The sequence below is a fragment of the Pan troglodytes genome, chromosome 5 (assembly GCF_028858775.2).
Source record: "Pan troglodytes isolate AG18354 chromosome 5, NHGRI_mPanTro3-v2.0_pri, whole genome shotgun sequence".
NCBI lineage: Eukaryota > Metazoa > Chordata > Mammalia > Primates > Hominidae > Pan > Pan troglodytes.
The window spans coordinates 181,230,590-181,374,768 of record NC_072403.2 but is presented as its reverse complement, the minus strand read 5'-3'; the positions used below and the strand labels follow the sequence as shown (position 1 = coordinate 181,374,768).

General features: G+C 47.0%; 1 protein-coding gene and 3 long non-coding RNA genes across 4 annotated transcripts; 3 read left to right on the top strand and 1 right to left on the bottom strand.

Moving 5' to 3' along the window:
* Positions 1–33,620: 33,620 nt before the first annotated feature.
* Positions 33,621–72,623, top strand: THBS2 (thrombospondin 2). The gene is made up of 23 exons (XM_024357525.2): positions 33,621–33,699; positions 33,793–33,965; positions 36,840–36,913; positions 38,998–39,554; positions 41,694–41,778; positions 45,851–46,047; positions 47,195–47,335; positions 48,091–48,187; positions 49,990–50,160; positions 50,439–50,615; positions 52,980–53,153; positions 55,339–55,466; positions 55,540–55,692; positions 56,145–56,363; positions 58,682–58,789; positions 60,106–60,265; positions 62,086–62,204; positions 62,980–63,214; positions 64,882–65,109; positions 65,901–66,172; positions 66,842–66,939; positions 68,032–68,171; positions 70,577–72,623. Exons 3-23 carry the CDS (start codon positions 36,862–36,864, stop codon positions 70,582–70,584), a joined length of 3,519 nt encoding a protein of 1,172 aa, XP_024213293.1. The 5' UTR covers positions 33,621–33,699; positions 33,793–33,965; positions 36,840–36,861; the 3' UTR covers positions 70,585–72,623.
* Positions 52,684–75,448, bottom strand: LOC101057357 (uncharacterized). The gene is made up of 4 exons (XR_002944351.3): positions 75,185–75,448; positions 74,278–74,588; positions 52,927–53,228; positions 52,684–52,847 (listed from the first exon to the last, which is right to left on the bottom strand). It is a non-coding gene; the product is annotated as an uncharacterized LOC101057357 (long non-coding RNA).
* A 32,186-nt stretch (positions 75,449–107,634) lies between these two features.
* Positions 107,635–115,160, top strand: LOC129144352 (uncharacterized). Its single transcript, XR_008548741.1, has 3 exons — positions 107,635–107,812; positions 111,100–111,179; positions 114,834–115,160. It is a non-coding gene; the product is annotated as an uncharacterized LOC129144352 (long non-coding RNA).
* Positions 115,161–127,976: 12,816 nt separating this feature from the next.
* Positions 127,977–132,550, top strand: LOC104007084 (uncharacterized). The gene is made up of 3 exons (XR_001718970.2): positions 127,977–128,238; positions 129,376–129,522; positions 132,154–132,550. It is a non-coding gene; the product is annotated as an uncharacterized LOC104007084 (long non-coding RNA).
* Positions 132,551–144,179: the final 11,629 nt, after the last annotated feature.

The following is a 144,179-nucleotide window of genomic DNA, read 5'->3' as shown; positions in this document are numbered from 1 at the left end:
GGAGGGAGCATTTGTCCCTAGAGGGCCTCCGAAGCCCCTACGGAGCCTCAGGAGGGACCACTTGCCCGCATGGAGACTCTGGAGGTAGCCCTTGCTTCCATGGAGTCTCTGGAGGGAGCGTTTGTCCCCAGGGAGCCTCTGAAGGAATCACTTACCCCCACAGAGACTCTGGAGGGAGCACCTGTCCCCATGGAGCCTCTGGAGGGAGCACTTCCCCCATGGAGCCTCTGGAGGGAGCACTTGCCCCCCATGGAGACTCTGGAGGGAGCATTTACCCCCATGGAGCCTCTGGAGGGAGCACTTGCCCTCATGGAGACTCTGGAGGGAGCACTTGCCCCCACGGAGACTCTGGAGGGAGCACTTGCCCCCACGGAGACTCTGGAGGGAGCACTTGCCCCCACGGAGACTCTGGAGGGAGCACTTGCCCCCACGGAGACTCTGGAGGGAGCACTTGCCCCCACGGAGACTCTGGAGGGAGCACTTGCCCCCACGGAGACTCTGGAGGGAGCACTTGCCCCCACGGAGACTCTGGAGGGAGCACTTACCCCCACGGAGACTCTGGAGGGAACACTTGCCCCCACGGAGACTCTGGAGGGAACACTTGCCCCCAGGAGACTCTGGAGGGAGCATTTGCCCCTATGGAGACTCTACAGGGAGCACTTGCTTCTGGAGTTGGGAAACAGATCTTAGACTTTTGACTTCCAGAACTATAAGATATAAGTGTGTTAAGGCCAACACATTTGGGTCATTTGTCACAGCAGCCATGGAAAATTAACACCATGGACAAATGTCTACCAGGAATGCAGTTTACAGTTCTCAGCCTCCTTTGCAGGGACTTAGGGCTTTGTATATGTTGTGTCTTTTTCCCAAAATGCTTGGGACCAGAAATGTCTCAGGTTTGGGATTTGTTTGGATTTTGGAATATTTACATTATACTACCAGTTGAGCATCCCAAATCAGAAAGTCCAAAATCTGAAATACTCCAATGAGCATTGCCTTTGAGAGTCATGTTGGTGCTCAGGTTTTAGATTTTGGAGCATTTTGAATGTGAAATTTTCTGATTAGGGATACTCACCCTGTACTAGATCTGATCAAAGAGATATACGTGGAAATACAATATCAACTTCTAGAATGCATTCTTAAAGAAAGCGGTCTGCCCTCTCCCCTCCGCTCTCCCTCCTGCAGGGTGGAATGCCGGCATGTTCTTGGAGCACGAGGCAGACTTGGGAACTGAGTCAACACATGGCATATCACTGAGACAGAGCAGCCCCAGAACACACACTGGGGAGTACAGGAGCCTAGGCCACGTACCCAACATTGTAGGCAGAGAAAAAAGAAAGTGTATTCCATGTAAGCAAATGTTATTTGGGCCTTTCTCTCTGTCTGACCTAATCATGGTTCACAGAAAGTAATCATACCCCTGATAATACATCAACTTATCTGATTTATCCACACAATCACGTAGATTAATGTATGCTTCTATTTCCTGGTCGCTTTAGCATAATATTGATCATAAATTGATAAATAGGAATAAAACAATATAATTAGATTAATTTACAATAAGGTATAGTTGACTAATAACATTTTCACTATTTACATACTAAGAATAAATACATTTTTAATCAAATGTCTCCCCTAGGTGGTGCATTCCAGGCCTTAGAATAAAATTAAAAGGGAAATCAAAGAAGACACATCCACTGTTCACACTCTCATCTTCAATGTTTGACCAGTGGCTGAACTGTTTGGAGTTGCAGATCGATATTTCTCTTTTATAGTTTTAGGTGCTTGTAATTGCTCTTTAATGCTCATGTTTACTCTTATTCTGTGTGTCTTTAACTCATAAAGACAGTTTTCCATGAGAAATGTGTCTGGGCCTCCTCATCTTCTCTGTGCCTCATTTTATGGGAACATCCTGAAGGGACTGCCCTCACCTGTCAGATGGAACCTTCCAATGTGATCTTCAGAGCTGCTTTTTCTCTTAATGGAACTCCAGGTGAACATCTTAAAATATAATAGCAGTGAGGTTCATAAAGTGTAAGCATCATTGACTCCTGTGTTCCCTCTGTTTATGAAACAATAGCTTTCAATAGCTTTTGTAAGTTGGTTTCCAAATACATTTTCTCTGAGGCTGATAGAGGCAACCTTATTTATTTATTTTTGGTTTTGTTGCATTTGCTTTTGAGATCTTAGTCATAAATCCTTTGGCAGACCAATGTTTAAAAGAGTTTTTTTCTAAGTTTCCTTATACAATTTTTATGGCTTCAGATCTTAGATTTAAGTCTTTAATTCATCTGGAGTTAATTTTTGTATATGGTCTGAGATAGGGATCCAGTTTTAGTTTTTGAAATGGGGCTACCCAGTTTTCCAAGCACCATTTATTGAATAGGGTGTCCTTTTTCCAATTTATGTTTTTCTATTCTTTATCAAAGATCAGTTGGTTGTATTTGGCTTTATTTCTGGGCTGTTTATTCTGTTCCATGGGCTATGTATTTACTTTTATAACAATACCATGCTGCTTTAGTTATTATAGCCTTGTAGTATAATTTGAAGTTGGGTAATGTGTTGCTTCTAGATTTCTTCCAATTATCTAGTGGATACTTTGTACACTATTTGGGTGATGGGTACACTACAAGCCCAGACTTCACCACCCGCGATTCATCCATGGAACCAGAAACCACTTGTACTCCTAAAGCTATTGAAATTTAAAAAAAAATTCTCATACTCTTTGGTCCAGTATCCTATGACAAAACTGTTATAAGTGTGAAGTGACACAAAAATAGGGATAATCACCACAGTATGGTGTATGCCACCAAAAGCCTGGAAACATCCAAAGGCCCATCAGTGGGGTCACTGGTTGAACAAAGAAGTTTGCAATCACTGCAAATAATGCACGAAGCTTTCTGTACAGATATGGGGGGGGGGGGTCTCCAGGATACACAGCTGTGACAGACCCTGCCCTTGTCCTGCTCAGACCCTGAGCTCCTCAGACTCCTCCCCCATGTCTGGTGCACTGCTGGTCAGCTCACTCTGCTTCTGCCCTCACAGCCAGCACCTGCTGCTCTGGAAGAGGCTCCTGTTGGGACTCTGGAGCTGGCAGTGCAGGAGAGCACTGGCAGGGGCCCTGAGCTGGCACTGATCAATCAGTGTGAGCTGTGAAAACCCTGCCCCTTGCCTCAAGTGACGGACACACACAGAGGTGCCACTCGTGTCCAGGATTCCTCTGCAGAATCAGAGCCAGGCATGGCCAGCTCAGGGGCTGCAGCGTGTGTGGTCACAGTCAGCACCACAAAACCCCTTTTCAGTTTCAGGCCCTGCCTTCACTGCCTCAATGATTCTTCAGCAGGGGAAATTTCCCTTTTTGCATCGAGCTTTGCAAATTATATAGCCCATCTTGCCTCTGTGGGACTTCACCTGGAATTACAGCCTTGCATGGCGTTCCTGCTTTCCTGTCCTGTCTCTCCCATTCCTCTCTGTATTTTGGAGGGAGCACAATTTTTCTTTTTTTTTTGAGACAGAGTCTTGCTGTGTCACCCAGGCTGGAGGGCTCCAGCTCACTGCAGGCTTGACCTCCCAGGTTCAAGCGATTCTTCCACCTCAGCCTCCCAAGTAGCTAGGAACACAGGCGCACACCACCATGCCCTGCTAATTGTGTGTGTGTGTGTGTGTGTGTGTGTAGACAGGGTCTTGCTATGTTCCCAGGCTGGTCTTGAACTCCTGGGCTCATGCAGTCCTCCTTCCTCGGCCTCACCAAGTGCTGGGATTACAGGTGCGACCCACCAGGCCTGGTCCAAGTGCCATCATAATACATCAATTACGCATTAGCACTTACTGAGTTTAGGTCAGGGAAACCTGACCTGACATGATTGTAAAGTGAAAAGGTCCATTGCAAAAAATTGTCTACAGTGTGCTATTTATGGGAATGTGTGTGTGCATGCATTTGTGTGCTTAGGTGTGTATGTGTATATGTATTTGTGTGTCCATGTGTTTGTTTGCATGTGTGTTTGTGTTAAGTGTGTTTGTGCATTTATGTGTGTGTCTATGTGCATGTTTATATGTGCATCCACGTGTATGTTTGTGTGTTTTTATTTGGCTATGTGTGTGCTTGTGTAGGTGTGTGTGATTGTATGTATGTGTGTGTCTGTGTTTGTGTATGTGTGTGCATGTGTGTTTTTGTGTGGTTATGTATGTTTGTGTATGTGTGTATATATGAGTATGTTTGTGTATGTGCATTTATGTATGTGTGTGTGTTGTATATGTGTGTGCATTTGTGTGTTCATGTGTTGTATGTGTGTTTGTGTATGTGCTTGTGTATGTGTGCATGTGTGTGCTTGTGTTTGTGTATGTTTGTGTTTGTATATGTATGTGTGTGTTTGTGTGTTTGTATGTGTGTATGTTTGTGTATGTGTGTGTGTGTGTGTGTGGTTTTTTTGTGTATGTGTTTGTGTGTGTGTATGTGCATCACCTCTGAGAGGATGCATACCAGACACTGGCAGTAGCGGTTGCTTCCTGGAGAAAGAAAGTGTGACAATGAGAAACTTAACATTCAGGAGTGCTTATTGGGAGAGAGCCTTCCCTTCTTACCTTCTTACATTTCACAGACATAGCTTTTGGATTTGCTTTTAATTTCTTACCATGTGTACGTATTACACATCTGAAAAAACCCAAAGATACTAAAACAGAGAAGCAAACCCCAGAACCCATGGGTGACATGGTTAAGGCTCAGCTCCTCTGTGTACAACGTCCTTCGATGCCTGTCTTGCTGCCACAGCCTCATCTCCTCATGCCCTCCCATTCACCTGTGTCCTGGGGACACCTGCGCATCCTGTTGCCTGGATGTGCCATGCACACCTGTCTGTCTGCCCCTGGCTCATGCGTTTTTCTCCTCCCATCGTGTCGCCTGTGGAGGACATCACCACCTTTAAGGGTTATTTCCACTTGTGAAGTCTTTGAAGCCAGGCTGGCCTCCTGCCACAAAGACTTTGTTTCTCCACTTTTTCTAATTCTTAGTAATATTCCTACACTCCTGTAGTACAAGATGTTTTTAGTATTATATTTAAAATATAAATTAAAATATTCATATTTTTAACTTCTAACAGCATATTATGCGCATAGTAGACAGTAATTAGTTAATGAATCTAACAGGTTTTTATCTTCAGGGAGTTGCACATGTAAACAAGGGATAGAGAACCTCTAGACTTAAGTGGTAGATATGGAAATTGTCTTCCATGAAGCTGGCGGTCAGGATGTTCTGTCCCTGGTGTGTCGGATGCTGCAGGCAGGGGCACTGTCTCCTGCCCATTCCCGATGTAGGCGGCTGCCACAGGACTTACCTTAACAGAGGAAGCTGGGAACATCACACAAAGATGTCAATGACTAAGATAGCATAGTTGTACTAAATTACACTGAACTATTTTCTGTATTTTCTTAGCAATTGTATTATTTTTAGTAAAAAAACCACATTCTCTTTCCAAGGAACTATGTCAGTAAGTTAACTTTTATTTGGGGAAAATTAGTTCATAATAAACTTAATGTAAACAGTTTTTGGTCAATGTTGACTATTAAAATTATTTTTGAAATATGGTGAGAATTACGTATAGCAATATGCACAGCAGAGCAAACGGAAGGAATATTTGAAAATGCGAACAGAGGTGATCTCTGGATGGAGGGGCCGCCAATTATTTATTAATATTTTAATTCTTTCTTCTATTTTCCAAGTTTTCTATCACAACCAGAATGTAAATAATCGAGACACTGTTCAAGGGTTCGCGTGCAGTAGCCCTAATCTTCTTCAGAAGAATGGCTGGGTAGCTCAGGAGGTTTTGAACATCAAGGTGTCTTTCGCCATTTAGTCAGTTATGCTAGGAACGCTGCTGAAGCCTTAATGATCAACACCTCTGCTCGTCTCCATCATTTGATACAGGATTCAGATCAACATGCTTCCTATTTTTACCCAGCATCTGTATAGAGAAGCTACGTGTGGCGTGGAGACAGAGTGGGAGCCCTCCCAGTTCGTGCGTCAGGTGGTCAAGTGCCCTGTTCTTCCCACCACACCGATTGCCGCGCGGCTTTGGACACGTCCGTGAAGATGGAGGGATGTGCTTCCCTGCACCGGGGATGCTGGGCTTGGCCTGGAGACTTGCTTGGCCTCAGAGTGTGAGCAGAAATGACAGTGGTTGGTTTGGGGTGAGATCTCGGGGGTATGGCTGGTTCTCGCTCATTCCCTTGTGCCTTGGTGACAAGCCTGGTAGGTGCAGGTCTAAGGGGAATGAGGAAGTAAGAGACAGACCTGAACACACCCTGCTTCCTGGAGCCCATCCTGACAGTCCCCGCTGAGCTGGCCTGCAGACCCCAAGAGAGGGTGGGTGTCCATGGTCATAGGCCATACGATTTTGAAGTTGAGCGGTAATCCAATCCTAAGTACGCCACTCTGCCAAAAACAGTGACTATTTAACCAATCTTGTTCTTTTCAAAAGACCATTTTGGTACCAAGCTTGTCATTTGAAGAGTTCCCCTGGGTTTTATGGCAAACTCCAAGAAGTTTATCAAAGAAATCCTTTCGAACATCCAGTATTCTACTTTCTATGTTACTGTGCATTTCTGGGAATATTTTGACACTTCCCATGAATGAAATCTCCAGGCAAGTGTCTGGCCAGCTCCCCTGCACTCATCTCTGGAGAATGGATGGTTTGTAGATACTGCTCAGGTCATACATTCACGCACAGGAGTCATCCTGCAGAGAGAACATCACGCAATGACAAGAACAGCTACAAATGCATCTGCCATGTCTCATGGAACATCTTGGAAAGAAATCACTAGCACCACTTTTCCCAAAGAATGTCTATTAATATCTCAAAAACATAGTTTCGTGACACCTACATCCCATTTATCACAGGACTATGGGTAACAATCCTACCCTGTTGTAATACTTTTTTAGTAAAGTTGAATAGGAATTTTAGGAGACAATGCAATTTATTTGACAGGATTTATAAAATTCATGTTTTCCAAGGAAATCATAAATCATAGCTGTGTTAGCGTCCCATTTCTTTAGACAGCAAGCTGGTGCATGAAGTAGGAGGAGCCAGGCAGACAGTGCCAACTGAGTGGCAATGTTGGTGTAAACCTCACAAGTCATCACTAACATAATTACATTGAGTACTCTTTTAATGAAGAAATAAAGATTACAGTCTATATTAGTTCCACAAATTTTTCTGATGTTATTTACTTCTTACATTTTTGTTTAAGTGGTATATAGTCAATATCATCTAGATTATCTATTGGTCAACACAAAAATGCAGTGCATACATGCTACTACTCGGAGAAAAGCCACTGAACATGGATCAACAGCTGCTTCTAACCTTCCGAAGACACCAAGGAAGAAGCTATTGATGGTGCTGCGTAGGGTGGAAGGAAGTACTGGGGTTCGTTCTTTTCACTCCTCCCTGGTAGATGTTATTGTAAGATGCTGAATAAAGACATGGACTTCAGCATGAAAGCTGTGACATGTAATAGTGCAACTCTATACCTCAGAGAAGTCTAGCACGAGCAGCAAAATGGATCATCTGCCATTGGTTTTGTCTTAACGCTGAGAAAACGGTGGCACCCGAGTTTGAGGTTTATGTAATTAGGCAGTGATGTGCCTGGGACTCCTAATCTAATGGACTTCTCTCCATCTCTGGACCTGCATCTACAGGCCTAAATGTTTGACATTTGGTGGCATTGTGGCCTAAGCCAAGTGGATCCTTAGTAAGTATATCTCCAAGGGAATGAGATATGTTCTATGTCTGGAGGAGTGGGCTAGGGGTGCTTTGCTAAGATTACAAGGAAATATTAAACTACTATTAGAAAGCTTCGTTCAGCCAATAAATAAAATTCATGCAACCAATATAAAACTAATGTTTTCCCCAGAGAATTGAAACTAAGTTCTCATCTGCGTGATGAATCATGATTAGCGAGTGAGGATACAAACGTATACAAATCCAGTCCTTGCTATTCATTCAATTACCCACACAACACTGGGTTCCTTTTTCCTTGCAAGATTTGAAGAACAACATTGGGTAAAGCCTTTAAAAATTAGAGAAGGCTTTAAAAGGAATGTGTATGTCTGGCCCTGTGCATCAAGTAATGATGGTGGTAATGGTCACGAATGTTTATCGGGGATTACTGAATGCAACATTTAGAATTTACACTGTCTGCTGGGCGCGGTGGCTCACGCCTGGAATCCCAGCTCTCTGTGAGGCCGAGGCGGGTGGATCATGAGGTCAGGAGATCGAGACCATCCTGGCTAACACGGTGAAACCCCGTCTCTACTAAAAATACAAAAAATGAGCCGGGCGTGGTGGCGGGTGCCTGTAGTCCCAGCTACTCGGGAGGCTGAGGCAGGAGAATGACATGAACCCGGGAGGCGGAGCTTGCAGTGAGTCGAGATTGCGCCACTGCACTCCAGCCTGGGCGACAGAGCGAGACTCCGTCTCAAAAAAAAAAAAAAAAAAAAAAAAAAAGAACCTACACTGTGTCCTTGATCTTCAGAAAGATCTAACAAGATAAATGCTATAATTATCTCTATTTTGCAGAAGGGGAAGGAAAAACATTGAGAGGTTAAAATTTTACCCAAGATCGTCAACGTGAGCCTGAATCCAGGTCTCCCACCTTTGTGCCATCACCAGGCAAAATTTTAACAGCTGGCCATGGAGAAAAGACAGTGCATATTCAAGACGGTAAATGTCCTCAAAACCCCGCAATTTTATTTTCTCCTCCGTTTATTGAATGCTTAACTTTATGCATTCTTAACTTTATGCGGATTGGGTTGCTATAATTTGAGGGATACTTGTGCTCTGTTGAAAGCTAAGAAAATATGTGTGGACATCTAAAATTCTCTTACAACTGAGACTGACAGCTTCACTCTTCCTCAATAGACCAATTTTGTTTTCCTGTTGGAAGCTAAGTGTCTTGGACAGGTTTGCCATTGATCACAAGTCTTCTGACAATTATGTTGAACTAAATCTTTTAGTGTACTATATAATAATTTTAAGCCAGAAATATTAATGATTTTCAAATGAGAATTGAGAATAATAAAAGGAAACCAGTATAAGCCACAATATTAAAAAACATATCTACAGAAAATGAACGGAAACTCTAGGGAAATTGTGCATCCTATAAAATCCTCATGTTACAGATTTATATCTACTTTATCCTGCAGTTACATAGAAAAGGACTTGTTTAAGAGCATAGAAAGTGTGCTTGCTTTTACAAATGCTGCTTGGTACATTCAATAATCATTCTGCCATCAACTCTAGGAAACAGAGAACGAATCACTTTTCTTTCACTTATTAACACCAATGTTAAAAAAAAAGAAATTTAAACATCAAAAATTAAAAATACTCTTCCACACTCATCTCAAATTTTGTACATAGTAATTTATTTACTGGTTTCCTACTTATTTATTTTGCTCATACGAAACAATAACAGGTGTGGTGGCTCATGCCTGTAATTCCAGCACTTTGGGAGGCCGAGGTGGGCGGATCACCTGAGGTCAGGAGTTCAAGACCAGCCTGGTCAACATGGTGAAACCCTGTCTATACTAAAAATACAAAAACTTAGCTGGGTGTGGTGGTGCACACCTGTAATCCCAGCTACTCAGGAGGCTGAGGCAGGAGACTCGCTTGAACCCAGGAGGCAGAGGTTGTTTTGAGCTGAGATTGTGCCACTGCACTCCAGCCTGGGTGACAGAGTGAGACTCAGTCTCAAAAACAAAACAAAGCAAAACAATAACAGAACCTGTACTGTATTAACAGGAAAACTTAAGACAAACTAAGTCTAACAGTTTAATTGAGCAAAGGACAATTCATGAATCCGGCAGCCCTTAGAACCAGAATCAGCTGAGAGTGACTCTGGGGCTGCCACATGATTGGCCACGTGTGGACAGAAAAAGGAAAGTAATGTACACAAAACAGAAGTGTGGTGCAGAAACACTGGGTTCAATACAGCTTGGTTTTGCCTTATTTGAACATGGTTTGAACAGTTCGTCTCTGGTGATTGGTACAAGAGTAGGTTAAAGTCTGTTTACACATCCAGTTAGGATGCAGTTCACTATGCACAGAGAAACCTTTAGGCTGAAATTAAAACATGTAAAGAGGCAGCTTTAGGCTAAACTTAATAATTTCTCCACTTTTAGTCCACCTCTCAATTTTGAGAGGTAGATCAAAACTTTAGTCATTGACATCACCCTGTCACCACGGTAAATAGACGTAGTGGTCTGGAATCCCTCTGGGAAATAGCAGAACAGTGGGTTTTGTAAGGAGGGAACAAGGAAACAATAAAGGAGGAAAAAACTAGTTACCTCAGGTGGCTTCTCTGTAAAGGTTAGAGCAGAGGGACCTCCTTGGTGTGCTGGAATCTCCTGTTTTCTGGAGAAAAATTAAACTGGTCTGTTTTGGGATCTGTCTACTTCTTTAAAGTTTCAGCTTAATTATGTTGCATTTCACAGGCATGACTTCATTTTGGTTTGGTCTGATCTACTGGGACCTAGTGCATGAGCTCAGTCCAAAACAATGGCCTCCCATAATTTTGCTTAAAAATCCTCCCCTTTTGGTCAGGTTTTCACTGAAATGAGAGTGTGACCAAAACTTAGGGCCTTAGCACCACTCTCAGTTACGATCATTTTGGGTTTCCATCCAGCACTGTCATTCATAGGTTATGGTGCCCTCAAGGTCACACATTTCCATGACCTATGATGCAGGTTAACAGGAGTGGATAGATGCTCTTCTTCTGACATTATGGAGCAACAAAGCTACCAATAAAATTCCTTACCCACATTGGCCCTTCATATTTCATCAGTCAAGGCATAAAGTTTCCAATGTATGTGGTTGGCTGCGAAATCCTCCACAAATAAAAGTATAAGCATGAGTGTACTCAAGACCCATTTTTCAATTTTATTATTCAGAGAGACATAAGCAAAGAAGAAATTAAAAGAGGTAGCATCTCATCATGGCAGAGGAATCTTGATAAAAGATCCTGGGAAGGCTGTCCATATCTAGGATGCTGTTTACTTCTGGGGAGAAACTTCCCTGGTTAGTTTTAGTTTAAGGAATCCAATAAGTATATAGTTCCAAGAGTCTGGAGTGGCCCTTCTCAGCTGTGAGATAATGAACCCAAAATTTGAGGTTCCCAAGGTTTTGTGGCAGTGTAAGTGGCAAGGGCAGTCTTTCTTTGATGTCATTTCCAGAAGATCCAGTCTGCAGGTTCTAGATTTTGAATTGTTTGTCCTCAGTCAGGGAACCATGAACGACTTCCTATACCTGGTGGAAATACACTTTAGCATAATGCATCAAAGCCTCATATCCTTTAGCCATATGAGAGTTTTTAAGCAGAAGATACATGAGGTTCCATTAGTGGGGCAGAATCCTTTCACTGACTGTTTCATAAGGGGTCAATGTATGTCTTCCACTGGAAGAGATTTGATTGTCATCAACCTGCACTCCCTTTGATCAAGGCAATCCAGCCTATTCATTTAGCTTTGCCTAATCTAGTTTATCAGTGATATCTTAATTGTTTTACAACTTGTCCAGTGAAATTAGTACCTTCATCACTGGAGATTTCTCCTGGAATGCCCCACAAAGGAAACACATTTCCTAATAACCTTTTAGCTACTGTGATAGCAGCAGCCTTCTGACATGGGGAAGCTTCTAAACAACCAGAAAACATATATTTAAAAGGAATTTTGAATAAAATCCCTCTATAAATGTTTAAATGGCCTAACAGGTTGCAGAAATGTCCCTGAGGTTTTCACTGGATTTCCAGGATTATGGGTTTGACAAACCAGACATTGGTCACAACTACTTCAGCAACTAAGAACAGTCACCACCCACCAATATATCTATAGCTACATCGATGTAGATATATGTAATTTGGATTAGTTCATCTTTTCCACGATGAGTCATGGAGTGCAGAGCTTTTAATAATGGAAAGTTTAAAAACTCCACAAGGACTGGGTAGCGGCCCAGGCTCTCCATTAGTCTATGCTTAATGTTGAATTTATGTCCTCTTAAAGACAAATTTTGTTTCTCCAATTTAGGTGCTGTATTAGGCCTTGTTGCATTGCTATAAAGAAATGCCTGGGACTGGGTAATTTTTTTATAAAAGAGGTTCAATGGCTCACAGTTCTGCAGGCAGTACAGGAAGCATAGTGCCAGCATCTTATTCTGGGGAGGCCTCAGGAAGCTTACAGTCATGGCTGAAGGCAAGTGGGGAACAGGTGGTGGGAGAAGACCAAGAGGAGGGGGGTGTGCTACACACCTTTAAATGACCAGATCTCATGAGAACTCACTTGTCATGATGTGAACAGCACCATGACATGAGGGTCCACTCCCATGACCCAAACGCGTCCCACAGGGTCCCACCTCCAACATTGGGGATTACATTTCAACATATGACTTTGGTGGGGACAAATATTCAAACTATATTATTCTGCCTCTGGGGCCCCTAAATCTTATGTCCTTCTCACATTGCAAAATAAAATCATGCATTGCTAATAGTCCATTAAAGTCTTAACGTATTACAGCATTAATTCAAAAGTCTTAAGTCCCAAGTTCTAGTCCAAAGTCTCATCCAGAGATGAATCCCTTCCACCTATGAATGTGTAAAGTTAAACAAGTTATTTACTCTCAAGGTACACAGGGGGTATAGACATTAATAAACATTCCCATTCCAAAATGGATAAATCAGCCAAAAAAGAGGGGCTACAGGCCCCATGCACGTTCTGAAACCTAGCAGGGCAGTCATTAAATCTTAAAGCTCCAAATTAATCTCCTTTGACTCCACGTCTCACATCCAGGGCATATTGGTGCAAGGAATGGGCTCCCAAGGCCGTGGAAAGCTCTGTCCCTTTGGCTTTATACGGTTCGGCCCCTGCAGCTTCTCTCACAGCTTGTTGAGTGTCTGTGGCTTTTCCATGCACAGGGTGCAAGTTGCTGGTGGGTCTACCTTTCTGGGGTCTAGAGGGCAGTGGCCCCTCTTCCACAGCTCCACTAGTCAGTGCCCCAGTAAGGATTCTGTGTGGGGGCTCCAACCCCACATATCCCCTCTGCACTCCCCTAGCGGGGGTTCTCTGTGAAGCTCTGCCCCTGCAGCAGTCTTCTTCCTGGACACCCATGCTTTTATATACATCCTTTGAAATCTAGGCTGAGAATGCCAAGCCTGATTTACTCTTGCACTCTGTGCACTCACATGCTGAACACCACGTGGAAGCTTCCAAGGCTTACAGCTTGTTCCATCTGAAGATGAGAACTGAGCTGTATCTGGGCCCCTTTAAGCTGAGGCTGGAGCTGGAGTGGCTGGGATATGAGGAGCAGCTTCCTGTGCTGATGCATGGCAGTGGTTTCCTGGGCCTGGACCCTGAAACCAATCAGTCATCCTAGGCCTCAGGGCCTGTGATAGGAGGGGCTGCCTGAGAGATCTCTAAAATGTCATAGAGGCCTTTACTTCATTGTCTTGGCTCCTTTTTAGTTATGCAAATATATCTAGCAAGTGGTTGCCCCAGAGCTTGCTTGAATTCCTCTCTTAATGAAGCTTTTTTTTTTTTTCTCTGACACATGATCAGGCTACAAATTTTCCAAATATTTATACTCTGCTTCCATTTTATTTATATTTATTTATTATTATTTTTTTGAGACAGAGTCTTGCTCTGTTGCCCAGGCTGGAGTGCAGTGGCATGATCTCGGCTCACTGCAAGCTCCTCCTCTCAGGTTCATGCCATTCTCCTGCCTCAGCTTCCTGAGCAGCTGGGACTACAGGTGCCTGCCACCTAGCCCAGCTAATTTTTTTGTATTTTTAGTAGAGACAAGGTTTCACCATGCTAGCCAGGATAGTCTTGATCTCCTGACCTCATGATCCACCTGCCTCAGCCTCCCAAAGTGCTGGGATTACAGGCATGAGCCACCGCACCTGGCTGCTCTGCTTCCATTTTAAATATAAGTTTCAGCTTCAGGTCATTTCTTTGTTCCTGCATAGGCGTAGGCTGTAGAAGGCATAGCCTGTTCTGAGCGTAGGCTATTAGAAGCAGCCAGGCCATATCTTGAATGCTTTGCTGCTTAGAAATTTCCTCCACCAGATACCCTAGGTCATCACTCTCAAGTTCAAACTTCCACAGATCCTTGAGCATGAACAGAATGTAGCCAGGTTCTTTGCTAGAGAATAACAAGGGTGATCCCTGCTCTAGTTCACAATACGTTCCTCATTTCCATCTGAGGCCTTGTCAGACTGGCCTTCATTGTCCATATCACTATCAGCATTTTGATCACAACAATTTAGCCAGTCTCTAAGAAATTTCTGTCTCTCATCTTCCTGTCTCCTTCTGAGCACTCCAAACGCTTCCAATTTCTTCCAGTTCCAAAACTCCTTCCATGTTTTCAGGTATCTTTATAAGCAACACCCCACTCCTCAGCACCAATTTTCTGTGTTAGGCACTTCTTGCATTGCTAAAGAAATATGTGAGACTGGGTGATTTATAAGAAAAGAAGTTTAATTGGCTCATGGTTCTTCAGGCTGTATAGGAAGTATAACACCAGCATCTGCTTCTGGGGTGGCCTCAGAAAGTTTACCATCATGGTAGAAGGCTTTGGGGGAGCAGGGGTTTCACATGGTGGGAGCAGGAGCAAGGGGTGGGGGAGGTGCTACACACTTAAATGACCAGATCTCGTGAGACTCACTATGGTGAGGACAGCACCGAGCCATGAAGGATCTGCCCCCATGACCCAAACACCTCCCACAAGGCCCCACCTCCAACACTGGCGATTAGATTTCAACATGAGATTTGGGCAGGGACAAATAGCCAAACTGTATCAGGTGCATAGCACTGTTTATTAAATGAGTTGTCTTAGGTAATTCGACTTGGACCATGGAACTCATTCAAATTGCATATCTTAACAATTTCAGCACTGGCTGATTTAGCATAAAAATCTAGCAAACTATTTCCTTGGTATTTAATTACTTTTTGTCCTGCTTGGGTTAACAGTTTTATAAACCAGTGACTCTCTTCACTAGAGTTCTGGGAATTAGAAATTCTTACCCAGTCTAAGCAATATGATTCTAAAGTAAGTGATCAGAAACTTGTATTCAAGAGTGCTTCTTAACGTCCTTTCCATCCTTTCCATGAATCCCTTTGAATCTTACTTGCTTCTAAAGAGCTTTCAGAAAATGCCTTGGAATTAAGCAATCAACTGTGAACAAGACTTAATATGGTCATGGTCGAAAATGCAGTTGACAGGAAAATCTGGTTATTTCTGTGGCCTGTAATAATTTAACATAATAACCATAATTGTGACTAATAATATCTATACAACATATCAGAATTTTAGGAATCTCCTATAATTTTGGAACACATATTAAAAACATATCCATAAAAAATATAATTTTTTGTGTGTATTGATCTGGTGTCCTAAAACCTTGCTAAACTCATTATTTTCAGTAGGCTTTTTTGGATAGGTTATTAGATTTTCTACATGGATGATCATGTTGTCTTCAAATAAAGGGACAGTTTTACTTCTACCTTTCCAGCCTGGATATTCTTTATTTCTTGCCTGTTTCACTGGCTAAAACTTCCAGCATGATATTGAATAGAACTGATAGGAGCAGACATTTATGTATTGTTCTGCACTTAGAATTCAGACTTTTATTACTAAGTATTATATTAGATATAAGATTTTTATAGGTTCCCCTTTTCATGTTGAGAAAGCTCCCTATATTTTTGGTTTCTCTCTTGCATTCGTTTCTTTCTACCTGATAGACTTTCTTTGAGTGCAAGTCTGCTGGTGTTGAATCCTTTCCACTTTTGCATGTCTGAAAAAGTCTATGATTTACTTTTGTTTTTGAAAAATATTTTTGCTGGGTGTAGAATTCTAGGCTGAAATGTTTAAAAAAAAACTCAGTATTTTAAAGATGGGACTCTATTGTCTTCTTATTTACTTTGATTGTTTCTTAGAGAAAAGTCTTCTCTTAGCTTTGTTCTTTTGTACAGAATGCATTTTTTCCTCTGATTCCTTTTAAGATTTTCTCTTTACCATTCGTTTTAGACAATTCAATTATTACGTACGTTGATGTAGTTTTCTTAATTTTACTTATGATTAGGGTTGATTTGGCTTCATCAATATGTTGCATCATAATGCTCAAATTGTGGACATTTTTTGCATTATTGTTTTCTTGTCCCCTTTCCTTTGAAACTTCAATTATATGTATATGTCTGCTTGAAATTATCCTGTAGCTTGTTAATGCTCTGTTTATTTTTCTTAAATGCTTTGTTCTCCCTGTGTTTTCTTATGGATAGTGGCTGTTGCTAGGTTTCTAAGTTCACTAAACTTTCTGCAATGTCTAATCTACACACATGTATTTTTCATCTCACACATTAGAAGTTCTATTTGGGTATATGTTATATCTTCAATGTATGTACTTAACCTTTTAAACACATGAAATACAGTTATAAAAACTGTTTTAATGTCATTTTATGCTAATTCTAAAATCTGTGTTAATTCTGGGGCAGTTTCACTGGACTGAATTTTCTTCTCATTTTACATTCTACATTCCAACATCATTGCACACTTGGTAATCTATGATTAGAAAACAAGATATTGTGAGTTTTGTGTTGTGGAATGCTGGATTTTTTAACCTCTCTATACATATTCTTGTATTTTATTTTAGGGTTCATCTAAACTACTTAAAAACAGTTTAATCCTTTCAGGTCTTGCTTTTAAGATTCATGAGGTGGAATGAGTGCAGCATGTAGTTTAGGGCCAATTATTCCTCATGATAGGCAAGAGCTTTCCAAGTACTTTCCTCAATCCTTTGAAACATAAAGCTTTTCACTCAAGCCAGTGGGGCAGGCCCAACTGCAGGTGCTGTATGAGCATGGGGCACCCTCTCCCGCAGGATGTGGTTTCCGCACAGGAATGCCCCGATGCTTCAGATCTCTGCGATTCTCTCTGCTCAGCTCTGTCTTCTAAAGACCTCTCTCCTGTGAGTCCTCACTTCTCCGTCTCCCCAGGCTCTCACTTTTGTCGGCTCAGTGCAGGGAGCCTGCTGGGATTTCCCTGCCGCCTTCCTGCTCTGGGGCCTGGAGACAATCTCCAGCAGTCAGTTGGGTGATCACAGAGCCCAGCTCACTTATTCCTCATGTTATGGCTTCACTCCCATTAATTGTTGATATCTAGTATCTGGAAATTTGTTTCTTTACATATTTTGTTTAATATATTTTATAGTCTTTTTTTGGGGTGGGGGGGCTTCAGGTGGAAGGGCAAATCTCATTGCTGCTACTTAACCTTCTCTGGATGTAAAAGAGACCCTCCTATTTGTTGGTTTTTCTATTAGTGATTGGCCTTTGTGGAAGAATGATAATTTTTCAGGCACTATCTTGTGGGTAAGGAAGAAATAGTTCTAAAAAGCAAGAATAAAAGGACAAAATGTTTTTGGTACATGTTTTTCTAGTCCACTCTGGACTCAAAGGAGTTGGAATATATACCCAAGTGGCTTCACTATATGTTCTACCTCTTAGGAATTGCCCAGCGGTGACTATTTTTATCCCAGCCTGGAAATATGGGATGGAATTTTGCACGATTTAAGAGGAACAAATCTATTAAGAAAATTATTTTTTCTGCCTTATACAGTGTTATAAAGTTGAATGAGCTAATGATCATAAAGCGCTTTGAAAGTCGTTGAGTTGAACTCTGTAAAATATTTGGAGATTTATCCTGGGCCAAATATGAGTGAGCACGGCCTGTGACACAGCCCTCAGGAGGTCCTGAGAACATGTGCCCAAGGTGGTCGGTGTGCATCTTAGAGAGGCATGAGACGTCAATCAGATACATTTAAGAAATACATTGGATAGGTCCAGAAAGGCAGGACAACTCAAAGCCAGGGCTTCCAGACTACAGGTGAATTTAAACATTTTCTGGTTGACAATTGGTTGAGTTTGTCTAAAGACCTGGTATAGAAAGGGAATGTTCAGGTTAAGAGAAAGATTGTGGAGACCAAAATTCTTTTGAAGTCTTATAGTGACTGCCCTTAGAGACAATAGGTGACAAATGTTTCCTATTCAGATCTTAGTTAATCTCTTTAGAATTGGGAGGGTCTGGAAGAAAAATATGCAGCTATGTTAATAGAGATTCTTTACAGATGCAAATTTTCCCCCACAAAGAACAGCTTTGCAGGGCCATTTCAGAATATGACAAAGAAACACGATTTGGGGTAAAATGTTTTGATTTTCTTCTTTGTCTCATAATGTTATGCCAGAGTCAGGTTGGAAAGTAAAACTCATCAGAGGGCATGACTCCCCAGTCCCCTTAGGAATTCGGGCAAGATAAAACATCAGAGTTTAGTTCTCAGTGTCTTGTACAGACAAGTCTAATGAAAGTGAGATGTGGGCTGGTAAAGGCAGATAACATTTTATTATTTGATTTACACATTAACCTGCGTTGTTCTATAATTTCCTATAAGACCTTGGCACATCATTCTGAGGAAGAGACTCTGGACTGCTTCTGGGACAGCACAGATAAAACAGGGTTTAGACATACTAAATCTCTTGTCTCAGGGCCCATGGCCTGCAATGTTTGAATGAGGAACTGACTCATAGATTTTGCTTCCAATTTCATCTCTCTTACAACCACAGCAGTTTCCAAATTTTAACTTCTTTTCTAAGTTCAGCTACTTATTCTGGTATTCCTCTGTTGCTGTCAACTCCCACATCACGAGCAGAAGGCTGTTTCCAACTTCTGCTCCAGCTGACGTTCTCTCGTCCAGCTTACTTCCCACTTATTATAGTAAACAGGGTCCAGAGCCCCACCTGCCTCCGTCATTGCAAAACAACTGAGCTGGAACATGCATGAGCAGATCTTGGAATTCACTTATTTTGTTAAATTTTACCTCTACTTTTATAGCAGGCAATGAAATGAACTTTACTCTTGGCCATGACAGCAACAAGGGCGCATGGCTCCATACAGGGTCTCGGCAATGACAGCAACAAGGGTGCATGGCTCCATGCAGGGTCTCGGCAATGACAGCAACAAGGGTGTGTGGCTCCATGCAGGGTCTCGGTGAGGACAGCAACAAGGGTGCATGGCTCCATGCGGGGTCAGTATCCCACAGCCCATCTCTTCCACCCTTGGTTCCTGCACCAGCAGTTCTTAGCCCCTGGTTTGAGGAGTGGAGCCCAGACTTGCAGTGAGAAAGGCAGCAAGATTCTGGCCTTCCAGGCTCATTTTGCAGAGGGTATTCAAAATCCCTGGGCTTCTGTGATTTATCTGCTGTTAATGATCTACTGTACAGGGCAGATGCAAAGACCAGAATAAGAGTGTCATGGGAAAACTCATTGCTGGTACTTAATGCCAGGCACTGTTCTAGGCCCTGGAAGAAAAGAGACTAAAAATTTATGTTCTCATGGAGCTTTTGTTCTAGCGCAGCAGTTCTTTATAAACTCCAAAGTTCCAGGTAACTATAGGCAGTAACATTTAATCCAGTTAGAGCCATGGGCCTCTCTGTAGTATAACTGAAATCCATAGACCTTCTCCCCAGAAAAACATCCACATATCCACACCTATATTTTCATTTAATCTGAGCAGTTTTAGTTGTTCAAACATTGATTCTACCCTAAAAGCCTCTCCGCATCTAACTGCTCTTCTAAATGAGTGAAATAAAATACTTGACGATCAGAGAAATTTCCATCTTTTCCATTTTTCATATCTTCAAAAATTAGAAGCACACCAAAATGCATGTGATAGGAAGCACTTTCAGGATCAAAGATTTAAACTAAATGGGTTCCTTTTAAACCCCTCCTGCTATGGCTTATTTTTTATCCCCCCTCCCTTCCCTGAAGCTTTAAGGCAGTTGCTGGAGGAGTGAGTGTGTTCTTAATAAGTGTCATTGCATGGCTCATGGCTGACCTGTGCTCACTGGGAAACTCCACTCAACAGAGGCCATCCATTTGCTTTCTCTTCTTTTGGGGCTTTTAATTTTTGCTCATGAAAGATGTGAAGGTTAATTTTATGTGTCAACTTGACTGGGCCATGGGGTGCCCAGATATTTGGTTGAATGCTACTTCTGGGGTATCTGTGAGGATGCTCTGAATGAGATGAACCTTCGAATTGGAACACTGAGTAGAGCAGATGGTCGTCCCCAGTGTGGGTGGGCCTTGTCCCATCAGCTGAAGGCCTGAACAGAACAAAAAGGCTGACCCTCCTCCAAATAAGAGAACTCCTGCCTGATTGCCTTTGAGCTGAGACATCAGGCTTTTTCCTTCTTTGGGGCTGGAATCAAAGTATTGGTTCCTCCTGGGTATTGAGCCTGTCAGCCTCCAGACAAGAACGACACCACCAGCTAACCTGGGTCAACAGTTTGCTGACTGCAGATCTTAGGGTCTTGTCAGCCTCCCTAATTATGTGACCTGATTCTTCATACTAGATCTCTTTCTCTCTCTCTCTCTACACACACACACACACACACACACACACACACACACACACTCTATTGGTTCTGTTTCTCTGGAGAGCCCTGGGTAATACACAAGGTTTGCCAAGCACTTTTCAAAACCGTCCAAAACTGAGTAGAAAATGAAGGACCTGAGGCCTCTTTATGAGGTCATACACTTTAGGGAATCTTGCAAAATTTGGCCTTATCACTAACTTACAATGACACTGAAAAGAAAGATACTCTAAACTCTTTCCATGATGGCCTTTTGCAAAAGGTTAAGCTTGCTCAATATTGGGAGTCATATTTACATCTCTCATGCTAGCTAGGGTATTTTATAATCACTGAAATTCTTCTGCCCTTTTTGACTAAATAATAAATTCCACAATAATAAGGCGCGCACATGCACACAGCAAGTGAGTGGTGAGCACACAGGCGATGGCTGAGCATCCTCAACTTGGTCTCCATGCTCAAATTCCTGCCTAATTACAAAAATATTGTGCAAATGTCAGTCACATGAATCTGTTTGTGAAAACGCCACAGCCATGTGTGCATCCTCCCAGGACACCACACAGAGAGTGACTCAGGACCAACATGTTTCCCTGCAGAAGACGAATATAGAGAAAACACCCCTGAAGTTAAGCAAATGAGGACAGAATCCTGCTGAAACGTGACATGAATGTTCATGCTTCTTAATCACGTATGATGACAGGAAATAGGTCCGACTGTGTCTAAAACAGCCATCCCCATTCCTAGATCTGGTTGGTGTGGCAGAACCTGGTTTTTTCTATATTATGACTAATAGGATGACAGCCTTTAGGATTTGTAAACAATAAAAGCACCAGGAATCTCTACCAAGTTAGACAACATGAATGCATGCAAGTGGATCCTTGTTGAAGACGTGATGAAAACCCTTTCTTCTCACTGAACGAGGCTGCTGCTCTGCAGGTTCAATAGCCGATGAGACCTTATGAGTGTTAGCAGAGACCGCCCAGCCCGGGTTCTGCATGGAAAAGAGATGGCTGCAGCCACCCCCAGAGGATCTCTCAACTGACCCCTGTGTATGGGAGTGACAGCACACCCCCTGCCCCACCCCTGGGGGCCCTGGGACACACAAGCTCCCACACCGGAGAGAAGCGTATTGGCTTGTTCATAAGAGGAAGAGGTTGCTCCCTTACTAACAATAGGCACCGGATCCAGTCACGGGAAATGCCCTTAATCTCTCTTCACTCTGGCTTATTCTTCCATCCCTGTGTTCCCTGTATTCTCCCAATTCAAGAACCTTCTAGAAATGGGGACACCCTAAGCCCAGCCCTCCCCTTCTGCATGGGTCCCTCCTGACAAGGCCGGACGTAGGTTTTCAGCCCAGCCCCAGCATCTCCTGGTCCTGGGGCAACACTTCTGCACACCCACAACTCCATGCATGAGCCCACCTTGGATTTTCTCTCTTGAACTTGGCATCCTCACTAAGCCTGGACCCTTTTAGAACCTGTGCTGGCTCCCACAAGGCCCTGGCCCCCAGCCAGGCCTGTTTCTCACTCCCTTCATCAGAGGAGCAGGATTGGATTCCTGGCCTCTCCCCAGATGTTGCTGCCAGGGCCCAGGTGACCTCAAGATTTTACTGTGGCCACAATGTCCTCCACTGCACAGTAGCCATGCAGAATTAAAGAACCTGACACCAGGGTTTGCCTCCAGGAAACCTGTGTGCATTGGAGCCGGGTTGCCATGGGGCGTGGGCACCTGCCTTTCTGTCTCTATGGCCAGGCCAGTGTCTCCAGCTTCATCTGTTCAGTTTCAGCTGCTCCTCCCCTCCCTCTCCTCCTGGTCTCCTCCTTGTTCTGTGGCCTGTTTAGCTGAGGCCTCGTGTGTGGCCCCTGAGCTCACACTGTTATGAGGCAACATCACAGAGTGACCACGGCTCAGAGACAGGAGGTGGGGAGCCGGGAGAGGCCCAGGTGGTGGAGAGACACTGCCCGGTGCCTTATGAGAACTCAGTCCTTCCCGAGGGCACTGGCTGCTCCCCTGCTTCCCAAAGACGAGCTCATCTTGAGAATCGCTCCCCTGTCCCTGCTGCTTTTCAACCCACTATCTGCACTCGCGGGCCCACAGGCACCTGTCTGGGTTCCAAGACTCTTCCTTTGGGTGCCTTCACACTCTGCCCTAAATGCCATCCCAAGCCAGGATTAGCGCCTCCCCTCAGACGGGGGCTAATGCTATGTGTGTGGGCGCTGCACCTAAAGCTCTGATTCCTGCCACTTCATAGACGGGGGTTTCCCTGCACTTCCTTCCTCAAGTGCTTCCTCCACCTCTAGCTGGATCCTCTCCCGGAGCCTGATCCACCCTCGTGGCACTGATGTCTGCTTCTGTGGATGTTGCTATCAGTCAGCCCATCCTAATTGCAAAGCTCAGCTCATCCTAATTGCAAAGCCATTCCCCTCCCACCCTGCCTTTGTGCCAGCTTCAGGAGGAGGAGGGTACATCAAGGGACCCCCACACCCTCAGGGAATGCACTGGGGGATCTCAGGGATGCATTTGAAAAAGGGCTTCTATCCCTCCTGTTTCTCCGCGGTCCATGCTGTGTTTTCCGTGGCATGCTGGGCCCTCAACCTGGCACCTTCACTGTATTTCCAAGAACTCCGAGTATCCCAGTGATGTTTGGGGACAGGCACAGAGCTGGTGCAGGCCCAGCAGATGCCAGCGGGCTCTGCTGCCCTTGGCCTGAGCACATTACTTAGCTTCTTTGATTCTCAGTCTCTGTAAAATGCGGCCAATGATGCTCACTGCTTGTGAGAATCAGAGGAGATGCATTGAATGGAAGGCCCAGACTTGGCGGGCATTTATCCCTGTGGATGGCGTCTATCCCTGTGGATGGCATCAATCCCTGTGGATACGAAAAGTAGGTCCAGACCTACCCCTTCTCTTTTTGCTGTCAGGGACTCACTCACCAGTAGTCTGGGGTTCCCACCTGCATCCACCTCTCAGCCTCCATTTGGGTACCTTGGATCCGCCTCTGACGTTTCTCTTTCCTCTGAGCACCGACTGCTTCCGGCATGCAGAGAGGCCTGGACCTGTGCTCCTGTGCCCATCCCTGGACCTGTGCCCCTGTGCCCATCCCTGTGAAACAACTCAGTGTCCACAGCACAGGACCAGGCCCTCTGCTTCCTCCACCATCCTCAGAGCCCCTGCCCTGCTCTCTCCCACCATGCTGAGCAGCTGCTTTCTGGGGCCCACCAGGAGTGGGGATTCTGAACCTGTGACAGTGAAAGCTCTGCAGAGCCAGCGACACTCACAGATTTCCGGTGGCAGAAGCCGTCCTTCTCAATTCCGGAAAGTAGGAGCTCAGCTCTGTTCCTTAGATTTGAGATTGATGTCTCAGATAAAGAACTCTGTAAGAAGCAGCCTCAAAACTCATCATTGCACTGGATTCTCCCTCCACAAAAGCAGGGTGCTGTGTGCTACGTTCACAGCCGGCACCTGCTCTGGGTGCTGTGTGCTAGGTTCACAGCCAGCACCTGCTCTGGGTGCTGTGTGCTACATTCGCAGCCGGCGCCCGCTCTGGGTGCTGTGTGCTATGTTTGCAGCCGGTGCCCGCTCTGGGTGCTGTGTGCTACGTTTGCAGCCGGCGCCTGCTCTGGGTGCTGTGTGCTACGTTCGCAGCCGGCGTCTGCTCAGGGTGCTGAGTGCTATGTTCACAGCTAGTTCATGCTCATTGGCTAGCAGAGTCCTGGGTTTATGGTATTTAGTAAGCTTATGATTGACTTAACAAATGAACAAAGATATTAGTTCATTCATTTCTGTGTGAAAACCAGAGTTTCTTCTCCTCTGATGGCATGTGGTGAGCACCAGTCAGATTCTGGTCAGACCAGCTTGGCTACTTTCCATCCCTCTCAGCTAAACACCAACACCCGGGCTCACGGCCAAGAGCGGGCCCATCCGCCAAGAGACTCATGCCCTCAGCCAGTGTCCGTCACTGGCTCTGTGCTGCACTCTGCTCTGGGTGGGGGATGCAGAGCCACCGAGAGAGGAAGGTTGGGTGCTGGTCCCGAGATTCTCTTCTAGAGGAGCTCATGCTGGTGGGCAAGAAGCCGGATGTGCGTGGTAAATGGCCAGCAAGCTGACCTCAGAGACAGCCAGCTGACAGATGCTAAGGAAAAAGTGAAATGACCCAGAAAGGGACTGGGATGCAGGGTGGGGGTTTTGGGGCCGGTGGTCAGAGAAGACCCTTGGAGGAGGGTTTGGGCCTGGGGTCTGGGTGACTAAAGACCCAGCCTCTGAGGATGTGATGGGAGAAGCACAGAGAGCTCAAGGACAGCATCTGAGGCACATAAAGGCAGCTGGGAGGGAGGGGAAGCTTGGAAGGGGCAGGGCCAGACTATGGGAGGAAGCTGTGAGAGTCGGCTCTTACTAAGTGCACTGGGAGGTCCCTGGGGGATTTTTCCAGCGGGGTCTCCGTCACAGATGTCCCTGTGGTTGCTGTGTGGGGAGGGGCTGGCCGGAGGGTGGGTGCAGGGACGGAGGATTGGGATGCCTGGCACTAGTGAGCCACTGACCTCTCTCTGCTGTTAGGCTGGGATCTGTTCTGAGCACTCTGTGGGACGTGGCCTCAGCTCCCTAGGAGAGGGCCCCAGGCTCGTCCCCATTTTATTATGATTGTGCTGGTCAGAAGGTGGCTAGGTGGCTTCCTGGGGACCCTGAGTGAGGATGTCCGCTGACCACTCCCATGGCCAGGATCCAGAGGGAGAAGATGGTGGAACCCTGGCTTTGCAGTAGTGGCCGCGGGTGCAGGAGGCTTGGAGGGGGCCTGGTGGAACCCTGGGTTTGCAGTAGTGGCCGCGGGTGCAGGAGGCTTGGAGGGGGCCTGGTGGAACCCTGGGTTTGCAGTAGTGGCCGCGGGTGCAGGAGGCTCAGAGGGGCCTGGTGGAGCCCTGGATTTGCAGTAGTGGCCGCGAGTGCAGGAGGTACGGAGGGGGCCTGGGCCAGGGCTGTGCTCTTGGGACTTGCAGGTGGATTGGACCCCAGTTCCAGGGAGGGATAAGAATCAGAGGTGACGCAGAGGTCTTGCCTTGTGGAGCCTAGTGATCAGGACACTTGCTGGTTTGGGGGAGGTTGGGATGGGGCGGCCTCTGTTCCTGGGGAGCAGGGAGGAGTTTTACATCCGATGGGCGTATTTCAGTGGAAGCCAGATGGATGAGTCTAAAGCCTGGGCAATCCTTCGTTAGACATGATGTTTAAATCCATGGGCAGGAGACAGGTGAGACCACTGGAAAGAGGGAGGCGGGGAGGGGCAGACAGAGTCCCCAGGGCATGGACCTCCGGCTGGAGCTGAACCACAGGTGTGGTGAGGGAGAGGGCTCCCTTCTGCCCCGGAAACTCCTGTCCCTGAACCATTTCCATTGTCAGGTTGTGCATGGACTGCGTCAGAAACAGCAAATCCTGGTGTGGCTCTGTTCCTTTCACAGTGATGCAGGGGGGTTGAAAAGCAAGTGGACACATTGAATGTGCAGAGGCCTGAGCTGAAGAAAAGAGCACGGGCTGGGGACCAGGGCCAGGCACACTAGTCACAGCCCTTCTGACTCAGAGGTTTTTATGTCACCTCCCCTTGCTCTTCTCTCTGGCCTGAACCTGCTTCCTAAGCACCCCAAGGTGATCTGGGGATACTTGCCGGATGGGCGCTGCTTGGTGCAAGAGGCCTAGCTTTCAGCCTGTCTCAGCTTTTGATATGCCTTCCTCACTAAGCTTAATTAGTTCTAGCTTTTGATTTGCAGTGAGAAATCCAAACTCTCCCTTTCACTTGAACTCTTAGAGGCCATTGTAGGTTATTAATTGGCTTAATTTCAATATTGTTGCATCTCAGGGAATAGGGAGGCCGGAAGAGAGGGAGAGAGATGGAACGGCCTTCGGTGGGGAAGTGAGAGCACACACAATCCTCATCGATTTTGTTCACCATCTTACATGGGTGCAATTGTTGATGGCCCCAAACAATTAAGGTAGTTAACACTGAAGGCCACTGATCACAGGTCACCAGCACAGACAGAATAATAACAAAAAATGTGAAATAGCATAAGAATTACAAAGCATGACACAGAGCCATGAAGTGAGCACTTGTTGTTGGAGAAATGGCACCTGCAGACTTGCCACAGACCTTCAGTTTGTAAAGATGCAGTATCTGTGCAGATGCATTGCCTGAAACTTCCATTATTCCAGAAGTTTCTAAAGTGGTCATGCAGTCCCAAAGATCCCCCGTTACAGTGGGAGTCCCTAAAAGAGATAGAACACTCTGAGCCCTGTGATTAGAGACAGGCTCTGAGTCCAGGGAGCAGATGCCTGCGGTGCTGATAACGTAGGGAGGAGGGAAGGCAGACAGAGGACAGCGATTTGAGAATGGCATGAGAAGGACCATGAGCTCTGTGCGCAGTCCTGGCCATGAGCGTTCCCGTCAGTGACCAGTGTCACAGAGGGGACAGCCAGCAAACTCGCATCTGTGGCAGCCTTGGAGGCAAGGTCAATGTGTGTGATGAAGGGGCAAAAGGTCTCAGCAGGTGGAAAAGGCAGCCTAAGCTAGTCATCCAAATGGCCCATGCAGAACAGGAGGAAGCTTGCCTTCCAGGGGCACCAGACTGGGCCAGATCAAAGTCTCCACAATCTGGAAACTGAACTCCCCAAATGGAGGGCAGGTGAATGTAGGGGCTGAGAGGCAAAGAGGGGAAGTGAGGGAGACATTCAGTGTCTGAAACACCGGCACTTCCAGTCCAGCAGGGAAACAGGCATGACTCAGGAAATAAGGGGCTCTTGGGATAGGGAGGATGAATTGGGTGTCCAGGCAGCTCAGTGCAAGAGGATGAAGTGACACACATCCACCTGCTCAAGCATGACCTTCACTCCAGGCATGACCTCCACTCCAGGAATGACCTCCCTCCACTCCAGGGATGACCTCCACTCCAGGGATGACCTCCCTCCACTCCAGGGATGACCTCCCTCCACGCCAGGGATGACCTCCCTCCACTCGAGGCATGACCTCCACTCCAGGGATTACCTCCCTCCACTCCAGAGATGACCTCCCTCCACTCCAGGGATGACCTCCACTCCAGGGCAGGAGATAGGGGGAGGGGGCTTGGGCTATGCCCACAGGAAGCCTGGGCCATGAACGCAGCCCCTGGGCCTCCTGATGTGGAGCGCATGGGCTCAGGTCCACGCTGGGTTTACAAGGGGAGTGATGGCTGGGCAGGTGAAGAAGGGGGCCACACAAATGTCCGAGAAGGCCCTGCCACTTGCCTTGGAATGTTTGCACAACACCTGGGAAAGGGAATCTGTGGTGTCCGGGACATAATTAGAATTTATGCACAACAGAAATGAGCAGAAGATTCCTGCTCACCCCTTACGGCTACCTGTGAGGCAGGAGGCTCCAGTCACACAAGACACAGAGCATCAGCTGATGACCACAGTTCCATGAGGCTTAGTGGGAATTCAATTAGGCAGCAGGCCAGGCTACATAGGAGCCCCAAAGGGCAGGGACCTGTTTATGCCTCATGTGTACTGTGCTGTTTGCAGTGTCTGGGATGTGTTAGGTGCCACAGATGCTCAATGAGTATTTTTTGAATAAATGGATGAGCAAATGGAGCCTTAAACAAATCGACAAAGTAGCCCCCATTCCTTTTCCTGTGTATGCTCCAAGTCAGTGCAGCTTGGGTGGAATCAAAGCCAGAGGGACTGGCCTCAGCCCTGGCCCTGGGAATTCTGGGCCCCTCTCCAGGGAAGGATCCTGGTCCCGAGGACCCAAGGGTCGACAAGGCGAGGCCAGAGCCAGGACCTTTGATTTCTCCTCTGTAGAATGGGTGTGACAACAAACCCACCCCAAGGTGGTGGCCAGGATAACAGTGCCCTGCTGAGTTACAGTCACTAAAGTCTTGCTACTCCAAGCGTGATCTTGGAGCAGGGGAGCTTGTTCAAAACCCACCATCAGATTCCCCAACCCCACACCTACTGAGTCGGAATCTGCCTTTGGGCCAGGCCCAGTGTCCTGTGTGCGCATTCCAGCTGGAGAAGCCGTGCAGGGGAAGGCTGTCTGCTTGTTCTTTTGATAATTTTAACAAGCTCCAAGCAGCGCCCATCCGGCAAGTATCCCCAGATCACCTTGGGGTGCTTAGGAAGCAGGTTCAGGCCAGAAAGAAGAGCAAGGGGAGGTGATATAAAAACCTCTGAGTCAGAAGGGCTGTGACAAGTGTGCCTGGCCCTGGTCCCCAGCCCGTGCTCTTTTCTTCAGCTCAGGCCTCTGCACATTCAATGTGTCCACTTGCTTTTCAACCCCCCTGCATCACTGTGAAAGGAACAGAGCCACACCAGGATTTGCTGTTTCTGACGCAGTCCATGCACAACCTGACAAAGGAAACCACGGTTCAGGGACAGGAGTTTCCGGGGCAGAAGGGAGCCCTCTCCCTCACCACACCTGTGGTTCAGCTCCAGCCAGAGGTCCATGCCCGAAGGCTCTGTCTGCCCCTCCCTGCCTTCCTCTTTCCAGTGGCCTCACCCGTCTCCTGCCCATGGATTTAAACATCATCTCTAATAAAGGATCGCCCAGGCTTTAGACTCATCCATCCGGCTTCCACTGAAATATGCCCATCGGATATAATACACACCATTGATAAGAAAGCAGAACAGCCTTATTGCTGATGGATAGGGCGAAAGTTTGAGTGTCCTGGAGAGAAAATCAAACCAGCCACAACATTCTCTGAAGCCAAAGCCTAATCTAAGCAAAGCTCTAACTCTCTTCAATTCTGTGAAGGCTGAGAGAGATGAGGAAGCTGCAGAAGAAAAGTTCGAAGCTGGCAGAGATTGGTTCATCAAGTTTAGGGAAGAAGCCATTTCTGTAAGACAAAAGTGCAAGGTGAAGCAGCAAGTGCTGATGGAGAAGCTGCAGCAAGTGACCCAAAAGATCTAACTAAAATCATTGCAGAGGTGGCTACACTCAATAGCTGATTTTTCAATGAAGACGAAACAGCCTTGCATTAGAAGAGGCCATCTCCAACTGTCATAGCTACAGAGGAGAAGTCAATGCCTGGCTTCAAAAATTCAAAGGCCAGGCTGTCTCTTTCATTAGAGGCTAATGCAGCCAGTGACTTCAAGTTGAAGCCTGTGCTCATTTACCAATCTGAAAATCTTCAGCCCTTAAGAGCTATGCTAAAGGTATTATTCTTATGCTCTTTAAATGGAACAAAAAAGTCTAGATGACAGCAAATCTGTTTTCAGCATGGCTGACTAAATATTTCAAACCCACTGTTGAGACCTACTGCTCAAAAAATGATCTATTTTAGAATATTACTGCTCTTGGTCAATGCACCTAGTCACCCAAGAACTCTGATGGAGATGCTCAATGAGATGAATGTTGCTTTCATGCTTACTAACACAACATCCACTTTGCAGCCCATCAATCAAGGAGTCATTTGGACTTTCAAGTCTTACTATTTAAGAAATACATTTCATGAGGCTATAGCTGCCATAGAGAGTGATTCCTCTGATGAATATGGGCAAAGTCAACTGAAAACCTTCTGGAAAGGATTCACCATTCTAGATGCCACTAGGACATTCATGATTCATGGGAGAAGGAAAAATATAAATACTGACAGGAGTTTGGAAGAAGCTGATTCTTCCAAATCCCACCATGAGGGATGACCCTGAGGGTTCAAGACTTCAGTAGAGGAAGTCACTGAAGATGTGATGGAATGAGTGAGAGAGGTAGAGTTAGAAGCTGGGCCTGAGGATGGGACTGAATTGCTGTACTCTCATGATAAAACTTGAATGGATCAGGAGTTATTTCTTATGGATGAGCAAAGAAAATGATTTTTTCAGATGAAATGTACTCCCAGTGAAGATGTTGTGAAATGCTTCACTCCCAGGGAAGATGTTGAGATGACAACAAATAATTTAGACTATTACATAAGCTAAGTTGAAAAAACAGCAGCAGCGTTTCAGAGAATGGACATCAATTTTGAAACAAGTTATTGTGTGAGTAAACTGCTATCAAAAACCATGATATGCTACAGAGAAACGTTTTATAAAAGAGTCCATAGATGCAGCAAACTTCATTGTGGTCTTACTCTAAGAACCTTCTACAGACACTCCAACCTTCAGCAACCACCACCCTGATCAGTCAGCAGCCACCAGCATTGAGGCAAGACTCTCCACCAGCAAAAAGATGACGGCTCATTGAAGGCTCAAATGACGGTTAGTAGTTTTGAGCAATGAAATGTTTTAGAATTAAGATATGCACATTGTTCTCTTAGACATAATGCTATTGCACCCTTAATAGACAATAGTGGAGTGTAAACATCCCTTTTATATGCACTGGGAAGGCACAAATCCATGCAACTCACTTTATTGCAGAGGTGTGGAACCGAGCCTGCGGTATCTCCAAGGTGTGCCTGTATTAGTTCCCTGGGCCCGCTATGATGAAGTATCACAAACAACACACATGTATTGTCCCGTGGTTCTGGAGTCCAGCAGTTTTAAACGCAGTGTGTGGCAGGGCTGCACGTCCTCGGAATGTTCTGGCAGAGGCCCCTTCCCTGTCTCCCACAGTTCTGGTGTTTCTGGCAGTCCTTGGTGACCTTGGCTAGTGGTTGCATCACTGTGGTCTCTGCCTCTTTCATCAAGCGGAGCTCGCCCTGTGTCTCCGTCCTCATATTCTCTATTCTTATTAGAACACTAGCCATTAGATTTGGAGCCTGCTCTACATCAGTTCGACGATATCTACACTTGATTTCACCCACAAACACTGTGGTATTTCCAGTAAGCTCATTCACAGGTTTGGGGTGGACGTGAACTTGGGGGGACATGATTCCACCTGCGGCGTGTCTGTCCCTCGTCCCCCTGCGCACGCACGTGATGATGCTTCCCTCAGCATCGCTGGCTTTCCTGCCGAAGCCTCTGACTGCTTTTTGTTTCATCCTCACATCTCCCTTCCTCCTTACCCCCAGGGGGCCCAGGGAAGATGCTGACCAGGGGCTGTCCCCTCTACTCCCCCTCTGGTCCCCTGCACAGTGGGCCCATGAAGTCCCGCCTCACCCTGCCAGGAACCTCTCTGTGACTTCCACCGTCTATGAAGCCCATTCCATGCACCTGGCCTGGGTGCCGCACCAGGAGCCTGCTGTTCTTTGCACCATGAACACCTACCCACTCTCTCTGCCTGAAATACTTTCTCAACCGGGGACACCCCATTCACGGGCCATGTTCCAATCGGCTTACCTTCTGTCTCCTCTAAACAGACTTCCCTGATTCTGGGCTGCCAGATTTTACAGAAGGAGGCCCATCTTCTCTGCACCTGCCCATCAGCACGTGGAGTCATGACTACATACCTTCCTGCTCCCCAGTGAGTGTCACGGTCTTCACCGCATGCTTCTGAAGTGCTGAGCAGCTGAGCTGCCTGTCTTCAGCTTTAATCAGGAAACACGCATTCTGTGGACTGAGGAATGGCAGAGGCCGTGGCACGCAGAGTAGGGGATGCCGCCCTCCATGTTCTGGCCCCAGGAAAAACTAACCTGGAGGCAGAAAAACTCAAACTGATGAATGGATAATTATCCACTGAAAATTCTTTAAGGGGAACTGGTTTATACTTTTTTTGAATTTGAGATAACATCAATCTATTTAAACTACTTTTTAATTCAAATGATGACTTTGTCCCCAATAGCTTAAAAAGCAAAATAACGTACCTTAAACATGACACATACACTCTTGGAGGCTTTTGTCTGTGCATGTGTCGGAAACCGATGTTTGCCCAGTGATAAATAAACAGGTGCCATTAGGAAAAACAGAGGTTTTCACAAATGAAAGCTCCTTCCCTCTCCCACACCCGCTCGCATATCCTCCCTGAAGACAGAGGCCAGAAAGTGAGGCTTGCTCTTCATGGTGCCTGCCGACCTCTGCAGCGCTGGACCCCTGTGGGGGAATGCCAGGAGGCTTAAGAGACACTCCCCTGCCACAGACACAGTAAGGGTTGTGTCCACAGAAATTCGCTTTAATGTTCTCTAACTAAGACTTGACGGGTCCATGGCCAGGCTGACAACTCCACACAAACGTGAAGGAATCCGACAGGCAGTTGCCGACATGAAGCAGGTGCAGGTGGCTCCGGGCAAAGCAGCAGCTCCCCAGTCACCATCCACCCCACCTGGGGAAGTAGCACCTCCCCCATCCAAGGTCCACCCCAACCCAGGAGAAGCAGCAGCTCCCCTGTCTGCCATTAACCCTGACCTGGGAGAAACAACACATCCCCAGCCACCTTTCACACTGACCTGGGAGAAACAGCCTCTCCACCATCCACCTTTCACACTGGCCTGGGAGAAGTGGCACCTCCCCCATCCACTGTCCAGCCCAACTTGGGAGAAGCAGCCCCTCCCCCATGTACCATCAACCCCCACCTTAGAGCAGCAGCTTCCCCTTTCCACTGTATACCCTGACCCGGGAGAAGCAGCCCCTCCGCATCCATCGTCCACCCTGACCTCTGAGAAGCGGTGCCCCCCACCCCCATGCAGAGTGCACCCTGATTGCGGGTGATGCCTGAGGTGTGGGAGGGGCGGGGGTTAGCTGCTGCCACTGCTTCTCGTTCTCTCGAGTCCTTGCTCTGTGCCTGCACGTCAGGCTGTTCCTGTGATGGGGCCACGTGCAAGTGTGCACCAAGGGGACTTGGCCGGGTACTGCACGTCCACTGGGACACACCCTTCTACGGGTACTGCACGTCCACTGGGAGACGTCCTTCTAGGGGATCCTCACTGAGCAAATGAAGCAGAATTTGGGTAAAAATGAATTTTCCCAAAGCTGCAGTACAGCTTTTCAGTCCTCTAACTGCCTGAGATAAATGTTGGCAACTTCCTTTTATATTAAATTTCATTTTTGTCACATAATAAACTTGATTATTGACCATAATAACTTTGTTAATATACAGACTGATTATTGATACTCACCGATGTATGTCATGTGTTATTGAGAGTCACTCATTTGGTTTAGAAAGACCAATATCACATTGAGTAATTCGAAACATATTTAAGGCATAGAACTTGCATTTTTTTCTCTTAAGCAAAATGAGGAGTTCTAGCCAATCTTGCTAGTGTTATTTATAGCATCTTATTTCCTGAGAGAAGACAGGAAAAGTGAGTCCCTGCCTTCCCTCTCTCCGTCTGGCTCCTCCCAGGCCTGTCTGGCAGGGGCCGGGGTGCAGGAGGAGGAGACGGCATCCAGTACAGAGGGGCTGGACTTGGACCCCTGCAGCAGGTACTCGGAGCAAATGGTGAGATCAGAAGGGGGATGATGTCATTCCTTCGAAGGAATGAATTAAACGTGCTTCCTCATGTGTCTGATTGACAGCCCTGCACAGGAGAAGCGGCATATAAAGCCGCGCTGCCCGGGAGCCGCTCGGCCACGTCCACCGGAGCGTCCTGCACTGCAGGGCCGGTCTCTCGCTCCAGCACAGCCTGCGCCTTTCTGACTCGGTCCGGAACACTGAAACCAGTCATCACTGCATCTTTTTGGCAAACCAGGTACGATTATTTCTTAAACTCAATCAATTATTTCATCGTGCTCTAATTTTAAGAAATTAGAGTTCTCGAACTCTAAGAAGCGGAGAAGAAAAAGGAGCAATTTCGATTCTTAACTTAAGGTGGGTGGTGTATCTATTAACACTAAACGGCAAGTGTTTCTTCACGTGGTGTTTCTACTGCCCGCTTGAAGAGCAAGGCACGTGGCCGCTCCTCAGCTTTTCCTGCGTGGCTGTGCTTTCACCAGCCGGGCACCCCTTCCTCTCTGAGGGTTGTGGCTGCTGCTATTTTAATGTATATACCTGCCTGGGAACCCGGGTAAACGCTTTATGTTTTCAGTTTCCGAAGAAGATTCCACATGAGAGTTTGTTATTGAGGAGAGAATTAGAAACAACTCCCGGAATATCTGAAAAGTAACTGGAGATTAGAGAGAGACTCTGATTGTTAACATCATTATTAGTAGATTAGAGAGAGACTCTGATCGTTAACATTATTAGTAGATTAAAGAGAGACTCTGATTGTTAACATTATTAGCAGCTGAAAAGTGGTTTTGAACATAACTAGAGAGTATTTGTGGTAAGTCTATGGAAAATCCTGTGACTGCCGGGACACACAGCGACTTTTAACAGTCTTGGGGCAGTTTGCATATGAAAAGCGAGCTGGCAGGTTGCCTGGCTACCACTTAAGGAAGGTGGGTTTGGCTGCCCAGGACTGGGAGCTGAGCACCCAGGAGTCTGGTGTTTAATCAGACTGCTGTTGGTGGTGGACGGCCGGTAAACAATTAGCTCTCTGCAAAGCTGTCTTTTACTTTGATTGTTCATACGAAAAGAGTTTTAAAAGACCTTTGCAAATTCAAACTACATTCTGCTGCAGACAGGCACTGAAATCTTTCTTTTGGAAAAACACAAGCATAAACGTGGATGTGTGGCGTGCAGAGGCTGGGGCAGGGATTAGCGGCACTGGCTCATCCGTGGCTCCATCCCTGCCCGGTGTCCCTGGATGGGCTGAGGCCAGGTAGCCTGGCTGCTCATCCTTCCTGTGGGATGGAGCCTCACTGTCCTTTGACAAACCGCAGCAGGGGATGCTTTGTTAGCCTCCTGCTCTTGTAAGAATCTACCTCAAGGCAGAGATAGTAGGATCTGGTTTCGTCAAAGGAGTTTGATTTAGCTTTTCTAACCTGTCCTTATGAAGCTGGGCATCCAGAACTTTCGCATTTACCATCCTGTTCTTGGCTGGCCTCTGCAGGGCCAGCCCCACACAGCTGTCCTTAGGGGACTGCGACGTACCCGGCAGTGTGGGCTGATGAGGTGGGGAGATGGGAAGAGCCTGCCAAGGCTGTACCTGAGCTGCGTATTCTAACACCGTTCTGTGGTGCTCACTGCGTGCAGGTACTGTTCTAAGCTCGTGGCCAAGTGTTCGCTCCTGTCATTAAACCCTCTTAAGAGCTCCATAGAAAGGCCCTATCAGCACCACCATTATTACCGCAGCTGCCTCGGGCAGTTGGAGTAGAAAGCGCCCCAGACCCAGAGGCACATTCTGCCCCGGTAACCCATGCCTGTGGCTCGCTGGGCTAAGTCAGCCCCTGGTGAAGTTTCATTTGCCGAATTCATCTCTCACGACAACCCGATGAGGTGGGCATTTTACATGACGCTACGTTTCATTCTATGGATGAGAAAACTGAGACAGAGAAGTTAAGTAAGTTTCCCTAGGTTGCACAGCCGGTGCTCAGCATTGCTCAGCCTGGTGCTGACTCCGGCCGCAGGCCGTGCTGCTTCCGGAGCCAGGACAGATGAAACAATCACCAAGGACCCCTGGGGCGGCACTGGGGGGAGCAGATGGTTTGGGGGGTGGTCCCAGGAGCAGATGGGTGGGGGGTCTGCAGGTGCTGCCAAGCATTTCTCTTCTTCTGAGGAATGTTTCTCTATTCCTGGAAGGTGAGGATTTCCAGGTTACCAAATGTTGTTTCTGGAGAGGGAGAGTCCTTGGATTAACAATGAGAAGTTAACGGCCTTTGATATTCTAAATATGGGAAGAATTGGGGTCTCAGTCTTCCCTTCAACCTAGAGCAGGGTGTGACCAATTGCTGGAAGGGACCTGGGGAGCCCTGGGACCCTCAGGCTCATGCTCGCCCGGGAGAGGAGAAGCTGAGATCCACAGGGTTAATCACCCAGCCGGGCTTTGGACCACATCTCCTGACTTCGGGGCCAGCCTCCACCGAGCCGTGCCAACTTAAAATCCCCAAGAATGGAAAAACAGGCCTGCAGGAAAATAAAGAGGCAGGGTCAAAATGATGGCTAAGTCAAGTGTTCTGTTTTTTTGTAAGTATAATTCACCAAATTAAGTTTATTTGTAACTTTTTTTTACAGTTGATATTCTATTTAATTAGGTTATGCATAACTGTTTTTTGCTGGATATTTACACAAAATGCGTTCACAGATTATTTTTGTCAGGCTGGATATTTTTCTAAATTCAAACTTTCTACATCTAAGTCCTGTCTACGAGTCGTATGAACAGAATTACTCCAGGCAAGCGCTGAACTTGCCCATCTTCCATTTGCTCATCTGTAAATTGAGGACAATTAGAGCAGCACGTACCTCCCAGGCTGTTATGAAGATGAAATAATAGGAATATTTAGAACGTGAAGAGCACAGTGCTTGCCGGCAAATGCAAGCCCAACAAATCTTAGTTATAGTTAGAAGGATCCTGCTGGAAGAGTAAATTTCCTCCTTCGCTCTCAGTTTGCCACAAATCCAGTTGGTGCTGAGTTTTATACGCAAACTGTTTTTCAATGGTCATGTGAGTTACTCGGCCAGTCTCGCTCACAGGCAGGGTTGCAGCTGTGGACTCATCACTAACAAGGGTTTCCTGTATTCCCAGGAGCTCAGCTGCAGGAGGCAGGATGGTCTGGAGGCTGGTCCTGCTGGCTCTGTGGGTGTGGCCCAGCACGCAAGGTGAGTGTCCTCAGAGCCTGTGGTCTCTCTCTGGCTTGTGAGATGTGGCTTAGCTGCAAGGGGAGAGATGACAAAATAAAGTGTGTGGTTGGACAATCTTACCCGTGAGGACCTTCTAGCTCCTTTATAAATCAAATAGTAACTTACTTCTGAGCCAATATGACATGAGATAATTTATCTTTGGAAAATTCAGGTGTTAGAGAAAAATGCAATTCCACCTAGAGTTGTACAGTTTATCCTTTCTTCTATGGAGGATGTTCACAACACTGCAAGTGTTTGTCCACCTAGAGTTGTACAGTTTATCCTTTCTTCTATGGAGGATGTTCACAACACTGCAAGTGTTTGTCCACCTAGAGTTGTACAGTTTATCCTTTTTTCTATAGGGGATGTTCACAACACTGCAAGTGTTTGTCCACCTAGAGTCGTACGTTTATCCTTTCTTCTATGGAGGATGTTCACAACACTGCAAGTGTTTGTCCACCTAGAGTTGTACAGTTTATCCTTTCTTCTATGGAGGATGTTCACAACACTGCAAGTGTTTGTCCACCTAGAGCTGTACGTTTATCCTTTCTTCTGTAGAGGATGTTCACAACACTGCAAGTGTTTGGTGTTTGTTGAATTCTTTTTGCTCCACTTTCTTCCTCCTTTAAATATTTTCCCATGTGTTTACTTTTCTACAGTATGATTTTTAATGACCACATAATATTTCATCACAGATAAAGCCTGATCTTTTTCAATCAATTCCCACTTAGATTGGTTTATTTTCATTAGCATAAATGATGACACAAAAAATATTGACGTGGATAAATCTTAAGTAGCATTTGTGATTATATCCTTTGGATAGGTTACAAAATTAGAATTGCTGAATCAAAGCTTTTAATTCTTGCCAAGTAACTCTATGGAAAGTGGTCCAATGCCCACTTCTATCAGCAACCCTGTGTATTATCCTGTTCTAATTTGCTAAATATTAGATGAAAAGGAAGGCTTTGTTTAAACTTTCCGTTCAGTGTATTACATTTTTTTTTTCTGGGACGGAGTCCTGCTCTGTCACCCAGGCTGGAGTGCAGTGGCGTGATCTGGGCTCACTGCAAGCTCCGCCTCCCAGGTTCACGCCATTCTCCTGCCTCAGCCTCCCGAGTAGCTGGGACTACAAGCGCCCACAACCATGCCCGGCTAATTTTTTGTATTTTTAGTAGAGACAGGGTTTCACTGTGTTAGCCATGATGGTTTCCGTCTCCTGACCTCGTGATCCACCTGCCTTGGCCTCCCAAAGTGCTGGGATTACAGGTGTGAGCCACCGCGCCTGGCTTTGAATTATTTAAACTGTTATGATTTTCGTGAGATCTGATCACTTTTCTTGCCAATAGCTTAGGTGGTGACTTAAAACCATTTGTTTCTGTACTTGATACTGACCACTCTTTCAGATCCTTACCCACAGGGTGCATTAAGAGTTGGAGAATACATTTTTACAAAATAACAACCTGCTGACATAACTGGTTTTAGGCAGTTGATCTCAACAAGAAAGCAACATACGATTTAGCCGCTTTCTGACACTTTATCAATAGCAAGGCTAAAGATCCATGTCTTTCCCAGTTTATTCATTTATTTGGTTTTTTCCTGAGCAATCAACTGGTAGACAGGACGGCTGCTTTTCAGCCTCAGATCTGAGATGGAAGAGCCAGACAGAGTGACCTGGGACATGTGCCAGGATGTCAAGCGAGGCCGGGATTCCCTCACCAAGAAGGTCGGGCTATGCAAAGGGCCAGCTGAACGGACAGGGCGCTGCCTGTCTCCACCGATTTACCTTCTGGCACACGCTCCTCGACCAGCCAGGGGCAGAAACTGACCCCACAGACCCGCAGCTGCGTTGGGCCCACACTCTGAGTAGCGGCACTGGCACGGAGGATAGTGGCTTTTCATCAGAGGTGGCTCCAGCATTCCTCTAAAAAAGGGAGAGAAGCTGCGGGATATTGGGAGGCCTCGTTAATTTCCTTACACGCGAGGTTCTGGTTTGTCACCCCGGGTCAGGCCAACCTCGCCCTCTTCCCCTACGTCACCCTTCTCCACTGCGGTTCCCTTTGCAGCTGGTCACCAGGACAAAGACACGACCTTCGACCTTTTCAGTATCAGCAACATCAACCGCAAGACCATTGGCGCCAAGCAGTTCCGCGGGCCCGACCCCGGCGTGCCGGCTTACCGCTTCGTGCGCTTTGACTACATCCCACCGGTGAACGCAGATGACCTCAGCAAGATCACCAAGATCATGCGGCAGAAGGAGGGCTTCTTCCTCACGGCCCAGCTCAAGCAGGACGGCAAGTCCAGGGGCACGCTGTTGGCTCTGGAGGGCCCCGGTCTCTCCCAGAGGCAGTTCGAGATCGTCTCCAATGGCCCCGCGGACACGCTGGATCTCACCTACTGGATTGACGGCACCCGGCACGTGGTCTCCCTGGAGGACGTCGGCCTGGCTGACTCGCAGTGGAAGAACGTCACCGTGCAGGTGGCTGGCGAGACCTACAGCTTGCACGTGGGCTGCGACCTCATAGACAGCTTCGCTCTGGACGAGCCCTTCTACGAGCACCTGCAGGCGGAAAAGAGCCGGATGTACGTGGCCAAAGGCTCTGCCAGAGAGAGTCACTTCAGGGTACGCTCTGCAGGGAGGTGGCCGCCGTGAGGGAGGAAAGAGCTTAGCTGGGAACTGATTTGCTAGTGCGTCTGGTGATGCCATGCTTGAGCAGGCAGAGCCTGGCCTTAGAGAAGCACACTGCACATCCCCGCACGTGCTCACACACATGCATGCACACACCACATGCACATGCACACACTGCCCACCACACGCAGCCACAGGCATGTGCACACATGCACACACACACCACACACACACAAACACACATGCGCACAAACACATGAACACACATCCAAAGACATATACACAAACACTGCATATGCACTCACACTCACATATGTATATACATCACACATGTACACACACCACGCAACACACACACAGACACGCACACACACACCTCACCACATACACATGCATGTGAACACACCCTCACATATGCATGCCCATGTGCACACAAACACCATACATGGGCACGCACATGCAGACGCACATAAACACCATTCATACACTCATGTGCACACATGCACACCACACAGACATACATGTGAACACACATGCACACACGTGCACACACCCTATGTGGGCACCCATGCACATACACAAATAAACACCATGCATGCACTCACATTCACAGACGTGTGCACATACCACACATGCACACACACACCACACACATACATGTGAACACACACTCATGCATGCACATGTGCACACAACCATATGTAAGCACTTATACATGTGTGCACAAAACAGTTGTGCACACACCACCCACAGCCATGCAATGCACACACACCACACACATGTGAACACACACATACACACGTGCACAAAAGTACCATACACAGTCACACACATCACATTTACATACCTACACAAATACCATACATACACTCACACATCCCCCCACACATAAACACACGAACATCATATAGATGCACACACAGAACCACACATGTACACACACATACACATGCACAAATGCACACACACTCATACACATGTATACATACACACAAACACCTCATGCAAACTCATGCATGCACATACATCCATCACACATGTGTATACAAACAGGCACACGTGCACACACAATGCATGCAGAGCCACAGGCAGTTGTCAGCACATACGTACTTTCACACAGGCACTCACCCTTTCACATGCAAACACCACATACAAGCGCACACACACACAACAACGCACGCCTTTCTAAGCCACGATTAATCAGAGAGGGCTGCCCCAGGTGTGCTTCCCTAACTGCACTAATTATCATCAGTTGAGATTGAGGCTGGTTTGATGATCAAGGAATCAACCCTATTCAAATGTTTCTAGCAATCCCAGACTTTTTTGATCACAACCAAAACCACTCCTAAATGTTTGCTTTAGTAGCGAAATGATGGGAGAGCAAAGTAGCAGGTGCCCTTTTCCAAGGGAAAGGGCTAGTGATTTATGAGGGAATGGTTTCATGTCCATTTTGGTTAAAATATGTTTGGAAATGAATCTTAAACTGCAGGTCTTTAGAATCACAATGGTGTATGGTACATTGCTCCCTCCCGGACGTGTAGGGCCTTGGAAATAAGTACATGGTTAAACTCAGTAATTTGAGTAAAAGGCCTAGAGATGCATAGCTTGTTGTTGAGTCAATTTCTCATGGGTGTCCAGGAGTTCCATACCATATAGGACTGGCCCAGCCCCGTCGTAACTCAGCTGCGGAAGGCGCTCCTGCAGGCCCAGGGTCTGTGTCTCTGAGAGGACCAGTGGGACTCTGTGAGCCCCTTTGCCCAATGCAGAAACTCGCTAATCATGAGTGACTTGCAAGGAACGAATGGCCTTGAACGTCCATGGGAACATGCCCAGAACACACAGCAGGCCACACCTCTCCAAGGGCCATCTCACTCTTATTTATGAAACATTTCCTTCTTCTAGGTAGATTTCTTACATTACACTTCCATTTCTTGTGTCATGCTTAAAAACAAAATTTCAAAAGTACTATATACAGAAAAACTGATTATAAAGAGATTGCAAACCTGCTACGTAGAAGGAAATACTCTCACTGCTTGAAGATTCCAACTTGTATTTTTAGGATGTCAGTTAGCTTGGCATCAGACATTGGATGTTTATCTGTTGCTCTGTTTTTCTGCTTGTGTGTACTCACAGGGTTTGCTTCAGAACGTCCACCTAGTGTTTGAAAACTCTCTGGAAGACATTCTAAGCAAGAAGGGTTGCCAGCAAGGCCAGGGAGGTAGGTGTGTTGTGAAAAATGCATTTTATATACTGGCTGGGATGGATTTCTATTGTGACATGGTGTGTGTGTGTGTGTGTGTATGTGTGTGCATGCATGCTTGTAAAAATTTAAGTAAAAATATTTGGGTAACTACCACTATTGTCTTTGAGTGACTTAGCTGGTCAACTTAGACATGTTGATACCTGAAAATAATAAATTGATTAAACAGTTAATTTTAAGTATATTTTAATAATCCAAATAATTTTATTATGGAAGACAAAATATAAATAGCTGGTACTTTAATATGAGTTGAAATATAGACAACTTTTCCAGTATATTAATGTGTGATGCTTGTCTGCCTAAGGAAAGTCATAGATATTTGTCAAACTTGACTTATAGAAGTTTTCTTTTTTTTTTTTTTTGAGCCAGAGTCTCACTCTGTCACTCAGGCTGGAGTGCAGTGGTGCAATCTGGGCTCACTGCAAGCTCTGCCTCCTGGGTTCACGCCATTCTTCTGCCTCAGCCTCCCGAGTAGCTGGGACTACAGGCACCCGCCACCACACCCGGCTAATTTTTTGTATTTTTAGAGACGGGGTTTCAGTGTGTTAGCCAGGATGGTCTCGATCTCCTGACCTCGTGATCTGCCCGCCTTGGCCTCCCAAAGTGCTGGGATTACAGGTGTGAGCCACCACACCCAGCCTAGAAGTTTTCTTATACTGTTCATAGTTGTTGACTCCATCATATGATGGAAATCTATGCTACTTAAATCATTGACAGATGATCTCATCTTTTCTGTTAGTTACAATTGTGAATCATATTTCCAAGCACACTTTCCAATATTTTCTTGAGCATTTAATTCTGAAGGTCACTATGACAGGTTCATTAAATGCCGTACATCATTTAATCTTCAGAATGACTACGTGAGATGGGCACTTTCACTTTCTTCATTTTACAAAGATGAAGGCTGGCACCCAAGGGAGTGCTGTGTGGCTGCCATGTTGAGCTCCCCAGTGAGCAGGGAGCAGGGCTGCTGCCTGGGTCTGACAGCCTCAAAGCGGAGCTCACGTCTGCCACACGGTGTGGCTGTGTGCACATGAAGGCCAGGCCATTTCAATTCCAAATTATGACAAGTGTAAACTGTTATGTCATGAATCTATACATCAGGAATATGTGGCATTTGGTATCTTTGATGCACAATGACTCTGTGATCCCACCGCCTACTTCAGAACCGGGGTGCGTAGCCCACTCTTCAGTTACACTTTGCAGGTCCTGGTCATTGTGCACGTCCTGTGAGGAAGGAGAACAAGGAGACATTTGATCATCAATGCAGGGAGAAGGGTGTTCTAAGACCAACCCTCATTCCAGCTCCAACTGTCACCCCCACCACGACCCTCACTGTGCCTGTTACCTGAGGGGTGATTTGCAGCACAGGCGGAGTTATCTTGGCTCCAGCATTCTGCGTGCCAGGGCCTCAGCTTCATGAGGCAGTGCTCTTCTGGGGGCTCCTGGGGTGCAGTTGGCTGCGGGGCTTTTGGGTACTTTTTGTTGCAATAATGTTTTTTCAGTCTGATATATTTATATGTATACGTGTGTGTGTGTATTTTCACTAATATAGAAAAATATTGTTTTTATAAACAAAACATATATGCAAATATTCTTTGTATGAAAGAAAATATACCCTTCGCGGTGTTCCTAATCACGTTTGTACTATAATTTCACGTGGGTTCAGTTAAACTAGAGCTAAGGTTGTCCATGGCATGTTGAGTCAGTTGTCATAATGGTCAGTGAGTAAAACTAACCTACTATGACAAACATGACTTACACCTCTATGTGAGCAAACACCTTGTGTGTGTGTGTGTGTGTGTGTGTGTGTGTGTTACCAGCATACACCCTAGTAGGTGCAGCCTCCTTCAGCAGGTATTTCCTAGGCTCACAGGTGCAAGTCAATAATCCCTGGAACTATCAAAAGCAAACTTTTAAAACTTATGGGAAACTCTTAGATCTTCCAAAAAAAAAAAAAAAAAAAAAACCACTTACAGAGAAATCTAGATCTGTTATCTCCAGATGTGTAGAATAAGTATGGATCTATATACATATATCTACCTGACCATATGTGGCAATCACCCATGAGTTAGTCTACTCAAAGCCAGGTGGATGCCAATGTCCCATTTGGAGATCTTTGCCAACACAACAAAGACTTCTTCTTCACTGGTTATGTCAGACTTAAGGAAAATTGGTCTTATACAAACAGCTAGTTCATGGATTGGTTCTTGGTAATGACATCCCCTTTTTCACTGTTCGTTAAAAGTGAGAGTAACCTTGTGAAGAGGCTGAGCCATTATTATTTTACAACTGAGAATACTGGCAGAAGCCTGGAGAAATGCAAGTTAGCTGGAAGGTTTTACTACCAGGTAAAACTACATTCCTGTCAGAGCCAGAGCAGAAGCAAAGATATATGCGGTCTTTTGTTTAACTTTTAGAGGAATGAAAAACAAATACCCTAGGTTAGTTAAAGATTAGTGTGCTGGGTAAAATCCACTCAGGGTGGTTTCTTTGTCTCTATTAATATGTTGATATTGACCTGATTGTACATGGTTATGGGCAACATGAATCCGAGGGGAAGCTTCTGAGCTTAGTATGAATTGCAGCACAGTTTATAACCAAGTAATTAAAAACTCAATCACGGAATGCCTGACAGTGCTGTAAAATGTCTAAGTCTTTCCTCAGTAATGGACTGTCTGAGAGAAGTCAGGCATTTCAAAGATGGGATCTTCACCCCTGAGAGGGAGCAGGGTCCTACATGGGGGTGAGGTGAGCTCTGGCCTAGAGCCTGGGTCCCGACTGCAACTGCGCAGGCCCCGCTGACCTGAGGACTGGACCCCGCCTCCGTCCCTGACTCGCCTCAGGTCAATTTGTAAATTACATGCCATACCCACCCAGGTCCCACGATCTAGGGCTTCAGAGGGAGTGGTGGGAATGTGGAAAGGTGGGAGTGGTGGGAAGGTGGGAGAGGTGGGAAGGTGGGAAGGTGGGAAGGTGGGAGCGGTGGGAAGGTGGGAAGGTAGGAGTGGTGGGAAGGTGGGAAGGTGGGAGCAGTGGGAAGGTGGGAAGGTGGGAGTGGTGGGAAGGTGGGAATGTGGGAAGGTGGGAATGTGGGAAGGTGGGAAGGTGGGAATGTGGGAAGGTGGGAATGTGGGAAGGTGGGAAGGTGGGAATGTGGGAAGGTGGGAAGGTGGGAGCAGTGGGAAGGTGGGAAGGTGGGAAGGTGGGAATGTGGGAAGGTGGGAGCGGTGGGAAGGTGGGAGCGGTGGGAAGGTGGGAGTGGTGGGAAGGTGGGAAGGTGGGAGTAGTGGGAAGGTGGGAAGATGGGAGCACTGGGAAGGTGGGAGTGGTGGGAAGGTGGGAAGGTGGGAGTGGTGGGAAGGTGGGAGTGGTGGGAAGGTGGGAGTGGTGGGAAGGTGGGAGCGGTGGGAAGGTGGGAAGGTGGGAATGTGGGAAGGTGGGAAGGTAGGAGTGGTGGGAAGGTGGAAAGGTGGGAAGGTGAGAATGTGGGAGCGGTGGGAAGGTGGGAAGTTAGGAGCAGTGGGAAGATGGGAAGGCCAGGAGGAGCAAGGCACAGTCTCGAGGGGACTGGCTGTTTGAGCAAGAGGATAGTGAATTTTCTTTAAAGCAGAGCAAGGAGCCATAACAAAGGGTATTTGGGGATGAAAAAAAAAGGATGAAGAGTCGAGAGGAGCCATCAGAACACATGGGGGATGTGTTCAAGAAGCAGATTTGTGGTCGGAAGCTTTGCAAAGAGGGGACCTGGGTCTGAGTGACATGCGTGGCCACTGGTGCTCCTGCGTTTGGACTGTGCAGGCCTCTCCTATGCTGATGTGTCTCCCCACTCCTGAGCTAATTTCTGTTCTGCTCCTTCTGTGACATGTGGCAGTGTGGGAAATAGCTGCTGTCCCCTGTCCCTGCTGTTCCTGGTGTCACCCAGCACCAGGCTGCTCTGGGAGCCAGGGCAGATGGTCCTCCCTGTGGTCCTGGCCCCTGCTGCTGGCCCCGTCCTCCGTAATGCTCACGGCCCGTCTATGCTTGCCCTCAGCTGAGATCAACGCCATCAGTGAGAACACAGAGACGCTGCGCCTGGGTCCGCATGTCACCACCGAGTACGTGGGCCCCAGCTCGGAGAGGAGGCCCGAGGTGTGCGAACGCTCGTGTGAGGAGCTGGGAAACATGGTCCAGGAGCTCTCGGGGCTCCACGTCCTCGTGAACCAGCTCAGCGAGAACCTCAAGAGAGTGGTGGGTACTCATGCGGGGGCCGCGGGGGTCACAGGGCACGGGCAGCTCCGCCGCTGGCCCATCTCAGCAGGTATCAACATTCCCTGGCCTGGCAGTGCCTCGTGCTCAATGTAAAAACCCACAGTTCACAGGGGAGGTGTCTGCCGGGCTCCTCAGGATCCTTGCTCAATATTCAGCATTGTTAGAGGGAAGTTGGGTAGATCTTGGGAAGTATTCCCAAGGAAAACAGTCCTGGGCACAGTCTCCAAAATAAATTCTTAATTTTGGGAAATTTACCTCCTTGGTAAATCTGTAGGTATGAGTGTACACACACACACACACACACACACACACACACACCCCTGCAGAGGAAAATAATTTTATTTAAAGGACTGCATGTTGGCGTAGCTGAAGAGGCAGGACGGGAAGTTCCTGTGAGGCTGGCAGGAGTGAAATGGGTTTGAGCGGCACAGCGCGGCCAGGAAGAGAGGGATGCCTGCGGGGCTCAGGACGGGCAGCTCGCAGTTTAGAGAAAGGGACTGAACATAATGAGGTGCTCCGGGCCACGGTGCCCCACGACATCCACATGGCTAACCAGGGTGCGGTGACGCTGACTGTCACTCGTACCCAGAGGGCATGAAGTAAATGATGCCAGGAGATGGAGCCCAGGGCAGGGAGGGCGGCGGGGGCAGGAGTCTGGGGCAGGGAGGGCGGCGAGGGCAGGAGCCCGGGGCGGGGAGGGGGTCGAGGGCAGGATCCCAGGGCAGGGAGGGTGGCGAGGGCAGGAGCTTGACTGTATCCCTGCCTGTCGTTATGGCTGCTGCCTGGGGACCTCGTTCCCACCCCAGTCCCACCTGGCATCCCCAGTCGAAGGAGCCCCAGCGTTGCTCTGCACTGGTCCAGGTGTGATGTGAGCCACGCGATTTCCGCTCTCCAGGAAGGCAGGTGGATGGGGAGCCCCAGAAGCCCAGGCAGTGACGAAGCTGTGGCTCAGAAAGCCCCGTGAGGATGGAGGACAACTTCCGGAGCTTCCACCCAGGGATGAGTCAAGTCTTACTTGACTTTAGAGCTTTTTAATGAAGGAGGAACTTTGTTTTTCATCCACAAGCATGATGACTAAATATGTAGTATTATTGTCTATACTTAAATGTTTCACTTGATTTTCCAGTCGAATGATAACCAGTTTCTCTGGGAGCTCATCGGTGGCCCTCCTAAGACAAGGAACATGTCAGCTTGCTGGCAGGATGGCCGGTTCTTTGCGGAAAATGAAACGTGGGTGGTGGACAGCTGCACCTCGTGTACCTGCAAGGTGAGGCCCCAGAACACGGCTCCTGGGGGAAGAGGACACCATCGGACCCTTGGCAGAGCCTGACTGCCTGGAAATGCCAGCGTTCAGTGCTGATGTGTGAAACCGGTTCAGCTATGTGAGGAAATTTCAGTGTAAGAAACACAGAAGGGCAGGAACCGTATTTAGGACTTGAATCAACCTCTTTGTTTGCACATAAAGAACCAGAGCCCAGAGAGGGGGAGCAACCTGGCCAGCGTCCCCAGTTGGTTAGAAACAGGAGGAACAGAGAAGCCAGACATGGCCCTAGACTCTGCATTTAATTCCATCCGGTTCCAACAGAGCCTGAGGCTCAGCAGAAACGTTTGGGGGAAATACAAGCCACTGCCTGAAGTCTTACAGACAGACAATTTAGCTTTTAATGTTACTCTATTTCTGCTGACAATGGCCTCAGCATTACCTTAGATAACAGGAGTTCCTGCTGCCCGTCTTTTCTTCCCTCCTTCCAGGAAGCGTGGAGCTCTCTGTTGCATCCTTGCTGCTCAGTGAAGGGAGAAAGGAATGGAATGGATGCAAAGAGCCATCTGGGGGCCCTGTTCTTGTTAGGCTGTCAGCACTAATGGGAGAAAAAGATGCCCTTATTTTCACATCTCTGTAATGTATGGTCCGTAGGATGGAAAACATTCAGCCATTCTGTCGACCCCTTCTAGTCTCAGCCCTTGTACCAGCGTCCCCTCCTTTTAAATGAGTGTTCCATGCATGCCTTTCTTCACTTGTAGAAATTTAAAACCATTTGCCACCAAATCACCTGCCCGCCTGCAACCTGCGCCAGTCCGTCCTTTGTGGAAGGCGAATGCTGCCCTTCCTGCCTCCACTGTGAGTATCGCCAGCCGGCAAGCGCATCCTGCATTTTTAGGAATTCCATGCTTGTTTGTTTATTTATTCATTGGTTGGTTTTGGCAGAGAAGAGTGAGGTTCAGCCCCCTGAGTACAGGTGAGAGAATCAGAGGGCCACCCCAGGCCACTGGTCATCCACTGAGGACTGACTCATGGCCAGAAAGGAGTGTGGAAGCCCTGGGAACGCGGGGGTGGGAAGGCCAGTCCTGATGCTTCTCAGACGAGGAAGCTGAGCCCAGTGGTCACGCAGGTGAGCCCAGAGCAGGCCCCGATGGAGCCCCAGCTGAGAGTCAGAGAACACACGTAGATCTGTGACTGTGTTATGGCAGCAAGTGATCACTGTACACACGTTCCTGGAAAAAACAATAGAAAATCAGACAAACAAAAACCAAAGACTGTTATCCGAAGAATATGTTCTAAGGGATAGAAATACATTCCAAGGAACAGAACCTGAGATGGAGAGGAACCACGTGTGGACACCCTGGGGATTCCCGGGCCACCCTGGAAACTCAGTGCACGTTCAGAGACTGAGTTGGCCCCAAAGCTGCCCTCAGGTCTCTGTGCTGCCTCCCACCCCTGCCCCGAGTTCCCTTCCCAAGTTAGCTCTGCTGACCCCACCCAGAGCTCCTGAGCCATCCGTGGCTCCCCAGTGCCGTGCCATTGGCAAGGTGCTTCAGGTCTACACCCCAAGTTGCTGCTGCACTAAGATCAGGCAACGCTTCTCCCAAACTAAACTAGTCACCATCCCCCAAACATTCCCAGAATGTCCCTGTGGCCCCAGAGCTGTGTCATCCTCAGGGCACCTTACCTCTGATGTGGACAGAGAATGAAGGGACTCAGAGCTCACACTCTGCCACTCTGTGATTTTGAATAAAATGGGATTTTTCTGAGTTTCAAATTTATTGCCTGTAACATGCAGAAAATGTATCCCCTATACAGTTAGTCTTATAATTAAAACCAACAATTCAATATGCATAAAAGTGCCTGTTAGGTATTCACAAAGTCAGAATGCTCCTGGCAAAGCATAAAAATATAATCTTGATAATCAAAGGGCCCACATTAGACTAGAAGGAGACATTTTATGTTATCAGGAGCATCATGACCAGGAAAATACCTCCTTGACCATTTTTCTTTTCTTTCATTTCCCTGCTTTCTAGAACACTGAGTCATGGTGCATTCACTGGGCTTCTCTCCTCACGGGAATGATTTCTTGCGTCAGGTTACTCTTTCCCCCCATTTAGCGGCTGTGATTACCTATGAAGAATTTCTTTACAGGGAATCTCCTTTTTATTAGCTTGTTTCAGTTTACTTGGAAATAAGTGACCTGTAATTTTCACCAATAATTGAAATGTTTCACTACATTATGTAAATCAGCGAACAGAGGTTAAGTGGAAATACGTTACATCTTTGTAACTTTAATGAAACCTCATGTAGAAAAATTCAACACTGTCTTTGGCAAGCTATTTTATAAAATCGATTAAAAGACTTTCCTGGACACACATGGATTTAGCTCCCCTCAGCACCCTAACAGTAGACCCAGAAAGGCGTTTTTGCTCTTCTCTTGAAAGGCAGTCCCTGAACTCCTGTGCAGGTCACAAACTTGGGTCCCACGGAGCCACGGCCCAGCCACTGGGATGTCCACCTGCCCCAGCCAGGCAGTGGCCCCTCAGATTCCTGGATGCATGAACTGTGGCCCCACGCCAGCTGCCCTGTGCCCGTTCTGTTCTGTGGCACGTCTGTGAGGCAGGGCCTGATGCCACTGTGTTTGCTTCCTCTGGCAGCGGTGGACGGTGAGGAGGGCTGGTCTCCGTGGGCAGAGTGGACCCAGTGCTCTGTGACGTGTGGCTCTGGGACCCAGCAGAGAGGCCGGTCCTGTGACGTCACCAGCAACACCTGCTTGGGGCCCTCCATCCAGACACGGGCTTGCAGTCTGAGCAAGTGTGACACCCGCAGTGAGTGTCGGGCAGGTGACACCCGCGTGCCTGTGGGGGTGGGGCCGCGTTTCTCCCAGTCATCGGGACCTTTGCAAGGGACAGAGCTGCCCTCACGAGGTGCTGGGCCTTTGCAAGGATTCTAGCCAGGTGAGGCTTTTTCTCCCAGCTGATGGGAGGGGTTCTCCTTCCCTCTCCTCAGCAGCTGTGAGATGCTCCTCGGTTAATAAGGCACACCGCTTACAGGCAAATACCCCTCTAGGCGGCACAGCCTGATCTCTCTCTGCTTCTTGTGTTAGTCCGGCAGGACGGCGGCTGGAGCCACTGGTCACCTTGGTCTTCATGCTCTGTGACCTGTGGAGTTGGCAATATCACACGCATCCGTCTCTGCAACTCCCCAGTGCCCCAGATGGGGGGCAAGAATTGCAAAGGGAGTGGCCGGGAGACCAAAGCCTGCCAGGGCGCCCCATGCCCAAGTAAGTACGGTGAAGGCGGGGCCCTGGGAGGGCGGGCTCACAGGCAGCTCACAGTGAGCAGCCACAGCTGGAGCCGGGATCCGGGGTGTCAGGGCCTGTTCCAGCCCAGCCCAGCCCCAGCCGAGCAGCAAAGGGGGCTGCCATCCCGGGCCTGGCTCGGTAATGAACCCATCCTTTGTGATTAATTCTGCTCACCTGTGCTCAGCGCAAACCTCTGAGATAGCCCCGTTTCATTCCGGTTCAGGACAGACTGTAATTAAAGGAAGAATGAGCCAGCACTGCAGCTCTGTCATGGGAGTGAATGTGGATGGGGGAGTGAGTGGGGATGGGGAGTGAGTGTGGATGGAGTGAGTGTGGATGGGGAATGAGTGTGGATGGGGAGTGAGTGTAGATGGTGTTTATGGGGGAATGAGTGTGGATGGGGAGTGAGTGTGGATGGGAAGTGAGTGTGGATGGTGTTTATGGGGGAATGAGTGTGGATGGGGAGTGAGTGTGGATGGGAAGTGAGTGTGGATAGAGTGAGTGTGGATGGGGAATGAGTGTGGATGGGGAGTGAGTGTAGATGGGAGTGAATGTGGATGGGGAGTGAGTGTGGATGGGGAGTGAGTGTGGATGGTGTTTATGGGGGAATGAGTGTGGATGGGGAGTGAGTGTGGATGGGAGTGAGTGTGGATGGTGAGTGTGGATGGGGAGTGAGTGTGGATGGGGAGGGAGTGTGGATGGTGGAGGGAGAGTGTGGATGGTGGAGGGAGAGTGTGGATGGGGGAGTGAGTGTGGATGGGGGAGTGAGTGTGGATGGGAATGAGTGTGGATGGGGAGTGAGTATAGATGGGAGTGAATGTGGATGGGGAGTGAGTGTGGATGGGAATGAGTGTGGATGGGGAGTGAGTATAGATGGGAGTGAATGTGGATGGGGAGTGAGTGTGGATGGGGAGTGAGTGTGGATGGTGTTTATGGGGCAATGAGTGTGGATGGGGAATGAGTGTGGATGGGGAGTGAATGTGGATGGGGAGTGAGTGTGGATGGGGAGTGAGTGTGGATGGTGTTTATGGGGCAATGAGTGTGGATGGGGAATGACTGTGGATGGGGAGTGAGTGTGGATGGTGTTTATGGGGCAATGAGTGTGGATGGGGAATGACTGGATGGGGAGTGAGTGTGGATGGGAGTGAGTGTGGATGGTGAGTGTGGATGGGGAGTGAGTGTGGATGGGGAGGGAGTGTGGATGGTGGAGGGAGAGTGTGGATGGTGGAGGGAGAGTGTGGATGGGGAGGGAGTGTGGATGGTGGAGGGAGAGTGTGGATGGTGGAGGGAGAGTGTGGATGGGGGAGTGAGTGTGGATGGAGTGAGTGTGGATGGGGAGTGAGTTTGGACCGAGTAGTGAGTGTGGACAGAGGGAGAGTGTGGATGGGGGAGGGAGAGTGTGGATGGGGGAGTGAGTGTGGATGGGGGAGTGAGTGTGGATGGGGGTAAGTGTGGATGGAAGTGAGTGAGTGTGGATGGAGTGAGTGTGGATGGGGAGGGAGTGTGAATGGGGGAGTGAGTTGTATGGGCAGTGAGTGTGGACTGAGTGAGTGTGGATGGGCAGTGAGTGTGGACGGGGAGTGAGTTTGGACTGAGTAGTGAGCGTGGACAGAGGATGCCGCAAATGCACAGAACTGTGTCTCTCTGAAATAGCCTTTCCCTGCGTCTGTGCAGACTAGGGTGTGAGTTACAGAGCACTTGGCCCAAAGCATCAAGGGCTTCCCCAGGGAGGCCTGGCTCGGGAAGTGCATGGATGTGCTGAGAAAAAGAGGGTGTGCAGGGATTGCCTTCAGCTGTGCTCACGCCTCATGGGAACTGCCTGTGAGGACATTCGGTGTCATACCAGGCTTCTGAGTTGAGGCCACCCTCCATGGCAGAGGGACAGCTTGGCGAGGAGCTCTGAGCTTCTCGGTGTAAATGGTGGTGTGGGGCCAGGCACGGTGGCTCATGCCTGTAATCCCAGCACTGTGGGAGGCTGGGGCAGGAGGACTGCTTGAGGCCAGGAGTTTGAGAGCAGCCTGGGCAACATAGCGAGACCCTCTCTATTAAAAAAATTCTTTTATTAAAAAGAAGAGGTGGTATGATTTGTCTTCTGGAGGCCAAGAGATCGCAGCAAAGCCATTGGAAACACTGTCATCTGCGTCACTCCCGGAATCCACCATTGCAGCAGGCGTAGTGGTGCAATCACGCTCTGACCTGTAGTCAGCCAACCTGGGGAGAAACCAGTTTGTGGGGCTGTGTAGGGAAGACCACGTCCCACCTGCTCTTCCCTCTCACTCAGCCAACTCACGTTCTCCACCCCGGGTCTTGCTCTGAGCTTCCCCCGGTTGGCTTTCCCCGCAGTCGATGGCCGCTGGAGCCCCTGGTCCCCGTGGTCGGCCTGCACTGTCACCTGTGCCGGTGGGATCCGGGAGCGCACCCGGGTCTGCAACAGCCCTGAGCCTCAGTACGGAGGGAAGGCCTGCGTGGGGGATGTGCAGGAGCGTCAGATGTGCAACAAGAGGAGCTGCCCCGTGGGTGAGTGAGGGGTGGAAGCGGGGGCACTGAAACCCGGGCTTCCATTCTGATGAAAAGCACAAACGCTTTGGGAAACTAGATGAAAAACACAGAAAAGAAAAATCAATTTTAGTTGCACACGCAAAGATAACTACTTTTAACATCTGTGTTTCAGTCCTCCTGTATTTCTAATGTAAAAACAAAAAAGATGCCAGGTGGCGTGGCCTGTGGAATGTGGGTAGTTGTGTGGCGTGGAATGTGGTGTGTGGGTAATTGTGTGGTGTGGCCTGTGGAATGTGGGTAGTTGTGTGGCGTGGCCTGTGGAATGTGGGCTGTTGTGTGGTGTGGTATGTGGTGTGTGGGTAGTTGTGTGGCATGGAATGTGGAGTGTGGGTAGTTGTGTGGTGTGGCCTGTGGAATGTAGGTAGTTGTGTGGTGTGGAATGTGGTGTGTGGGTAGTTGTGTGGCGTGGCCTGTGGAATGTGGGTAGTTGTGTGGTGTGGAATGTGGTGTGTGGGTAATTGTGTGGTGTGGCCTGTGGAATGTGGGTAGTTGTGTGGCGTGGCCTGTGGAATGTGGGCAGTTGTGTGGTGTGGTATGTGGTGTGTGGGTAGTTGTGTGGCGTGGAATGTGGAGTGTGGGTAGTTGTGTGGTGTGGCCTGTGGAATGTGGGTAGTTGTGTGGTGTGGAATGTGGTGTACGGGTAGTTGTGTGGTGTGGCCTGTGGAATGTGGGTAGTTGTGTGGTGTGGAATGTGGTGTGTGCGTAGTTGTGTGGTGTGGCCTGTGGCATGTGGGTAGTTGTGTGGCTGGGAACATAGCATGTAGATAGTTGTGTGGTATGGAACACGGTGTGTGGGTAGTTGCATGGTGTGGAATGTGGCACATGGATAGTTGTGTGGTGTGGCCTGTGGCATGTGGGTAGTTGTGTGGCTGGGAACATAGCATGTAGATAGTTGTGTGGTATGGAACATGGTGTGTGGGTAGTTGCATGGTGTAGACTGTGGCATCTGGGTGGTTGTGTGGTGTGGACTGTGGCATCTGGGTGGTTGTGTGGTCTGGAATATGTAGTTAGTTGTGTAGTGTGAAACGTGGCATGTGAGTAACCGTGTGTTGTGAAACATGGTGTGTAGGTAGTTGTGCGGTGTGGAACATGGTGCATGGGCAGCGGTGTGGTGTGAAATGTGACACATGGTAGTTGTGTGGTCTGGAACGTGGCGTGTAGGTAGTAGTGTGGTGTGTCACCTTGCATGTAGTTATGTGTTGTAGAAGGTGGTGCGTGGGCAGTTGTATGGTCTGGAACATGGTACATGGGTAGTTGTGTGGTCTAGAATGTGGCATGTAGGTAGTTGTCTGGTATAGCACCTGACATGTGGGCAGTTGTGTGTTGTGGAAGGTGGTGCGTGGGCAGTTGTGTGGTCTGGAATGTGGCACATGATAGTTGTGTGGTCTGGAACATGGTGTGTAGGTAGTTGTGTAGTGTGGAAGGTGGCGAGTGGGTAGTTGTGTGGTCTGGAACATAGCACATAGATAGTTGTGTGGTGTGGCACCTGGGGTGTAGTTGTGTGTTGTGGAAGGTGGTGCGTGGGCAGCTGTGTGGTCTGGAACATGGCACGTAGGTATTTGTGTGGTGTGGAAAGTGACGCATGGGTAGTTGTGTGGTCTGGAACGTGGTGCATACGTAGTTGTGCAGTGTGGCACCTGGGGTGTAGTTGTGTGTTGTGGAAGGTGGTGCATGGGCAGTTGTGTGGTCTGGAAGGTGGCACGTGGTAGTTGTATGGTCTGGAACATGGTGTGTAGGTAGTTGTGTAGTGTGGAAGGTGGCACGTGGGTAGTTGTGTGATCCGGAATGTGGCGCGTAGGTAGGTTTGTGGTGTGGCACCTGGCATGTAGTTGTGTGTTGTGGAACCTGGTGCGTAGGCAGTTGTGTGTTGTGGAAGGTGGCGTGTGGGTAGTTGTGTGGTGTGGCCCGTGGCGTGTAGTCATAATGTGCACGTGCTTCTGCAACCCGCTGCACTGTGTCCACCTGAGCAATGCGGTCTTGGAGATGATGCCTCTTGATGATCATCCAGAATCACACCAGAGTGTTCCTGACTACACAATTCGATGACAAAGACATCCCAGAGTGTTTGACAGCCCACAGGGCGGGCTTCCTTCTGTGCTGCGCAGGGCGCGTGGTGAACTCTGCTCCGCCTTCTCCCACCCAGATGGCTGTTTATCCAACCCCTGCTTCCCGGGAGCCCAGTGCAGCAGCTTCCCCGATGGGTCCTGGTCATGCGGCTCCTGCCCTGTGGGCTTCTTGGGCAATGGCACCCACTGTGAGGACCTGGACGAGGTGGGTGACCCCGCCCTGGGCTGTGGGCGCCCTGAGGTCGGGAGCGGCCTCTCATGTCTGCTTGTCCCCGCAGTGTGCCCTGGTCCCCGACATCTGCTTCTCCACCAGCAAGGTGCCTCGCTGTGTCAACACTCAGCCCGGCTTCCACTGCCTGCCCTGCCCGCCCCGATACAGAGGGAACCAGCCCGTCGGGGTCGGCCTGGACGCAGCCAAGACGGAAAAGCAAGTACGCAAGGCCGGCCTTCCTTGTGTGTTGCGAGCGGCTTTGGAAAAATCAGATGAGCTCAGAAAAGCAGCAGGAGGAAGGAGAGGAAGGGGTGGCGTGGCCCGGGAGAGGCATGGGAGGGGCTGGCCCGGGGAAGCTGAGCACCTGCTCGGCTGGGCCGCTGCTCTCAGCGCGGGGTGCGGGGCTGCGTGCCCAGCCGGGCCTCTGAGGGTCAGGCCGCCACCTCTCAGCTGTTAGCGGCAGCCGAGGCTCAGAAACGATGGCTGAGTCACTCACGGAGCCTCAGGAACGAACAGCACCTCAGGTGCGTGTCCAGAAAGCCCTTCCCACTTCAGGACTTGAGTCCGCTTGGGACCGGACCTGCTGGGGCCTGCGGTGCCCGACGCCCCGCCTCGACGCCTCCGGAGCCGTCGTCCTGCCTGTCGCTAACCATGCAGCCCTTCTCCCCGTAGGTGTGTGAGCCCGAAAACCCATGCAAGGACAAGACACACAACTGCCACAAGCACGCGGAGTGCATCTACCTGGGCCACTTCAGCGACCCCATGTACAAGTGCGAGTGCCAGACAGGCTACGCGGGCGACGGGCTCATCTGCGGGGAGGACTCGGACCTGGACGGCTGGCCCAACCTCAATCTGGTCTGCGCCACCAACGCCACCTACCACTGCATCAAGGTGAGGCGCGGGGCTCGCAGGGCACACGGGGCCACGGCGGTCAGCCCTCCTCCTGGCGCCGGGGACGCCACGCGGACGGGGGGCGGGGGGAGCACAGGGAATTGGGAAGCAACGGCACATTTGGAAGGAGGGTCTCTCAGGCCTCTTGCCTGATCACCAGGTTGAATGCATCCCCCCTGGTCCCCTTTCTGGAGGTCCTTAGTAGACACAGCCACACTCTGGCGCCGCCCACTGCTGGGCACAGAGAACCTCACGCACGTCGGCCCCTATTTGCAATTGCGCGCATCGTTAACACCTGAAACTGAGCAGAGGGAGGACGCCGGCTCCACGCTCGGCTCCAGGCTGTGCAGAGGCCATTGTGTCTCAGGCCGGTCTGGCCAGGCTATGTCACTTGGAAAGAGTTAGGACATGGTTTTCTTCCCAAAGCCCAAGCGTGTTGCAGTATAAGGAGCTGCTCAGCTGGAAGAAGGAGCTCCTTCGGGGCCCATCCCAGGCTGGACCGCTTTCCTGTGGCCGCTGGAACGAACACCACGGCCCGGGAGGCTCACAACAACAGGAATCTGTTATCTCACAGCTCTGGAGGCCTGAAACACAACGTCAAGGTGCTAGCGGGGCCGTGCTCCCTCTGCTTCTCCCAGCTTCTCTGGCTCAGGCGTCGCTGGGCTTCTGGCGCTGGTGGCTGCATGGCCCTGACCTCTGGTCGGCTTCACACCACTTTCTCCAGTGCCTTTCTCTCCCGAAACTTCCTCTGCCTCTCTTTGATAAGAACACCTGTGGTTGTATTTAGGGCCCACCCAGATAATCCAGGATGAGCCTCACTGTTCAAGGTCCTTGACCTAATTCCACTTGTTACCATATAAGATGAAATTCACTTCAGCCATATCAAGTGACATCCCCGGGCGCCAGACACTAGGACGCGGACATCCATCGTGGGGACCGCCACTCAGTCCACCGCACAGGGTGCCCCAAAATGTTTTAGTGCAGTTTTATGCCTTAAGAAGGTCAGACATGGAAATGCCACAAACTGACACAAAATATCATTTGAAAATATAAATATATTCATTTATTTAATATTTAATCATTCTTGCGAATTTTGTGTTAATTTTCTCTGTCGGTCCCTCTTGATTAAAGATGGCAAATACTCACTGAAACAAAATATGAGCATGTTTTAAAATCAATGAGGCACTGATCCCAACCTATGTTACACCCCTTGGCTACCCAGCCTACCCTTCTTGAAGCCCCTGATTTCAGAAGGTCAGCTGCAGCTGAGTCCGTGCTGCTAGAACGTATCCTGATTATTCTTTCCATCATTGTGGAATTTTAGATGGAAATTTAATAACTTCGAAAATGGTACATAATTCGCAAAGTCATATGTATGTATACACGTACACAAAAGGATTTAAAAGTGAGACTTGACAAGGGACCCCTGTGCCCGTTCCCATATTAACCCGACACACAGGTGCTGGATCCTCCCCATTGCCAGGGGCCCCCGTCTGGGATCCGTGTCCTCCATGACAAGCAACATGCTCTCCTTTCTTAATCTGTAAGTGCTGAAACTCTGGGCTCCAGCACAAGACCCCAGGTTCTGTCTTCTGATTCAACGAGTGATGTGCTTTGAGCCACGGGGATGACACACCCTTGGGGCTCTTGTACTGAAACTGAAACGGACACGCTACTCTCTACCTTTTCCTGGATTTCCAATTCCTTCAAGTTGTTAGTGTCTGCACAGCTCAGCTTTAAATTATGGTATAATTGGACTGAAATGAAAGGAGTTTTTTGCCCAATTACATGCATTACCCACTCAGCGTGAAAAGCTGAGTTAGCAGATAATTTCAAGTTCTCACCCTGGTTTCTGAACATATCACATACATATTTGAAAGACTCTTTTCTTTGAGATTTTTTGACTGGTGAGGGTTAAACGTTTATAAGCTTTGGCATTTTGATTTATGAGCTGAAGTCTGTGGGAAGGAAAGCACCACTAAAGCCTCTTTTCTCTCCCGTGTTCTCTCAGAGCAATACCTTGTCATTCTCTTCTTGTTTCTGCAGTTGTTTGGCAACCTCACTGGGATTCTGGGCTCCGAACACAAGTTTCTTTTGTCTCCCTCGTGAGTAGTGGTGACATAATTTCCAGGGCAGGAGTTGAGAAGAAATTCATGCGCCTCTGGCCTCCTGGCTCCTCTCTGAGCTCCCACTTGAGATCGAGGACAGATGGGGCACGCTTCCTTCCTCGGCGCCATGCTGGTTTCATTTCACCTGCATTCCTGAAAGAGGCGCTTTCCTAAATGTTTTTCCAAGTATTCTTCCTTCTCTAATTGCAGGATAACTGCCCCCATCTGCCAAATTCTGGGCAGGAAGACTTTGACAAGGACGGGATTGGCGATGCCTGTGATGATGACGATGACAATGACGGTGTGACCGATGAGAAGGTAGGAGCAGCTTGTGCCGCACACCTGCCCTGGGTTCCAGGAGCAGCGAGGTCCACAGGAGGCCACTTTATACCAAACAGCCCTTGTCAACGTAACTGCCGTTGTCCTGCAAGCGTTTGTGCATAGGCAGTTCCCAAAGGTCACTATAAAGACAGTCCTTTGCAAAAGCAGATTTTACCTCAGTGCATGGGGCTGCCCAGGGTGTGCTGCCGGAAATGTTTTGAATAATTTTTTCTATTTTAACTGCAAAAAAATAGCAGACCTCCTCTCCTTCTGCTGAGGAGCCAGTGATGGGCAAGGCTGACACCACCATGAGTGATAGACTTGCCTTTATGGCAACATTTAAAATATTACCATTTTTCTGAGAAAATTGCTGCAAACACAAATGGTTTAATGTATTTGTACACAAAACAGCTCTAGCAAGAATAGATCAAGATTTTACTCACTGCTTTTTTACATCTGACTTTGATGGGAGACATTGACTCACTAATCCATTCATTTATTTGATATTTACATATCTCTCCTCACCATGAAGTGTATGATATACCATTTTTGCCTTAGCAATCTACAAATTTTCAACAAAAGACAGATGCATAAATAATGATAAAATGATTTGATATTGAAAAAGTGTTTGGCGAGGGCTCTCTTTTTTTTTTTTTGGTCACCCAGGCTGGAGTGCAATGGCATGATCTTGGCTCACTGCAATCTCCACCTTCTGGGTTCAAGCGATTCTCTTGCCTCAGTCTCCTGAGTAACTGGCATTACAGGCGCACACCACCACGCCCGGCTCATTTTTGTATTTTTAGGAGAGATGGGGTTTCACCATATTGGCCAGGCTGGTCTCGAACTCCTGACCTCAGGTGACCCGCCTGCCTTGGCCTCCCAAAGTGCTGGGATTAATGGTGTGAGCCACTGTGCCCGGGCCTAACTGGCTTTTTAAAGTGCTGGGATTAAAGGTGTGAGCCCCCACGCATGGCTGGGATTAAAGGTGTGAGCCACTGTGCCCAGCCCTGGTCTTGAACTCCTGACCTCAGGTGATCCGCCCGCCTCAGCCTCCCATAGTGCTGGGATTAAAGGTGTGAGCCTCCGTGCCCCGCCCTAACTGGCTTTTTGAAGTGCTGGGATTACAGGTGTGAGCCACAGTGCCCAGCTGTGATTAAAGGTGTGAGTCACCATCCAGCCCTAACTGGCTTTTGTGTTTGTTTGATTTCTATATTGATTTTCATCAACCTTGAGTACATAACTTATAAGTGCTAAATGGCCCGACACACATTCCTATGATCTTCGTTAAAGTCTTCCCTTTCTTGGTTTTCCAGGACAACTGCCAGCTCCTCTTCAATCCCCGCCAGGCTGACTATGACAAGGATGAGGTTGGGGACCGCTGTGACAACTGCCCTTACGTGCACAACCCTGCCCAGATCGACACAGACAACAATGGAGAGGGTGACGCCTGCTCCGTGGACATTGATGGGGACGGTGGGTGCTTCTGCTCCTTCCCACGCGTGCACTTTTTTTTTTTTGAGATGGAGTTTCACTATTGTTGCCCAGGGCAGTAGCACCATCTTGGCTCACTGCGATCTCCACCTTCTGGGTTCAAGTGAGTCTCCTGCTTCAGCCTCCTGAGTAGCTGGGATCACAGGTGCACACCACCACGCCTAGCTAATTTTGTATTTTAAGTAGAGACGAGGTTTCACCATGTTGGCCAGGCTGGTCTCAAGCTCCTGACCTCAAGTGATCCGCCTGCCTTGGCCTCCCAAAGTGCTGGGATTATAGGCGTGAGCCACCGCACCCGGCCCAATGCATGCATTTTAAGGGTCGCAATTGGAGGCATTGGCAAGTTTCATGTTTTATTCTGAATTTTGATAAGCTCCTTTCATTTTTACACTACTATAAGATTAAATGATTCATTCAGTTATTCCCATAGGGGCCCATGCTTATTCTGCCTTGCCTTTTCCTGAGGGTCAGGGGACACCGGCCACAGGACCGCCCTAGAGAAAGCTATGCATTTGGTATCCTCCTCTCTCTGACCCCAGCCTTGCAGTCCTGGGCCTCGTGCTTCTTCATGGCATCTTTTCTAATGTTCACCCCTCATTCAAAAATTCCAAGAAGCCATTTCATGTTTTCATCAAACTGAGCTTCTAGGAGTTAGAATAACGTGGGTGTATTGTGGTTACCTCTGCCACTGATCCCGGTTGCTGCTTTATCTGGAGAGTTCGCTGGCCTTGGTAAGCCAGCTCTGCAACCCAGTGCCACCGTCACCGCACGGCCATCCCTTCTCTTGGGGTGCCTGGAGACCAGGCGAGTGCTTCTGTAGAACCAGCAAGAGCTGGGGGCAGGCTCGCGTCCACGCTGGAGCTCGGCCCCAGCTCCTCCACACTGCGCCTCGTGGGGTCCTCTTCCCAGCCCGGCGCCAGCCACCCCCCTTCTGAGCCGCCCCAACCTGCTGTTCTGTCTCACAGCGGGTTTCTCAGTCTGATCTTTTCCACTGATTTCTGCCTCCACCCTGGTCTCGTTTTCCGGGAATGTGGTGGGTTGCTGTCTGAGGGCTCGTGGTGGCCAGGGGGCTCCTCGGCTCCCCATCCAGGATGGCGTCTGTGATGTGCTGGATGCAGATCTCAAGCTCCAGTCCCTTCCATTTTTATTTTTTAGGTGCTCCTTACTTCCCTTCTCCAGACCTCACCTGACCAAAGCAAGGCGAGCGTCTCAGCTCAGTTCTGGCTCTTCCTGTGGACTTGCTGCCATGTAACATTTTGCTCTGTCATTTGTGACACTGTCACTGATGGTATTGTTTAGTTCAGTGCTAGTTTATATTTTTGTAACTTCAGTATCAATGCAACTCATCACTTTCAGATTTCTTAAAATAAGATATGACATCTAAAAACCCTGCCACTCTCTGCCATTGTTTTTTTCCTACTCATGTGCATGGATGATAAACTCCTGGGAACTCAACACATACTTTCCAAGTGGGTATTAGGGAGAAATAAGCAATTTAGCAAGCTCAGATTTACACGGCGACAGCACATTCAACTACCCCTCCTGCAACATTACCCAGAAATCTCCAAAAGTTGGTTCTATTTCAAATGAAAGGTATTTGAACTGTAATGAAATATGTCATATGTTCTTCTAAAATCTAATAGTCTTTATATTTTACTATATTCTTAGGCATCTTTTTATTATAATTAAATAGAAGTGTGGCTGTAAGCAATTTCGTGTGATAGGAAAAACAATGTGCTTTTTCTAAACTCACCTGTCCTTCTGGTTGGTTTTTGTTTTCTTCCCCCTTTAAACACCTACAGATGTCTTCAATGAACGAGACAATTGTCCCTACGTCTACAACACTGACCAGAGGGACACGGATGGTGACGGTGTGGGGGATCACTGTGACAACTGCCCCCTGGTGCACAACCCTGACCAGGTGAGGGCAGCCGCAGACAGGCGGGGTTGGGGGTCCTCATCAGAGGGACGCGGGGACGGTGGCGGTGTGGGGGATCACTATGACAACTGCCCCTGGTGCACAACCCTGACCAGGTGAGGGCAGCCATGGGCAGGCGGGTCTCAGGTCCTCATCAGTCCCCTCCATGGGGCCTTGGGAGTTTTCCATGAGCTCCACAAAGACAGGATAACATGGAGTTTTCAATGATTTCAATTGAAAACATTTATTCAACTCAAATCTCAGCACTATTGTTGTATCTCAGTGGCCACAGGCCAAATGAATAGACGCCTTCACCTCATCAGCTGGAGCGAGGTTGTGTCTTCACAGAATTCTCTCCCCATTTTCCTGATGCCAACATAGGAATTGGCTTCATTTCCAGGTTTGCATTTGAAAGAGACAAGGGAGGATAGTTATCTTGATGCAGCTCATAGGATATATTATAGCAAATGGTGTAAAAAAGAGACATAATTACCTGGTAGTTCATGCTTTTCCAGCGAAGAAGCACATCTTCCTTTAGTGAAGTGAATTACTATGGAGAGGTGGCAGAGGGTGGAGAGATTCCTGGACCGAGAGGCCTGGCCCCAGTGCTTGTCCTGACGTCAGGGTCAGTGTGACCTCGGGCCAGCCGCCCCTGCGTGGCCCTGGGGCTTGTGCTGCGGGACGAGGAGGCCGGCTCTCAGGCTCGCGTCCTGCTGGTTCCTCTCCACCTCCTCAAACTGGCAGTCCTCTGCTGTTTCTCTCACGCCCCATCCCCTAGACCGACGTGGACAATGACCTTGTTGGGGACCAGTGTGACAACAACGAGGACATAGATGATGACGGCCACCAGAACAACCAGGACAACTGCCCCTACATCTCCAACGCCAACCAGGCTGACCATGACAGAGACGGCCAGGGCGACGCCTGTGACCCCGATGATGACAACGATGGCGTCCCCGATGACAGGGACAACTGCCGGCTTGTGTTCAACCCAGACCAGGAGGACTTGGACGGTGGGTGCTCTCTCAGCTCATGGGCGTGGAGGAAAACGGCTTCTGAGCAACCCGCCAGGGCAGAGATATGTATGCACGGAGATCATCTTAAATCTGCTGCTGGAAAAAGGGCAATGACTTTGGGCCTCTTAAAGCTGTGGGTCCATGCAATATGAGTTTCTTCTCCCCTGACACTCAACACATTCTTGGCTGTGTGTGTGCCCTTCAACAGGTGTGCTGCCTCAAGTGTGTGTGCACGTCGGGAGGAGGAGAAATCCTTGCCTCCATATAACTTCCAGATTGTTGACGATCTCCTAGAAAGAATGCGGGTTACGAACGTAGGATGAATTGGGAATTTGGTGTATGGGGCCAGGCAGGGGACAAGGAGGATTTTTTTGAAAGCAAAGCCAACAAAAGTGGCACGAGTGTGAAGCATGAGAGAAAGAGCTGCTTTGCTCAGCAGTGAGCATGAATAGGTGGCCCATAGCCACGGGGGCCCAAGGAAGGAGCTGGATGGGCTGCAGTCCTCTAAGTCAGCGTCCCTGAGTAATAAACAAGGGCACAGCTGTGCTCTGGGGCTTCCGGGGAGGCTGTGAGAAAGTGGCCCTCACTTGGAGTGGGGCCTGGCTGACACAGGCTCTCTTTGGAAGCCACGTCCTTGACAGAGGGAGATAAGGACTTGAGGGGCATCTGAGACAGCATGACTCAGAAGTACGTGGGAGATGCTGGGATCAGAAGGGCAGCTCCTGTGTTCTCCCCAAGCAGCATGAAGGGATGGAGAGAGCACAGCAAGCCTCATCTGGACTCCGTGTTCGGGCATGCAGGGGCTTGCTCCCCATGCAGCCTTTCCCCAGGGAGGGACTGGGACAGAGAGAAGCTGATAGGCAGAGCAGCATTTCAGCATTTCAGAATGCCCTGATACCAACTATGTGCCTGCTACGTGGTAGGTGGAGTATGTTCTTGAACAGAACGGAAACTAGTTGAAGAATATGATGAGATATTCAATCCAACTTGCCTTTCCTCCTTCTAAAACGGCAGGCCACGTGATAGCTAATTCAGTACATTGCAATCTGCCTGTCAGGTTATCGTCATTGCCGTAGACTGATAGACTGGACACATGTGGCAAATTCGTGGTCCCCCTGTTTGCACCAGGCCCACCTCATCCCCACTCCCCACCATGCCACAACCCCGCTGAAAACTTGACAAGGACCCACTAAACAGCGGAAGTCCATGTCTCCCTAGGAAAAACCATTTTAGTGTGAGTTCCGCTTTAATGCCAAATAGACTATAAAAGGCAAGGATGACTAAGAAAAGTAATAACAGACATTCAGAAAACTATCCAAACACAAAGCTGGAAATGCAGGTTGATATTACTTGACAGCCATTCAGGTTTTATACCTGCAGCATTGAGTTTGGAACACGGTGAGAAATGGCTTTATGTGAATTTGCTGTGCTGGCCTTTGCTGTGTATTTATCACAAAAATTTTGTGAAAAGAGTTGAGGTTCCTGTGAAGTCAAATGTTTTGGAGATTGTTGAGCACGAATCCACAAAACACTGCAAAGCACTCAGTCTTAGATGTTCTGGGAAAGATGCACTCATGTTTCTCAGACATGGAAAAGCAAATGGCAAACCACCGACCACCGACTTTGCTTCTTTGTTTTTGTTTTTGCTTGTTCTTTGTGCGTAGGTGATGGACGGGGTGATATTTGTAAAGATGATTTTGACAATGACAACATCCCAGATATTGATGATGTGTGTCCTGAAAACAATGCCATCAGTGAGACAGACTTCAGGAACTTCCAGATGGTCCCCTTGGATCCCAAAGGGACCACCCAAATTGATCCCAACTGGGTCATTCGCCATCAAGGCAAGGAGCTGGTTCAGACAGCCAACTCGGACCCTGGCATCGCTGTAGGTGAGTCTCTGAGACACGGCGGTGGTGCCAGCATTTCTCCGGGGGAGGCGCCCACAGAAGATGCAGACTGCGCTTTAAGATCATGCAGGTGGGATGCCATGTGGTCTTTCTGGAAGCCCCCATCCTTCCATGGTCTGTGAAACTGTCTGCCTAAATAACCTTGACAGGTACATGCACCTGCCGCTCTGAAGTCTCTGAAATTTCAGTAAACCATTTTATTTTATAGACTTGGTCTATGAAATGGGACCTCATAATCCTCTCAGAACTCTTGTAAGTTGGATCTAAAAGAAATACCTTCAATTCCACTAATCTCATGGTAAAAGAGCCCATCGGGATGATGAGGGGAGCCCGCCCTGCCTGCTGGGCATCCACTGTCAGATGGTCACAGGGCCAAGCTGGGGATTGCCTGAAACCTGTTTCTTTTTTTTTTCTTTTCTTTTTTTTCTTTTTTCTTTTTTTATTTTTGAGATGGAGTCTTGCTCTTGTCCCCCAGGCTGGAGTATAGTGGTACAATCTCAGTTCACTGCAACCTTTTTTCCCGGGTTCAAGTGATTCTCCTGCCTCAGCCTCCTGAGTAGCTGGGATTACAGGTGTCCACCACCATGCCCGGCTAATTTTTGTATTTTTAGTAGAGACAAGGTTTCACCATATTGGTCAGACCAGTCTCGAACTCTTGACCTCAGGTGATCTGCCCACCTCGGCCTCTCAAAGTGCTGGGATTACAGGCATGAGTCACTACTCCCGGCCACCTGAAAGGTGTTTCTAACGAAACCTTATGGCGTTGCATCCAGGTTTTGACGAGTTTGGGTCTGTGGACTTCAGTGGCACATTCTACGTAAACACTGACCGGGACGACGACTATGCCGGCTTCGTCTTTGGTTACCAGTCAAGCAGCCGCTTCTATGTGGTGATGTGGAAGCAGGTGACGCAGACCTACTGGGAGGACCAGCCCACGCGGGCCTATGGCTACTCCGGCGTGTCCCTCAAGGTGGTGAACTCCACCACAGGGACGGGCGAGCACCTGAGGAACGCGCTGTGGCACACGGGGAACACGCCGGGGCAGGTGAGGTTGGCTGGCCAGGCCCACACATCTCCTCTGCGCCACTGTGGCTGCAGAGTGTTTCAGCAGGACTAGCCCAGTCCAGAGACCCCGCTTTTGTCTTTATTAATTTTAACTCCAGGCACAGTTATTTTAATAATCTTACTTTATTATAGACACTGTGCCTGGGGTTACAACTCAACACAGTTGATAATTACCAGTTAAATACAGTTGCTAATCCTTTTACAAATTAAACCTCTTTTACCCTCTTCTGGAGATAGGGAGTGAGCATAGGACATAATGACCAAAGATATAATATGAAAAAAATATTTTAAAAATTGAAGCTAGGGAGAATTGAATATCAAAACTGCAAGAATTTTGCCCAACATCCCATATCAAGGAAAGAGAAGATCCAGACATGAACCCAGGAATCTGAGGATCAGGTGCCTGGGCTCTTCAATCCAGGAATCTGAGGGTCAGGTGCCTAGGCTCTCAGCCCTGAGCCACACTCTGTCCATGGGCTTCAATCCACAGTAGAGATTTGGATGATAAACACATCAGAGAGATATGGAGCACCATGAGCCTTAAGCATGAACTTGCAAAGTCATGTTTTTGCTTCCTGCTTGGTGTTACGGAGCTGTGGTTAAGGCTCTGGGTGCCCATGGCACTCAAGAGTGCTATGTTCTCTCTCAGGTGCGAACCTTATGGCACGACCCCAGGAACATTGGCTGGAAGGACTACACGGCCTATAGGTGGCACCTGACTCACAGGCCCAAGACCGGCTACATCAGGTGAGGGCAGGTCAGCACAGCTGCATTTCTTCCAAGGGGCTTCCCATCGGACGGCACATTTGAACATTAATAGACAAATAAGCTCAAGTGAATTCTAACTTTTTGTTTTACTCTGGATTCTTCGTCATTAACTGCTTTCTCTTTTCTATCCTGCATCTCTACTAAATATTAAGTATTTTAAAAAAATGGTTGAAAAGGAGAATATACAATCTGCTTTGTTTTGGGATGATAACCATATTTTCTCCTAATGAATACCCCAGGCAGGGGAGAACACCTGCAATTAAAATAACTGCATCTTTGCAGAATTAGCATGTGCTTTATTGGAGACTAGATTTGTACCTGATATAAATGGCTGAATTTAAAACACGGTTGTATGAAGTTTTGACACGGTTAGCCCAACAGAATCTTTTCCCTTGGCTTAGCAGCATTTATAATTGATTTTTATTCAAACAAAATGTGGTCAAATTAAAATCAAGGTGTTTTTGTTTTTTCAAAGTTAATAAGCACCAAGATCAGGCTGGACTCTGCACAGATGCCAGGAGTGTGTGAGTCCCTGGCAATAGAGGGCAGATCTGTGTGGGTGAAGTGCAGGCTCGTGGCCTCGCTGGAACGTTTCCCTAGGGGGCCTCCTGTTTATTCACATTGATGCCCCATCCTCCTGTCGGGGGCTTGGTGTATCCAGTCCTGCTCCCACGCAGCTTCCACAGTGGGGAGGAGAGCCGGTGAGCTCATGGTTTTAGCACAAGGTGAAGTAGGGAGAGTCCGGTGCGTCTTCCCAGGAAGTGGGAAGCTTCCTCCTCACCCCACCAAAGGTAGAGTCTCCTATAAAGCCCTTGCCTGGGTGACTGTAAGTGAACTCACAGATTGTGACAATAGTGTGGTTGCAAGAAGGAAGGCGTGCCCTGGATCAGTGCTGCACCAGGGGTGGCTGGAGCTCCAAAGGAGAAAGCCAGCAATGCCCCCTGGGGCACTGAAGCCCTGGGCGGAGTATCCACAGCTTGTGTCCGGAGCCAACCTTCCATCACTGGTGAATGCTTCACACAGTTCATGTTGTCTTTCTTTCCTCTTCTTCTTTTTAAACACCATTTTTAGAGTCTTAGTGCATGAAGGAAAACAGGTCATGGCAGACTCAGGACCTATCTATGACCAAACCTACGCTGGCGGGCGGCTGGGTCTATTTGTCTTCTCTCAAGAAATGGTCTATTTCTCAGACCTCAAGTACGAATGCAGAGGTGAGTGTGAGCACTTCAGGTTAGTGGGGAAGGCATGTGGCACCCGGAAAGGGAAAGGGGTACACAGTGCGCTCTTCCACTTACAAAAGCTGTATATCAGGGCAATAAACCTAATGCACAATACCACACATGAGCCCCCTGCACATTCCAAGCAGCCATTTCATTTGGTCAGCTTGGATTGTTTTGTTTTTAATTGCATTTGGATGCCTCTGGTAGAACACTTTCCAATTATTTACAGGTCCCACCCATCCTCATTGTGCCATATCCTAGAGTTTCCTAGATTTCCTCCACTTCCAGGCTCCTGACGCCATTTTAGATTGGTACCCTTGCATTAGCAATGGCAGGCAGGCAGGCAGGCAGGAAGGAAGGAAAGAAGGAAGGAAGGAGTTTCTCTATAGTTATCTCGCTACAGGTATATTTGAATCAAAATATTATAGACCTGGAAGATAACTTGAATCCCATCTGCTCTAATTCCATGCCTTCAAATGCGCATTACCCTTCCACAGATGCAGTAAATAAGGCTCAGGATGCTTCTCAAGAATCACACATTGAAAATCATGTGTTTGGCTGGGGGCAGTGGCTCATGCCTGTAATCCTAGCCCTTTGGGAGGCCAAGGCGGGTGGATCCCCTGAGGTCAGGAGTTCGAGACCAGCCTGGCCAACAGGGCAAAACCCTGTTGGGGTTGATTTATCTGCTTGCTTCTGTGGAGGTTTTCTTCTCCTTATGTTAGGATGTCTTTCAAGGCATCTCATTTCCTCCCATCCATCCATATCATTCATCCACCCACCCATATATCTCATCCATCCACCCATCCATCCATCCATTCATCCACCCATCTCATCCATTCACCCAACCATCCATCACATCCATCCATCCATCCACCCATCTCATCCATTCACCCAACCATCCATCTCATCCATCCATCCATCCACCCACCCACACACCCACCCATCTCATCCATCCAACCACCCATCCACCCAACTATCTCATCCATCCATCCATCCACCCACCCACCCATCCACCTATCCATCTAATCCATCCACTCACCCACCCACCCACTCATCCATTTCATCCATCCATCCATCCACCCACACATCCACCCAACCATTTCATTCACCCCCACTCACTCATCTATCCCATCCATCCATTCATCTCATCCACTCACCCACCTACTCATCCATCCATCCACCCACCTATCAATACATCCATCTCATCCATCCATCCATCCATCTCATCCACCCACCTACTCATCCATCCATCCACTCATCTCATCCACCCACCTACTCATCCATCCATCCACTCATCTCATCCACTTACCCACCCACTCATCATCCATCCATCCACCCAGCACTTATCCATCCATCCATCCATCTCAGCCACCCACCCACGCACTCATCCATCTCATCCATCTCATCCACCAACCCACTCATCCCTCCATCCACCCACCCACCCATCCATCCATCTCATCCACCCACCTATCTCATCCATCCATCCACCTGTCTCATCCATCCATCCATCCCATCCATCCATCCATCTACTCATCCGCCCATCCATCTCATCCATTCACCCAACCATCCATCTCATCCATCCATCCATTCATTCATCCATCCACCCACCCACATACACACCCACCCATCTCATCCATCCATCCACCCAGCCCCATCCACCTATCCATCTAGTCCATCCACCCACCCACCCATCCATCTCATCCATCCATCCATCCACCCATCCATTTCATCCACCCCCACTCACTCATCTATCCCATCCATCCATCCATCTCAGCCACCCACCCACCCACTCATCCATCTCATCCATCCACCCACCCATCCATCTCCACCACCAACCCACCTATCTCATTCATCCATCCATCCATCCATCAATTCATCTCATCCACCCATTCATCTCATCTACCAACCCACTCATCCATCCATCCACCCACCCATTTCATCCATCCATCCATCCACCCATCCATCCATCTCATCCACCCACCCACCCATCTCATCATCCATCCACCCATCCATCCACCCATTCATCTCATCCAACCCACTCATCCATCCACCCACTCATTTCATCCATCCATCCATCCATCTCATCCACCCACCCACCCCATCCATCCACCCATCCATCCATCCCATCCACCCACCCACCCCATCCACCCACCCATCCATTTCATCCATCCATCCATCCATCCATCTATCTCATCCACCCACCCACTGACCCATCTCATCCATCCACCCACCTCATCCATCCACCCATCCATTTCATCCATCCATCCATCCATCCATATGATAGATCTCATCTTTAATTAAAGTAATTATATTTCTGGTTCTAGGTAAAACAAAATAAATCACTACCCATGGCCCAGTTATGCTAATTGTTTATTGCTTTTTTTTTCTTTTTGTAGATATTTAAACAAGATTTGCTGCATTTCCGGCAATGCCCTGTGCATGCCATGGTCCCTAGACACCTCAGTTCATTGTGGTCCTTGTGGCTTCTCTCTCCAGCAGCACCTCCTGTCCCTTGACCTTAACTCTGATGGTTCTTCACCTCCTGCCAGCAACCCCAAACCCAAGTGCCTTCAGAGGATAAATATCAATGGAACTCAGAGATGAACATCTAACCCACTAGAGGAAACCAGTTTGGTGATATATGAGACTTTATGTGGAGTGAAAATTGGGCATGCCATTACATTGCTTTTTCTTGTTTGTTTAAAAAGAATGACGTTTACATATAAAATGTAATTACTTATTGTATTTATGTGTATATGGAGTTGAAGGGAATACTGTGCATAAGCCATTATGATAAATTAAGCATGAAAAATATTGCTGAACTACTTTTGGTGCTTAAAGTTGTCACTATTCTTGAATTAGAGTTGCTCTACAATGACACACAAATCCCGTTAAATTATAAACAAGGGTCAATTCAAATTTGAAGTAATGTTTTAGTAAGGAGAGATTAGAAGACAACAGGCATAGCAAATGACATAAGCTACCGATTAACTAATCGGAACATGTAAAACAGTTACAAAAATAAACGAACTCTCCTCTTGTCCTACAATGAAAGCCCTCATTTCATGTGCAGTAGAGATGCAGTTTTATCAAAGAACAAACATCCTTGCAAAATGGGTGTGACGCGGTTCCAGATGTGGATTTGGCAAAACCTCATTTAAGTAAAAGGTTAGCAGAGCAAAGTGCTGTGCTTTAGCTGCTGCTTGTGCCACTGTGGCGTCGGGGAGGCTCCTGCCTGAGCTTCCTTCCCCAGCTTTGCTGCCTGAGAGGAACCAGAGCAGACGCACAGGCCGGAAAAGGCGCATCTAACGCGTATCTAGGCTTTGGTAACTGCAGACAAGTTGCTTTTACCTGATTTGATGATACATTTCATTAAGGTTCCAGTTATAAATATTTTGTTAATATTTATTAAGTGACTATAGAATGCAGCTCCATTTACCAGTAACTTATTTTAAATATGCCTAGTAACACATATGTAGTATAATTTCTAGAAACAAACATCTAATAAGTATATAATCCTGTGAAAATATGAGGCTTGATACTATTAGGTTGTCACGATGAAGCATGCTAGAAGCTGTAACAGAATACATAGAGAATAATGAGGCGTTTATGATGGAACCTTAATATATAATGTTGCCAGCGATTTTAGTTCAATATCTGTTACTGTTATCTATCTGCTGTATATGGAATTCTTTTAATTCAAACGCTGAAAACGAATCAGCATTTAGTCTTGCCAGGCACACCCAATAATCAGTCATATGTAATATGCACAAGTTTGTTTTTGTTTTTGTTTTTTTGTTGGTTGGTTTGTTTTTTTTGCTTTAAGTTGCATGATCTTTCTGCAGGAAATAGTCACTCATCCCACTCCACATAAGGGGTTTAGTAAGAGAAGTCTGTCTGTCTGATGATGGATATGGGGCAAATCTTTTTCCCCTTTCTGTTAATAGTCATCACATTTCTATGCCAAACAGGAACGATCCATAACTTTAGTCTTAATGTACACATTGCATTTTGATAAAATTAATTTTGTTGTTTCCTTTGAGGTTGATCGTTGTGTTGTTGTTTTGCTGCACTTTTTACTTTTTTGTGTGTGGAGCTGTATTCCCGAGACCAACGAAGCGTTGGGATACTTCATTAAATGTAGCGACTGTCAACAGCGTGCAGGTTTTCTGTTTCCGTGTTGTGGGGTCAACCGTACAATGGTGTGGGAATGACGATGATGTGAATATTTAGAATGTACCATATTTTTTGTAAATTATTTATGTTTTTCTAAACAAATTTATCGTATAGGTTGATGAAACGTCATGTGTTTTGCCAAAGACTGTAAATATTTATTTATGTGTTCACATGGTCAAAATTTCACCACTGAAACCCTGCACTTAGCTAGAACCTCATTTTTAAAGATTAACAACAGGAAATAAATTGTAAAAAAGGTTTTCTATACATGATCTCTCTCCCTTTTTTAAAAAGAACTAGCAGGGTTTCTACCGGGGGGGAAAGGGGTAGAAGGAATTGGCATTTTGCTTCCTGTCATGTAAGTAGGCCTGTGGTGTGATCACGGGCTATCTCCTCGCAAGTCACAGGTTAAAATGCAGGCTGAAGGGCCTGGTGGAGAAGGAAGCCCTGCTTGACACAGGTCTCTGTTCTGCTGAGCCTCCCAGCACGGTGTGGGATACAACCATTTAGCAATTCATCTCTCCTGCCTCTGCTCATTGTCAAACGAGGGAAGAGAACTTCATAGGGAATTTGGCAAACATGATTGAAATGATTCCAAAAAAGGCAACAGCACACGGGACCCTCTCCCTAATACGAGCTGTTCTTCCCTCTTGACTCATTCTTCTGAGTCAGGTGGAGGGAAGTAGCGGACCCCAGAGGAAGGGCCCATTTCCAACCACAGCACTGCCTAAAAATGCGCCGATCGGGCTCGCCAGTTGGAGGAGGCAATGGCAGCAGCACAGAACGCTGGGGTTTCTTTAGCAGCTCCAGCTGCTCTTGTTGGGATTTCTGAATATTATGCAGGCAGACACAGAGAAGAAAAACAGGGAGAGAGGGAGAGAGGGCATCCAGAGAGAAAGGGGAAGAGAGGGAGGGAGAGAGGGAGACAGGGCATCCAGAGAGAAAGGGGAAGAGAGGGAGGGAGAGAGGGAGATAGGGCATCCAGAGAGAAAGGGGAAGAGAGGGAGGGAGAGAGGGAGACAGGGCATCCAGAGAGAAAGGGGAAGAGAGGGAGGGAGAGAGGGAGACAGGGCATCCAGAGAGAAAGGGGAAGAGAGGGAGGGAGAGAGGGAGACAGGGCATCCAGAGAGAAAGGGGAAGAGAGGGAGGGAGAGAGGGAGACAGGGCATCCAGAGAGAAAGGGGAAGAGAGGGAGGGAGAGAGGGAGACAGGGCATCCAGAGAGAAAGGGGAAGAGAGGGAGGGAGAGAGGGCATCCAGAGAGAAAGGGGAAGAGAGGGAGGGAGAGAGGGAGAGAGGGCATCCAGAGAGAAAGGGGAAGAGAGGGAGGGAGAGAGGGCATTCAGAGAGAAAGGGGAAGAGAGGGAGGGATGGGGGAGAGAGAAAGAGACAAAGAGACAGAGGGAAAGAGGGGGACTTGGGGGAGGGAGGAAAAGAGAGCAAGATGAATAAAAACAAGTATACTTGGCTGAAACACGCTGGAGTGAGTCAGACAGTGAAGCAATAAGATATAGGAAAGGCCGTCTGAGGCAACGGGCTGTGAACTGAAGGCCCTGGCTTTGAGTTGTGAAATGAGTGAGTTTTAGTTCATCAATATAGAGGAAAAAGCTAGACCTACATGTGTAAAAAGAAAAGTTTAGAAACAAAATAATGATGGCAGTGATAGTGGCTGGTCTATGGACAGCTACTGGAGGAAGCTCAATGTACATTTTACTCATGAAACAAAAAATACATATAATATGTTGAATAAGGATGCTTAGAAGTCAGGCATTAAAATGAGATACATTTCTCGTGCATTCAGGTTTTGCTGTCATTTATCGAAAAGTTGAGGTTTCCTGACAACCATGTTCCCTGTCGATGGCCTTAGCCACATCAGAATGGTTGTCTCCAAGGATTAATGTGTGGTGCCTTTGTGAGCTCACCTGGGAGGAAGGTGTCCCTGGAGATCGACGACTCCGTGCGAGCACCTGCCCTGTGCCCCTCCATCTCCCTTCTGCGAATGGCTGCCAGCACACCACGGGAGCTCCGCACCTTCCACCGTGGACCGGGAGGGCCGTCGTTCTAGACGCTGATGCTGCTGCTCACAGGGAAAGGTTCGGCCCAGGCCCACGCTCTGAGAGTTGTCTCAGAGCTCAACCAACTCGCCCTCAGGGCAGGCACAGGCCTTGGTCGTGTGGAACGAGTCGGTGGGTGAAATAACACATCTTCACTCCCAAGTATCCAAGCGTGGGATCTGTGATTGCCGGGAGGAGAGAAGCCTTCATACCGTGACCAACTCACTGGCTGCTGCGTGTCCCAGCTATAGGCTACATGGGGGCAGAGGGCTCCTTCCCTCATTCCTGGAGGACCAAAATCTTAGGCCAGCTTTGCTCAGTCTGCGTTTCACAAAGTGATGCTTTTGACCATGGAGCAAGTGGTGCCTAGGCCTTGAGGAACGCAGGTGTGGGGTGATCCAGGAGCTGCCACTCAACAGCTCCATGGCCACAGCCCTGTGGGCTGCCAATGCCCAAATGGGAGGGCTCTGCTGAGGGCTATCACCCACGAGGCCCTTAGCCCAGGGCAGGTACCTGCACTGATGCTTCCCACCCTCTTAGTAAAGTCCTTCTGGAGCCACCAGCCTGGGGGCCCAGGGGAGGGGCTGAAGCAAGCTGGGACACTCCTGCTTCGCCCGGGTGTCAGCCCTGTGCCCAGGGGAGTGAGCTGCGGGCCCAGAGCAGCTTGCGGCCCACGCAGCCGGCGTTAGCCTTGGGGACCACGTGGGCATTTGTGAGAGAGGTCCGGGCCCGTGCCCCCCCACCCCGTGCAATCCCACAGGGGCCCCTGACTCACCCTTCCCCAGCCCTTGCTCAGCGGTCCGGCCCCTCTGGCTCCCCTGGGTCTGCGCTTGGCCCCTTGCGGGTGGGGTGGGCGCGGAGCCTCGGTTGTCCCTGCCTCGTGGCCCACCCAGGGCGCCCGCCGCCCCTGCAGCAGTAGCAGGACCTACTGCCAGCTTCTCAGTTCCTGTCTCGGCCTTTTTCAGGCCCTTGAAGACTTTTGCCACTTTTCTGACTCTTTTTTTTTTTTTTTTTTTTTTTACCACATAAGGGCTTTTTCAACCCCAAAGCACATCAAATGCAGGATGGGAAGTGATATTCGACCTTCCGGCCTCCAGCGCACACCCCTGACGCGCGCGGACTGCAGGGCTTGGGTCGGGGCGTCCCTGGGAAGCTCAGCCGGTTCAGCCCCGGCGAGCCCCGCCCGTGCGCGTCCTCGAGAGCCGGAGGCCCCGCCGAGCGCATGCCCAGCCCTCCCTGCGCGCCTGCGCCCTCCCTGCGCCCTCTCCTGGGCCCTGACTGTGCTTGAATGACAGCTTCACTGCAGGGTCACCCGGAACCTTCAAAAGGCCGATTCTGCAAACAAAATGGTGTAGAAAGAGGAAGAAAGCATTAGTGCAACAAAACTCGATTGCGCTTCGTTTTATGTACGATTTATTTACTTTTAAAATATTTATTTTTTCTGTTTTTAGATTTATTTTTCTACTGAAAAATTGTTTAGTTATCTTGAGGTGGGACAGAATTCTTCATATGACTTTTCCCATTTAAAAATGTAATTATTTTTAAATATGGCTTTAGGAATAAATTACAGTTGTTAAAATGGAGATACATATTATTTATATTTATGTATTGATTATTGAATGGTATATACGCAAGCAACATACACGTGACTATACATATGCATCATGAATACACAAACCTCCCTTGTCTCAGGCTATACTTATTCTGGATTTTAAAGAAGTGGAAAAGTTGGCAAAGTGTCAGAGAACAAGATCAACACATGGAAATCAGTTGTGCGTCTGTATACCAGACAGAAACAATTTAAAACGGAAGTTAAAAGTACAATACCATTTGCAATAACATACAAAACAATAAAATACCTCGTAATAAATGTAACTTGGGAGGCAGAAGACTTGTACTATGAAAACAGAAAAACAATGCCAAAATAAATTAAAACCTATATAAATGGAAAGACACCCTCGTGTATAGTTTGGAAGATTTAATTCTAATTGATTATAATATCTGTAGTATTCTTGGGTTATATGTGATATTTTGATATCTGTTTAAAATGTGTAATGATAAAGTTAGGGTAATTGGGATACCCATGACCTCATACATTTTTTATTCTCTGTATTGAGAACATTACAATTCTTCTAGCTATTTTGATATGTACAATAAACTATTAAGCATAATTTTCCTACTATACTGCATGTGATAGCTCATTCCTTCTGACTGTACTTTTGTACTCCTTAACCAGCTCCCCTTCATCTTCCTCTCCACCATTCCACCCCAGCATCTGGCATCCGCCATCCTGCTCTCAACATCCGCAAGACCCACTGTTTTAGCTCCCACATATGAATGAGAACATGCAATATTTGTCTTTCTGTGTCATGCTTATTTTACATAACAGAATGATCTTCAGATCTATCCATCCTGCTGCAAATGACAGGATTTAATTCCTTTTTATGGCTGACTAGTATTCCATTGTGTGCATATACAATATTTTCTTTGTCCTTTCACCTATTGATGAACACTTAGGTTGATTCGATGTCTTGGCTATTGTGAGTAGTGTTGTAATAAACATGAGAGGGCCGATGTCTCTTTGATATACTGATTTCTTTTCTGTCAGATGCATACCCAGCAGTAAGATTGCTGGACCATACCAAACGTAGTTCTAGTTTAGTTTTTTGAGGAACCCCCATACTGTTTTCCTTAGTGGGTGTACTACTTTACATCCCTACCAACAGTGTATGAGTGTTCCTTTTTTTCCACCTTCTCATCAGCATTTGCTATTTTTTGTCTTTGTGATAATTCTAAATGGGGTCAGATAATATCTTCTTGTGGTTTTGAATTGCATTTCTATAATGACTAGTGATGTTGAGCCTTTTTTCATGTACGTGTTGGCCATTTCTTTTGAGAAATGTCTATTAGGTCTTTTGCCCAGTTTTTAATTGGGTTGTTTGAGTTTCTCATATATTCTGGTTACTAATCCCTTGTTGGATGGGTAGTTTGCAAATATTTTCTCCCATTCTGTGGGTTGTCTCTTCACTTCGTTGATTTTTTCCTTTGCTGTGTAGAAGCTTTCTGGCTTGATATAATACTATTTTTCTATTTTTGTTATAGTTGTCTGTAATGTTGAGGTCTTACCAAAAAATCTTTACCCAGATCAATGTCCTGGAATGTTTCTCCGTATTATTTTTTAGTAGTAGTTCTATCGTTTTGGGTCTTGCATTGAAGTCTTTAATCCATTTTGATTTGATGTATGTATATGGTAAAAGAGGGGGGTCTCGATTCATTTTTTTCTGCATGTCTAACTTTCCTGGCAGTATTTATCAAAGAGACTGTCCATTCCCCAATGTATGTTCTTGATGTCTTTGCCAAAAATGAGTTGGCTGTAAGTACGTGGATTTATTTCTGAATTCATCGTTTTATTCCATTGGTCCACATGTCTGTTTTAGTGTTGGTACTGTGCTGTTCTGGTTACTATACATTTGTAGCAAAATTTGAAATCAGGCAGTGTGATGTCTTCAGCTTTGTTCTTTTTTCTCAGGATGGCTTTAGCTATTTGGAGTCTTTTGTGGTTTCCTACGCTTGTAGGAATGCTTTTTTTCTGTTTCTGTGAATAACATCATTGGTATTTTGCTAGAGATTACATTGAATCTATTGATCACTTTGGGTGATTTACAGTATTCATTCTTCTAATCCATGAGCATGGGATATCTTTCCATTTGTGTCTGTGTACCCTCTTCTTCTCTTTCATCAGTGTTTTATAGTTTTCCTTGTAGAGATCTTTTACTTCCTTGGTTAAACATATTCCTAGGTATGTTTTTTGTACCTACTGTAAATGAGATTGCTTTCTTGATTTCCTTTTTAGATTGATCTCTGTTAATGTATATAAATGCTACTGATTTTTATATGATCATTTTTTATTCTGAAACTTTATTAATTTATTGGTTCTGATGTGTGTGTGTGTGTGTGTGTGTGTGTAGTCTTTAGGTTTTTCTAACTATAAGATTGTGTCATCTGCAAACAAGGATAATGTGATGTCTTCCTTTTCCAATGTGGATACCCTGACTTTCTTTCTCTTGTCTAATTGCTCTGGCCAGGACTTTGAGTATTATATTGAATAAAAGTGGTGAAAACAGACATCCTTGCCTTGTTCCAATCTTAGTGAAAAGCCTTTCCATTTTTCCTTGTTTAGTATGATATTAAATGTGGGTGTATCATATATGGACTTCCTTGTGTTGAAGTACATTCCTTCTATACCTTATTTATTGAGAGTTTTTTAAAAATCAGAATGGATGTTGAATTTTATTAAATACCTTTCAACATCTATTGAAATGATCATACGGTTTTTATCCTTAATTCTGTTGATTGCTGTGTCATGCATATTGATTTGCACATGTTGAACCATCCTTACATCCCTGGAATGAATCCCACTTTATTACAGTGAATGATCTTTTTAATGTGTTGTTAAATTCAGTTTGCTAGTATTTTGTTGAGAATTTTTGCATCCATGTGTATTAGGGTTATTGGCCTATAGTTTGTGTGTGTGTGTGTGTGTCCTTGTCTGATTCTGGCATCAGGGTAATGCTGGCCTTATAGAATGAGTTTGAAAGCATTTCCTCCTCTTCAGTTTTTTGAAATAGTTTCAGTAGAATTGGTATTACTTCCTACTTAAGTGTTTGATGAATTGAGCAGTGAATCCATCAAGTCTTGAGGGTTTTTTTTTTTTGATGGGAGATTTTTCATTAGTGCTTTAATGTTGTTACTTATTATTGGTGATTTCTTCATGGTTCAATATTTGTGGGTTGTGTGTGTGCAGAAATTTATTCACTTCTTATCATTGTTTTCCAATTTGTTGGCATGTAGTTGTTTAGTTTCTAATTATCTTTAGAATTTCTGTGGAATAAATTGTGATGTTTCCTTTTTTATCTCTGCTTTTATTTATTTGGGTTTTCTCTCTTTTTCACTGGGTCTGGCTAAGGGTGTTGATTTTGTATATCTTTTCAAAAAACTAACATTTTGTTTTGTTGATATTTTGTATTTTTTAGTTTCAATTTTATGTATTTCTTTTCTGTACTTCATTATATCTTTCTTTCTATTAATTTTGCTTTTGGTTTATTCTTACTTCTCTAGTTCCTGCAGTGCATTGTTAAGTTGTTTATTTTAAGTCTTTCTACTTTTCTGATATAGATATTTATTGCTATGAAGTTCCCTCTTAAAAGTATCCCATAGCTTTTGATGTGGTGTATTTCCATTTTTGTTTGTTTTAATAAATTTTGTAATTTCTTTCTTAATTTCTTTATTGATCCATTAGTCATTCATGAGCATGTTGTTTAATTTCCACATATTTGTACAGTTTTGAAAGTTCCTCTTATTAATTATTGATTTCTAGCTTTATTCCTTGTGGTCAGAAAAGATACTTGTTATGATTTCAATTGTTTTAAATTTCCTGAGACTTGTTTTATTGCCTAACATGTGGTCTATCCTGAAGAATGTTCCATATGCTGAGGAGAAGAATATAAGTTCTGCAGCAGTTGGATAAGATATTCTGTAATAGTCTGTTAGGTCCATTTGATCTAGAGTGTAATTTAACTCCAATGTTTCTTCGCTGGTTTTCTGCCTGGATGATTTGTCCCCTGTTGAAAGTGGGTGTTGAACTATCCTACTATTATTGTATTGCAATCTATGTCTCCCTTTAGTTCTATTGGTATTTGCTTTATATATTTGCACGCTGTGGTGTTGAGTGCTTATTTATTTCCTCTTGCTGAATTGATAAATTTCCTTTATCATAATTTTCTTTGTCTCTTTCTACAGTTTTTGACTTAAGATCTATTTTATCTGATATGAGTACAGTTACTCCTGCCCTTTTTTTGGCTTGCATTTGCATGAAATATCTTTTTTATTCTTTCACTCTCAGTCTATGTGTGACTTTATAGACATAATGAGTTTCTTGAAGGCAGCACATAGCTGATTTTTCTTTTGAAGAAAAGTCATTCAGCCACTCTATGTCTTTGAATTGAATAATTATTCCATTTACATTCAATGTTATTATTCATAGGTAAGGACTTTCAACTACCATTTTCTTACTTGTTTTCTAGTTGTTTTGTAACTCTTCTTTTCCTTTCTTCTTTTTTTTTCTGCCTTCCTTTGTGGTTAAGTGGTTTCTTCTGGTTGTATGTTTTAACTCATTGAATTTTATTTTTAGCGTACCTATTATAGACTTTGGCTTTGTGGTTACCATGATTCTTACAAAAAGCATTCTATAATTATAAGTAGTTATTTAAAATTGATACCAACTTAACTTTGATGACAAATGAAAAGAAAGAAATAACCAGGAAAACCTGTATGCATTAACTCCCTTCTCCCACTACATTTTAAATCTTGATGTCACAATTCATATTTTTAATATTGTCAATTTCTCAAATATTGTTGTATTCATTTTTACTTCAATTGCTTTTCCTTTTAGTCTTCTTAGTAAATACACAAATAGTTTACACACCATGATTACCATATTAGTGTAGCAATCACATTAGCATTATTTTCTTTCAGTTTTAAAAACCCTTTCTAGCATTTCCTGTAGAACATGTTTGGTAGCAATAAATTTTCTCAGCTTTTGTTTTTCTGGTCAAGTTTTTTATCTCCCCTTCATTTTTAAAGAGCATATTTGCTGGGTGTAGTATTCCTGGTTGACAGTATTTTTTCTTCAGCACTCTGAATATATTGTCCCATTCCCTTCCTACCTGTAAAGTTTCTGCTGAAAAGTTTGCTGCTAGGCATATTGGATCTTCCTTATATGCCATTTCCTACACTTCTCTCACACTTCTGTCACTTTCAAGAGCTTATCTTTGTTTTTGACCTTGGGGTGTACTTGTAGCATGTTTTGGAGTATTTTTAATTTGGTGGAACCTGACTGGTGACTTTGACCTTCCTATACCTGGATATTCATATCTTTCTCCAGATTTTGAAAGTTTTCTATTATTATTAATAATTAATACTGATAATTATTATTTTAAGACAGGATCTCACTGTTGCCTAGGCTGGAGTACAGTGGAGAGATCCTGGCTTACTGCAGCCTTACTCTCCCAGGTTCAAAGGATCTTTCTACCTCAGCTTCCCGAATAGCTGGAAGTACAGGCATAAACCGTCATGCCTGGCTAATTTTTAAAAAAATTACTGGAGACACAAGAACTCACTTGTGTTGTCTAAGGTGGCCTCAAACTCCCGGGCTTAAGTGATTTTCCTGCCTCGGCCTTGCAAACTCTTGGGATTATAGGCATGAGTGACTGCACCCAGCCTTATGTTTTTGCATAAGGTTTCTACCCTTTTTTATTTTTCAGTTTTCTCTTTATCTTCAATAAACTGAATATTTGATTTTTGCATGTCATCCCATAGAACCTATAAAGCTTTCTTCATTCCATTTCACCTTTTCCTTCTCTTTTCTTTCCTTTTTTTTCCCTCAAACTGTTATTCTTCAAGCTCACTGATTCTTTCTTCTCTTTGGTCAATTTCTGTTATTGATACTGTTTATTTCATTTCTCATATTATTCATTGTTATTTTCTGCACAGGATTTCTGTTTGATTTTTCCCAAAATTTATTTCAATCTCTCTGTTAAATTTCTCTGATAAATTTCTGAATTGATACTTTGTATTTTCTTGAAGTTCATCAAACTTTCTTAAAACTACTATTTTGACTTAATTGTCTGAGAGATTACATATCTCCATCATTTTGGGGTTGATCTCTGGCACCTTAATCTGTCAGTTTGGTGAAGTCACATTTTTTTGAATGTCCTTGATGCTTATGGATATGTGGTAATGTCAGCACATTGAAAGATTACGTATTTATTTTAGTCTTCACAGTCTGGCTTTGTTTGTGCCTGTCCTTCTTCTAAATAGAAAAAGTATATTCTAAGTAGATTGACTGTTGAGTTCCCTGAGCCTGTGACCACTGCAGCCATATTTGCACTAGAAGACACTCTAAGTCTAGGCTTGCTACAAGTCTTGTAAAGACTCTGAGGTTGACATGGCTTTCCCCATGTCTTCCTTGGGGAAGACCCAGGGAATGTACTTGGGCTGTGTGGGAATGCTGGCCAGGAAGCTGAGTCCAGAAGGCTGTGTCAATGGCCCAGATGGATGTGCCACCCAACAGGTCTCTGCACAGTTGGGCTGGGTTCCCAAGTGCAGCAACAGTGGCTGAAATTGAGACTGGGTCCCCTAGAAATCTGCTTTTGGAAGAAGGCTTATGGGTCTTTCACATTGGCTCAGGTGGGTATGTATCTCCCAGGCAGTTCTTGCACAGATAAAATCATTCCATAACTGCAGCAGAAGGGGCTGGAGCTGGGAATGGGCCCCTTTGGAATCTGTTGTGGCACAGAGGTTGGAGAGCCTGATCTTGGTTTAGAGTGATGCATGTTGCCTAGCAAGTTCCTGCATCAATGAGATGGCTCACCAACTATAGCAGGAGGGGCCAGAGCTGAGCCTGGGCCCCCTGAGGATCTGCCATGGAATGCAGGCTGGAGAGCCTGGTGTCAGTGGCTCAGAGGGGTGCACATTTCCCTGCAGGTCTCAGTATAGATGGGCTAGTTCTCTGATTGTATCAGAAGGGGCCAAGCTGAGACTGGGTCCCCTGAGGATCTGCTGTGGCATGCGGGCTGGAGAGTCTGGTCTCATTGCCTCAGAAGGGTGCAAATCTCCCTGCAGGTCTCAGTATAGATGGGATAGTTCTCTGATTGTACCAGAAGGGGCCAGAGCTGAGACCGGGTCACCTAAGGATCTGCTGTGGGAGAGAGGTTGGCAATCCTATCAGGCATTCTCAGACACCCGGGCTGCCACAGACGGGTGAATCTCTCTCTGGGTCCTTGTGCAAGCAGCTCTGAGCTGGCACCTCAGCTTGGGCGCACTGGGACTGAACCATAGGGAAACTGTCAGGTTCACCACTGAGACTGATGTTAGCAGGCAGATGAGCCCTTCTGCCAAGACCCTAGTGTGTGTGATTCCTTCCAGATCCCTTGGCAGGTGGTTTGGATTACAGCCTCAAGGCCAAAATGGGGCTGTAGCCAAACCCCTTGGAAGACTGAGTCATTTCTGGGTTTGAGCCTGGGAGCAAGTTCAGCAGACCAGCCACCCGAGAGTGGGTCTGAACTCTTAAAATGACCCTCCACAGTGTTGGGCTCCAAACTCCTACCTGAATCCTGAGGCTCCAGCAGAGACTTGATTGTGGATGCATGCAGAATTCTTATTGTGGGAGGATATGAGCTAGTTACCTTCTATTTTGCTTTATTGGTGACATCACCTACTTAATATTGTAAAGATGGTAATACTGCCCTACAGTAATCCACAGATTCAGTACAATTGCTGTCAAAATTCTGATGGTTGGGTGGTTTTTGGCAGTATTAGAAAAAATTATACTCAGATTCATATGTAATTACAATGTCTTCTAAAAATTCAAAACAAGATTGAAAAAGAAGAACAAAGTTGAAGAATTTACACTTCTTGATTTCAAAACTTACTACAAAGCTACCATAATCAAATAGTGTAGCATGGACATACAGATAAACACATAGACCAATGAAGCATAACTGAGAGTCCAGAAAGAAACACATATATGTATAGTGAATTGATTTCAACAGAGTCTTAAGACAATTGAATGAGGAAGGAGAAGGCTCTTCCACAGGTGGCCCTGGGACAAGTGGATCTCTACATACAAAAGAAAGAAATGGTTCCTACCTCACATTATATACACAAATCAACTTAGAAATGTATTGGTGACCTACTGTAAGGGCTAATACTATAAAACTCTTAGATAAAACATGGGGGTAAATTTTCAAGACCTTAGATTTAGCAATGGATTCTTAGATATGCCACTGAAAGCATTAGCAACAACAAACAAAACTAGATAAATTGGTCTCTATTAAAATAAAATTAAAACCTTTTGTGTAATCTCATAAGTAAACTATTTACTTATGAAAGTAAAAAGATGTATGACTCAATGGGATGAATATTTGCAAATTATATATTTTACAAGTGTCTAGTGTCTCAACAACTAAAAGACAAAGAACTCAACTCAAAAATAGTCAGTGGATTTGAATAGACATTTCCCCAAAGAAGTTATACAAATGGCCGAAGATAACATGAAAAAACCCTCGACCTCATCAGTCATTAGGGAAATGAAAATGGAAACCACATTGGGGTGCCACCTGCCATTCACTGGAATGGTGATAATAATAATTAAAAAGGGAAGTATTAGTGAGAAATTGGAACCCCCATATATCACTGTTTGTGGGAATGTAAAATGGTGCAGCTGCCCTGGAAAACAGCTTCACATTTCCTCAAAAAGTTAAGTGTGGAATTACCACATGATCCCAAAGTTTCACTCTTAGGGATATATAACCAAAATAACTGAAAACAGATCTACAAACATAGTTTCATACCTGAATGTCCATAGCAGCATTATTCACAGTAGCCCAAACATGTAAACAACCCAAATGTTCATCCATGGATAAATGGCTAAGCACAATGTGGCATGTACATACAGCAACATTTTGCTCATCTGTAAAAAGTAATTTAATACTGATACAGCTACAACATGGATAATCCCCTAAAACATTGTGCAAAGTGAAAGAAGCCAGACACAAAGGTCACAATAGATACAATTCTGTTTATATGAAATGTACAGAAAAAGTATATCCATAGAGACAGAATGCTGATTGGCATTTGCTGGGGCTGGGGGCGGGGGAAAATGAGGGTGACTGCTAATTGGGTACAAGATTTTCTTCTGGGGTGATGAATATGCTTGGTGATAGTTTAACAACATTGTGAATGTACTGTGCCATTGAATTGCATACTTTAAAATTGTTAATTTCACATTATGTGAATTTCACTTTAATAAGAAAAAAAGAGGCTGGTGTGGTGGCTCACGCCTGTAATCCCAGCACTTTGGGGAGCCAAGTTGGGTGGATCACCTGAGGTCAGGAGTTTGAGACCAGCCTGTCCAACATGGTGAAACACCATGTCTACTAAAAATACAAAAAAAAATTAGCCGGGTCTGGTGGCAGACACCTGTAATCCTAGCTACTCAGGAGGCTGAGGCAGGATAATTGCTTGAACCCAGGAGGTGGAGGTTGCAGTGAGCCGAGATCGCACCACTGCACTCCAGACTGGGCGATGGAGTGAGACTCCATCTCAAAAAAAAAAAAAAAAAAAAGAAAGAAAAAAATGGGAAGCAATCATAACTATAGTAAACACTCAGTAAATGAAATTGTCAGACTAATAAACTGACCTTAAGACATTTCTTTTTCTTTGAGCAAAGGCCTAAGCCTTTAGGCCTAAACATATATCATCTTATACATATAAAATTAAGTTTCTGAGAACCTAGTGTACAGAACAGTGACTACATCTCATACTAATGTATAATGTATTGAATACTTAAAATTTGCTGGGAGTAGATCTTGTATTCTCACCACATGCATGTACACGCACCCAGTAACTATGTAAGGTGATGAACACGTTAAGCAGCTGGACTGGGGTCAACATCTCACAGTGTATACATATAGAACCACCACATTGTATACCTTGAATGCAAACAATGTTCATTTACCAATGGATATGCTTTGGATCTGTGTCCCCGCCCAAATCTCACATCGAATTGTAATCCTCAGTATTGGAGGTGGGGCCTGGTGAGAGGTGAATGGGTCATAGGGGTGGAGCCCTCATGAATGGGTTAGTGCCATCCCCTGGGTGCTGTTTTTGTGATAGTGAGTTCTCGTGAGATCTGGTTGTTTAAAAGTGTGTGACACCTCCCTTTCCCTCCTTCCTCCTGCTCCAGCCATGTACGATGTGCTGGCTTCGCCTTCGCCTTCTGTCGTAATTGTAAGTTTCCTGAGGCCTCCCCAGAAGTTGAGCAGCATCATGCTTCCTGCATAGCCTGCAGAACCGTGAGCCAATGCAACCTCTTCTTTATAAGCTACCCAGTCTCAAGCATTTCTTTATAGCAGTGTGAGATCAGCCTCAAACACCAAGTATCCCTCAATACAGCTGAGAAACCAAGGTAAGCATGTGGACCACGGCAGACCAGGCCATGAGAAGTCCCCAGTCTCCCTGCTCCCCCAGGTCCACCTGTTCTTACGCCTGCTGCTCTCCGGTGGTGACGCAGACGTGGAGGGAAGACTACACTCTGGAGTGGGGCAGCCATGTGTGATGTCAGCTTCATCACGCCACCCACACTGTAACTTATGTTCACTGAGCCTCACTGCTCCCGTCTCTAAGATGGGAACACACTGTCTGCCTCCCTGAGTTTCCACGAGGCCAAATGAGGCTGTGTATTTAATGCACGCGTATGCACAGCACAGTTTCCCACACGTGTGTGTTCTTTTCCCTCCACTCTGCTTTTGTGCACAGACAAGTTTCAAGAGGCAGAGGAGAAGCAGCGGCGGGAGGCCTGCACTGGAGGCGGAGCAGTGCAGGTGGCTGCCTGAGTCTGCCGCCTCTGTTTGCGAAGGAAGCGCTAGAAAAGTAGCTAAGGAGAAAATTGTAGGCTGAGGATCTTCATTCTGAGCGATGTTGGGCCTCCTGTGGCCTCCCCTAAATTTTCCCAGGGCCCCTCTGCTAGGCCCTCTGCAGTTCCCATCGGGGGTCTGCGCCGTGCGACTAAAGGTATGGACTCGTCACATTCTCACGGAGATTCTCCACCCGCTGCCAGGCTCCCGGGATGCTCCATACTGGATTATTCTATATACAGTGCCTTTTGTTTTTCTGGCTGGTGATTCCATTGCTTTCATTGTTTCTTGAAGGGGTCATGATCTTAAAATTTCTAAAAACTGTTGTATTGGACAGAATGTTTCTTGACATACCATAGCGCTTCGTGTGTGTATGTGTGTGTCCGTATATTCAGTGACTGAAGGCTGTGTGTCCAGCCCTGAGTAGATGCTACATGCCCATTTTAAAATCATTCCTGTGTTCACTACCTATTTCTGGGTCTCACATGAGGAAGCTGGGGCTCAGAATCGTGGAGGCCCTGTCTGAGGTCCCTCAGCCCGTGCCCAGCTGTGGCAGCACAGGGATTCTGGACCTCACAGCCCACAGGGATTCTGGACCTTGCCGTGGGTGCTGTGTTGTGTGTCTCATCCAACAGCGCAGACCAGATGTGCTGAGGACGTTCTGCCGGAGAGCAAGCTCAGGAGCATCTGGAGTTTTCTTATGAGGAATTCCACCATCTTGCCAGTTTGGATTTTGGGAAGCCGCTCTTTCCTGCCAGAGTAATCATGCTTTCTTTTGATGAGGAATGAGGGTGGGAACTACCAAGCTGGCTTTTGGGATGGATAGTGTTGTTGGCCAGGGCTCCCGGGCTGTGTCCAGAGGGCTGTTTGATGGCTTCACCATCTGCCCGTCTCCTTCCTGGCCTCTCAGGAGCGGAGTGGGGCTTCGTGGCTTCACTGGAGGAGAATGTGCTTGCCCCAGCTGGAATCCTGGCATGTCTAAACGTTAGTGCATCTTATACCACCCAAAGCTTAGCTCAGTTCAATTGTCGCCTGGGTAGGTAATGATTACACATCCTCTGTGTACCTGGGGAGGCTGATGGCATGAGGGTAGGACTCCTGCCCGAGGTAGGGATGTGTAAATTCCAGGGTGTCCGCTGCCTGGCTTTTGGGTGCCTCCAGGTTCTCACGTGTGGAGTGAGGATGCCCATTTCAGCACCTGACTGAGTGTTTTGATGCCAGAATGACGGGACATGGGTGAAGCTCTTTGCAGATTCCCTCACACATAATATGCAGTCAGTGAAATTTAATTATTTTTATTTGCAGAGAAGTATGTTATTGACCTCACCTTTGAGGAAATGTGAAGCTTTTTGGGAGCGTGTATCGTGTTGAGGCTGGTGAGCACAGGGGGCCATGTCCCTCAGTCTGGCCCAGCCACTGACTGCTTGTGTGTCCCTGGGAAAGTCACTAGCTTCCCCTGAGCTTCAATTTCCTCATCTGTGATACAGCAGAAATAATATATTCCTCATGGGGCTATTGTAAGAATTAAATTAATTCAATAGAATAAACAAAATGGCTAATTTGAGGTGTTTTGGAGTAGCTATTAGATGAATAATAAAATAGCTAGCGGGAGCTAGAGGGTGGGCAGAGGGGTTTGGGGGAGGGAGCTGTGCATAGAACCCCCCTTGGAGAGGGCGATGGAGAGTGGGGGCAGGAAAGCGCCCACCCAGGGAGAGTTGCATTGAAGACGCAAGGCAGGGTCCAGCTATGGGGAGTTGGAAAAATGCTTCCCAGAGGAATGGGAACTGACACAGAGTCACGTGTGCCCGGAGCTTGGGCCCTACTCACGCTTGCCCCTAACCCAGTCCATCAACCGTGTATAGAGCCTGGGATCTCAGCCTGCAGGTAATGAGCAGGTGAAGATGCTTCCCTCAAAAGACGTGATGGCACAGGAGGAAGAGATGGCTGCACTGACCGGGCTGTCTATGGGGACTTCTACCCCTGGTGTCCCCTCACCAGCATCGAGAGGCAGGTCTGGTGCAGCCTGCACCAGGGTGATTCTAACGGTGGGGATGAGCAGTATTTACCAGACCCCCCAGACGGCCCCAAGGGGAGCAGAGGCCACAAGCTTGGCCTCGTGGCTTTGCAATTGCATAGGGTCAGCACACTCACGGGGAATGCAGAAAGGATCTGTGGGATCTTGAAGGGGAAAACTGTCTCCTTGAGACATGTCGCAGCCCAACATCTGCACCCCTGAGGCTGAGAGGAAAAGAGCAGAGGACACATGTTCCTGACGTGGCATGAAAGCAAAGGTCTTGGTTGTAATTCTGGAACACAAGCGTCTCCAAGGAATACTCAGGAATATTCACCTGCCCTAAAGCATTTCCCTCAAAGAGAGGGAGCAGACGTTCAAAGGTGATTGACCGTTCATCGACAGAACTTTCTGTCCTTACATGCTTTCAACATGTGATTTACCTCAGCATCAACAAAGCTACAAGCAGAGAAAGGGCACAATGATTCTGCCCCAAATCAAAAGATGTCAAAAGCAGAATACGTGGTCATTTTCATCTTGACCATCACATTTCGTGTTTCTGTGTGTGTGTACACAAGTACTTGTGAAGGTTCATGTAAACCTGCTTATGAGGAAAATTGTAGACTCAGATTACAAGCATCTTTGCACATCACATGTACTCCAGAAATATGTACAATCATTGATCACCAATAAAAAAAAATTTAAGCCAGGCATGGCGGTTCACATGGTGGCACTTTGGGAGGCCAAGGCAGGAGGACTGCTTGAGCCAGCAGTTATAGACAAGGCTGGGCAACATAATGAGACCCTGTCTCTACACAAAATTTAAAAAATAATTAGCCAGACATGGTGGTGAGCACTTGTAGTCCCAGCTACTTGAGAGGCTGAAGCAGGAGGATTGCTTGTGCCTGAGAGGTCAAAGCTTCAGTGAGCCATGATTGCACCAATGCTTTCCAGCCTGTGTGACAGAGAGAGACTCTATTTCATAAAAACAAAATTAAAAAAAAAATTTGTATAGAATTTCTAAAATAATTAAAAGTAAGCAAGAAGAGTCAGGAGCAAAGATCACCAGCCGCTCAGTTTTCTTGTGAAACAACTTTGCATAGACGACGTATATCAGTTGTAGGCTGCTTATTCACAAGTGGAACTCACAAATAGCCTTTTATACTGTAGCCTCTTTATTGTTTGTTTTTTAACTTTTATTTTAGGTTCAGGGATTCAAGTGCAGATTCATATAGGCTAATTGTATGTCACATGGGTTTGATGTACTGATTACTTAGTCACCCAGGTAATGGGCACAGCACCTGATACGTAGCTTTTTGATTCTCACCCTCCTCTCACGCTCCCCTTCAAGTAGGCCTCAGTGTGTGTTGTTCACCTCTATGTGTCCATGTGTTCTCATTATTTAGCTCCCACTTATAAGTGAGAACCTGTGGTATTTGGTTTTCTGTTCCTGTGTTAGTTTGCTAAGGACAGTGGCCTCCAGCTCCATCACGCTGCTGCAGAAGACATGCCCTTGTACTTCACTATGGCTGTGTAGTATTCCATGGTGTGTGTGCACATTTTCTTTAGCGTCGTATTCCATGGTGTGTGTGCACATTTTCTTTAGCATCGTATTCCATGGTGTGTGTGCACATTTTCTTTAGCGTCGTATTCCATGGTGTGTGTGCACCACATTTTCTTTAGCGTCGTATTCCATGGTGTGTGTGCACCACATTTTCTTTAGCGTCGTATTCCATGGTGTGTGTGCACATTTTCTTTAGCATCATATTCCATGGTGTGTGTGCACCACATTTTCTTTAGCGTCATATTCCATGGTGTGTGTGCACCACATTTTCTTTAGCGTCGTATTCCATGGTGTGTGTGCACATTTTCTTTAGCATCATATTCCATGGTGTGTGTGCACCACATTTTCTTTAGCGTCATATTCCATGGTGTGTGTGCACCACATTTTCTTTAGTGTCATATTCCATGGTGTGTGTGCACATTTTCTTTAGCGTCGTATTCCATGGTGTGTGTGTGCACATTTTCTTTAGCGTCGTATTCCATGGTGTGTGTGCACCACATTTTCTTTAGTGTCATATTCCATGGTGTGTGTGCACATTTTCTTTAGCGTCGTATTCCATGGTGTGTGTGCACATTTTCTTTAGTGTCATATTCCATGGTGTGTGTGCACATTTTCTTTAGTGTCATATTCCATGGTGTGTGTGCACATTTTCTTTAGCGTCATATTCCATGGTGTGTGTGCACATTTTCTTTAGCGTCGTATTCCATGGTGTGTGTGCACATTTTCTTTAGCATCATATTCCATGGTGTGTGTGCACCACATTTTCTTTAGCGTCACATTCCATGGTGTGTGTGCACCACATTTTCTTTAGCGTCATATTCCATGGTGTGTGTGCACATTTTCTTTAGCGTGGTATTCCATGGTGTGTGTGCACATTTTCTTTAGCGTCGTATTCCATGGTGTGTGTGCACATTTTCTTTAGCGTCATATTCCATGGTGTGTGTGCACATTTTCTTTAGCATCATATTCCATGGTGTGTGTGCACCACATTTTCTTTAGCGTCATATTCCATGGTGTGTGTGCACCACATTTTCTTTAGCGTCATATTCCATGGTGTGTGTGCACATTTTCTTTAGCGTCGTATTCCATGGTGTGTGTGCACATTTTCTTTAGCGTCGTATTCCATGGTGTGTGTGCACATTTTCTTTAGCGTCGTATTCCATGGTGTGTGTGCGCACATTTTCTTTAGCGTCGTATTCCATGGTGTGTGTGCACATTTTCTTTAGCGTCATATTCCATGGTGTGTGTGCACATTTTCTTTAGCATCGTATTCCATGGTGTGTGTGCACATTTTCTTTAGCGTCATATTCCATGGTGTGTGTGTGCACATTTTCTTTAGCATCATATTCCATGGTGTGTGTGCACCACATTTTCTTTAGCGTCATATTCCATGGTGTGTGTGCACATTTTCTTTAGCGTCGTATTCCATGGTGTGTGTGCACCACATTTTCTTTAGCGTCATATTCCATGGTGTGTGTGCACCACATTTTCTTTAGTGTCATATTCCATGGTGTGTGTGCACATTTTCTTTAGCGTCGTATGTCATGGTGTGTGTGTGCACATTTTCTTTAGCGTCGTATTCCATGGTGTGTGTGCACCACATTTTCTTTAGTGTCATATTCCATGGTGTGTGTGCACATTTTCTTTAGTGTCGTATTCCATGGTGTGTGTGCACATTTTCTTTAGCGTCATATTCCATGGTGTGTGTGCACATTTTCTTTAGCGTCATATTCCATGGTGTGTGTGCACATTTTCTTTAGCGTCGTATGCCATGGTGTGTGTGTGCACATTTTCTTTAGCGTCGTATTCCATGGTGTGTGTGCACCACATTTTCTTTAGTGTCATATTCCATGGTGTGTGTGCACATTTTCTTTAGTGTCGTATTCCATGGTGTGTGTGCACATTTTCTTTAGCGTCATATTCCATGGTGTGTGTGCACATTTTCTTTAGCGTCATATTCCATGGTGTGTGTGCACATTTTCTTTAGCGTCATATTCCATGGTGTGTGTGCACATTTTCTTTAGCGTCATATTCCATGGTGTGTGTGCACATTTTCTTTAGCGTCGTATTCCATGGTGTGTGTGCACATTTTCTTTAGCATCATATTCCATGGTGTGTGTGCACCACATTTTCTTTAGCGTCATATTCCATGGTGTGTGTGCACCACATTTTCTTTAGCGTCATATTCCATGGTGTGTGTGCACATTTTCTTTAGCGTGGTATTCCATGGTGTGTGTGCACATTTTCTTTAGCGTGGTATTCCATGGTGTGTGTGCACATTTTCTTTAGCGTCGTATTCCATGGTGTGTGTGCACATTTTCTTTAGCATCATATTCCATGGTGTGTGTGCACCACATTTTCTTTAGCGTCATATTCCATGGTGTGTGTGCACATTTTCTTTAGCGTCGTATTCCATGGTGTGTGTGCACATTTTCTTTAGCGTCGTATTCCATGGTGTGTGTGCACATTTTCTTTAGCGTCGTATTCCATGGTGTGTGTGCACATTTTCTTTAGCGTCGTATTCCATGGTGTGTGTGCACATTTTCTTTAGCGTCGTATTCCATGGTGTGTGTGTGCACATTTTCTTTAGCGTCGTATTCCATGGTGTGTGTGCACATTTTCTTTAGCGTCATATTCCATGGTGTGTGTGCACATTTTCTTTAGCATCGTATTCCATGGTGTGTGTGCACATTTTCTTTAGCGTCATATTCCATGGTGTGTGTGTGCACATTTTCTTTAGCATCATATTCCATGGTGTGTGTGCACCACATTTTCTTTAGCGTCATATTCCATGGTGTGTGTGCACATTTTCTTTAGCGTCGTATTCCATGGTGTGTGTGCACCACATTTTCTTTATCCAGTCCACCGGTGATGGGCATTTAGGTTGACGTCGTGTTCGCTATTGTGAACAGTGCTGCAATGAACACATGGGTACATGTGTCTTTCTGGTAGAATAATTTATATTCCTTTGGGTATATACCCAGTAATGGGATTGCTGGGTTGAATGGTTAACTTCTTTGAGAAACCACTAAATTGCTTTCCATAACATCTGAACTAAGTTACATTCCCACCTGTGGTATATACATGTCCTCTTCTCTCTGCAACTGTACCAGCACCTGTTATTTTTTGGATTTTTAAAAATAGCCATCCTCAATCATTAAAAAGTCAGGAAACAACAGGTGCTGGAGAGGATGTGGAGAAATAGGAACACTTTTACACTGTTGGTGGTACTGTAAACTAGTTCAACCATTGTGGAAGACAGTGTGGCGATTCCTCAGGGATCTAGAACTAGAAATACCATTTGACCCAGCCATCCCACTACTGGGTATATACCCAAAGGACTACAAATCATGCTGCTATAAAGACACATGCACACGTATGTTTATTGTGGCACTATTCACAATAGCAAAGACTTGGAACCAACCCAAATGTCCAACAGTGATAGACTGGATTAAGAAAATGTGGCACATATACACCATGGAATACTATGCAGCCATAAAAAATGATGAGTTCATGTCCTTTGTAGGGACATGGATGAAATTGGAAATCATCATTCTCAGTAAACTATCGCAAGAACAAAAAACCAAACACTGCGTATTCTCACTCATAGGTGGGAATTGAACAATGAGAACACATGGACACAGGAAGGGGAACATCACACTCTGGGGACTGTTGTGAGGTGGGGGGAGGGGGGAGGGATAGCATTGGGAGATATACCTAATGCTAGAAGACGAGTTAGTGGGTGCAGCGCATCAGCATGTCACATGTATACATATGTAACTAACCTGCACATTGTGCACATGTACCCTAAAACTTAAAGTATAATAATAATAAAAAAAATAAAAATGAAAATAAAAATAGCCACCCTGCCTCATGTGAGTCAACTCAAGATAGATTAAAGGCTTAAATATAAAACGTATAGCTATAAAAACCCTGGAATATAACCTAGGAAATACCATTCTGCACAAAGTCCCTGGCAAAGATTTCATGACAAACATGCCAAAAGCAATTCCAACAAAAACAAAAATTGACAAATGGGACCTAGTTAAACTAAAGAGCTTCTGCATGACAAAACAAACTATCAACAAAGTAGACAGACAACCTACAGAATGGGAGAAAATTTTTGCAGACCACGTCTGATAAAGGTCTAATATTCAGAATCTATAAAAAACTTATAAGCTAAAAGTAACCCCATTAAAAAGTGGGCAAAGGCCATGAACAGACACTTTTCAAAAGAAGACATACATATGGTCAACAAACATGAAAAAAAGTTCCACATCACTGATCATTAGAGAAATGCAAATCAAAACCACAGTGAGATACCATAACCTCTTTATAATAAAAACTTTCATTACACTTTCAGCAGGAATAAAGCTAGGCCACGGGTGTTTGGAAAGGATACATTCCAGGCCTCGGTAGCGTGCACGGCACTTTCCCCTTACCTTAGGCAGTCAGGCATCTTGAGGCCCCTGTCTCTTGCCAGACCCAGGGAGAGGTGGGAGGAGCACAGACAGGAGCCTCTAAGAAGGAACAAAATGTGGGACCCTTGGAGAATTTGCTTAGGATAAACCAGTGTAGGGTGGATGAGCTCAACCATCACAAAGGCAACTCCCATGCAATAACCTCTGAATGGGACACTAAAGAGTTTAAGAAACACCCAAATCTTAAAATGTCCTGGGTGTAACTTTCCAATGGAATGCACTTTCAAAACTTAAATATGCTCCATTGTAGCTGACTCGGGAAAAAAACAAAACAAAACAAAACTGTGTTACTGGAAAAAGGATGGCCTGCCCTAGGGCTGAGGGCTAGGGGGAGGTGGAGAGTGAGGGTCCGAGCCCAGCTGCAGGGGAGAGGGCTTCCCATAAGGCCCATGAGCATCTGTGTGGGAGTGCTCTCTCGGGCCTGGATGATCATGGTTTCATGTTGATGAAAGTATGATAATTATAGCCTTGATAATAATACAATTAGTTTCCTTGTGTTTATTCTCTAACTATGAAGAAAACTTTCACTGGGCTTTGTCTTAAAGCAGAGCATTGGATCTGAGCTTGAGGTCAAGTCATTTTTTTTTGGAGGTGACCCCAGGAAGCTGAACCCGGGAGCAGGGAACCTACAAGAGAGATTTAAAGTGTACATTATTGAGTTGGTTACTGCTGTGGGCAACTGAAGCTCAATTTTCCCAGGATCCTGTTGAGGAACTAGGAAGAAATGTTCATCTGAAGGAGTCTGAGGCATTTATTCATCAGCTCACCTCCCACTCCCTCACCCTCCATGCCTTTAATTGCCCATAATTCTGGGCTGCCTCCACCTGTAGGTTTAGAAAATGTGAGAAACACAGTGTTTACTTGAGGTAGGATGCCGTCAAGAGTGATAGGAATGTCCATTGTCACTGTAGCTCACACCAGAGCTCGTCAAAAAAGACACAGTCCAGGGAACTAAGAGTGTCTGTGATAGGCAGACTCTCCTGGAAAGGGAGACAGCTCTGATGGGGGCTCCAACCTGAGTCAGGGCGGAGCACATGTGTGCATCTACATCCTGGTTTCCAAGCAGTTCTCCTCCAAGAGTGGTTGGTGCTCAGCAAAGACCTCTGAGTGGACATCTAGGACTACAATGATGTGATCAGTTGCTGAGAATGTTCTCTGGTCTCTAAGCTGTGTTTCTCCCACTTTCATCCAAAAGAGCTAGAATCGAATGTACCTAACTTAGAAGAGTCTTCCGAGAGGTTCACCATTTTGAATTCAAGACGGCATCTCATATCACGGATTGAGATTCCCTGGAGAGCACAGAATCTGTTTTGCCAAAAAGATTACCCAGTTGTTGGAAGGGGCTCTGCGTGATTTGTTGAGGAACACTGACCACCAGAATAAGGGAACAGGAATTGATTACAGGCAGCAAGAATGACGCTGGAATGGGTGTCTGTGCAGCTCCTGCCACCTTTCCCGCTGTGCACAGCTCCTTTTGCATCTGTACTCCTCTCCTCTCCTTTGGAGCAGTGTCCTTCTTGCAATTCTTCAGCATTTCTTCATTGGCAGAGTCCGCAGGTTCCCCACTGGGATGAGCCAGGGAAGAGATCTCTTTACCTCCTGCTTCTCTTTGCATAGAAGCCAACAAAATTGGGATTTGAGGAGAGACTGTTCTGTCTGGAGATAAGAATGTTAATGGCACCTCAGGAGAGTGTGTTTCCCAGGGACTGCTGAGCACAGATGCTGAGAACTGGAGTTGTAGAAAAAGGGGTAGAGGAGAGGTTAGGGAGGTCCGTATGCACCACCTGCCCTGAAAAAGTTCATCATGAAAGATGGAGTAAATACAGAGTGGGCTTGGGGAAGCAAAGGCATAAAGCCCATTATACAGGAAGATGGGGAGATGGGAAGAGGAGTGGGCAGAGGAGAATTCAAAGGAGCGGAAGGTGGAAAGAGAGGGAGAGAAACAAGGAAAACTGGGTAGAGGAGTGGACAGAGGATAATTCAAAGGAGCGGAAGGTGGAAAGAGAGGGAGAGAAACAAGGGAAGCTGGGAAAAGGAGTGGACAGAGGAGAATTCAAAGAGCGGAAGGTGGAAAGAGAGGGAGAAAAACACTTCTCTGATTCTGAGGCTATGATCAAGGGTTTGGTCACTAGGGTTCGGTTTTAGGAAAAACAGACATGTCATCTTCTGAGCTGCTGCTGAGGAGAGAATTGGGGTCCAAGGGCAGAGGGAGCTCATTGAAAGGAAGAAGGAGGCACTGGAAGGACATTCCAGATGCACCAAGAGCAGTGACTTCAGTCTGCTCCGGGCACATCTTCCAGCTGAGAAAAGGAGGCGTCCCAATGCGCAGCCATGATTATCTCCTCCTAGGATGACACAGATCATGATTATCTCCTCCCAGGGTTAGGTGGAGCCATGATTATATACCCTAGGATTACGCAGGGCCATGATTATCTACCCCAACGATTACACAGGGTCATCATTATCTACCCCAAGGATCACACGGGGCCATGATTATCTCCCCCAGGATCACACGGGGCCATGATTGTCTCCTCCCAGGATCACACGGTGTCATGATTATCTCCCCTCAGGATCATACGGGGCCATGATTATCTCCCCCAGGATCACACGGTGTCGTGATTATCTCCCCCAGGATCACACGGGGCCATGATTATCTCCCCCCAGGATCACACGGGGCCATGATTATCTCCCCCAGGATCACACAGGGCCATGATTATCTCCCCCCAGGATCACACGGGGCCATGATTATCTCCCACCAGGATCACACGGTGTCATGATTATCTCCCCCCAGGATCACACGGCGTCATGATTATCTCCCCCCAGGATCACACGGTGTCATGATTGCCTCCCCCAGGATCACACGGTGTCATGATTATCTCCCCCCAGGATCACACGGTGTCATGATTGCCTCCCCCAGGATCACACGGTGTCATGATTATCTCCCCCGGGATCACACGGGGCCATGATTATCTCCCCCCCAGGATCACACGGTGTCATGATTGCCTCCCCCAGGATCACACGGGGCCATGATTATCTCCCCCGGGATCACACGGGGCCATGATTATCTCCTCCCAGGATCACACGGTGTCACGATTGTCTCCCCCAGGATCACGCGGTGTCATGATTATCTCCTCCCAGGATCACACGGGGCCATGATTATCTCCCCTGGGATCACACGGTGTCGTGATTATCTCCCCCAGGATCACACGGGGCCATGATTATCTCCCCCCAGGATCACACGGGGCCATGATTATCTCCCCCAGGATCACACGGGGCCATGATTATCTCCCCCCAGGATCACACAGGGCCATGATTATCTCCCACCAGGATCACACGGTGTCATGATTATCTCCCCCCAGGATCACACGGTGTCATGATTATCTCCCCCCAGGATCACACGGTGTCACGATTGCCTCCCCCAGGATCACACGGTGTCATGATTATCTCCCCCGGGATCACACGGGGCCATGATTATCTCCCCCCCAGGATCACACGGTGTCATGATTGCCTCCCCCAGGATCACACGGGGCCATGATTATCTCCCCCGGGATCACACGGGGCCATGATTATCTCCTCCCAGGATCACACGGTGTCACGATTGTCTCCCCCAGGATCACGCGGTGTCATGATTATCTCCTCCCAGGATCACACGGGGCCATGATTATCTCCCCCGGGATCACACGGGGCCATGATTATCTCCCCCCAGGATCACACGGTGTCACGATTGTCTCCCCCGGGATCACACGGTGTCATGATTATCTCCCCCCAGGATCACACGGGGCCATGATTATCTCCTCCTAGGTTTATGCAGGGTTGGGGCAGGGTCAATGTCAGAAATAAAAATGGAGCAAAAGGGGGTTTCCAGCCAGGCCTTCAAAACTAATAGGAAATTTGATACCAGAGATCATCAGTCATTGGTTTAGAATCTTTGTAACTTTTCTGTCTCAATATCCTATTTGTTTATTGTGTTTAACAGTAAAATGATGTAAAGAAAAATTGCTATCAAAATATATTCCAGATGAAATTAAATTATATTTGAAGCATCAGTCAAATATAAAAAGAAAAACAACCTATCTCGCTACTTTATGTTCTTACTTAACTCCAACAACAAGTGAGCTGGTGCAGTTCAGTGGAATTACCGTCTTCTGCAAGCAAAGGCCCTAAGAGGAGGCGTAGAGGCCGAGTGAATGGTACAAGGTCTTAAAGCAAGTCGGTGAGGGGCCAGGATCCTTAACTTTGGTCCCTGACTCTTAGGCAGCTGTTACAACCTTTTCCTTAAAAAATCATTCATGCACGAATGAAAGTGAATGTTTGTACAAAGCAGGCACTATTATGTAATGAGAGGCACAGCGTTGGGACACGCGCTGTAGGTCTGTGTGACTCCAAATCATTCAGCTCTCTGGAAACTCAGTTTTCTCATCTGTGCGGCAGGTCTGCAGAGACAGGGTGAGAATTTCAGGAGGCCCACAGTGGGTGACCAGTGTGATGGCTTTTCTGTCATCCCTTCGCTGAATTCCTCTTGGTATGCTAACAACTCCACACTGACTGTTATCAGGGCCACACTGGGGTTTCAGAGACCGTATCTACTGTTTTATGGCCAGAAGTAGAAATTTTTGAGTTATGTTAGGTCCATTTTAGTTGTAGCCACTTTTGTGTAGCTTTTTTTGAGTTTGGGTTTCTCTTATAGTTTAATATGCTGCAAGTTTTACACATTTTAATAACATTAAGTTATGCAGTATTAAACTTTTCATAGTGTTCTGCATATTTTCTTTTAGTTTTAAAATTGAAATAGTCTTCAACATTTTAAATCCAGAATTCTTATTCAGGAAAAGCTCCAAACCCAGAAATAACTATTACATTTTGTGCCAACATATGAAATAAAAATATTTCTTTGAAAAAAATTAGCAAATCATTTGTGGTTCTCTTAATGGCTAGTAAGAATATGTCTAGCTTTTACTTGATTATGAAATGGAAAATTGCAACACTTACCTTAAATAAGTAATATAAATTTTGCCAGACACTAAGATCCCAAATTTCCCAGAAAAGCTCGATAACGATGACCCAAGGCAGGAAGAACTCAGATTCCTACGGTTGGGCTGCTTTTGGCTGCACACAGGGCTCCCACAGGCATGTCTGGCGCGGTGCTGAGGTCCACTGATGGGGGAGAGGGAACTGCCCGGGGTAAGGGCCGGGAGGTGCAGGGCTTTGTTTGGGACTGGTGCAAATCAGGGCCCAGGAGACATTGGGCAGGACCAGAGCATTCATGTCTGAGCTTCAGGGCTTGGGAAGCTGGAGATGGGGCAGCCCCAGGCTTGATGCTTAGCCTGTCCTAGGAAGCCTTGCTGTGTGTGTGGGAGGGTGGGGTTGAGTATTATGAAGGTGGATGAATCCCACAGTGAGGGAGTAACTGCATGTGGCCTTAGAAAATATTTTGAAGTCAAATAATCATGAAAATGTATTAATTCACTCACTCAACCCTTCTGCCATATTTTGTTCATGCCTGCGGCATCCCAGAGACTCTCTAGGTAGGGGGCTGTGGTGTTGACAATGCAGGCTAAGGCCCTGCCTGGTGGCTCTGAGGCTCACAGGTCCTGAGGAGCAAGGAGGATGTGAATAGAGTAGGGACGAATTCAGGGCTCAGGATTTGGTACTTTCTCCAGAAACTCTTTTACAGAGAAGCATTCCAACATTTGGCAAACAACGACAACATTCGACAACCACAAGGGAAGGCCACACAGGAGCGTGGTGCTCCGGCTTGGGGGCGTAACGGGTCCCACAGAGCTGCTTTTATTAACAATAAGGAATTTCACACCCCTGTGTTTGCCCATGAGAAGCAGAATATTGTCTGATGTGCTGAGTATCACACACATATTTTGATCCTCTTAACTAATTATTTGAATAATGAAGCCCAGAAAATGAAAGGAGTAAATAAATTCCACCTTGCAAAAAATACAATTTTGCAGTTTACAAAGTGTTCCGGTGAAGCTATGGGATCCCAAATCAACTCCTGCACCCCTGCGCTCCCTAGCCCAGGAGCTGATGCTCTGCCCAGCACACCCCACCCGCGGCTCAGCTGCCATTGTGAGTGTCTCTTTGCCCTCGGTGATGAGTGCAGCACCTGTCTTTCTGTGTAAGCTACGCTGAAGTGCCCAGTAGGATTTCTGTGAGAGGGAAATATGCAAAACCCCACTGATGTCTATTCCCAGTGATCGAGAATGAAAAAGGCTCACTGTTCCAGGAGGTTGCACAAGTTTTTCTGTCACCTTAATTGATGTGTGTCTAGTGTAACATTTCCAACGGACAAAAAATATGGGAAACGTTGCACTTTCTTCGTTCTAGCCCCACAATGTATACCATGTGCTACTGTGAAACAGAACTTCTGTGAAAGGACTCCTGGCTGGGCGTGGTAGCTCATGTCTATAATCCCAGCACTTTGGGAGGCTGAGGCAGGTGGATCACCTGAGGTTAGGAGTTCAAGACCAGCCTGACCAATATAGTGAAACCCGGTCTCTACTAAAAATACAAAAATCAGCCAGGTGTGATGGTGCATGCCTGTTATCCCAGCTACTTAGGAGGCTGAGACAGGAGAATTATTTGAACCTGGGTGGTGGAGGTTGCAGTGAGCTGAGATGGCACCACTGCACTCCAGCCTGGGTGACACAATGAGACTCCATCTCCAAAAAAAAAAAAACCTCTGTGAAAGGACTCCTAAGCAGGTGCTCAAGGAAAACAAGCTCGCCCCTTACTTTGCAGCTGCCGAGTGAGTCAGCGACTCACACCATTGTCTGAGCCTCTGGTTTAAAAGCTGAGGTTTACCGTGAATTATGACATCACCAGAGTCCATGTGGTTTTGATATTTATAAGTAAAATTCTCAAAATGTGAGCTTCCTTGGTGTCATGCTTTGCTGTCGCTGGGGACCCTTGTGGGTAGCACTGCAGGGAACAGCTGCAAACCCACTGCTCACCTGTCTCCAGACTGAGCTGTCAGTCTTCCTCCGGCATTCTCCCTCCCTCCCCTCCAATCCAGCCAGTCTCCAAGGCCTCCTGGGACACTGGGGCTCAGTTTCCTTCCCTCCAACCCCATGGCCACTCTGCAGCTTGGGGCAGAGGCAGTGGGCTTCCCGCTCCCAGGCCTACTTCCCTCCATTCTCTACCAGCAGCTGGAGGGATCTTCTGAAAACAAAGCTCTGAGTGTCTTCTCACCTTCTCAAAACCCTTCAAAACCCTTCCTTCAAAACCTCATGTGACTCAGAGAGCACCCACAGCGGCCCCAACACCCCGGCAGCACCTCCTCACTCGCTGTTGCTGGAGGCAGCCTCACCAGCAGGCCTCTTTCATCTCCCTGAGTGTCCAGAGACGCCCCCTTGCCCCATGCTGTCTGCTCTGGATGGTGGAGGCTCTTCCCTCTCCAGAGCTCTCCTCTGTGTGGATGTCGGGCAGCTGTGGGAGGCACCAGCCACGTGCTGTCCATGGCTGGTGGCCTTCTACTGGGGACAGGGATGGGGGACAGGGGGATGGGGGACAGTGACAGGGGTCGGGGAGCAGGGGGACAGGGTGACAGCCTGCCCGCAGCTTTGCGGTCATTTGCAGGGTTTACATTTGCTCGACTCTTTTTACTTTTTAAATCTTTTTTAAGTGCATGGCTGTGTTGGGTTCACAATTATTTGAATAAACAATCGTTCAATTAGTTTAGTTTTATCCAGTTGTTACCTATCAGTGGATGTGTGATCTAACACAAGCTTATACAAGGAGAATTTGCTCTTCGTTACTGTGTTAACAGTATTTCTTCTACTTATAAATAGATTAATCCAGTAAAATGTAGAGAGGCGAGAGAGAGCTGAAACTAAGGTCTGCTGAGTGTTTAACTTGAACACGCTCTTATTTGGTGGCTACTTTTAAACAACTCCAGAAATTTAATAAATTACTCTGGATAAAAGGTTGCTTCCTGTTTCTAAGGAGCTGTCCCTCTTTAGATCAACATTTAAACTTACATTAAGATGTATACTTCTTGGGGTAATTTAAAGTTGAGCTGAGATTCTCTTCTGGATAAGCAGGATCACCAGGTTGGGATGGCTTTTCTCTGCTCTTGGTTGTGCTCACGTTTTGCCACATTGGAGAGTTTGTTCTTGCAACCGTCCATAAGTAACTTGTCTGCTTTCAGAGGTTTTAGCTAAATTTCTCTTCATAAAATCATTCTAGCAAATTTATTATGCAAATGGTATAAGGGATTAGCTTTGCTTTTTTTTGTACTTTAAATTATTCTGTCATCTTTCTCTTACAGTACGTGTCCCGTAGCACCTAAATACATTTCTATCTCTTATACCTTTTGTTGTGAATACATGTTTTGGTCTAAATACATATAATTGCTAAGTTTTGTTGACTTGGGACTAGTTTGTGTTCAGAGTGGTGGAGTCAATGTGAAGTCTCCCGGGTGTGAGCAGGTGCCGTGCAGAGGCTGCACGGGGCTTCCCCGGACCTGCTCTCCAGGACGCCCACCTCGTCAGGCTCACCCCCACCACACCTGAGCTTCTGTCTGTGGAGGTGGTTGAGGCGGCTGGTGGGTGGCGCGTGTGTGGTCATGGCCCTGTTCAGTTACGCTGTCTGTTCTTAACTTCTGCCACATCCTCCTTTGGCCTTTAATTTCGTGAAGGTTGTTGTGGGTGGAATGTCCTGTGGTCCATTTCTTTCCACCTCAGAGCTACCCCTGGACCTGATGTTTTTGTGAAAATGCTGGTGCTCATTCTGCGGCCGTCGTAGGGTTTGCTGAAGATGGTGGCGTGTGGCCGGGTCAGCAGCAGCCGGTGGGGGCTTCGGGGTTTGTTGATGGCGCAGTGGGCTCCTCCGAGGAAGCGAAGCGCTGCCCTCAGTCCCAGCCGCTGCTGGCGGCACTCGGGCCGGTGACTGCTCATTTTATTGAGCTCATGGCGAGGCGTAGGGGGTGGCTGACCGCAGCCTGGGTCTTAGCTGTCATGCTCAGAACACACTAAAGTCACTTTCACAGTTTGTTTTTATTTTAGCGGTAGCTTCTCATGGCTTAGTTGGGGTTTAACTTTATTTGTGTATAATCTTAAGCACGCTTTACACTGGGCTTTATTAATTTGGGTTAAGCCTATGGCCATGGTGGCCGGCACGCAATTTACCAACCCTGAGGAAAATGACTGTAGCTTCTCACACTTCTGCTTTACCCCCGCATCTCTACCTCTGCCGTTTCCCGCAGGGCCGTGGCGGAGTGGGGAGCTAGGAGCTGCTCCTGAGTGAGCCTCAGGCCCGTTGCTTTGGGTCTCCTGCGAACCTAGAGGCCTCCGTGCAGGAACACAGGTACCTGGATGCGTGGCCTCGCAAAGAACTCATGAGGAGGCCAAGACCAGGCTGTGTGCTGACGGTGTTGCATGAACTCAGGCTTGGTCAGTGCCTGGCTTCAGTGATGTCAACGGGTACTCAGAGGAGAAATTGCTGAGCTTCGGTTCTATGTGAGTATCCTGGGCTTTCTTAGTAATCATAGTAAGAAACAAAACAAGTTTTAGTCCAAAAAGCCTAATTTTGAGTGAATTTTTCTGGCAAAGCAGGCTGTGGTCTGTAGGGGCCCAGCTCTGACGTCACAGCAGGTGACACAGGTCAGAAGCAGCCTCCTTGGAATGGACTCAGCGTGCTGGGGCCGCCTCCCTGCCACCTCGCTTGGCCGGGCATCACCACGGCACACAGTGAGGGACCTTCTGATCCCGGTGGCAAGGGCCGTGTCTCCAGCCTGCCCCTGTGGCCAGCCCTGTGCACCTCTTTCTTTTTTCTTTTTTCTTTTTTTTTTTTTTGAGATGGAGTCTCGTTCTGTCGCTCAGGCTGGAGTGCTGTGGTGCGATCTGGGCTCACTGCAAACTCCGCCTCCCGGGTTCACGCCATTCTCCTGCCTCAGCCTCCCTAGTAGCTGGGACTACAGGCTTCTGCTACCACGCCCGGCTAATTTTTTGTATTTTTAGTAGAGACGGGGTTTCACCATGTTAGCCAGGATGGTCTCAATCTCCTGACCTCGTGATCCGCCCGCCTCGGCCTCCCAAAGTGCCGGGATTACAGGCATGAGCCACGGCGTCCGGCCCTGTGCACCTCTTTCATTTCAGGTTTCCAGCGCATTGAAACAGTCTCTGACACCACTCTGGAGACAGCAGAAGCCACGCTGGAGTGACCGGCCCTCTCGGACCACAGGGGTGGACATAGCGGTGGCTGTGGCGGCCTCAGTTGGCCACCTCCCCATTCACCCCACGTGCTCCCCATGGCCTCTCTCTGGCACTATTAACAGCACTGACCCCACGAGTGGGGAGGGTCCCTGCGAGTACAGAAGCCCCTCCCCACCGTTCAGCATGGACAGCCAGTCCGGTACAGCCCCATTGGTAAGAGGCTTGGGAATAAAGGGTGATACCGGGGGGTGGGGGGCTGAGGGTCTCTGACCTCTGTGGGGACGCAGTGGGTGCCACAGTGATTGACACGTCCAGCTGGGCCTGCCGGCTGTGGGACACCCTAAGGCATCATGAGGTTGCTAGTTTTGGCAACAGAGAGGAGAATTTGTGGAAATGGGGTGCCGTAGAAGAAAAGTAGACTGGGCTTGGTCCTCACAAAGGAATTGTCGACTGTTCCTGGTAGAATTTTAACCCTTATATTTGGGAAAGGGAGCAAGGAAAGATAAAATCTCCTAACTGGTCAGGCGACTGCCTGGATGGACTGCTAGGGTTGGTTTTTCGGTCTCAAATGTCCCTGAAGGAGTTGGGGGGTTGGTGTTGACAGAGCCCCTGCTGCTGGCATGAGCTGGGTATCCTGATCCCTGGTTAGAAGCTGTTTCTGTTGAATGATATCCCAGAACTATTAATTCTGGAAGCTTGAAAACCACTTATGTAATGTCTTCAGAGCAATATTAAGGGCTGGTCTCCACAGGAGAAATCTGGGCCACAGTTACACAGGATCCCACCCTGTTTCCAGGGAGCATTTGCCTCTTAGCATTTGTTAAGAAGAAGTTACAGTTTATAGCTTGAAAAATATAAGGATGGCGAATGAGATCAATGGGATATTTCAGCTTTTCTCCGATTCTCTGTGAAACCTTTCCTTGTCAGTTTCCTGTGAATCCCGGGAAACTTTCCTGAGAAAATAAAATTAGACACATAAACAAGATAGACACATAAAATTAACGCATAAATTAACACACATGGAGATATTTATGAAGCATAGAGAAAACTTTATTGCCTGAGGCACGTGCTCCAGAAATGTGATGTGGACTAAACAGAAAGACAGAATGCCGTCTGAAAGGCCGCCTCCACGTTTAACAACTGGCCTTCGATGAAGAAAGATCTTCCAGAACGTAAATTTGCCTGGTATTAATTAATAGGAAGAGTTAATAAGACAATATAGAAGATCATGAATGCCAAATTTTGCTGATTGTAGCACGATAAAACTTTTTCTCATTGTAGCAGTAAATAAAAAGTGTAGCATCAGGAGAAATTCAGAGCTGGGTTTAGATGAAAGAAAATGTCATCAATAGCATGTCCCAGGATGGAGCCTTTCAAGCCAATTATGTAAAATTCTCTTGTAGAAAGTTAATGTTTATTCATCCATATTATACGCATTCTTTATTAATTTTATTTTGATGGGATAACAGATAAGATAAACAGTGCCTTTTCAGATGTCCTCATAACTAGAAGCCTTGGACAAGGGCTCTCTTGTTTCTCATCATACACCATTGTAATAGCGTGATCATCTCGGCACATCTCCTCTGGAAAGGTGGAAAAGATAAGCTCGCCTTAAAACACTCATTTCCCAAATGGCATGTTTTTACCCTCTGTGGTTTGGATCGGGTTGCTGGGAGGGGGAAGTTCTTATAGGTGAGTGTCACGGACAGGAACATCAATATCAGGAATATTTGTTAGCCACATAGAAATAATTTTCATCACTTCCACATATATTATTTTATGTCATCAGTAGTTTCTGTTAATTTCATCAGGTATTATCATCAAATACAGTAGGTGATTAAAGAGGGTGCACCCATCTACCTGGGATGCCCGGTGAGGCTCAGCATTCACCCAGACTCACAGGACTTGCGAGGCGGTGCAGGATGGCAGGCAGGCTGCCTTCACATCTGGGCTCTTCCTCAGCGTGATCCACCCCACATCTCACTGAAGTCACGGAACACAAGACACCAACCTACGGACTCGTCAGCTGGAGGTTAATCTAGTGAGAAACACCATCTGTGGCCACTGACTAGAGACAGAATTCAAAGATCCTCTGCAAGGAGTTGCTCTTTGGAATTTGTCTAAACGCTGCAGAGCCCATTCCTGTTTTAGATGACAGGTCTGTTAGCATCAAGGCCCTTAGATCTGGGAGAGGGACCTAAACCTCAGTGTAGGCAGAGGGAACTCGGGAGAGCAGCGATGCTGCTTTTATCTCCCCTGATTTGCTGCTATGAAGGAAGGGCTTTCCATCTTGCAGGCACAAGTTAAAAATCACTACCAACCTTTTTTCAATAAAATTCAAAATTCCTTTTCACTGTTTCCATAGACTTTACAAAGCCACTTTGTAAGACTGACAACAAACAATAGCTTTCAAAATAGTTTCGGCCCTGATGTGGTTTGGCTCTGTGTCCCCATCCAAATCTCATCTTAAATTGTATTCCCATAATTCCCAAGTGTTGCGGGAGGGACCCAGTGGGAGATAATTCCATCATGGGGGTGGTTTCCCCCATACCGTTCTTCTGGTAGTAAACAAGTCTCACAAGAGCTGATGGTTTTATGAAGGGTTTCCACATTTGCATCTTCCTCATTTTCTCTTGCCGCCGCCACATAAGAAGTGCCTTTCACCTCTCATCATGATTCTGTGGCCTCCCCAGCCATGTGGAACTGTAAGTCCAATTAAACCTCTTTTTCTTCCCAGTCTAGGGTATGTTTTTATCAGCAGCATGAAAACAGACTAATACAGTAAATTGGAACCAGCAGAGTGGGGCGTTGCTGAAAAGATACTCAAAAATGTGTAAGTGACTTTGGAACTGGGTAACAGGCAGAAGTTGGAACAGTTGGGAGGGCTCAGACGAAGACAGAAAAATGCAGGACAGTTTGGAACTTCCTGGAGACTTGTTGAATGGCTTTGACAAAAATACTGATAATGATATGGACAGTGAAATCCAGGCTGAGGTGGTCTCAGATGGAGATGAGGAACTTGTTGGGAACTGGAGCAAAGGTGACCTTTGTTATGTTTTAGCAAAGAGACTGGTGGCATTTTGCTCCTGCCTGAGAGATTTCTGGAACTTTGAACTTGAGAGAGCTGATGTAGGGTATCTAGCAGAAGAAATTTCTAAGCAGCAAAGCATTCAAGAGGTGACTTGGGTGCTTTTAAAGGCATTCAGGTTTTTTTTTAATCTATCATTTTATTTTATTTTATTTTTAATTTTTTTATTATAGTTTAAGTTCTAGGGTACATGTGCACAACATGCAGGTTTGTTACATATGTATACATGTGCCATGTTGGTGTGCTGCGCCCATTAACTCATCATTTACATTAGGTATATCTCCTAATGCTATCCCTCCCCCCTCCCCCCACTCCACGACAGGTCCCGGTGTGTGATGTTCCCCACCCTGTGTCCAAGTGTTCTCATTGTTCAATTCCCACCTATGAGTGAGAACATGTGGTGTTTGGTTTTCTGTCCTTGTGACAGTTTGCTCAGAATGATGGTTTCTAGCTTCATCCATGTCCCTACAAAGGACATGAACTCATCCTTTTTATGGCTGCATAGTATTCCATGGTGTATATGTGCCACATTTTCTTAATCCAGTCTATCACTGATGGACATTTGGGTTGGTTCCAAGTCTTTACTGTTGTGAATAGTGCTGCAGTAAACATACATATGCATGTGTCTTTATAGCAGCATGATTTATAGTCCTTTGGGTATATACCCAGTAATGGGATGGCTGGGTCAAATGGTATTTCTAGTTCTAGATCCCTGAGGAATCACCATACCGACTTCCACAATGGTTGAACTAGTTTACAGTCCCACCAACAGTGTAAAAGTGTTCCTATTTCTCCACATCCTCTCCAGCACGTTGTTTCCTGACTTTTTAATGATCGCCATTCTAGCTGGTGTGAGATGGCATCTCATTGTGGTTTTGATTTGCATTTCTCTGATGGCCAGTGATGATGAGCATTTTTTCATGTGTCTTTTGGCTGCATAAATGTCTTCTTTTGAGAAGTGTCTGTTCATATCCTTTGCCCACTTTTTGATGGGGTTGTTTGATTTTTTTCTTGTAAATTTGTTTAAGTTCTTTGTAGATTCTGGACATTAGTCCTTTGTTAGATAGGTAGATTGCAAAAGTTTTCTTCCATTCTGTAGGTTGCCTATTCACTCTGATAGTAGTTTCTTTTGCTGTGCAGAAGCTCTTTAGTTTAATTAGATCCCATTTGTCAATTTTGGCTTTTGTTGTGATTTCTTTTGGTGTTTTAGTCATGAAGTCCTTGCCCATGACTGTGTCCTGAATGGTATTGCCTAGGTTTTCTTCTAGGGTTTTTATGGTTTTAGGTCTAACATGTAAGTCTTTAATCCATCTTGAATTAATTTTTGTGTAAGGTGTAAGGAAGGGATCCAGTTTCAGGTTTCTACATATGGCTAGCCAGTTTTCCCAGCACCATTTATTAAATAGGGAATCCTTTCCCCACTTTTTGCTTTTGTCAAGTTTGTCAAAGATCAGATGGTTGTAGATGTGTGGTATTATTTCCAAGGGCTCTATTCTGCTCCATTGGTCTATATATCTGTTTTGGTACCAGTACCATGCTGTTTTGGTTATTGTAGTAAATGCATTCAGGTTTAAAAGGGAAACAGAGCATAAAAGTTCAGAAAATTTGCAGCCTGACAATGTGATAGAAAAGAAAATCCCATTTTCTGAGGAGAAATTCAAGCCAGCTGTGATACTTGTATAAATAACCAGAAGTCGAATGTTAATCTCCAAGACAATAGGGAAAATGTCTCCAGGGCATGTCAGAGACCTTTGCGGCAGCCACTTCCATCACAGACCCAGAGGTCTAAGAGGAAAAAATGGTTTTGTGGGCACTGAGCTGTGTGCAGCCTAGGGACTTGATGCCCTGTGTCCCAGTCGCTCCAGCCATGGCTGAAAGGGCCAATGGACAGCTTGGGCTGTGGCTTCAGAGGATAGAAGCCCCAAGCCTTGGCAGCTTCCACATGGTGTTGAGCCTGCAGGTACACAGAAGTCAAGAATTGAGGTTTGGGAACCTCCACCTGGATTTCAGAAGACATATGGACATGCCTGGATGCCCATGCAAAACGTTGCTGTAGGGGCGGGGCCCTCATGGAGAACCTCTGCCAGGGCAGTGCAGAAGGGAAATGTGGGGTCAGAGCCCCCACACAGAGTCCCTACTGGGGCACTTCCTGGTGGAGCAGTGAGAAGAGGGCCACCATCTTCCAACCCCAGAATGGTAGATCCACTGGCAGCTTGCACCGTGAGCCTGGAAAAGCCACAGTCACTCAATGCCAGACCATGAAAGCAGCTGGAAGGAGGCTGTATCCTGCAAAGCCACAGGGGCAGAGCTGCCCAAGACCATGGGAACCTCCCTCTTGCATCAGCATGACCTGGATGTGAGACCTGGAGTCAAAGGAGATCATTTTGGAACTTTAAAATTTGACTGTCCCACTGGATTTCAGACTTGCATGGGCCCTGAACCCCTTTGTTTTGGCCAATTTCTCCCCTTTGGAACGGCTGTGTTTACCCAATACATTTACCCCAATTGTATCTAGGAAGGAACTAGCTTGCTTTGGATTTTACAGGCTCATAAGTGGAAGGGACTTGCCTTGTCTCACGTGAGACTTTGCATGGTGGATTTTGGGTTAATGCTGAAATGAGTTAAGACTTTGGGTGACTGACTGTTGGGAAGGCATGATTGGTTTTGAAATGTGAGGACATGAGATTTGGAGGGGCCAGGGAAAGAATGGTATTGTTTGGCTCTGTGTCCACACCCAAATCTCATCTTGAATTGAACTCCCATAATTTCCACATGTTGTGGGAGGGACCTGGTGGGAGATAATTTGAATCATGGGGGCAGTTTCCCCCATACTGTTCTTGTTAGAGTTAATAAGTCTCAGATCTGATGGTTTTATCAGGGGTTTCTACTTTTGCTCCTTCCTAGTTTTTCTCTTGCTGCCACCATGTAAGAAGTGCCTTTCACCTCGTGCCATGATTATGAGGCTTCCCCAGCCATGTGGAACTGTAAGTCCAATTAAACCTCTTTTTCTTCCCAGTCTAGGGTATGTCTTTATCAGCAGCATGAAAACGGACTAACACAGCCCTAACAGAGCATGTGCTGTTTTTATCCAGTTGACAAATGCACACCTCAGGCGTTTCAGGGGACTGAAGCATTAGAACCTGTGCAGTGTGTGTTTATTTGTTGTTGCCCACGTTTGGGCCTGGCACTGGCACCGGGGAGAGGAAAATCCACTTTTACCCACAACCTTCCCAGGGCTCCCCCACTGAGTGCCAGCAACGGACATAGCTAAGCCTCAACTTCTCTGCCCAGGGAACCAGCCCTCGGCACCCACTGTGCTCCAGGACCTCTCAGCAGGAGGTGCTTCAAGTTGAAGGGGTGACTTGTCCTGTCCCTGCTTCAGTGGAAGTCAGATTAAAATGTATACCAGAAGGACATAGAATATCTACCTGGGACGAGAGGCCCCAAAAAAGAATGAAAAACCAAAACCAAAACAAAAGGAACCTGTGTCATTGGGTATTTAGAGTTGACCACATGGCTTTTGCTGGCCTGTGTCTCATGCTTGGGAGCCCTCAGCTCTGTGGACGCGATAGCTTCAGGGTGTGACCCAGGTCTTATTACTGCTGGGTGTTAGGAAGCAGTGATGGCTTCCTCCAAAAACAAAGACTTCCTATAATTTCTTCCTATGTGTGAGGTGGAAACCCAATGTCTATATTTTCTATCAGTTACAAAAAAATTACTATTTTGAGATCCTGACTAAATCTTTACCAACAATGTAAAGAAGGACTTAATTCTTGTTTAGAAACCAAAAATCTACCCAAATAACCAATTTCCAAATTACATGAGTCTAGTTGTTTTGTCTTGGTTTGCTTTAAAAGGATAATTTTTCCATATCTATCAAGAAGTCTGATATACAGTAGGTGATTAATAAATGTTTGTTGAATAAATGAATGAATGAGAGTGTGATATATACTGTTAGAGACATTGTATTTTGTCAGTATCAATGATATTTATGATACAAGACAAGGCATTTTACTTCTGCCTTTAGAGATGAATTTAATTTATTGTGTATTACCATCATATTTATAAAGCCCCTTTCCATCTCTGTGTAGGGCAACTCAACACTCTTTATCAAGAGCAATCTGTGAATTTTGAAGAAAGAACAGACATCAGAAAAAGGAAATCTCCATCTAAAGATAAATTCACCTAAAATTGCCTAGAACATGATGAAAAGTCATGCTTTGCTCGCTGGCTATAAGCATTTCTCTTGGGGTGGTTGCACATTTTACTTTCTGGCTTCCCACCCGCTAGGATGAATGCCACACTGAACTTAAATTCCGTGACTAACTGCCATGCACAGATGTCCTGGAGACGAATACACACCAGAAAATATGCCAAGTATCAAATTCACACAAAACATTATAGAACTAGCAAATATTTGCTGCTTTTGGCTGTGTTGGAAATTATCTTCTGTGAGATAAATCTTTTGGCTAAAATATGATTTTTAAAGATTCTCAAATGTTCGAGTCTTCATTTCTGCATTAATTAAATTAAGATGGAGCCAGCGTCTCTGAGAAAGCTCACAAGCTCTTAACTCACGAGGTTGCTCCGAAGTATCTCACTCTGTTTTTACTCATCCTCCTGCGTGGCAAGGAAGAGAAAGAGCCAATAAATAAATGAAATAAACGAACAGTCCTTCAGCCTCAGGCCCAGAACGGAGGTCTCAAGCTTGGTAGAAAATGGGCTGACCAAGAAACCAAGACATGGTGTCTGAAGCACATGGACACCTACAAACAAGAGGCCTGTTCTTTCCCACTGGCCCACAGGGGCCCCAAAGTCTCGCATTTAGACTTTAGGCTCTTTCCTCTTTGTTAAACATATATTGTTGTATTGGTCTTAGAGTTTTATTTTGCTCTCTATGAAGACAATGCCTGTAACCATCTGTTGTATGTAATAGAATGCCACAGTTACTAAAATATGCAAAAATTACTAGACGCAGAAAGGTGAAATTAAAAATCCGTATTGTAGTAGCCACTAAAAAGAAGTCCTACTTCTAGCTCCCATTTGCATTAACCCATTTGCGTATTTATTAACTCATTTGCCTGACAGGTACCGCACATTTCCTGTGTGCCTTCAAAGCTGTTTCATGTCAATTCCCTTCTTCTCCAATTTGATTGAGGGGCTCTTCTTAGCCTTCAGCACCCGACTCAGGTCTTGTTGAAACACGGCCCGCCACTCTCGGCAGTCCCTGTGTTGAATGGTGGAGCAGCCAAAGTGGGTTCTGAGAGCCCGCTGCACCCCTCTGCAGACCCCCACCCACCAGCACCCTCCTCCTGGCCCTCAGAGGCCCGGCCTGTCCTGCTTCAGTGCAGTGACCCCAAAGCCTCTTCCCTCCAACGGGACACCTCCAGTTACCCCCCTTTACCTGTGTGTTCCTTTCTCCTGGGATTTGCCCTCTCCCAGAGCATAGGCAAGCTCCAGCCTCTTCTGCTTCTGAAACCTCTCCAGGACCCTGCAGCCTCCTCCCTCTGACCCTGTCCCTGCCATACTGCTTCCGGCAGCTCCTGCAGGCGTCCCCTTGGTCACGCTTTCCAGATGTTCCCCCAACTTCTGCCCATACGGGGCTGAGGCTTCACTGGAGCTCAGGGACGCCCCACAGAGATTCCTGCTGCTTCCTCTCAAGGCCTGGGCACCTCCCGTGACTTCGGGGACAGAGTTCCTCCTGCCTCCCAGACAACCCGCTCTTTCCTGCGCAGGGCTCGGTGCCCTGCAGTTAGTACTTCTTTGTACCCCACTGGCCTCTTTGCAGCGAGCTCCTTTCTTCAGCCTCCACTCTGCATGGCGAGTGGCTGTCCGCACAGGATGCCCACAGGCAGATCCATCTCAAGCCAACGCCAACCCCCCCTCCCCTTGGAATAAGCCCATCTTCCCACACCTTATTCCCACCCACCACTGTCAACTGGGGGATGTCAGTCACCCCAGCCTCCACCAGGCCCCACATCCTGATGACTTCATTTTGAAAATTTATTTTTAAAGTTTTCATATTTAAATTTTAAACTAATAACTTTGTAATTAGGGATAAAACTCGAAACCATAAAGAAAGCAAAATTAAATTATCCCAATTTTACCACCCAGAAATCACTAATGCCAATGTTCAATAAGCATTATCACAAACCTCTCCATGAATGGGAAAGAATAAAAGAAGGAAAAACACGTTTAAAAATGTGATTATACCATAAATGCTAAAATATAACGAAGTACAGAATTTAATTTTAAATGAATTTGACCAATAAAACAGGGACCTGGACTATAAATAAAGGAGAACTGTCCTTTGCAATTACAAAAGAAATGAGAGCTCCCAAAATACAGCTCTAAAGTTCGTCAAAATATTAACAAAAACGTGAAGAAGATGGAACTTTTTAAAACCCATGGTTCAGGTTTAGGTCACACTTAGGGCCCCTGGTTCCGAATGGGAAAATCAGCATCTGTGGACGTTCTTTTATCCCCTCTCTTCCCTAAGCTCAGGTTGTGTACACGTGTCCAATACATGTCCTATGATCAACATTTTTTATCTTAGTTCCATATTTAAATGGCTTCAGATGTTTTTCTGTAGTTCAATCTATTTTGACGCACTTCCTGTTTCTGACCTCTTCATTCAGGTTGTTCTCATTCGTGGCTGGATCACACCAGCAAGAAGGATTTTAAAGGACAACTCCTTGGGACCGTCCAACACTGAAACCGCCTGACCGCTGCTGTCTTTGTGCTTGCAGAAAATCACGGTGGGCACAAAATTTTGGACACGATTTCGAGAGCGTGAGAGCTACTGTTCACGAATCCAGGGCCAGCCTCGTGTCTGTCTTCCTTTAAAGCACCTGGCTTGGTACCTAAAATGTTCCTTTTTTTTTTTGAAATTCAATAACTTCATCAGAACAGGCGTTGATGTAGACAGATCTCCATCTTTTTGGTTTTTTGAGTGAGTTTTTGCTCTGTAGGCTGAATTCTTTGGAATTTAGTTCTGAAATCACCCTATTGTTGAGTATTCGTTTCCTAGCCATCTGCTGCCGTCTGTCTTTCTCTGCAACCTTGGTGGGTCTGACGAGCAAAAAGAGTGTGGGCAGCAAAGCCTCGGGGAAAGCCCAGAGCAGCAGAGCAGGGGTGGAAGGAGCAGAGCGGCAGGGGCGGAAGGAGCCTCGGGGCGGGGGCGGAAGGAGCAACAGAGCAGAGCAGGGGCGGTGAGAGCAGCAGAGCAGGGGCGGTGAGAGCAGCGGGGCAGGGGCGGAGGGAGCAGCGGGGCAGGGGCGGAGGGAGCAGCGGGGCAGGGGCGGAGGGAGCAGCGGGGCAGGGGCGGAGGGAGCAGCGGGGCAGGGGCGGAGGGAGCAGCGGGGCAGGGGCGGAGGGAGCCGCGGGGCAGGGGCGGAGGGAGCCGCGGGGCAGGGGCGGAGGGAGCCGCGGGGCAGGGGCGGAGGGAGCCTCCGGACAGGGGCGGAGGGAGCAGCGGGGCAGGGGCGGAAGGTGGCGGTGGGGAGAGGGAGATGTAGAGCGAGGGGCTGGGGCGGCTGTAGGGGAAACCTAGGGGCATGTTTATCATTGGTAAGAGTAGGGGGAGCAGAGCTTGAAACATTTATACAGTAGTTTTTAGCTGATGGAGGAAGGAAGATAATTTCGTGTCACATTCCTGAAAGCTATTCAAAATGGAATCTCACATCACATCTGAGACAGTAAACAAACGTTCACCATGGAATAGAATTTGAAACAAAAAATACAAATAGCTTCCTTTATGGAATACCTACTGCATGTCTGGCCATGCACCAAGTGTTCTGCAACATTTATGTTATTTAAACTGCCCAGTACTTCCATTGCTTCTCCTTTACAGATGGGGAAACTGAGTCATCAGGGAGGTGATTAGCGTGCAGAGGGTCACATTGCTGGTAACTGGAAGGGCCTGGATTTGACCACAGGTGTTTTATGACAACTCCAAAGACAAAAAATCAATACATACAGTTTCAACAAAAAGAAAATAATCTAATTTTAGTATTCATCATTGATAAAATGAAATGTTTTGAGAAAAACAAAGCAATGAGAAGAATCTGAGACAGAAACATAGAGGTTCTGCCTTGCACTCACCTGGGGCTCTGGAGTGAGATGAGACGGGGCCAGAGCCCCTACCAGCTGTGTGGCCTTAGGGAGCCTCTGTAATGATTAAAGTCATCCAAGTAAGAACTCCACCAACACCCAGAGGGCACTTGCCAGGTGCCAGGCCCCAGGCTGTGGGCTTTAGTCCTGTCATTGTTACCCCACTTTCTCCCCAGGTACTGAACATGCCAACCTCACGGGTTAGTTGAGAGAAGTGTGTGGGTATTCCCGGTCAAACACTCAGCCTAGGGCCAGCCGCTACCAGCATTCCACTCCGATGACTGCAGGCACGTGGTTCATATCCATAAAACCAAAAGGTGAGGCCCATGTTTGAGTTTTCACAAAACGTACACACCCCATGTCCCTGTGTCTCCAGTGGTGGAGATGCAAAAGCATGCTTCTAAACACACCCGCCCTCAGGTGACACGGAGACGTGGGCCTCCCCATCTGGAGGTGCGGACAGATCCCACAGTTGGGTAGAGACGCTTGGGTTGGAGGAGCTGGGCCTGGTGTTAGAGCAGCTGGGGTTCTGGAAGCGTTGCCACTGTGCAGGGAGAAGACGTGGAGAAAACCGAGGCCACCCGAGACTGAACCTGGGGAACAAGTAAATAACGAAGGCGCCAGGTGGAGGGCAGGCGACAGCGGAGGCTGGGGCGGTGGACGGGAATCGGGAGGGTCAGGGTGCTCAGAGGACATCCTTGCTTAGTGGAAGCCACAGGATTTGCCGGGAATAAGCGGAAAGTAAAAACCATACCCCTTTCTAACTGGGTGTGCGTGCTGCTGAGAGACTATCTGTGTCACTCCCCAGCACAATTTGGTAGTAAGAATTGAAGTCTTTTTCACCTTTCACAGCATCAAACAACACTGAATTATTAAGGTGATGGGGTTTCCAGATGGTTCTGTGAGAGATAATGTAATTCAACCAAAATGGAGGCCCACCCTTCACCTCAGCTGGTGAGTGCGGATGAGAGAATCGCAGGCTCGGGCTTGGGGCTGGTCACGGAAGATCCCGTGGTCTACACCCCAGTTTCAGCAGCTCCTAAAGTAAAAATGTGCTTGAGGAGAGCCCGCCTGTCTTTGGGGAAGCACAGTGGAACTCTGGAGGCTGGATGCTGGCTGTCGCCTCAGTCACTCTCTGTGGTACCATCCTCAGCAATTTGCTTAACTCCTCCGAGGCACAGTTTTTCATCTGCCATGTGGGGCTAGAGTCCTCCCCCACAAATGAAGCAATGCACACAGAAGTCTCTGCTGGCTTCAAGAGCCAAGCAACTCTTAAATCCTCTCACCAGTAAAAACCTTTTATAAACAAGATATTTTAAAATAATTCGGTAGTTGGTCTTCACTGAATACTATTTATTTTCTCATGTATCCAAAGGGAGAACATGTATTTGAAATATTATAAAAGGTCGCAGTGCAGTATTGAAAGCAAATGGCAAGATGATGTATTTTCAGGAGATTATAAAATAATTTGAGCTTTTAAAATATAAAGTATAGGCCTGAACCTAAAAGTATAATTTGGCCAGACAGAATTGCGGGGGGTTTGCCTACTCATCCGGCATTTTGCAACATGAAACCAACCTCCCTCTCTCTGTTTCCTGCCCTCTCGGCCCCGTGGCCACACCAATGGTACAGGCTGCCACGCCTGCCTTGCCTGGGCTGACTTCACAGCAGGAGAATGTGCCTCCGTGTTCTCTGCAACGGGCCTCCAGGGCACAGCCTCCGGGAACACCAGGAGCTTGAGGCACAACAGTTACGGGCAACTCAAAATGCTCGCCAGTCTGACATTGGGTGACCCCACCGATGTCACGGCACCCACTCTCTTCCAAGTGACCCTTGGCAATTAATTTTTCCAGGACTCATCCGTCCAAAATCAATACAAAGCAAAAAATAAGATCTTTAACCTTAAAATGCCATTAAGCTTCTATTATCCTAATCTCCACTCTCAGACTCCTAGAAGGCGGCCATGTGTCTGCCCTGCCTCCTCACACCTGCTTACCCCTTACCTCGCTACGGGACCTGGTGTTCACCCTGCCCTTCTAACACAGTCTCTACAGGCTTGTCAAGGTGTAGTCCCCTGACAGGCAGCATCAGTGCCATCTGGAAGCTTTTATACAAAAAAACCCAAAACCCAGTGCTTCCCAGACCTCCGGAGTCTGCCTCCACATGCAGGATGTTTGCGTGACCTGTAGGAAAACTAACATTTGGAAAGCATTGTCCAAGAACATGAATAACCTCTCAGTCACCAAACACAACAGTGTTTTCTGAAGCCGTCTCCTCAAGTCATTTGTTTTGTTTTGTTTTGTTTTCGAGATGGAGTCTCGCCCTGTTGCCCAGGCTGAATTGCAATGGCATGATCTCGACTCACTGCAACCTCTGCCTCCCAGGTTCAAGCAATTCTCCTGCCTCTGCCTCCCGAGTAGCTGAGATTACAGGTGCCCGCCACCACGCCCGGCTAATTTTTGTATTTTTAGTAGAGACGGGGTTTCGCCATGTTGGCCAGGCTGGTCTCGAACTCCTGACCTCAGGTGATCCACCTGCCTCAGCCTCCCAAAGTGCTGGGATTGCAGATGTGAGCCACCACGCCCGGCCTCTCCTCGAGTCATCTGTCGTTTGCAGGACTGGCCTGTGAGTGGCCGTCATATTTGTGAGTTGTCACCTCCTGAAGCTCCCCGTCCTTTCTGGTCTACTTTTCTCAGTGTGCTGCTGCATTGCACGCTCTGTTGCTAAACATCTACTTATTCCTCCTCTCCAATTCTATTTTTTTCTATTTTCTATTTTCTATTTTTTTCAGTTAATAATAAAATAATAAAATCAAAAGCTTCCACAATTGTCCAAGGGCATTTGACTTCTAAACCACTGCCTCTTACTCTGCCGCCTGTCCCAACTGTCCACAAGATGTCTCACCCGGAGGCTGCTGGCAGCGCAGGCTCAGCATTTCCCACATGGAAAGACCCCGTTCCCGTTCCATCACCTGCGTGAAAGGTAAAACCCCCATTCCCGTTCCATCGCCTACGTGAAACAGAAGGACCCTGTTCCCGTTCCATCGCCTTCCTGCCTGAAGTCACCGAGCTTCCTAACCCCCGATTCTGCTGAAGGGCTCCCGCATTCTGACCTGGAAACGCTGTCTCATTCCCTGCGTTTGCTTGAGTCCTTGGCTTGGTCCCTCGTAGGGCATTTTCTCCACGAGCCTGGGTATAAACCTCTGCAGGAAGCCCCTTCCCAGCCCCCACCTGGATCACATCTCTGTAACTCTCTGTGTTTCCATTCTGTCTGTAACATGAGCACAGAAATAGGTATGGGACCCTCATTTGATGCTCAAAGAAGAACATATAACTGGAAACCTTGTCAAATGCTAAGTATTTTACACTTTCATTCCTGGTGTACTGTGAGATGTTTCTGTCTCTGCTGCTGCCACCGAGTTCACGTGTTTCTGGGTGGCTCCGTGCATCCCGCAGGCTGCTCACTGGGGCCCACCATGCAGGGGTTGATTCTGTTGTACCAGATCACAGAGGACAGGGATCGAGCACCCCTCATCCTCATGCATCTTCAGTTCTCACTACGGAGTCCCACATCGCATTGACTGCTCTGGAAACTCAGCACCCAGCAGTGTCTGTAGATAGAGACTTTCCCGAGCCGGGATGTTTACAGCAGGGAGCAAAGCAGAGGGGTCTCTGTTCCCATGTAGATGAAATCTAGTGAGGGGGGATGCGGCAGACATGCATGTAAAGTTGATAAATCTCAAAAGTAAAAAACTCCATGAAGAAAGTAAAATACAGTGACTTGCTGGAGGGCGAGGGCAGCCAGGGCCCTGGTGGAGGCTGCAGGGAGAAGGCGTCCGAATGAACACCAAGCTCTGGGGAGGAGCCAGGAGAGGACGAGAGGAGGATGGTGAACCAGACAGGGCAGGGCCTTGAGAGGGAGCGGAAGGAGGAGGGTGGGAAAAGCAATGAGGACAGGGAATGGCAAGGGAGGAGGGTGGGAAGAGCAATGGGGGAGGGAAGGGCAAGGGCAGGCCTCAGGATGGGAGCTGGAGCGTGTTCAGGAACCAAATTAGAAAGACCTGCCTGGAGGTGCCAGGGGGACCCGAGCCAGAGCACGTTGGCCTCTGAGCAGTTCTTACTCCGAGTCAAAGGACCACTTGCTTCCTCAGGCTGAGTGCGAGCCCTTGGTCAGTCGTCCCGGATTTGGATGTGCTGGGAGCGCCTGGATTTGGGAACTGGCCCCCCACCACTGTTTTCTCAGTCCTCCAAGAGTGGCTGAAGTGGGAGGAGGCTCAGTGAGAGCTTTCTGGACACGAGTAGGTGTGGGGCAGTGTGGACTGTGGGGTAGGAGGGGTGGGGGGGCAGGGAAGCCAGGTGTGGGCACTCAGGGCTGAGATGTGCTGGGACACACACACCCAAGTGTGTGCAGATGTGTTTAAACTCGATCCCCACCAGGTTCGACATGTTCCTCCACGTCTCCTGTCTCTAACACTTCTTGTGTTCGTGAAAACCAGCCCCTGTAACCTCTGGAGCTGCTGAGATGCAGCCTGCTTCCAGACAGTGCCATAAAGACATTCCCCGTGTGCCCACGACGTTCTCTTAGTGACGTGTGACACCTGTGACACAGCATCCTCGCACTTACTAGCCACAGAGCAGTTGAGGCTGGACCTGGCTTGTTCCAGCCCTGGGTAGAATATCCTCCAATTATCTGCTGCCCGGAGCCCAGGTTCTGTCCCGGGTGTGGCTGTGACTCTGTCATGGTGAGCAGAGACTGAAGATGGGTGTGACTTGAAAGAGGTGGAAAGTTTGCCAGGAAATCCGCCCATCACATCGTCAAGTCACTCCCGTCCAGGCTGCTCAGGCCTGTCCACAGCGCTCCTCGGAAAGGGACGCTCCGGGCTGTCTGTGTCCCCTTCCTCCCCCGCTCTCTCCTCATCTGCACGCTTTTCTCTCCTCCCCACATCCCGTCTCTCTTGGTTCCCCCTCTCTGTTTCTTGGCCAGCTTTCTTCTTGCCTTTTCCATTAAACTTTTACAGATTCCTCCCCTCCCTTTCCTCATACTTTATCCATTCATGACATGAAACTGCAGAATGGTGGCATATTCTGTATTTTTCAACAAAGTTTAAAGAGGCAGCTTTTAAATTTAAAATTAAATTACTGGGTGTTTCATTTTTCTCAAGGGAGAGAAAAAGCTGCATTCAGTGGTGTTTGGTAAAACGTCTCTTATGACTCTGCCCCCACCCTCCACCGTGCTCTGGGGGCCTGTGGGGGTCTGGAGTGCGCGCGTCTCCCCATCCGAGAGCCGCAGGGCACCAGAATCTATAGGGAAAGTGCTTTCCGGCCCAGGGATGTGTACGTAGTTCTGCACATTTTTGCTGTCTCTGGGAGACAGGCCTAATGATCCACTCGGTAGATGGTGGCAGCCTTCACGCTATGGAGGAAGCATATTGTGCTCAGTGGACTGAGCTTTCCCGGCCAGCGCCCTGGGAATGCAGCCCCAGTGGAAACTCCTGTGAGAATTGTCCGCACTTTTCTCTGTCTCCTTATTTTGTTTAGCGTCGTTTGCTTACCCTTTAACTATTTAAGACTAGATGATGACAAAATTTTGATAAATTCAAGGTATACTTTGCCAATGGTGCAAGCAAAATCGCACTCACCACCCTCAGTGCCCCGAATATCTACATTTTCGCCCAGCTAATAATTAGTTTTGAGAAAATTTAGATAACTTGGTTCTCCCATTTCCTTTCTCAGACTTTTATAATTCACTTAAGCATTCCTTTTAATAGATCGCTTTTCAAATATTCTCCTGATAAAGCAGAGCTCCCTGCAGCCCCAGGTCAGCAGGCAAGTCCCTCGCAGCGGGATCCGCGCCTACCTGGCGCCGCCGCCGCCCTGGGCGCACGCAGCAATTTCACTGTGGGCTCTCCGTCCTGGCGCAGCTGTTGCTTTGGACTTAGTTTTTGGTTAAACTTTCAATTTTCTACTTGCGTATGGTAACATATCATTATTCACCACCTTATGATTTCTAGTTTGTTCAAATTTTTTGTGGAGGTAGCTCAGTTTTGACGCTGTGTTTAGGGCCCTGGGGGGACAGGGTTGCACCCTCAGAAGACCGCCTGCCCCGCGCAAGGCTGGGTGCCTGCAGGCGCCCTGCCGCCCACGGAGATGATGCAGTCCCTGGAGCATCCAGGCCGCCCCGTCCAGAGCGTTTTATCAGTTCGTGGGTCAGACGAGGAAATGCTTATGACGTGACTGGAAAGCCATGGAATGAAGCCGAGCTCCCTTCGGAAGGGAAAGCTGGGAAGAAAAGTGACAGGCAGCTGGGAAAGAGCTTGGGAAAAGCCACGTCCTAAGCGTAGAGAAGGGGCCACCTGAGAACCAGCCTGAGGCTGGGTGGTCTCCGTGGCAAGACCCAGGGGGCCTGGGGGTTCTTCAACAGCCCCTCAGGGAGCCCGTGCCAGCCGTGCCGAAGCGTGACCAGGGGATAGTGAGCACCCCACGAAGCCGTTCTGGTGGGAGAGACACCCCGACCCCGTGGCCTCATCTGCTGACAGTCAAGCCTCCAGCCCGGAGATGCGGCAGGGCCTGCTGGCGGCACAGAACCGCTGGGGTGCCGCCCGGATCCCAAGGCCGTGGCCCCACGCTGGGCCTCGTCTAGGGGGCTCTTCCTCATCAGCTACCTCATGGGGCCCCTCCTAGTAGCTGAAAGTGAAGGTGATTCATCTACATGGGTCTGCGGATCTGCCTTAATACATGCAGTGAAACACACTCTTAAGTCAGGTGTCAGAACTATTCCTAGATTTAACTCCCGGGATGTGCAGCGTGGCTAATCGACATGATCCTTTTTCTGAAGGCCCGAGCTGCCCAAAACCTGGCCCTCCTGCTAAGATGGGGTTGCACCCGCGGGGTGACTCCACCGTCATCTCTGCTCCGCATCTGCTTAGGGCTGTGTGTGTGCCGGCGCTGCACTGAGACGCCACACACCGATGTCGCTTCATCCCCCACACTCGCGTGCACAGGTGAGGAGTGAAGGTGCCGGTGGCCGTACACTGTGCCCAGGCATTGCCTCGCGTCAGGGAGCCCGGGGCCGGGCACGGTGCGCAGAGCCCCGGGATTCCACGCTGCTCTTAGGAAGCCCGCCTGCCGGGGCCGCAGTGGAGCTCAGCCTCCGTCCAGTGTGAGGCCTTGGGCCGCCACTCCTTGGAACTGTCTCAGGGCAGTTCCATCATTCAAGGGATGTCGAGTGATGATGGCGCCCCAGGCGTGTCTTTCTAGAAGGGAAAGCACATCCACATGAAGTCATGTCCAGGGCGTGCTCTCAAGAAGCATTGCTGGGCCCTCTGCTGCCCTGCCTGGGAGCGCTTCTGTGAGCCCTGGCTGGGCTGGGCTGCTGTCCTGCCGTCATTTGCCCTGTCCTCCCTGGACCCAGCCCTCATGTTCAGGCCCCTGAGATGTCCAGAGCAGGGCTGTTTCTGCTGATTGCAGCCCTGTTTCTGATTCCTGGGCCTTGTTGTGATGAACTGAAATTGACAATCCAACCTGGAAACCTCTGCAGTCTTCCTGACCAATCAACTAGACTAGCGCTCCAATCCAGGGATTATCCGTTCTCTTCCCCTACTTCCCCATTCTGGGACGATTTTCTTCTCTAACATCTTATAGGAGGCAAAGTTACAAACAAAAATACTTCCACCAAGAACTCTCTTACTTTCCCCTTTTTTCAGCTTTCCTAGGGGACGCGCCCGCCCTCTGCACCAGCCCACCTCATGAACAGAGGCAGAAGTGTTTCTGCTGTACGGTAAAATCCTGTGGTGTGTGCAATGCAGGGATCTTCTCAAAGTCACTGTCCCCCTAGAAACTGCAAATCAGTCACTCCATCCCTTACAGGGCATGGACAGAAAGCAAGTTCTCTAAAGCCAGGCAAAGCAGAAAGCTCTAGAAACAGACCAGGAGACAAGACGCCTAGATAAACCTGCTACTCAGGTTGCTGGCTAAGAGGGTCACTGCTAGTAGGAAAAGGGAATCGTCGTCTCTATGTCGCTAAGGGCTCATCTTCATGATCTCCAAACCTCCCCTATTCAAATTCACAAGGAGACAGAAGCAGGTTTGTAGGCACAGTTTGAAGCTCTCTGGTCCAGACATAGCTCTAAGGCCTACCCAGGACAGTGTGTGCAGAAGATGTCCTGGTGGCAAAGCCGCAGCACACAGGGAAGTGCCTCTGTGATGAAGACACTGCTAGAGCACGACCCACAGCCATGGGTGCCAGAGCCACTGAAAACAGCACACCTGCTGCCGGCGGGGGAGCTGACGCCTCAGTGGATAAGGAGAAGACGGATTTCAGTTTTACACTGATTACTATCTCACGCTGACTATCTCAGGCTTTCCGTGCCATAGAGAGCATCCCCACTGCCCACAGGCTCGGGAGAGATGTCAGGGGCTTCACCAGACAGTGCCTGGCAAGGCAGGTGATGATGACTCCCTTTGAGGGCCACAGCGGGTGCGGTCGGTCACTAGCACACGGTGGCCAGGCTCTCATGCACTCTAAGCCATCACCCTTTCAATGGCCTCAATGCAAGTTCCTGTGTAATTCAAGGATAAAGTGCAGGAGGAGGCTTTGACCCACCTGCACTGTGTCAGAGGAAGGGGAGCTTCTGCATAGAGGAGTCAGTTCCCAGCAGGCAGACTTGGCAAGCTTTACAATCTAGGACTAAAAGCCACACACACACAAGGAATATGCAGTCAGGAGTTTTAAAAGAAAAACATTTGTATCCAAAGACACAAGTGAAATAAGACACTGACTATTCAGCCCCCTAAATTTCATTCTACAGTTGGAAATGTACAAAGCAAACCTGGCTCATTTTATACAAAATTTATCTTCTGTGAACTTTGGGTACAATCCCACTACCAAAGGCATTCCACTGGACCTGGATTGAGTACGTCTCTATCTCTTAAGTATTAACCTAAGAAATTGTGGATACACCCCACACCTAACAGAATCAACCAAGAGAAGCGGCTTTGGTGACAAAAAGGGAGCTCACAATGAGGACAGCTGCATTCAGCACCCACAGATCTTTGGCTAGCCTGAGCACTGCCTCAGGGCACAGCAGGAAAACGCTGGCAGGTTGCAGAGCCCAGCTGTCCACCCCATCACCATGGACGGCCCCATATATAGGCAGATTTGAGAGGGGTGGATCAGAACTCACCAACAAACTCTTCATGGCATGAATATTGGAAAAGGTACTTCTAATTCTGTGAAAGAAAAAAGTTCTAGAATCCTCCTAAGTTAACATGTGCTGATAATACGCAAGTGACTGTTGAACTCATACCACCCGTGTATATATAACATACAAAAGTAAATCATCATCATCATCATAACTTAGAATGCTTACTTCCAAAATGTGAGCACTACTCATTTCTGTTAATATAAGGCCATCATAAGCAGAAAATTCATTTTTGTTATTTTTTTAAAATAAAGATTTAAACTGAGATTTCCCTCATGATCTAAACCAGGGGTTCCCAGTCCTGGGAGCATGACTAGTACCGGTCCATAGCTTGTGAGGAACTGGGCCCCAGAGCAGGGGGTGAGCAGCAGGTGAGCAAAGCTTCATCTGTATTGACAGCCGCTCCCCATGGTTCAAGTTACCCCTTGAGCTCCACCTCCTGTCAGATCAGCGGTAGCATCAGATTCTCACAGGAGCTCAAATCCTATTGTGAACTGTGCATGCGAGGGATTTAGGTTACGTGCTCCTCATGAGAATCTAATGCCTGATGATCTGTCACTGTCTCTCATCACCTTCAGATGAGACCATCTCATTGCAGGAAAACAAGCTCAGGGCTCCCACTGATTCTACATGATGGTGAGCTGTATCATTATTTCATTATATATTACAGTGTAATAATAATAGAAATAAAGTGCACAACAAATATAATGCACTTGGGCTGGGTGCGGTGGCTCACACCTGTAATCCTAGCACTTTGGGAGGCAGGTGGATGGCCTGAGTTCAGGAGTTTGGGACCAGCCTGGCCAATATATGGTGAAATATTGTGCCTACTAAAAGTATAAAAATTGGCTGCGCATGGTGGCGGGCACCTGTAGTCCCAGCTGCTCGGGAGGCTGAGGCATGAGAATCGCTTGAACCCGGGAGGCAGAGGTTGCAGCGAGCCGAGATTGTGACACTGCACTCTAGCCTGGGCAACAAGAGCGAAACTGTCTCAAAAAAAAAAACAAACTAATTAATTAATTAATGTAATGCACTTGAATCATCAAGAAACCACCCCCACTGCCCCCACTGCCCCCACTGCCAGTTGATGGAAAAATTGTCTTCCATGAAACTGGTCCCTGGTACCATAAAGGTTGGGGACTGCTGATTTAACCAACACAATATATTAAAAAGGCAGACCCCTATTTCTGGCCTGAGGCCACTTCTGTTTCTGGAGGCAGCATCCTTGGCTGGGTAAACGCAGCTTCCCCAAAGGCAGCCACATCCTGATGCCTCTGAAGATATCAGCAGAACAGGAAAACTGAGCACTCAGCCCAGTTCCTGCCTCTCAGTGGGCAGTTCCCACCCCTCAGCAGGCAGTTCCCACCCCCTGGCCAGCAATTCCCACCTCTCAGTGCACAGTTCCCACCTCTCAGTGCACAGTTCCCACCCCTCAGCAGGCAGTTCCCACCCCCTGGTCAGCAGTTCCCACCTCTCAGTGCATAGTTCCCACCCCCGGGCCAGCAGTTCCCACCTCCTGGTCAGCAGTTCCCACCTCTCAGTGCCCAGTTCCCACTCCCCAGCCAGTAGTTCCCACCCCTCAGCAGGCGGTTCCCACCCCTCGGCCAGCAGGTCCCACCTCTCAGTGCATAGTTCCTACCTGTCAGTGAGCAGTCCAGTGCCACATGTCATCCACAGGACACAGCCCTGCAAGGGTCAGGACTTTGGCCCGGGGCACCCAGGCCTGGGCAGTGTCTCCTCAGGGCAGCCCATCCCTACAGTGAGAGACTCTTACAGACCCTGCCACTTGGTCATTTTGTTCCTCCATTTTTCCCCATGACTCACAACAGCATGGACACATGTGCAAGTGTCAGTGATCTCAGAACTCAGTGATGAGTCAGTAAAGTCCATGTAGTTTTCTCTTTTGGAAAGCATTATGCCCTTCCTGCTTATGCCTTCAGGGGCTGTCCTCTGTGCTGCCGTGACTCAGGTTTGCCATTTCATGATTGTCCCCCTTTGTGAGAACCAACCCCTCCCAGAAATGAGCCTGGGAACTGCATGGCCTGGGGCGGGGCCTCCCCAGGGCGGTGCCCCAGCCACAGCACCAGCCCCTCTGGGCGGAGGAGAACCACAAGGTCTATGGGTGTATGTAATGCTGGTGCCAAACAATAAGAAAAACCAACAAAACACTGACCTTGGTCCACAGACAACACCCGCGTCCACGTGGTGGGTGGGGCTGGCTCCGTCAGAGGATGGGAAGATGAGAAGTGCTTGTCGCAGGCCTGGAGATGGAGACCACCCAGGCATGCAGGGGATGCTGCCTCTCCTCCATCCAACAACAAGCCTGCGTGTGCCCAGCCCCCTCTGGTACACGCATTGCTCCCCATCCTCGGCATTGATCAATTGAAAATAAGACCTTGGAAGAACCCCTTGCAAAGCTGACATTGTACGAGCCAAGGCAGGTAATAAAGCGTAGATACAGTGAGGGAGGGGGCGGATGGCATGACGAGTCAGAGGGTGATGCCTGCGGCGGGGATGCACTGAGAATAGAGAGGGCAGGTGCGGGGCTGGAGACACACTCCCGAGAGGGAGATGGGAGAGAGGGCACCTCGTGGATCCCGAGGAAGGCTGAAGACAGGAGAAGGGAGGGGTCGCACATGTTAAACGCTGCCGAAAGGCCAGGAGAGATTAAGACAGAAATGAATCACTGGATTCGGCCAGGCTGCGGTTATTGACAACAGTGGGAAGAGCAGGTTTGGCGCCGCGGTGCCCGCATTTGGGGTGGCGAGAACGTGAAGGAGGACCTGGCCGTGGGGTCAGCTGCATAGGCCAGGAGCTCGAGGGTGGTGGCTGGCAGAAAGTGCAGTCCAAAGTGCTCTGTTTTGTTTTGATTGTGTTTTAAAATGGGACAAATAACAGCATGTGTGTTTGCTGATGGGGAGAATCCAGGAGAAAAACAGTGAAGTTGAGGGTGAGCAGAGCTGTGCTGGCAGAAAGCTGCACACGGGGCGGGCAGGCCAGGCCACGGACTGGCTCTGCGGGGCGGGGATGTGCATCGTGGTCCCCAGTGTGGAGGGCAGGGCCCTGGATACAGGGGCCGGGGCACCCGTGGACAGGGCAGGGGGAGGAGACCGAGACTTCCTTTAGATCACCCCCACCTTGCCAGGGACCAGGAGAGAGCAAGGCTGGTGCTCAGTGGGAGGGTGAGGCCCGAGCTGGTGCAGGTTGATGAGAGGGAGAAGCCACCAGTGTCAGCCAGGAGATGGGTAGGAGACCATGAGGGAGGCGCATGAGGCTGGCTGGTGGCATGATGCGGCCTGCTGGACTGTCTCTGTGGGTGGTTTTGAGATTTTTACCAGTGATGACCAGTTGTGTAATTGCACACAGAGATGGAAGAGAATAAGATTTAACCAAGCAAGTTCAATAAACAGAAATCCAAAAATGGTGAGATTGCAGGCAAGGCAGTGTTAAAAATGATTTGTCATGGAATTCAAATATGTAAGGTGGAGAGTTTGGACACCTGGAGGATGGGAGACTGACCCCAAAGCAGTGATAGGATCAATGGGTTAGAGCTGGCAACAGGGCCAGCAGATTGTATGAACCCCTTTCCCAGAGGGTGAGTGGGGAGGACAGGAGGAGGTGGCCAAAGCATGGGTGCAGAGGCTGAGCTGACGGGGGCTGTGCTGAGGATGAGGCAGCCCTGCAGTGGAGCCGAGGAGGCTGGAAGACAGGGTGCCAGGCTGAGGGCCTGAGGCCAGGCTTCGAGAGAGATGGGGTGCAGACAGGGAAGCCACCAGGAGATTACGCAAGTCAGCACTGAGTGGTCCCATAAGTTCTTAGGATCTCCAGTTTATGGCTTTAGCAGAAATGGAACTCCCTTCCCCTCACAGTGAGCCTCACAGGGTCAGGGGGAAGACAGGGGATCCCGAAGATAACGTCTGCTACGAACTCAATTGCATCCGCCCCGGGCCCTACGTGGAAGCCCTAATCCCCACGGTGACTGCATTTGGAGAAGGACCTTCAGCACATGATGGAGGGTAAGTGAGGTCACCAGGCTGGGGCCCTCATCTGCTGGGGATCCTTCTGAGAAGCAGAAGAGGCACCGGGGTGAGTGAGCACCGAGGAAAGCCAGGCGGGCATGCAGCCAGGGGCGGCCGTCTGCAGCCGGCAGATCCTTCCCCGGGAACCAGCCCTGCCCACACCTCGACCCCCAGCTTCCAGTTGCCAGGGCTGTGTCGAAAGGCCCTTGTGTGGTTGAAGCCGCCCAGTCTTCGGCATTTTGTTATGGCAGCTCCAGAAGACGAAGCCCGTTCTCTGTCCCTGACTTGAAGGTCCCTCACTCAGATTCTCTAATCAGTTTGGATGATGAATTACTCACTCCCAACCTGGGATTCAGCCCACACTGTTCAGATGACCTGGGTTTGAAGAAAGGGATGTCCTCAAAGCCGTACGACCTGGGTGGTGTGAGCATCAAGGGGGGCTTCCCTGACATGAAACACAGCAGTCACCCCTCTGCCTTGAAGGCAGCACCCTGCAGATGCACCTGCCCCAGCTTCAGCACCAGCCAGGGCTGGATTTGCATCCTGCCTCTTCTACTGTGACATTTGAAAACATGGCTTTCCCCTCTCAACTGTCAAATCTGGAAAACAGAAGGGCGTGCACGTTAGCCTGCTGCGAGGATCACATGAGAGGCTGAAGAAGCCCCTGTCAGGTGCAGGGCCTGGAACTCGGCCAATTCCTGCTCCTCTGGGCCAGGTTCGGAGGTGTGGCAAAGGGTCCAGCAACACAGGCTCCCCCGGAACCCGTGGGGAATTCTTGCCACGTTGCTGTCCCGTGACGGGCAGCTGCTGCCGTGGCTGCTGAGCCGGCAGGCATCTCTGTTCCACCAGGTCACTCCACCCAGGTCCCTGCTGCTCTGACATCCTTCTGGGCGTGGTCCTCATTGGGTCAAAGCTGCCCGCCACAGCAGCGGGTCCAAATTCCAGTCCACGGGGAGACAGTATTGCTGAAGATTCACTATTTGTAACTCATTTTGCAGCACGAGACCAATGTCTCTTTACACTCTTCTTTGCCCGGCCTTCCGAATGGCTGCCCAGTCTCATTTCCCCAATCATGACGCGTGAGCTCTGAGGCTGGGGATGCTACCCTGCTAGCACCCAGGCATTGAGGAGAAGGAAGGGTCTCGCCACAAGGAAAGTCCATCTTGGCAGGCATGTTTCGTCAATGTTACATTCCTGTTTCTTACACATTTTTTCAAGTCAGGGACTTGCTGGGCTGTGTCCTAGAACACAAGCATTTTCTTCACAAAACTACCCTTTCCTTGGAGTTTTGCTGGGATGTGTTCTCCCGTGGAAATGATGCCGTGGGGGTGGCTTGGTCCTGTCATGTGCTTACAAAAGCCGCCTTGGCCAAGTGCAACTGGAGGCTCCTCCTCTGCCACAAGTGGTTGTGGAGGTAGTGAAAGAACAGGCGATACCAGCGGGCTGTGTTGTATTTGCTAAGGACATGGTGCATTGTGGGAGGCTTCACAGACTTGTGTAAAACCAATCAGTGGGCCCTCAGGGAGCCGGTGCCAGCTGTGCCGAAGTGTGACCAAGGGATAGTGAGCACCCCACGAAGCCGTTCTGGTGGGAGAGACACCCCAACCCATGGCCTCATCTGCTGACAGTCAGGGCTCCAGCCCGGAGATGCGGCAGGGCCTGCTGGCGGCACAGAACCACTGGGGTGTCGTCCAGATCCCAAGGCCATGGCCCCACGCTGGGCCTGGTCTCGGGGGCTCTTCCTCATCAGCTACCTCATCGGGCCCCTGCTACTAGTGAAAGGGATTAATCTACGTGGATCTGTGCATCTGCCTTAATGTCATGCAAGAAAACACATTCTTGAGTCAGATGTCAGAACTATTCCTACATTTAACTCCGGGGATGTGGAGCATGGCTAATCAACGTCATCCTTTTCGTGAAGGACCGAGATGCCCAAATCCTGGCCCTCCTGCTGGACTTTCATTTTAAAGAACAATAAAATTAATGTTAACTTCTAGCAGCTTCCAAGCTCTGGTAAGGTGATCCAACCCTAAATCCCAGTAGTCACTATTGGAATACGGTGAACCTCTCTCTTTGAAGCCTGGCTTGGCCGTGTGTCACTCCCAGTGGACGGAATGCACTGTCTCTGGTAAAGGGGCATCTCCCATCTCTGCAGGTTTTCAAACACAGGCTAAGGATGCAGGTTTTCAAACACAGGCTAAGGACGTGTCAGAGATACTTTGATGGCGTTAACAGTTCTAGTGAGCCGTGTGCCAAGACACCCTGGAAAGTTCAGGGGTTCCCGTGCCCTTTTGGGTATAGTTTGCAAACTCTTATGGGCACCCACCAGGAATAAAGGATCCCCAATATCATCCATGGCTTATGGCTGGAAATCCCGAACACATCTACAAAATGGTGACATTGCCGAATAATCTGTCACCCTGGGGAGTTGCCACAAGGAAAAACCCAAGCCGCCCTGTAGCAAGATGGTCAGCAGAACAATCGCTGAAGGCTGACTCGGGGTTTGGAGTGTTACAAACCACATTTGGACTTCTAGGCTGCGATTTTAACTGCCCCTCATCTGAATTCAAGCTTACTTTGTTTTGCATTGTTGAAGCTGATGCCTGTGCTTTTCTTCTTCCTTTGCAGCGGCCCCGGAGAGGGTCAGCGAGGGGCCTCCACTGTCTGAGTCCGCTCCTGGCAACGCCTGCTCTCTGCACTCAGAGGCCCGGTCCCGGCAGCTGCCACGTTGCTCAGAAGTTCTGGCAGGGGGAGCCTGAAACCCCTGTCTGCTGGCGACACTCCCGGAGCGGCAGGAAATCTCTACATTTTATTTTTTTTCTTAACAGACAAAAGTATTTGACTCCAGAATGATTTCCAGGAATTACAGTATGAGAACTTAGTCTTTGAGATTTTTATTTTCTTCTTAAAAAAATAAAAATGAAATCAAAGCAGAAGACACTGGTTGAGCAGACAGCACACTAGCACATTCCACTTCGCAACAAAACCTGCGTGTTTTCTGCCCGGTCTACCTCAGACAGGGACGGTGGGCTTAATAGCCTTTCCTGTGGAAGGAGTTCAGGGCGGGAGGGAAGTGCTGGGGTAGGAGGGGCAGGCAGAACCTGGAAACTGCGCCCCATTCTTTCTTCTCGGAACTCCATTGCCAGAGGGCTTGGAGTGCTTCTCGGCGATTTGGCATCTGCTTCTCCTCTGCCCCTCGTTCAGAGTTCTCATTGCAAGAAAAGCAGGGAAAAGTTTCAAAAAACCCTTCAGACTTGGAGCTGTTCCTCGGTGATAATTGAACCACCAAACAGAGGTGCTGGCAGGGCCATGGTGAGAGGCACCTCTAGGAAATCTCACACAACCCACACTGCTCCCCTCTCCTGCATGGCAGTGACCCTCCCATAAAAGGGTACAGCCTGTTGTGCCAGCTTTGCAACTGGGATCATTGCAGTCTCTGGCTTTTTGACTCCAGGCGGGCTCCGTGCCCTCCGGGGCCTCTTCTTCCTTGTCAGGCCAGTGGGGTCCACAGAGGCCTCATTGGCTTCCTATGAATATTAAATGGGATTCTCTGTGGGGGAAGCTTCCATAAGGCAGGAAGGGGTCCCCGGTCGTTGGCTATTAGTGTTATTTTCTTTTAAATCATCTGTGCTCCTTCAAAGACGACATAAGAAGCTTGTGCCCTGGCGTTGCAGAAATCTCTGGCTGTAGGGATTAATCCTACATGTCTTCCTGATGGGGTGGTGAGGACGTAAACGGTGAATAGTGCTAGCCACAGGGAGCATTGCAGAGAGTAACCAAGTGTGTGATAAACATGCTGTCATATGTGTGTAAACGGCCAAGAGACCACTGCTTTTGCCTGAGTGACCTCCGCAAGGACACAGAAATAAAACATACAAAAAAGTTGGCACTGAGTGGTCTAGAATCTTCCATTTCTGTTTTTTCTTGGTAGAAACTAGCCTCAAAGAAAACATGTGCTTCAGGTTGACAAGATCTCCAGTCTACCAAGCCTATCTGTCCCTGAGAATTGGTTATCTATTGCAGCATAACCATTCACCTCCAACTTCAGCTGATTAAACAACCCTTTCTCAACTCACACAGTTTCTGGGCTCAGAAGTTGAGAAGCAGCCTAGCTGGCTGACTAGCTGGCTGAGGCTCAGGGGGTCCCTTGGGTCTGCAGTTATCTGAAGACTGGATGGGACTGGAGGTGAGGCTTCCAAGCGCACTCCTGCGGCCATCAGAAACCTCAGCTTCCCAAGTGAGTGATCCAGGAGGGCAAGGATTTGCCTGGCAGGAAGCTGCGGCCATTGTGGCCTGGTCTCAGAAGCCCACACCCCCCTTTTGCCATATTCTGAGCACACAGACCCCAGCATGAGGCAGGCAGGCTGGAGCAGGGAGAGCCACAGCAGGCCAGGACCTGGGAAGACTGTCTTGGATGCCGGCCGTCACTCCCAGATAGCACTATGTGGCTGATTGCATCAAACGACCATCCATGCCTTTCCTGCTTCAAGGATGGGAATCACAAGCCTGGTGAGGAGCCTCTGAAATGCACGAGGGAGGGGTGTGTGTACAGCACCCTGGGAGCCTGTTACCAACAAAGGAAAATGAACCACGGATGCCAGGTCATTCCCAGCAGCAGATAGACATGTGATTTCACCCATCTTAAAACAAAACAGAACAGATTCTCCCAACCCATGCTGTCAGTAAGCTACGTCCCCATTGCTCTGCACCCACTCCCGTCAGCTGTCACCCCACCGTTTAGTCCACACCACTCTGTGTCTGTGGGGACAGCACTCGGGTGATCCCGGCGGTGCCTCTCGGTCCCCTTCCACGGGTCTGTCAGCACACAGGGAAACTCCGACAGCGTCTTCAGCTCACTCCTTGCTCTTCACTTGGCCTCTAGGGTCCCGCTCCTTGGTTCTCAGCTGCCTCTGCTAATCCCTCTGTTCCCAGCTTCTGAATATCGAAGGAACCACAGACTCATTCCCGGATTCACTCCTCTTCTCTGTCCACATGGCTTTAAACACCATCCTCACGCCACTGACTCCAAAATTCATACCTCAGGTTCAGACCACTCCCCGACCCCAAAACTCACATAGGGTCTGTCCACCGAACCTCTCCTCTCAGTAGACATGGATAATTCAAAATGTCCAAACTGAGCTCTTGATCTCCCTTTCCAATCCGTCCACACCTGCAGCCACCCCACCTCAGGTGAGGGCAATGCTGTCCTTTCTGTTGCTTAGGCCGAAAACCTTGAAGAGCCCCTGAATTCTCCCTTATCTTACACATCACATCCAGTCCGTCCAATTACCCTCCCAGTGCATGTCCAGACACACCTCCTTCCCTCCTTGGTGACGCCCTGGTGGAGCCGCCATCACTGCCCACCTGAGTGAGTGCAGTGGCTCTCCCATGGCTGTCCTCTTCCTCTCCTTCCTCTCCATGGGGAGTTCCTTCCATCATGAAGGCTGTGCCACCCTGGCTCCTCGCTCCCCCTTGAACACACTCATGGATGTTCCTGCCTAGAGGCCTCGGCACTGCTTTCCCCTCTTCCTGGAACTCTGTCCCCTGGGATCACCACCTGCCTAATTTCCCCACCTGTTCCTCGGTTTATACAAGAACCACCTCCCAACAACGTAGTTCATGGTAAAGGCACCACCTGCCCTGCTCACCCTGCACCCTGGACCACTGGTCTTGCTCAATTTTTCTCTTCGCTGATGCATCTCTCATCATTCTCTAATGAACTGGGTCATTTATGGCCTTTATATCTGTTTTTTTGTAATCTTTCCCTTTTTGGTTCATTAAAATATCAGTCCCTGTAAGGGCAGGGTTTTTTTCCCTTTTTTCTTTTCCATTGTCATGTTCCCCAAACCTACCATAATGCCTGGCACGTAGTAGGTGTTCAGTAAATATCCAGTGCATGAATTCCCTCACGGATGAGGGAAGCATGATAATTTGAGGGCGCTATAACAGGGGCCTACATGAATTAATTGTACTAGTTATTGCCTATTATAGAGACATTTTCATACTAAGTTGGCTCCTTTAAAAATGTTTCAGTTAACTCTCTTGGCATTTAACTTCATCATTCCGGGAGAGTGAGAGTCAAGGCACCAGCTGGACGGTGCTGAGAGCGAGCGGTGAGCGTACAGAGGAGCGCTTCTGCTCTTGCTTAGCACACATTTTTAATGTCAACACCCTTTTATATTAAAAATATATTTTCGAGAGAGCTGGTAGAGTACTGAAATCTCCCCAGCATCCACAATGTATCAACTACCAATTTGGAAGTCTTGAAGGAACAGCTTTCTGCCACAGTAATGCAATCCCCTTGCGGTGGCCTGTTTCTTCAGCAACCTCCAAACCAGCAGGGTGTGTTTTCTCATGACTTTCCCGCAAGGTAAAATATACCACAGTGAGCCTACTGTTTCAACGGTCAGACTGTTCCCATGAGGATGCTAGCCTTTCCATGGCTACTCGCACCGTTTCAGACACGGGGGATGCATTCGGAGCATATTTTAGGCCTTCCCTTTTATAGAAAGCATGGTAAACCAAAAAGTTTTACTGAAAGTGTAATCTCTGATCATCATGGTACAACACTCAATTATAGGTTTTAATGGCTTTCTTTGTTGTTTATACATCCATACAAATTCCATTAAACTTCGTGTTTGATGATGATGTTTCCCAATAGGTAAAAGAACAAGGTATTTACCATGTTGACTTTGACTTGAAAGTGATTCTTAGAATACCACTGGGCTCTATACACAGCTGCAATTTTTCACATTGTGGTGGCATCCAGGACTTCCACAACTCAATAGCAAAAAGGAAAATACAAGCACAGCAAAAATAAAATTAAAATGGTCAAAGGGCTTGAAACATACATATCTCTAAAGATGACATTTAAATGGACAACAAACATGTAAAAAGACACTCAACATTATTAATAATCAGGGAAATTTAAATCAAAGTCACAATGAGATATCACCGCACCTGTGAGGATGGCTAAAAAAACACAAAACTAGAAGACAACAAGTGTGGGTTGATGATGTGGAGCAACTGGACCCTTGTGCACTGTTGGTGGGCATGCAAAGTGCTGGAGCGGCTCTGGGAAAGAGTGGAGGTGCCTCAAAACATTAAGAATAGAGCTCTCCAAGGATCCAGCAATCTCACTTCTGAGCATATATCCAAAGGCACTGACGCGAAGATCTCAAAGGGGAGCTGCACTCCCTTGCTTGTTACAGCGTTATTCACGATAGCCAAGGCGTTGATGCAACTTCAATGTCCACTGATGAATGTATGATAAAGACAATGTGGTATGCATGTAGAATGGAATATTATTCAGCCTTTAAAATGAAGGAAATCCTGCCATTTGCAACCACGTGGATAAACCCTGAGGATGTTATACTGACTGAAATAGGCCAGACGCAGAAGGACAAATACTGCTTGATAGATACCATGTATGTAATGAATTTAAAACAATGAAACTTACAGAAGCAGAGAGTAGAAGGGCGGTTGCCAGGGGCTGGGAGGAGAGGGAAACAGGGAGGTGTTAATGGAAGATGAAGAAGCCCTAGAACTCTACAGTTCAGCACAGAGCATGCAGTGAAGTGTGCTTATTGCCAACATCATCATCATCATCATCATCATCATCATCATCATCATCGAGTGGGAAGAGACTTTTGGAAGTAATAGAAAGGCTTAGGGCATGATTGTAGTGATGGCTTCAAAGCTGTCTACTTATTTCCAAACCCATTAAGTTGTATACATTGAATATGCGGTTTTTATATGTCAACTACACCTCAGTAAAGCACTTTGGGGGAAAAAACAATTGAGTTTACTGAAATTTATGAGTTTATTCATGTGTTAATTCTGAAAATAATTTAACATTTTTATGAATAAAATAATGCATTGTGTTCTGGTCAGAAATGAAGTCCTCATTCTTGTGCTAGATTTGTATCTGTGTCAGTATTCCGAGATTTTTTTTAATTACAGAAAACCTATTTTTATAATTACATTTTCTTAGGTCCAGTATTCAAATACTGACACATAAAGAATGGGACACATATAAGCAATCTTCAGATGTGCCACCTCTATTATTAAAATGCACAGGAATAATTCAAGATGTTGAAGGAACACAATAAAACATATTCGACCAGGTGATCTTCTCTGGACAAACTGCTTAAGGAAGTGTTCTAGCAAAATAATTACTTAAACTTAAGAAAGACAAAAACCAACAACAGCCACATGGCTGTGCACAAAGCCATGAGGATGGTGGGTATGCCTCACACCTGGAACATGATCTGTGTAAACTAGAACAGGATTGAGTGCTTTCCAAAATGAATTTCTTCAAAGGCAATGGGCACAAGAAAAAAGAAGGAAACTGTTTTCAATCACACCATTGCTAGGGAGAGGGAGGATTGAAGGGAGCGATGCTAGGGAAGGGATGATCGAAGGAAGCAGTCTTCAAGCTCTTTGCTCATGAATGTAAAAGACTGCACATTTGTAAGTAGGTATCTAAATTTTCCTCCAAAGTTTAAATAGTTGCAAACAATATCATTGACGTGTCAAGTAAAATTGCCACACCAGTTTCAAATACATACAGGGGCATTGAAATACCACGTCTGCTTTACACCAGAATCATCCACATGAAAAAATACCAGGAAAAGCTTTTTAACAGTCAAAATGTTAAATTATTACACGTTTCTTGAATTTGCAACTCCCTTCTATTTTTCTAATTATTATTTTTAACCTTACATAATAAATTTTAGAATAGAAATATTTGAGGGATCACTCTATCATACTCCTCTTCAACACAAATATGTAATTGAGAAATATAACTTAAAATGATGTCATTAAGACTGCATATTTTTAAAGTTTCTGATTGTGTTAGTACTATTGTTTTAATGCTTAACTTGTTAAAACAACATAAAAATTACATATTTTAAGAGTATTAAATATAAAAGCAAAACTTGATGAAAATACATCCTTAATTATACAGGTAAAGTTCCTTTCTTGATCAGTTCATGTTACCTACTGCTGTAACTAGAAGAGACTGCAAATCAATTACCCTCTTATTATTCATTCTTGTGTGTGTGTAAATATCGACATATTTTGTTCAAATACTGAGTGGATCAGAATCAGAATGTGGTTATAGTGTTTATCTATGTGATGATGATGAAGTAGTTCCTGCTGGGAATGACTCTAAACATGAACAACATTTTATTCATTTTATTTTACTTTATGTATTTATTTATTTTATTTTAAGGTCTGGAGTACATGCACAGGACATGCAGGCTTGTTGCATAGGTAAATGTGTGCCATGGTGATTTGCTGGACCCATCAACCCATCACCTAGGTATTAAGCCCAGCATGCGTTAGCTGTTTTTCCTGATGCTCTCCCTCCTTCCATACTCCCCAACAGGCCCCAGTGTGTGTTGTTCCTTTCCCTGTGTCTATATATGTACAACATTTTCTAAAGAGCTGTTGGAAGATTCTGGAGAACAACCAGAGTAGCCATAACTGGAAAAGCCAGAGAGAAGGAAATTACACAAGGCTGGACCCAACTTTCTCTTCCAGTTTGGCCAATTGTGGGTGCTTGGAGCACAGCAGCTGAGGGTAAGAAGATCAGAACTCTCAGCATCTCCCACAGATGAGGAGGTGAAAGCTGGAGAGTAAAGTGGCCTCAGTGGCAGGACTTGCGGGATGACGTCCTGGAGAACAGAGAGTCTCTCTACTAACTTAATACCCTGGAGAAAATAGACTCTCTCTACTAATTTTAGTATCCTGGAGAATAGAGACTCTCTCTACTAATTTTAATATCCTGGTGAACAGAGACTCTCTCTACTAATTTCAATATCCTGGAGAACAGAGACTGTCTCTATTAATTTTAATGTTCTGGAGAACAGAGAATCTCTCTACTAATTTTAACATCTTGGAGAACAGAGACTCTGTCTACTAATTTTAATATCTTGGAGAACAGAGACTCTCTCTACTAATTTTCTTTTGGAGGCTTATAACAATTCCTAAACTTCAGGGAATTAAAGAGAAAAAAACATGCAAGAACTGGTATCTGAAACTCTGTAAATCTAAGGAGAGATTTCCATATTCTTAAGGTGTTGAATGGAAAATATTGAAGTTTAATTTCCATCAAAAGGGATACTAGTAATAGCCAAAGTAAATCTAGTCAATTTTATACTTTCACCTGAGATCCCTGAATGACTATTTCCTAGGAGTAATAGAAAATACAAATTGTACCAATCATCAAAAAGGGCAAAGCAGAAGGGATTTCTATTATTCATGCTAACAAAGCATCTAGACCTGGGGGGAAATTGGCCCCACAGCCTTAAAACAGTTTAATCTCTGATATAATAAAGGTAATTTGTAACTACTCAAAACTGCATAGAAAATTAGTTTTTCTCTGGAGCAAGATAATATTCTCCAAAGCTTCTATAATTTTTCATAAGATAGTGTCAATATTCAAACAAAAGTTACCAGCCATAGTAGAAAACAAATTTAAATTATAGTAAATGAAGGGAAAAAAACAAAAAATGGACAAGAGCAACAAACTCACTGGTAATCTAGATAAAAGAGTTATCAGAAAATGACATTAAAATAATCAAAATATGCATAAGAAAACTGGTGATATTATGGGGAATTACATGAGAGAACTGAAACCCATTAATTAATATTATAGAACTGAAAATTAACTGAAATCAAGAACTGAAACCAATAAATGTATTTAATAGCAATGAGATGGAGTTGAAAAGAGTATTGATGAATTGGAAAACAGGCAAGAAGAAAATATCTGGAAGGAAACACAGAGTTAGAAAAAAAAGATTGGAATGTATACAAAAATAAACTAGGAGAAATGGAGAAAAAGTCTAAACAGTATTGACTGCAGACCCAAAAAGAGAGGAGAGAAAAAAATGTGACAAAAACTATTAGAACTATTGGCCAAGTAGTTTCTAAAACTGCTAAATCCATCATTCCAAAGATCCAAGACATGTAGGCAGATAGATAAATAAGTCACACCTACTCACATTAATGTAAAGCTTTTGAAAGCTAAAGACAAAAAAAATCTTTCTACCAGAGGAAAACTGAAAGACTATGTGAGCAATAATAAGAATGGTAACTGACATTTAAGAAGAATGGGTGTTTGGAGACACTGGAAAGTGATATTTAAAATGCTGAAAGAAATAACTAACATTAAAAATATTCTTCAAAAACAAAAATCATAATTTTTAGGTAAACAAATACTTAGAAAACTTTTAGCAGCACAGCTGCACTATGAGGATGACCAGAAAGTCTGTAGGAAGAAGGCAAATGATCCCACAGAAATACCAAATAGGAAACAGAGCAAGCATAGAGTTAAAAAAAAATGTGGATTCTATCAAATGGGAATAATACAGTTTTGATGACGTTAAGATCAAATAGAGCTGGGTGTGGTGTTATGCACCTATAATCCAAGCTACTCGGGAGGCTGAGGCTGGAGGATCACTTGAGGCCAGAAGTTCAAGACCAGCCCTGGTAATATACTGAGATCCCCATCTTTAAAAAAATAATAAAATAAAACAAAAAGATCAAATGCAATGGAAACACATTTCAAACAGCAGAAGCAAGAGGTGTTTGTGGTAGGTGGTTAGCACAGCTGACTTCCAAAAAGCACAAAGAGCAAAGAGGACTGATCATGCTAGTGTTCTAAGGTCCTTCATCATTTGGAAGTGGGAGTGGTAATAACATCAGCGAGCAATAAATCAGGAATGGGTGTGTTAATCTTTAAAATGCCATTAAGAGAAGAGTGAAAACATAATTAGAATAGAAACACTTGATTAATGCAAAAATAATTAAAGAAATAAGAAAAATGAATTGAGACCAGATGTCACACATTAAAAATGAAATATAAAAGAGTAGACTCACATCCAAATATATTGTAATGGTATGAAAATATGGATGAACTTAGTGTGCCAGTTAACCAATAATATTGCTGAATTGGATTAAAATAACAAAATGTAAGTACGTGCTCTTTACAGGAGACATACTTTATGTAAAAGGATACAGAAAAAGCAGGGAAATGTATCATCAAAGACAGAAAATTTCTAGCATTAGTAATTAAGGAAGTTTTTGTAATGAAAACAAAGAGCCATACACAGAAGATATACCAATTCTTAATCTAAATAAAATTTAGATTTTAATCTAATAAAATATTAGTGCACTTAAAAAATAACCTCAAGATATATAAAACAAAAATGGGAAAAAACTGAAGGAGAAATAGATAAGCCCACAACCATGTTGGAATAATCCAACATACTTTAGTAACAGAAAGGTAAAACAGACCCACTAAACATCAGTGATAACACAGAAGAGATGAAAAACTAGATTGACAAAATTGACCTAATAAGCAAACCCAGTGTCCCAGTCCATTCAGCCGTTAAAGGGCAATAGATTGGGTGGCTTATAAACAACAGAGACTTATTTCTCATTGTCTTGTGAACACAAAATATTTGAGACAGTTCTCAGTCAATTTAGAAAATTTATTTTGCCAAGGTTACAGACACACACATGACACAGCCTCAGAAGTCTGCTCAGAATGATGGTTTCCAGCTTCATCCATGTCCCTGTAAAGGACATGAACTCATCCTTTTTTATGGCTGCATGGTATTCCATGGTGTGTATGTGCCACATTTTCTTAATCCAGTCTATCATTGATGGACATTTGGGTTGGTTCCAAGTCTTTGCTATTGTGAATAGTGCAATAAACATACGTGTGCATGTGTCTTTATAGTAGTATGTTTTATAATCCTTTGGGTATATACCCAGTAAAGGGATCACTGGGTCAAATGGTTTTTCTAGTTCCAGATCCTTGAGGAATCACCACACTGTCTTCCATAATGGTTGAACTAGTTTACACTCCCACCAACAGCATAAAAGTGTTCCTATTTCTCCATATCCTCTCCAGCATGTATTGTTTCCTGACTTTTTAATGATCGCCATTAAAATCCTGACTTTTTAATGATCATTTAATGATCGCGTGAGATGGTATCTCACTGTGGTTTTGATTTGCATTTCTCTGATGACCAGTGATGATGAGCATTTTTTCATATGCCTTTTGGTTGCATAAATGTATTCTTTTGAGAAGTGTCTGTTCATATCCTTTGCCCACTTTTTGATGGGGTTGTTTTTTTCATGCAAATTTGTTTAAGTTCTTTGTAGATTCTGGATATTAGCCTTTTGTCAGATGGGTAGATTGCAAAGATTTTCTCCCATTCTGTAACAGCAAAAGAAACTATCATCAGAGTGAGCAGGTACTCAGTGTTTAGTACGTACTCAGTGAACGTTTGTTAGATGAGTCAGCAGGAGAATCCTTTATGTTGTCTAGTGCGAAGTTCCTGCAATGGCCCACCCTCCTTTGCCTCAGTCTTCCATTCTGACTTCATCTTCTGTGGGCCTTCAGTTAGGAATTGCTCTAATATTAATACCTTCTAAACTACAAATACTATGCAAGGTTAGCTTGGGAAGGATGGTGTCTTACATGTATTGACTCTTGGACCATCCGCCTCTTTGACTGCTTGTCTGTATGTGCATTTGTCAACATCGCAGCTTCAGATCCTCCGTTGCGTCCTGAGTGGTCAGGCCACAAGTTGGTTTTATACATTTTTAGGGAGGCATAAGGCATCAATACATGTGAAATGTACATTGGTTTGGTTGGGAAAGGCAGGATAACTGGAAGCAGGGGCTTCCAGGTTATAGGCGATTCAAAGGTTTTCTGATTGGCAATTGGTCGAAAGAGTTATTGTCTAAACCTGGAATTAATATAAAAGAATGTCTGGGTTAAGATAAGGGGTTGTGGAAACCAAGATTTTATCAAGAAGTTGAAGCTTCCAGGTAGCAGGCTTCAGAGAGAATAGATTGTAAATGTTTCTTATCAGACTTAAAGAGTTTGTTCTATCAGTAATTCCAAAAGAGAGGAGGGTATGATAAGGCACGTCTGACTCTCTCTTCCCATCATGGCCTGAACTAGTTTTTCAAGTTATCTTCCGAATGGCCTTGGCCGAGAGGAGGGGTCCATTTGGATGGTTGAGGCTTAGAATTTTACTTTCGTTTTCCACATCCCTCTGGCTCTCAGCCTCTACCTTGGTGGGCCTCATTACCTGAGCTGGGTGCGGGATGAAATGAGCTTGGAAAGACTGGGCTGGTTTTGAGAGAAATGATAGAAAGTGTCAGGCTTTGCCGTGGACTTTCTGGAGGCTATGGAGAGGGGAAAGGACAAGGGGTAGGAACGGAGCTTCAAACTTGAGAATGCAGAGAATCCAGAGCATGAGCCCTGAGTGTGTGTGGACACCAAGAAGGGGGAGGGGTGTTAGTTCACTTTCCCGCAGCTGATAAAGACATACTTGAGACTGGGAAGAAAAAGAGGTTTAATTGGACTTACAGCTCCACACAGCTGGGGAGGCCTCTGAATCATGATGGGAGGCAAAAGGCACTTCTTACATGGTGGCAGCAAGAGAAAATGACGCAGAAGCAAAAGCAGAAACCCCTGATAAACCCATCAGATCTCGTGAGACTTACTTATATCATGAGAACAGCACAGGAAAGACCAGCCCCATGATTCAATTACCTCCGCCTTGGTCTCTCCCAAAACATGTGGGAATTCTGGGAGATACAATTCAAGTTGAGATTTGAATGGG

Coding starts and splice junctions, on each gene's coding strand:
- THBS2 (XM_024357525.2), top strand. CDS start 36,862: ATGGTCTGGAGGCTGGTCCTGCTGGCTCTGTGGGTGTGGCCCAGCACG. Junction 55,693..56,144: donor CAGCCAAGACGGAAAAGCAA/GTACGCAAGGCC, acceptor TTCTCCCCGTAG/GTGTGTGAGCCCGAAAACCC. Junction 66,940..68,031: donor CCCAAGACCGGCTACATCAG/GTGAGGGCAGGT, acceptor CACCATTTTTAG/AGTCTTAGTGCATGAAGGAA.